A 144,179-nucleotide genomic window follows, 5' to 3' on the forward strand; every position below is an offset into this window, starting at 1 on the left:
TGAAAGGATCGTGAACCCTCCCTGTCCCCGGCTTACTTTTGCTGATAGATGACATTTAGATTCGCCTCAGGGAATCCCCTTCCCACTGATACGTCTGATACACGGGACAGAAAGCCGATAACCGGAGCAACAGAACTGCGACTGGTTTGCCTCACTTTGCCGCTGCGAGGGTGCACTCAGTAGACTTAGCTGCGCAGTTCACCCAGTTTGCGATGTTGTACAGGTGGCCTTCACCTTTGGCACCAGCTTGTTTGTTTTCATACATTTGCATTGACCGTATCTTGACGGCAAGATAGGGTCGTTGCCGTTAGGTTCTATATGTTCCAACGGAGTGAATGGTGGAGGCAGAGACCTGATCAGCACTGGCAACTGTTCTGGCAATTCCAGACACGGTAGGTTCGTGGGACTGAAATTGTTTTAATGCCAATTGAGCAAAAAAAAAAAATTATTCCGCTTCGGAGAATCATGCTGCATTGCCAGCGGTTTAACCACGGCCCAAACGCCCTGAATCTATCATTTCCAATTTTGGTTCTATGTGAACGTAAACCGATGTCACGCATTTTGTCTGAAATATCGACACGTTCTCAGGAAGGAAACCGTGACATTATCAATACTTCCTTTAAAAAGATTACTGCACAAGTATATGTCGCGTAGAACTACCAGCAACCGACCAAATTTGTATGGGGAATTGGTCCGACCCGCCTGGATCCGTCGAACGTCCGTCGATTTGTGAAATGCAATCATGCGGCGCCTCAGCGACGTTAAGACCATGCCTGTCATACGACGCCTCAGCGGCGTTAAGACCATGCTTGTCATGCGACGCCTCAGCGGCGTTAAGACCATGCCTGTCATACGACGCCTCAGCGGCGTTAAGACCATGCCTGGTTGGCGTTCCTGGCCGTTCTCACCATCAGCTATTGTATCACTGTGACGGCGCCTGGTCGATATATCCCTCACGAACATGACGGCTTGTCTTTACACAGGGCGCATTGGCGAACGATCATACAGCTGGCGGTACCCATGCCCTCGGATATGCTGCGGGGCAGGACATCGGACAGCCTGACGGACGCCGTGTCCAAAACTCCGTCCAGTGGATAGCGTTAAGCTGCTACCTTTGAAGACATTTTAGGCAGGTTAAGGGAACCACGATCAAATGCAAATCCGAGCTCAGATGCCAGATACAAGCGCAGCGCGCTTGCGGATATTGATGATGGTGCCTGAGATACGTGTGCCGATCGATTCTGAATGCAAGTCCTAATCTGTGGCTATGTTGAGAGAGAAAGACTTCTCACAAGGGTTCCGCACACTAGTCTCAGTCTTCAGTATTTACCCAACAGACGCGTGTACTCAGCCGAAGAGGAGATAATATTCCAAAAATCAACCGCCAAGGAAACAACACCTCTTGATCTCGAGCTGGCCACTGAGAGTGCCAACCACCGCCATGCGCAGGTCTGCGGCTGAGGCAGCCAGCAGCGCGAGGGAGTGGGAGGGTGGCGAGCTGCGCTGCGCCACATCCGCCGCCACGGCCGTCCCTGACCCACTGACCGGTCCTCCCGGATGGGGCCCGTTCTGGTGCCGACGTGCTGCGCGCTGCCCATGACCTCAGCACTGCCCCAAACGCACTCACGCAGCTGCAGTGGCAAACTGACGAATATGGCGCAAGTGGCAAGTCCTCGGATCGAAATGCGGAAATTGAGTGGTACTGTTCACTGCATAGGCGAAAAAGATGGTCGTGTGTCATCTGGATGACGTAAGTCAAAATGTTTTGTCGTACCTGTGCTAAAACATTTCTCTTGTAACTCGCCACGGTACATGGCGGCGCGAAAGCATCCAACCATCCTACCGATGTCCTGGCTTTGGCAACGACCTAACGCGAGTACTCCCAGCTAGCTGAACCGAGTTCAGTTCCTGTTCAGTTGGCGACCAGCTTCGGCTTCCTCGCCGCGATCACGAGCGGCCTCTGAGGTCAGCCCGCCAGCTGAGCCACCAGCTGACGCGCCGCTTGCGTAACGTGAAAGTACCACCGAAGCGGCGGCGGTGAATGTGCCGGCCGGGGCACGGCGAGCGGGCCGGCCGGCAGTGCCTCCCCTCCCCTCCCCCCCCCCCACTTCAGCTGACCTGGCGTCGCCCCAGGCCAGAGGCGGGGAGGGGTATGGCAGCCACGCGTCGGCCGGGGCACGGTGAGCGGGCCGGGCTGGCAGTGCCCCCCCCCCCCTCCCCTCGCCCTCACTTCAGCTGACCTGGCGTCGTCCCAGGCCAGAGGTGGGGAGGGGTACGGCAGCCACGCGTCGGCCGGGGCACGGTGAGCGGGCCGGCGGCCCCCCTCCCCCCGCCCCGCGCCGACCTGGCGTCGCCCCCGGCCGGAGACGGGCAGCTGCACGGAAATCCCGACACGCGCCCGCGGTAACCGGGGATGGCTGCTGCCCCCCCCCCCCCCTCTCTCCCCGCGAGTCGCGACCTGGAGCCCAGAGCTGTGTCACAGGCGTCATGGTGATGATGGCCCAGGATATCGCCAGCGATATCAGCAGGGGCGTTCAATCTTGTTAAAATTCACGACTTTTTGTTACATTTAAAGTCAGTCCAGGACGATTCGATCAGAAGACAACACGGCACCCCCTTCAAATGTGTTTTGGACATGTTTGTGAGACAAGTAAGTGGCCAAAATATAATCTTACGAGTTTAAGAGCGAGTTTAAGAGAATCATCTGTAAGTTTACAGCGTACTGACAACGAACAAGGAGCGGATGAAAATACGCTATGCATCCATGAGCCGTGCTTTTTAACTTCCTTTGGCAAAAAAAAGCTTGCGCGGGATACTGTATGAGAACAGTGCGTCTGGAAACTAGCTCCTTACATTTTATCTCTAAATCATGGGTCAATGTAACATTAAATGTGGATAAAGTATACATGATATAGGGACCTTATTCGATCGTTTTTAACCTTATTTTATGAAAACAGTCCGCACTTTTGATATTCTTCAAGCTGGTATGTAATTGTAAACGTATTCATTGCCATTCAACCAAAAAAACTCAAAGGGATCTCCTCTAGGCTGGTCGCAAACCGAATTTGAGCATTGGCTCGCTGTGAGCCGATCTGCCAGTATCAAGTGACCGGGCACGATCAGTGCACGGTGCGGGAACTGTGACCGTGACCTCAAAATCAGCCGGGATTCCGCACAGTGTCTGAATAAAGAGTGAGCTTTGGTTGACCTTACGTATCTACCATCCAGCCCGATTCGCCTTGATACCGCCAAATTATATTTCAACGCACTGCGTGCAGCTATGTATTATCAGCTTCCAAAAAGTCGTTTGACAAGCTATGTCACTGATCGACTGTTCATGTCGGTTGGTGTGAATACAAAAACAGCAAAACCAGCAGATTGAAAATATCGACTGCTTCTTCTACGCTGCGGCTTGTGTACCAGTAACTCGTTACGCTCAATGTTTCGCGCTACATTCTTCCCTGACTGGAACCCTTTAAATGTTTGAGTAGTTGTGATTATTGATGTAACTGCAGCTAAAACGTGCGTCCGCCAGGGCTGATAAAGATTGAAGCTGCGCAATCCCTTCAGCGCTCGTGCGTTTTTTGAACCTGTCTTTTAAGCGTGGCTTCGTCTTGCGAATTTGTCAGCTGTTACATCGACGAAAAGTACGCCTACGCATGAATATAAAACGGTAAGGTTAAACTACGTACATTAACAAGGGACGAATTTCTTGGATCGTCACATTGGTGTAGGACAATATACTTACAGGTAGATAGGTGACAGCTAAGCCTCAAATACACTGAACTGCGGGCTGCTGAAGATCTGTAGGCTGTAGGGTGCGTGAGGATCATTAACCAGCCCACCAGTCTTCAGCAGCAAACGTGTCAGATTACTTAGAGACTGAAAGGCCATCTAGCTACTCGTAACTTACAAAACATACCACAGAATTTGAAAGAAAGTGCGCGCACATATGCATGCCAGGCAAGCTGTGAGTGAAGGGCGCATTTGTGCCTCTACGTGTTGTGCTCCCTAAAACATTTCATAGACTGCATCTATATCTGTTTACTAGCCTGTCATGTAGTCGGCGCAGCTGCGAAATATATGATGTGACGCCTACACATCCTTTCAGACGTTCAACGATCCCCTCCCCCCCCCCTACCCCTCCGACTCGTCACTTCGTTGCATGGACGTTTTCCATGAAAGATCGTGAGGAAGTGCAGTACACATTTAAGTCCCAAATCCGCAATATGTTGACACAAGTTAAGGAAGCTACATTTGCTTTTTATTGCAGGCAGGCAAAGGTAAGGCAATGAACTTGTTTTGGTTTTGGGTTTAAACTTTTCAACATTGGAAGCTCCTTTTCCTGGCAAACGCGTACTTTGAAAATTGAACAAGTTTACCTATCACTGATGACACAGATACTTTTGCTGACGGACGTCCTCGGCATACCAGCAGTCTCACGACGAGCGGCGCCGGACGGTCGAGCTGCCTTGGTATATAGGTACCCTGGGGGCTGGGCTGCCTTGGTATCCAGGTACCCAGGGGGCTGGGATGCCTTGGTATCCAGGTACCCAGGGGGCCGGGCTGCCTTGGTATCCAGGTACCCAGGGGGCTGGGATGCCTTGGTATCCAGGTACCCAGGGGGCCGGGCTGCCTTGGTATCCAGGTACCCATGGGGCCGGGCTGCCTTGGTATCCAGGTACCCAGGGGGCTGGGATGCCTTGGTATCCAGGTACCCAGGGGGCTGGGATGCCTTGGTATCCAGGTACTCAGAGGGCCGGGCTGCCTTGGTATCCAGGTACCCTGGGGGCTGGGCTGCCTTGGTATCCAGGTACTCAGAGGGCCGGGCTGCCTTGGTATCCAGGTACCCATGGGGCTGGGCTGCCTTGGTATCCAGGTACCCATGGGGCCGGGCTGCCTTGGTATCCAGGTACCCATGGGCCCGGGCTGCCTTGGTATCCAGGTACCCAGGGGGCTGGGCTGCCTTGGCATATAGGTACCCTGGGGGCTGGGCTGCCTTGGTATCCAGGTACCCATGGGGCCGGGCTGCCTTGGTATCCAGGTACCCATGGGGCTGGGCTGCCTTGGTATCCAGGTACCCATGGGGCCGGGCTGCCTTGGTATCCAGGTACCCTGGGGGCTGGACTGCCTTGGTATACAGGTACCCAGGGGGCTGGGCTGCCTTGGTATCCAGGTACTCAGGGGGCTGGGCTGCCTTGGTATCCAGTTACCCAGGGGGCCGGGCTGCCTTGGTATACAGGTACCCTGGGGGCCGGGCTGCCTTGGTATCCAGGCACCCAGGAGGCTGGGCTGCCTTGGTATCCAGTTACTCAGAGGGCCGGGCCACCCTAGGTCACCACGCGGCTCCAGTCCCAGCCAACACCAGGCGTCATCGGGCCGGCTGATGGGCCGCTCCATCGGGCCGGCTGATGGGCCGCTCCATGCGGGGGGCAGCGTCTGGGGGCCGCAGCGATGGCAGGCAGCGATAGCAAGCTACAGCGATGGCAGGCAGCGATAACAAGCTACAGCGATGGCAGGCAGTGAAAGCAAGCTACAGCGATGGCATGCAGCGATAGCAAGCTACAGCGATGGCAGGCAGCGATAGCAAGCTACAGCGATGGCAGGCAGCGATGACAAGCTACAGCGATAGCAGGCAGCGATAGCAAGCTACAGCGATGGCAGGCAGCGATAACAAGCTACAGCGATGGCAGGCAGCGATAGCAAGCTACAGCGATGGCAGGCAGCGCTAGCAGCTACAGCGATGGTAGGTAACGCTGGGAGGCTATAGCGATGGCGAGGCCGGGACGGCGAGCACGGCGGGACCCCATACTTGGTACCGCGGGATCCAGTACCGCTGACACGCAGGTGTGCAGCGGCTGAACCAACAAGGCTCCGTCGTATCTTGGACTTGGCCCGACGACAGCGAGCACGGGCTGCAGCTGGCAATGGGACAACAGCACTTTGGCGGTCAACTTGTGACGACAGAGAGCGGAGACGCTCGGGGGAACATGTGGTTCAAAAAGTCAGAGGTTATGCGGTGGACGGATTTGAATTTTGTCATCGTTCTAGGAGACCAATAATTACGAAGTCTTATGTACGACCAGTTCAGCGCCAAATTGGTGCTGGCAGGGTAGAATATGGCATGGCTGCTGGTGGAAAGGGCTAAAGAAAACAAGACGCAGAAAGATAGTAATTATGCCCAACTAAAGATCTCAGGAAATCCTAGTGTTCCCTGTTCTGGGACTACACCAGCTGTACGATAGCGTAACTGCAGACAAACATGCAATGGCTAATTTTGGTCGCTAAGTATGCCTGAGAGCATTGCTGTGAAGGATGTTTTCGAGCACGGAACGATATCAACATGAGCGAGTCGTTAAGCCACAGTTTCACTCGACATCAATGTGACAATGCACCACAAAATAATGTCCTAATACAACAAATAATCATTCGGACGAGCATCCCCGTCAAGACATTACTTTCACAAAGTTCCATGCACCTCCTTTCATCTTCTAGTCTCCGTTTTGGACTAGTGGAATATTAGTCCACCAGTAGCAAAACTGTGACCTTGAAGCCTGAGAAAAAGCTGGGACCGATACGCAGCCACGTGGCACCACATCCTCGGGTGCTTCCCAGGTAATGGGCACGGACACCTGACCCGATGGGCCGGGACAAGCGACGGCACCACCAACAAGAACGGCGGTCTAAATAACCGCTGCATCTACACTGACGCCCGGCCTCAACCATTCCGTGAGAATAGCACATCAATCCCATGCAGATGTAGTTAATGGTGGGTTCGTTTACAGGCGTTGATTGGATCTGCTACCCAAAACACTTGAATCGACGTCTAAGATGGTGAGGTTGTCAAGAAAAGGACGGGGCAATTTAGACGACATGGTATATAGCTGTCATTAAATTTCAGGATTCTGAATTTCCGAAGGAGAGCGTGGATTTTGGGCTCAGGCCTTAATGTCGATTGCGTGGAAGGTTTCCAAGTAGCGGTTATGTGATTCGGATGGTCGGGAGCACCACTGCTCTCAGGAGGCAGCCTAGGTATATATATATATATATATATATATATATACATATATATATATATACATATATTTATCTATTTATATGAAGGCCCTGTGTGTTCTGCCTTAGAGAACAAGCGTCTCAAAGCACAGCGGATGTACCACCAGACAATTAACATGCACACTACATGTCTTACGTGTCGAATCCCATTGCGTTTGTATTTATGGTATGGTACGTTTTTCTGTCATGTGCGTTTAACCTGTATGGCGGTTATGTTTTTTTGCCTGAAGATGCAGCCGCTGTACTTTGAAACACGTTGCGAGTTAATGTAGAATGTATTAGTGGATGTCTGATCCAGGCACTCAATGGTGTGTTTTACAGCATAATGAGTGAACTATATACATACATACATATATATATATATATATATATATATATATATATATCGGCACCTCAGCTAGCGGTGTGATATAGTCTCGGCAGCTGAGTGCGTCGTTAAGTTCTCGTGACGACGAAAACGGCGACGAGAATATGGATACATGTTAAAGGGAATGTTCCACATTTGAAAACCTTGAAGCAAGAGTGAGGCAAGGTGAAAAAAACATACTTTCTGATGGCTGTTGGTATGCCTAAAGTGCAAAAGTCCGCTCTAGAGAACACAACTATTGCATTTAGTAACTATGGTATTTAATACGTCACTGTTTGATTGCGTCATGGAACGTTTGTATGACGTTGAGGTGCTGCCATAGAAGCCGTACAAAACTGCCGCTCTAGCACTCACTTGAATTACTAAGTTCGCCGAGGGATCTCAGTGGTTGTGCTGGAAGTGTTCAACAAGCCGAATATTGTTATGCACTGGTGTTGTTTTCCTTTGTCATGGTGTTCTTGCACGCTATCCCGAATCTGAACGACGTTACTATGGCTGTATGCATGCGTGAATGGTCTTGGGGTAGTCCGCTCTTAATAGTCTGCACATTTTCACAGACGTGTAGCTCAGAGACAGGATTTTAGGTATTTAGAAGGGCAAGGCTGTGAAATCTACCGGATGATGCTCAATGTGGCTACTTCATTCCATAACGCCATGCAAATATGGAAAGCTCTCTTTAACTGATGGTACCGTGCAAAGTGCTTATAAAGCTTATCGTCTAAAACTGATTCTGAGAGGATTGCAATAATTTTAGAATTTCCTACTTGACTGACGGATTGACAGCGAACCCTTATGAAAAAATGATTGTCATATTGATTCCCTTTGCTACTCTCAGAAGAAGCGAGTGGCTTCTAGATTGTATAGTTATCGGCAGTCGATATTCGTGAGTTAATAGCCTCATGGCACCAATATTTCGAGGAAAGACCAAAAGTTTTAGGGTGCTCAAACAGATATATTTGTCCACCCTGCCATACCACTGGGTGGGCGCGATTGCCCGCTCTGCCCGCCCAGTGGCGCCGCCCGCGCCACACAGCCACAGCGAAAGAGCGACGCCCGGAGGTGATGCCATAAAGCGACGCAAGACCGACGGAAATTCATTTGCATTCCATTCAGTGGCATCCACGCCAAAATAATCGTAATCAATCATTAACTTGCAATCGGCTGGAGCTACCCTTACGCGCTGCTATCTTGACATGTTCCCAATCACAGTGGATAGCATGTCATGATAGTATAGCGTATCCGCGCCAATATCAGGTTTCAGATTTCTTAAACACATCCGCTGCAGATCCTAGCCATGATAAAACCGGCCCGCACATCCACGCATGCTGGAGAATAGCATGTTGCAGTTTTCCTACATCAGGGCTACACAAAATGCCTTGCGACATTTTGTTGCCCGCCAGCTTCCTAGTCCGAGCGTTTTCCCCACATATGTCAAAGCCATTTGAGATAACTAACAGTTGACACTGAAAGGAAGGTAAATGTCCGACGCGCAACTGATAAGCGGTGCATTGCATTCACAGATCATGTGTTACACACTCGATAATTCTCAGTGGCAAAAACTGTGTCGAGAACACGCTAAAGGTTGCAGTTACGTATGTCCCTGGACCACAGGATTTCTTCCCGGAACTGGTTCTTGGTTACTCAGTCCGGAATCAGGAATAACCTAGGAACCAGTTTGGAACTGAGCCGAACATCTGATAAGAGCCAGGGTCCGTCGCAATACGGTGCTGAGGGAACCGTCGAGAACCTGGGCCCAACTTGACTTCGAGAAATACAGCAACGTTCAAAATCCAGCCTCGGATATGCGCTGCAGTCCGGCAAAAATTAAGGCACAACCTATAAATATACCAGACATCCAGCAAGAACTAAGCCATATCCTGCAATATGACCAGAGGTTCGGCAAGAACCAATATCATACGTGGTATTGCGCAGAGAATCCAACAAGACATAAGGTGCGGTATAGATTTAAAGCAATCGCCAGAGCCGGGACCTTGCCGGACATTCCTGTCAGGAAAAAGTTCGTGTTCGCACATTGTACGCATGCACGTTGCACGGATAAATGTTATTGACTTGCCCGGCGCGTCAACTGCATTGGTTACTCGCGCCGATTCAGCGATGAGGTTCACCGGCCAGGGACTCGCGCCGATTCAGCGATGAGGTTCACCGGCCAGGGACTCGTGTCGATTAGAGAACCTCTGGGAACCAGACTCAGGCCCTGGTGTTTGTGGAAGAGCAAGTGGAAACTAGGAACCGATGTCTGGAGTTTAGAAAAGTACCACTGAGAACTAGGAACCAGCAGCGGGAGTTCACTAGGAACTAACAAAATCCAGAAGCTAGGGACAAGTGTCCATCAAAATTACAAGCCGGAGAGCATCCAGAGGTTCGTTTTTAGGAAGGCAAGGGAGCAGCGGGAACCGGCATTGCAAACCAGACACTTCACCACTGCCTGCTTGAAATTGTATGGATCGATGGTTTCTACGTTCCCACCAAACCAGAACTCCATCAAGAGGGCTCGGAAAGCTCACTTACATCTGGCACAAGCGTAGGGGCTGTGCCAGACAAGGCCGAGGTGACGGACGGCTCGTCTTGGCTTGCTTCCTGCTGAAGTACATGTCATGGACAGCAACAGCTTTTCGTTCCTGGTTTGGTCCTCATCAGAGGAAATCCTAATCCAAACAGACTTCGAGTGTCAGACGAAGTTTTAACTTTATCCTAGGCCTCATCAGGAAGGCCTTGTCTCTGTCGCAAAATTTCACAATTACAAGGCAAACAACACAAAATGTGATCATAGGCAATGCACTAATGCGAACAAAATCGGGAAATACAGGCTGCGAGCAATTCCAGCTATCTCAGTAGCACACACCCATAGATGCATACAAGTCGTGGAAGGGAAATATGACGCATAAACTTAAATATCTATGTAAGCAAATACTATGCATATATAAAAATGTAACCAGCTATCTACCACAGCCCTCATTAGTAGGTAAAGAAGGGAGATTAAGAATGAAGAAGGAATACGGTATTCTGCAGCCCAGTCATCTCTGAAATTAAACCGAGCGCACAACTACTCCACCAGCCGAAGCCAGAGTACCAAGAAGCTTCACTCAACACAGCTCCACCAACTCCAGTAATCTGCATTTCCGTCCAAACCCGCTCCAACCCAACCACTTTCAGGTCATCTCAGGAGTAGCCAGATGTGAGGAAACGTCTTCGCACGGTCAGATCAGCTGTGCTTTATGTTGGTCGCGTAGAGGAAAGGAGGACCCGTACGTGTGCAAAAATACTGCTCCTCCGGTCTCCCCGACAAAGATGTTTTAGATAGTTCCGAAAACCCCTTTCTTACAGTTGGTGACCCTGGCACCCAATTGCCTATGCAGGTAGGTAAAAGCGATGATGGCTTTTGTTATTTTAAGGGTGTTTGGGTCAAGTACCAGAATAGCACTACCTGCCCTGCTAGTGTAAGCAGCTATGGTCTATCATGACAGGAAAAAGAAACCCACAAACGATATCGGAATTTCAAAAGGCACGCCGCATTGTCACCATAACCTTAATATGATATCACCAAGTCATTATCGCTAGACTTCAAGTGGCGTAGTCAGGTGAAGTACGCAAATTTTGAAAATTGGACTATAGCGATGAAATGAGCGTCGAATGAGCGTCGAGCGGCTTGAGCGTCGCTGGCTTTAGACGCGCGGTTTGGTAGTGCCGGAGATCGAGGTCCAGTTCCAGCCTAGAATGTCCAGACTCAAAACGCCTACATTTGCAAAGGTGACCGATCTAATCTGTTCTTTTTATCATTTCTGACGCCTTAATCACTTTTAAGAGGAAATTTATTTCATTGCACCTGAAAAAGATGCACCTGAAAATCTATAGCATTCTTGCGTTGCCCGAGTGGAGCATTCATAATCCTGTCTAGTAGCTTGCGAAGAACAGGATAGCACCTGACATCTGGGGCAAACAAGGCCGTATGAAGAACGCAACAATCAACATTACCTAGTCAACGATGCGCTTAGGTTTATGTTTATCGGAAATGGGATGCTTGTGCCTGGTTTCACCAAAAAAGTAAAACAGGCTTTTTCGAAAAATGACGGCTCAGGAAGTCCTGTTGTATTTTAATGGTAAAGACGATTACGAATGCATGCCGCTCTTACTTCTTTTACGGTTGCCAAGTTTTGGGCTCCTATTATTTCAGGGAACATATATATTACTACGGCCAAATTCCACATGTCTGAGGCCAACACAACACTGAGGAAGGGGGCAGCTCGACGTGTTGGTCGCCGTGGCTCCTACAAAGACATACAACATTCCACCCCTTCAGAATAACTGCCGAGAAGCGTGGAATGACATTGAGCAGCCGAGGTGGCGAGCGCGCACTCTGACGTTTACAGTGCGAAGAGCTTTTATTGGGGGCTAAACGCATAGTGCGTTCGGCTTGCTAGTTCTTCGGCGTTGTAACAATCGCGTCAGACATGTAGCGTTCGGTGTGAGATTTCGTGCTCTTACGCGGTTTATCAACATGCGTTTACACGCTTCCGACAACATCGGATCTGTCTGAGGTGGTGAGAAAAGGTCCCCTAACGTTCCGAAAGTTGTGGGGGACACGTCCCCCATGTCCCCCACGTTGCAATCGTCTGTGGGCGCTGAGTTCCAACATCTAGAAGCACCGTGAACCTCCACAAGTAGCATGTTACGAGTCACGATCACCGCGACTGATAAAGTGATACACCGCACCTCCGTTGTTAGTCTCCTCGCATAAAGCTGATCAAGTAATGCTTCGCTCTTTTTGCTTCCAAATTGGTTGCGATGCTGTAACGAATTTGACGCAGATGAACCAGTCCTGGAGTGAATCGTGCCGCAAACCTTATACCTTACACCTGCTTTGTTTTGTTGGGTTTTGCAGCGTACGTGGGGTTCATGCTCATACATTAGTTGTCAGCATCATTTTTGACCGTGAGTATTGTTTCACGAGCGGACTTCCCACCGATGGTCAGGGAATCATCTAGGGATGTCGACTCACATTCATGTCTAATGTTAGTGGATGCCGGCCGGAGACAGCTTTTTGATCCGTCAAACCATCGTGCCTGACCCGGCATTAGCCCACGAAATTTTACTGGATGTGGTTCATGCCTGACATACTCTTGCGAGCCGAAATTTTTTTAGATGTTACATGGTGGATTTCACGTGTGATAAAGGCTCTGCAATGGGGCCTCTCTTAAAGAGAGAGGCTCGAGAACCCATGTTGATGTTGGTGCACCCCCAAAAACTCGTTAGATAGACCAAACAGTATTGCTTTTCAGGGGAGCTGTGATGCACCCAAACACTTCCACCTTCATTCATTCACATTCCCATTGCATGTTGAAGCACTTAATCAGATCTCTGTGTCCTGAAACACTTCCTATAGTGTGCCACTGGCCCTGACTGCAAAAATACATCCGATGTTGGTCAAGCCTAGCATAGTAGTAGCACGGTGAAAGTTTCAGCACACACACGTAGTTAACCCTTACACTCAGAGTTTGGCTCACATTGGACACCAATTGTAGAGCATAGATGTTTCAAGAAATATTGATGTTGCAAATGTAATGTTGCCCAAAAATACTAAATTGATATTTTTCAACAACAAATCCTGTGAGAATTGAGTACAATTGGGTCTGGCCTGAGCTTCGCACACTCCACTGCCTGTCCAGTTCACTGGTGATATGCAAGATCTGGAGCAATTAATGGATTTGTTTGCAGACTAGCCACTGGCCATGGCCCTGGTTACATCCAGATGGATATGATCTTAAGGTTGGCATGAGATAAAAAGGCTATTTTTATATGATTGGATATACATATATATTAACAAGATTTTTATGATGTGCCTCAATTTTGAAGATTATCAGATTGTAACTCTTATTTTTCAAAGCCAGAAGTAATGATGTCTTTTCTTAAAATATCTACTTTGCATTGTGAACACCACTGTCAGCATTATCACTTGGTAACAGACTGGTGATTGCCCTTGCATGATATTGGTAGGCTTGGTAGATTGATTGTTCTCAAAATGCTGGCTGGAAAGTGATTTGGCTCACCTGTGGTGTGGTCTGGTGACTGAAAATCACATTGTGGTACAATCCAAGGCCTTTATTTTGTGCTTTTGTGTGATGAAATTCAGTCTAGGATTAGCAGCAAATGGCTGAAGTCAAGGCAAATGATCTTCACATCACCTTCAAGGCCGGTTTCATTCCTCTCCCCAAAAAAGTGTGTAGTCATAAATGCCAACAACCATATCACAATCACACATCACCCCACTGATAACATGAATGCTTTCTCTGGAGCTCAGTCCTCCCAGAGGTCTGATCTGAATAAACCGGAAGATGATGTACTGAGGTTTATGCAGCAACTGCTTCTGAATGAGCAGGCATTAGAGCACTTTTCTGGCAGGTTTTGGGGGCATGCTGTAAACAACACATTGAATAGTCATGTGTTACTTATCTGACTTATCTTATCACAAATGCTTATCTTGCTTATCACAAATCACAAATGCTTGCTGCAGATATTTTAAGTTTTATAGCTGCAGTGCTGAGTGATTGTAAACAGTGTTTTGTCTAGGACTGTGTCCTGTGTATGTGTAATTATCCTGAGTAAACCCATTGTCGCCATGCTTATGTCATGTACCACATATGTTCAATAAAGCCAACATTCTGTAGCCATTATCCATGTCTGTTTTGCATTTTTGTGTGCAATGTCACATACTTTTGTTTTAAAATGCTTAACTGTTTTATTGACTAAAGCTGTAACAAGCTTGAGAAATTTGCAGTTACCATTTATCTTCTTTAAACTAGACCATACCTAAGCTTCATAAACATTTAACATAGACCATGCATGCATGCTTTTTCATGTATGTCTGTTTCAGATCATCTGCAATTGAAACCTGCTGAGATAAATAATGGATGATGAAGAATATGGTTCAGACTCAAGTGATGAAGACTATAAGCCAGGAGGTGATGATGCATGATGGTGTGCTTTTCATTTTTGTGGCAAGCCTCTGACCTGGTATGCCTGGTGCTGCTGGCAAAGGGGATGGTTTGTATATACCACAGGCCATAAATCAAACCCAGAATAGTCAAGATGGAAAGATTGGACCTGTGCATAATGACTGATTTGGTAATTTTGATCCAATATTGATAGGATCAGATTAAATCATTATTCTCCCACCAAGGAGTGGTTATGTGTTTTTGGTTAGGCTGCATATGCAAAGCTCAAGTCAGCCCTGTACTTGAGTTTTTCCCATGTGTTGTACAGGGTTCAGATGGCAACACTGCATGGTTAACTCTGAGCAGAAACTAGCTAAAGGCAAACTCTCTGAAAATAATGTCATCTTTCCTGACATGATAAATTATTGCAGGTGAGTCTGATGTCAGTGAGGAGGAAGGCGAGGGGGATCCGGAAGAATTGGATGCTGTTCTGAAAGAGGCTGGGAAATCAGCACAAAAAGGCAAGAGGCAGAAAAGGCAGCCAAAGGGACCCAGGTATGTGTATGTGTGATGCTCCATTGGAAATTGGCACATGGGCATTTGCCCCTTGCTCTTGTAATGACTGCAATTGTGTTGCTTGTTGTATTCATGATATATTTGGAATAACCAATATCCAAATGTAAGAAGCTGATATTACAACAATGGTCATGATTACCTGATAAATTGTCATTGTATTCGAGATACATTTCGGATGGTTAATTTCCATGCATATATCTGTTATATCATGGCCATCTGTCACAAGCCTGTAAGAGGTCGTGGTTTCATGTTGTTCATCAGAAATCGTTTTTGATCACTGGGGGGACGTATGGTGACCACAGCATCAGGCATTGGGTTGGGCTCATCAGTAGATGGGTTTGTGTTTTCAGAAAGAAAAGGGCTTTGGTACTGGAGGGAGAAGAAGACACGACCCCAGAGACACATACCACAAAAACGGAACTTGAGGAAAGCATACAGGCCGAAAAACTGCAAAAGCAAGAGGAGAAAGAGAAGAAAAAAGCGGATGACCTGTTTGCTGGTGAGTAGGTTCGCCATTGAATGTTTATTGTCATCAGAAAGGATGGCTGACTGGTATGTTTAATGCAACATCTGGACATGTATAATACAGTTCTGATTGGTTGCGGATGCGGACTCAGGTACATCAGACTAGCCGTTATACAGCTTCTGCTACATCACACCACGCATACATTTGCGAGTCGTACTTCGGAGTGGCGTCAGCCCTGCCGGGGTCGACTCATGACATGCCACGTGGTGTTCCCAAACGGAAAATCTCGACTCATGACATGCCACGTGGTGTTCCCAAACGGAAAATCTCGACTCATGACATGCCACGTGGTGTTCCCAAACGGAAAATCTCGACTCATGACATGCCACGTGGTGTTCCCAAACGGAAAATCTCGACTCATGACATGCCACGTCGTGTTCTCACACGGAAACTCTCTGCGGGACTGTGCTGCCACCTGGCGCTGGCTTCCGCCGCGCTGACTCGTGGCGGGCCGTCAGACTTCATGCGTGACTGTGCTGCCACCTGGCGCCGGCTTCCGCCGCGCTGACTCGTGGCGGGCCGTCAGACTTCATGCGTGACTGTGCTGCCACCTGGCGCTGGCTTCCGCCGCGCTGACTCGTGGCGGGCCGTCAGACTTCATGCGGGACGTGAGCGGACCGAAGCCCCGGCCGAAGCCGACGGCCGGCGCCGGTCTGGGCGGCCTCGTGACGGCGGCCGGCGGCGGGGCAGCCTCGAAGCCGGCCCCGGAGGCCCTCACCTCGAAGCCGGCCCCGCCCGCCAAAGTCACCGTCACCAAGGTGTTCGACTTCGCCGGCGAGGCGGTCACGTGAGTCCCCCAGGTCGCTGGGGCTGCGTGCGGTTACGTGCCGGTTGCGCTTGGCGTTTGTGTGCTGGTGTATGGTGGCCGAGCTTAATGTCATAGTGTGTCTACGCCACACTGATATTTTCAGTTGAGCAGCGTCGCAAATTTAATGTTACAGTGTTTCCACGCACACTGACGTTTCTGATTGTTTGAAATGTCTAAGGCAGACAACGGCCATTATATTTCGTAGCATTCAGCAATACCACGTCTGCAACGTACAAGACTACTGGTAGTGGCGTCCTACAAACTCATCTTTACAAATGAGGACGTCATAGTGCCCGGGTCCGATACGAGCATGCCATACCCACCGTATATGATAGATATAATACCGTGTTCCAAGCGCACGCAACGCTGAACTTCGCATGCGTTCAGGCTGCAGGGATTGCAAGGGAAGTTGAAGATCTCACGGCATGGCATGCTCGGACATTGACGAACCGAGTTGTGGTTGCGCGCGATTTCACCCGGTTTGTTTGTTGTTGCAGCGTCACGAAGGACGTGGACGTTAGCAGCCGCGAGGCTAAGCGGGCGGCGACGGGCGGTACCGGCAGTTCACAGCCAAGTCCACAGATGGCAGTGCCGTCACGCCGAGGCGGCCTGGCCGGCCTGGTGAACAACCTTGGCAAGAAGCCAAAGATGAGCGTGCTGGAGAAGTCCCGGCTGGACTGGGTCGGCTTCAAGAAGGAGGAGAATCTGGAGGAAGAGCTGGATCGGCACAAACGCAGCAAAAACTCGTGAGAACCCATCTGGCTGTTGTATGCAGGGTGGATGGCCTCCTATGGACGTTTGTGTTCTTGTCTCGTGACACGGCTGAAGCATGCTTTGGGTGCTGCGCTGCTGTGTGCGCTCAAGACGTGCAGACAGTGAAATCGGAGAATTCGGTAGATATCCGAGAAGGTAAGCGACTATTTATCGCCAGTCGTACATGAATGTAAATCATCTGTCCGACGAACATCTGTCCGACGGACATCTGTCCGACGGACCAGCAGTCCTCAGCCGTAAAAAACTACGTCATGAACTACATTTGCAGTCAAGTCTAGAAGCGCTTCAGACCTGGCAACCGAAGGACCCGCGAGATGAAAAGCAGTTGGCAAGCGCATTCCATCACTGACGAACTCTGACAGTTTGGTACGCGGTGTTGCCTGCTGTGTGCAAAAGAGCGTATGTGCTGAGGATGCTGGTGTCCCGCAGCACCCACCGGTGGTCTGGCATGGTGCGTGCCGGTCTGACGGAACCCTGCATATGTCATCACCAGCCGCCGACAGGTGATGCGGCGCGGCGACGGTCATTCGCTCCAGGAGTGGCATCGCCCGTCCCGTCGCTGACGCTGCTGCGTTACAGGTTCCTGGACAAGCAGGAGTTTCTGCAGAGGGCTGACCAGCGCCAGTTCGAGCTGGAGAAGTCCGCGCGGGAGCGGAACCGACCGCCGAGATGAGGCTCAGCCGTGCCCCGGCGCCGACCGGGCCGGCCCCGTCCTCTCTGTGTCGTCATCCATCACCGCGCCGCCGCCCGGGCTGCGTGGGATCGGCGAGGCGCGCGTCTGCCGCCCCGTCCTCCGGACCGCCCCCGCTCGGACCGAGCAGTCGATGCCGTGCGGACCCAGCGGTCACACCGAGGCTACACACGTGGCGTGCGGCCATGACCTGAGCCCGCCAGCCTGGGGCGAGGGACTACTCCTGGGAGCGTGAGTCTCGTGTATGGCGGTCGGCGCCCCGTCACCGGTGGGGCTGGGACGTCTCTGATGCCTCCGCCGGGACAGGCGATCAATACAGACACGCACTCTCCGCACGCTGTATTTGTAACTTCGGAGCATAACACACGCCGGGTGAGGTTTCTAGACAACTCAGCGCTATTCAGCAACACAGGGTGACCAACAACAGCCAGGTATCGGGCAAAGGTGGGCGCCTGGTTGGTAAGCACGAGCGCCCGGTACGCACGGGTAATCAGCATCCCGACTGGTATCGGGGCAAAGGTGGGTGCCTGGGTGGCGAGCACGAGCGCCCGGTACGCACGGATGATCAGCATCCCGACTGCACTCCTCGCGGCGCTTCTGCGAGGGGAGTTCCTTTACAATGGCTTGGGACGGCACACCTGCCGACCCATGACCTTGGTGTTGACGCCATTTTCGTTTCGTGGGGGCAATGTCGACCAACACGCAGTGAAAGGGCACACTGTATTCCACACTACAGCACACATGCAAACTGGCCTGGTCCTGTGCTTACAAAACCGGGCTGAACAACGAACTAACTACTCACACCTCACACATCCGATGGGGCTAGAGTGGCTGAGCGCCTCCCTGGCCTCGGCATGGCCCGCCAGGCCAGGTCAGGTCAGCAGGTCCATTGAGAAGGCGGCGATCAGGTCGGTGCTCTGGGTGGCCTGCCGCTCTCGCTCCCGGTGGTACTGATCCGAGTAGTCCTACGTGACAGGTGTGGGAGTCAGCCTGGGAAGCAATCACTCTTTCCCTATCAACCTCAGTCGTCATCTTTCTCTGCCTCGATCCTCTCCTCTCTCACCTCCCGTCCTGTTTTCACTTTCTCTTCTGCTGCCCGCGAACTCGTCACTATATTTCCTTCTCTCCCTCCCTCCTCCCCCCTCCCTTTTTCCCTCCCTTCTCCCTCCCTCCCTTCCAAATCCTGCCTCTCCTTCTGCCCCCTCCCGCCCCTCTCCCTCCCTTCTTTCCTCCCTCCCTCCCTCCCTCCTCACTCCCCCTCACACCCTGCCTCCCGTCCTGCCCCCTCCCGCCCCTCCCCCTGCCTCCCTCCCTGCCTCCCCTTCTTCCCTCCTCCCTGCCTCTCTGCAATGCCACTGACCTTGAGCCGGTGGCCGAGGAAGACGGCCCTCTCCCGGCTCTTCTGCATGTACTCGATCGACATCAGCCAGCGGTGCTCCAAGCACTGGTCGCACGTCGGTCGCTTACTGGAACACGCACCATCAACAATGATATGCTTGTACGGTACACTGCGCAAAGTAACGATGTGTAGCACAACTTATTCCATACTCTAATGAATAAATAAAGTGTTTGATGTAAATATAAAAAGCCAATAAATGAACAGCTTGTGTGGTACATGCCAAGGGATGAGAACAGCGCTGGAAAAGACGTACAGGTTCTAGCCATGAAACAGCTCACTTTTAGCATGCCGAGGAAGAAAGGTATAACTTTGCGAAGACCTTGGCGAACATAATAATGGTACTGCCCAAGGAATGGGGGTGAAATGCCGTGGTACCCTCCAGCCATTTGGTAATACCCATACTGTGCATAAAACATTGTTACCCGGACACTTCGAACGGAAGCATCCCATTTCATTCAACACTGCTGTAAAACTTCCACCTGGCCACGAAACTGCGCACAAGGCACGTACCTGGGCGCCCGCTTGAAGAGCATCATCATGAAGCGCGTGGCTTCGTTGGTGATCTCCTTGTGGAGATGCTCGAAGCGGAAGCGCACGTAAAGGATGTTTTGGCGCGTCTCCTCATCCGTTTCGCCACAGAAGGGCGACACGCCCGACAGGAGCAGGTAGGTGATGACGCCCAGCGACCAGACGTCCGTCATCGGGAAAGCCGGCTCGTCGACCAGCAGCTCAGGCGCTGCGGCGGGCGTGGGCGTCGTCAACAACCGACCCCCTCATCGTGAGATTCGACCCTCTCGCCGTGAGATGCGGCCCTCTTACCGTGAGATTCGACCCTCTCGCCGTGAGATGCGGCCCTCTTACCGTGAGATCCGACACTCGCCGTGAGATGCGGCCCTCTTACCGTGAGATCCGACACTCGCCGTGAGATCCGGCCCTTTCACGGTGAGATTCGGCCCTCTCGCTGGCCAGCCGGCCCTCTCACCGACAGGCAGCGCAGGCGCAGAGAGGGACAGGCGTGGTCTAGATCGCGCACTGGACGAAAACCCGCGTAACCATGACCTGGCCTTGATCTAAAGATCTGCGTCGGGCCTCCCACCTTGAGGTGATGCCTCGAATGCTGCGCTCTGTCCCACAGCCGGTATCGCCATCCGTGCGCTGAAGCGGCCTCTCCGCCCCTGGCCTCACCGGTGTACTCGAGGTGGCCGGCTCGGCGCACCATACGGCCGAGCCGTGTCACGCGCTGTGCCGAGCCCAGGTCCACCAGCTTGACGCTCAGCCGCCGCTCCGATGCCAGCACCACGTTGTCGGGCTGCAGGTCCAGGTGCGCCACGCCGCGCCAGTGCAGGTACTGCAGGCCGTCCAGTACCTGCCCGGCCGCGCCGTCGGTCAGCGCGGCGGCGGTCCGGGCGGCGGCTGGGAGGTCAGACGTCGCGCCGCGTCGCCAGGTGGCGGTCATGCTCCGGGCAAGGGTATAGAGAGCAGACGCGTCTCTGTGGTGACAGACTGGCGTACGGCGCGATGCGTTGGGACGTACGGTGTGTGATGTGAGATTCGTGAAGCGTCATGTGACGTGACAGCTTCGGGGTGATGTGAGACCGGCAAGAAAATGGCAATGCGACGTGACGAATGACACTTCATCATGTCCAGGGGTCGTACGTCAAATCGAACGCACATTGCGACGATCGAATGGTGAACAAGGAAGCTCCCGGACCGGCGGAATGTGGCGCCCCTCACGAGGGAAGTGTCCGCTTCACGCACATCGGAGCCGGTACCGACCACTCATGCGCCTTGCCTGGTTGATGACGACAGCGACCATCTCCTCAGTGTACTCGTGCTGCTGCTGGAAGTAGTTGAGGACGTCCGGGCCCTCTAGGCTCTCCATCACCAGCACGTACTTGTTGTCCATTCTGCGCAGAGCGACGGCAGTTCAGCCATGGTCCGGACGCCGCCGACGCAGCGCGGGCCGATCGGCTGTGCGCACTTGCAGGGGTGAGAATTTTGGGAGGGATTTCGAACGAAGAAGGCGGTTTGTGAGCAGTGCCAGCTATGAGCTTTGAGCTGTAATGGTGTTTGGATGGACCTTTCACACATTGGAGAAGTCCATCCAAAGTTTTTCGTCACGTTCTTCCAAACACCTTTCATTTTTGAATTTTAATATCGCTCCTATGGTTGGTTGTTTTGCACGGAGTACAAGTTACTACCGCTACTTTCCGCATTGACATCAGGTAAGTTTCGCCCACGGATGGTGCAGCGGTGGTAGCCAGCCCGATCAAATCGCTCAAGGTATCACGTTTGCTTAATGTGAAAGCTCCCAAAGTTAGTACATGGCTGGCGAATAGGGGCTATTTGGAATAACACACAGAGGCCTTGATTTCGCGTTCGCATCTGGCTAAATGGCACACCTGTGACCCACAGTGGTCGTGCGATGCGACCATACGCCGCGCCTCTGACCTTGAGGCGTCGCACGGGGTCGTCATGCCGTGCGCTTCTGACCTAAAGGCGTCGTACAGGGTGACCATATGACGCGCCTCTGGCCTATAAGCGTCGTACAGGGCAACCATACGACGCGCCCCTGACCTGTAGGCGTCGTACAGGGCGGCGATCCTCTCGCTGCGCAGTGCACGGAGCGCCTCAAACTCGGCGGCGGCCGCCTCCTGGTGTTCCTCGGAGGCGTCCAGCAGCTTGGCCGTGCGGATGGTGCTGGTCTCGGTGTTGACACACATGGCCGCCAGGGAGAACCTCCCCCTGCGGCCGAACCGCTGGCCGTCACGCTACGGCCTCAGCGCAGCGGTGCTGCTGCCGCACGTTCACCGATGGCAGGTGCATCTTTGTGGGTGAGGCTGTGCGATTGGACTTCATACAACCAAAACAGGGGATGAACCCCCGGTTATTGTCATTATGAAATGGCAGTCCTTGTGTCTAAAATTATTGGTATATATATATATATATATATATATATATATATATATATATATATCAATATGCCGGAAGGTAGGGGCTGAACGACGCCATCAAATAGGCATTAGTCGGGTTGGTTCAAATTCCCATCCTATGATGTGCGGTGGCATGTAATTTAGTCACGTGGTGATTTTGTCCTGTCCGTGAATCTGGCACCGTATTACCAAAATGAGTAAGTGAAGTAGTGGGGAGCTAGCCATTGCTGAATGCGTTCGTAAGGCGTGCGTCAGAGTGACGTGACGTCAGTGACGTCATGCGTGTCAGAGTGACGTGACGTCAGTGACGTCACGTACTTCAGAGTGACATGAGCGGCGCGATGGTTCCGGCTTGCGTGGTCTGGGGCTCGTTATGTGCCGGAGCTGCGGCTATGCGGCGGGACCGCTCCGATTCATTCGTGCTGCCTGCTAGGATGTTGTCGTGTTCTGGAATCGATCCAAATACGGGTCGAATGTGAGTGGCGGGAGCCGAGCTGCTGACGCGGAGGGCGAGACCGACCTGTGAATCTCGGCCAGGAACGAGTAGGTCTCCTCGGGCGAGCCCGCGGTCAGGGTCACCGGGTGCTCCTCGGCCTCGTAGTCCAGGTCAGGCCGCGCCTCCAGGTCATCCGGCTCCCTGCCAGCTTCTGTCATCTGCTGCAGCAGCTTCTCCGCCTTGGTGCACTGCACGCTCCGGCTCCAGCCTGTGGCCGGCGTGGGGGGGGGGGGGGGGGGGGGGGGAGGGTAGAGGTGTGGCCCCGCTGTGCTGCCGGCCATGTCCGCGGCGGGTCATCAGGACTCAGCACTGGGGCTATATGGGGAGCACTGACGCCAAAGGCTTAATGTGACCTTCTCAGCTCGCTGTGGAAGTACACATACACTAGAACGCAAGAGCCGTTCGTAGTCCGCTTGTTTCCCTGCATTTTGCCGTGTAGGAGCTCGCGGAGGCCTCGGTCAGCATCTTCCGATCACATGAGGCGCAAACACACGGCGATGGTGGCCACCGTCACGCGCCGTGCCGTGGCCGCCAGACCCACCTGCCTTGCGGGTCCTGACTGTTGGAGTGGGCACGCTGTGCGGGCCCCAGCCGAACTTGTTGCGCGCGCTCAGTCGGAAGTGGTAGTTGGACTCGGGCTGGAGGTCGTGCACGCAGAAGAACTGGTGGGCGATGTTGTCCGCCACATCCGTCCAGCGGTGCTCGACTGGCGGCGCGGCGGCGCGGCGTCAGACCCTCCGCAGCAGACACGGGGCAGACCGCACGACAGGCACAGGTCAGACCCGCGTAACTGACAAAGGTCAGATCCGCGCAACTGACACAGGTCAGATCCGCGCAGCTGACACAGGTCAGATCCGCGCAACTGACACAGGTCAGACCCTCCGCAGCAGACACGGGGCAGATCGCACGACAGGCACAGGTCAGACCCGTGTAACTGACAAAGGTCAGATTCGCGCAACTGACACAGGTCAGACCCTCCGCAACTGACACAGGTCAGACCCGCGCGACAGGCACAGATCAGACCCGCGCAACTGACGAAGGTCAGATCCGCGCAATTGACACAGGTCAGACCCGCGCAACTGACACAGGTCAGACCCTCCGCAGCAGACACGGGGCAGACTGCACGACAGGCACAGGTCAGACCCGCGCAACTGACAAAGGTCAGATCCACACAACTGACAAAGGTCAGATCCGCGCAACTGACATAGGTCAGACCCTCCGCAACTGACACAGGTCAGACCCGCGCGACAGGCAGAGGTCAGACCCGCGCAACTGACACAGGTCAGATCCGCGCAACTGACATAGGTCAGACTCTCCGCAACTGACATAGGTCAGACCCGCCCGACAGGCAGAGGTCAGACCCGCGCAACTGGCACAGTTCAGACCCTCCGCAACTGACACAGGTCAGACCTTCCTCAGCGGACACGGGGCAGACCCGCGCGACGGACACAGGTCAGACTCGCGCAACTGACACAGGTCAGATCCGCGCAACGGACGCAGGTCAGACCCCACAGCTGGCCCACTGCGCGGGTCTGAGTGCACGGACAAGAGCTAGCAGCGCAATGTCGTAATTGTGTCACTGTGGCGCCTTTTGATGAACGACTTGCAAGAGCGTGGCCCATAATTGGATGGTTGATCATAAATCTAGACCCATATAGATCCTAAATGAGATTTTCATAGATATTCTAAACCTCTCGATCCATGCACGCAAGATGTGATCGCAAGCTTTGCTAAAGGACAACAGTCAGTAAGTCATGATGCACCTGAGTGCAGATAATGCCCGCGGACAGCACCACCCACGCGCGGCAACTTACTGAGCTGCTTGCACTGCAGGCCGTAGCCCAGAATGGGCGCGTGGCCGTTGTCAGCGGGTACCTTCCATCGGAGCAGTACCTCCTTGTCCGAGTAGTCGACCACGTCAGGCAGGTCGCACGATCCCGGCTCGTAGCCCATGTACAGACTGGGGGAAAGCGGAGCGCCGTGTCAGCCGCTGGCCGAACTCTCACAAGCCGCTGGTTGAACTCTCACAAGCCTCTGGCCGAGATCCCACAAACCGCTGGCAGAGCTCTCATAAACCGCCGGCCGAACTCTCACAAACCGCTGGTTGAACTCTCACAAGCCTCTGGCCGAGATCCCACAAACCGCTGGCAGAGCTCTCATAAACCGCTGGCAGAGCTCTCATAAACCGCTGGCCGAACTCTCACAAACCGCTGGTCGAACTCTCACAAGCCTCTGACCGAGCTCTCACAAACCGCCGGTCCAACTTTGACAAGCCGCTGGTCAAATTCTCACAAGCCGCCGGCCGATCTCTCACAAGCTGCAGTCAGTCTGTGCTCCTCCGATTTGTAAGCCTCAACACACCATACAATCAACGTTTACCTGGGTGAACATGGTCTAGAAGCGTTATAGATTGCAGCACGCGAAATGGATGTCGTAACCCCCGCCTGCTTAAGTGATAGAGATAGCAATTTTGGAAACAATATGTATGTTGAAGACATGATACTGCATTTCCATGAACACTACAGTATAATATGCAAACGCTAGTGCCCCGAGCAGCCAAATCATTCGATTTAATTATGATTTGATTTCCGTTTTATGTGAACTGGACTCTGAACTTTCAAGAAAAGGACATCAAATACAAAGTAAAGAAATTATTTGCCTTCAGTGCCAAACACACAGCTTGGAGAAGGAAAGAAAAGGCACAGAGATACCTGGCTATGGTTTTCCCATGGCCGGGTAGGGGAAAATCTCTATCTCATTTCACGGCACAGTGTGTCATTGTCACAGAGTGTTGGCCTACCCTTACAAAGAAGGGGCATGTTCAGATTACCTACCCTAGTAAGAGCACCCACATACCGGCACTTCGCCACGGTCTGCCCGACCATGTTGCGGGCGATCACTTTGTAGACGCCGTGGTCAAAGTCCTTGGCAGGCTGTAGCCTCAGTAGAGAGCGCCCCTTGCTGTCCTCCAGCAGCTTGATGCGCCTTGTCTCGCCGATCACCACGTCATTCCTGCCGCGAAAGTGGTGTGGGTTCACGAACTCATCATCAGGGGTAGTAGAGTCACAAGGTCATTCGGTTTGAGCGGGGGTTCAGGAATGTTAGAAATGTGGATGGCGGTGTGGGAGGAGTAGGAGTCCGCTTAATACATCGAGTATTGCGATACATCACCGGTGTTCGGTTTGCACTTTAATTAAAGAGTGGCCGCAGCACGCTCGGCCCCTTGTTTCAACACCTACGGTCGTGACAAAGTGAGCAGGCGAGGCCCTCCTCGTCGATGTGATATCATTGCATCGATAGAGGATAGCGAACTTAGCAGCCCTAGCGGTAGACGGTCATTAGGTCATAAGTTGTTGCCGTGGGGTGCAGGTATCACGTGAGGAGTCATATGTACCAATGATATACGAGATCAGAAAAACCCGGCTCGATTTTAGATGGTTTTTCTGTTTCGCGTTCAATGTTAAAACTGCTTTCAGCACAATATAGGCTATCAACTTCAAGTGTCCCGATCAGTTTTCAGCAGGAGATATCGATTCACTCTTCCGTCCGCACATCTTTATAGGCGCATGTTCGCCATATGTTCGAGCATTGTGTACGGTGTGTGTGCTCATCCGCATAGAGAAAAGAAAGCATTCAGCGCTCGGCATGGGCATATGTCTGTGCTAGATCTGTTGCAACTTTCCAGATCTGGCTGGGATACATTCGCCTAGCTCATTGCTATAAGCATCCAACATCAGATTGGAAGAACTCGGACAATGATGTTATCAAATCCTTTACACGGCTCGTGCTCCATAAATCGCGTCTTCATGAAAATCATATTTGTGCGCAAAAACGGCAATTGGGACGTGTGCTTGAAAGGCGTCATGCCGCTTTGTACAAACGAGCGGTCTTTTTGATCAATCTTGTTTTGTTTTATCTCTTAATCTTTTGAATCAGGGCGTTTAAACTAGGTGACCTTCCTGCCGCTGCCAACCTCGAGAAGAAAGTGGCCAAAATCCGTGAATAAACCTAATTGTATATTGGGGGCATATTGGTATATCGCATATGGTAAATTGGGGCAGGTTGTGTCAGTTTCTCACTGCTCAGGCACTACCATGTACCATGTGATATGGCATCAAACGTTATTTCTTTCTCCCAACTCATTTTGCAGAGCTAGTCCCCTGCTTGAGTTCTTATTTGTGCAGTTCCGAACGATTGTCCGCTTGTAAAACAGGCCTGACATCCCAGTGGGGTTCAAGTGGTGCCGAGCCAGATGCGGCCAGGCCATAGGGTGGCACTAGGGACCGGCATACGAGGAAAAAAGGTCTGTTATTGGTTCGCCTCTCAACTCTGACGAAAATGCATTTTGCCCCGCCGGCTTTGCATGCAAAGATCAGTGGAGGATATGGGGCCAGTGAAATGTACGGGACCAGTGGAGGATATGAGACGTATATGTCCCGCCGAATATCAAATGTTTTTACTACCCCTCCCCCAGTTCCAGAATGCCACATCCGCTACCGATTCTAAAATTAAAAGCCTAAACTAAATTATGAATTCGGGCTCACCATGGCCCCGTTATCACAAATCAAAATAATGTCAGGAATTCAAATGTTTTAGCTAGAACTTGAAAAATGTTCAGATTTACCCCAGTTATGCCGCCCTCTGTCCTCGGGCTTTCCAAATATTCGTCTTGACAGATAGCCCGTGCAGGCAAGGAGCCTCCGTTTGGAGCTTGGCCGGTCAAAAGCGTTCCAGCAGCTCGTGAGATCGCATCAGGCTGCACATGCCATCATCGTGGGATTCGGGACAGTTGACAGCGCTACAGCATCCGTATGTTAATCCTTCATTTCACGATGTCTTAATTTAAGCCAGCATTGTAAAACTCAACAGTGACAACAAACAAGAATTTCGATGAAGTCATTACGAGCGCTTCGAAAGCCTTTCCTTGATACACGATACGTTTTTAGGTCACCGGACCTGGGTGGCGGCTGCGTCCAGGCCTGTCTGTTCTCCATGATGGCTTTCTTTGTGATGCCGCTCTTACTTAGTCAGCGCGTTTGAACATCCGCGTAATTTTCATAAAGAATCACAAGAGAAGGTGAGCAACGTTTTGCCGATGAGAAATTATCCGAGTCATTCAGTTGTTTCGGGGAGGAAGCAGACATCCTGTTGCGCTTCGCTTTTCATACCTGAACCACTGAACGATGGGCTTCGGATTCCCCACGGCCAGGCATGAGAGTTCGCAGACTTCCCCGTCTTGGATGGCCATGTCGGACGGTTTCTCGCGCAAGAACGGCATCTGTGGCAAACACCGTGCAACTTTTACAGTCACCGTGACTCTGCAGAAACTCACAGCGTCAATGTGTATGCACCACGCGTCTACATCTTCCGCAGAATAACGAGCCAACCGTCGAGAGTAAAGAGATTACATACACAATACCAAGCGCAATGGACTCGGAGGCTGACTCGTGACCACATACTGAACCACAGCAAATCGTGCTGCAGAACCGTGACGCAATCTCAAACGAACCAACGAAATATAACGAAATCTAAAAAAAGTTCATAACACGAACACATCCGTCCACTTAATCGCAGTACTCAGCACCCAAACGAGCGTGCCTACACTGGTCACTTCAGCGTTGGCTGTAGGCCCCGCACCCTTGTTTCCGTCAGACTCGGCACGCACCTGCCCCTGCCGTTTCTTCTCCCGCACGGCGTCGGCCTCGGCCAGCGCCTTGGGGCGGGAGCCGAGCTCGTAACGCAGTCGGCGCGGCACGTAATGGCCGGCGTCGGCGCTGTACTTGTTGATGCGCGACTTGCGCTCGTCGTCGATCTCCTCGTCCATGATGTCCGTGAAACGACGCCGCTCGTGCAGCACCGGCAGCTGGCGGCCGGGGACATGCGGTCAGTCACAGTACGGGAAGCTGACGGTCGGGGGCGCACCATCAGTCAGCACGCTGACTGATGACGGCTGGTTGGTTGGTTGATGGATGATCAGAACGATAGTTGGAAATAGTTTTCCCTTCGATCACCGGCAGCTTACGGTCATGAGAGCGCAGCCAGCCACGTCGTCTACATCTGAACATGGAGAATGTTTGTAAATAGCCCAGGAAATTGCTTGCCCTCTAGATATTTGTAACAAATGTCAATAATCCGAAACACCCGTTGACATGCCTAGTGGCAGAGAGCGTCGTACGGCAGCTTATGATTTCTGATACAGTCCGACACAACCACGAGACAGTAATGCCGTCGCTCCGGATGATCAGGCTCGACAGAGCCGTGCCGTCGCTCCGGATTATCAGGGTCAAAAGAGCCGTGCCGTCGCTCCGGATGATCAGGCTCAACAGAGCCATGCCGTCGCTCCGGATTATCGGGGTCAAAAGAGCCGTGCCGTCGCTCCGGATGATCAGGTTCAACAAAGCCGTGCCGTCGCTCCGAATGATCAGTTTCAACAGAGCCGTGCCATCGCTCCGAATGATCAGGTTCAGCAGAGCCGTGCCGTCGCTCCGGATGATCAGGTTCAACAAAGCCGTGCGCCGTCTGCTATACATCTGTTACATGCAGCCCGGTTGGCTGATTGGTTCACCAACTTCAGTAACCAGCACGTAGGGGGAAAATATAGGACTTGCATGGGCCCTATCTCTATTTTGCTACTCCATCTGGTAATCAATGAAGTGTGTTCATGACCAACAGTTCAAAATATATGCCTGACGTTGGAAAGTCGTGTCTATTTTACCTTTGTCGTTCTCTCCTGGTGTAACCATCGATCATAATATGTCCGTGGGTTTAACAGATAGACGGCTGGATCAAAGGCGTCCAATGGCATCCGTCGTAAGTTTGATTGATGCCACAGCCGATCGTGTTCACTGGCAGCAAGCGAATTCAGAGTCGTAGGTATCACGAAGTGTGTAAGGACAAAGGAGCTTAACCTGCCAGAGCAGGCCGAATGGCGGTCTCGGAAAAAGCAAGCTGGGCTACTGTAAACAAATGGGAGTGGGGAAAGCAGAAATCAAAAACCGAAAATGGTGCTAAGCGGACACATCATAGCATTACCTGGCACCAGGCGGGCAATGCCGTGACAGGCTGTGCCGGCGCGGCGCCGCCCGCGCCCCCTACAGATGACGTCACTGAGCCACAGACGGAGCCGGCTCGGCTCGGGCAGGGCGGCTGCAGCCCCGGGGCATGGCCCGGCCCGGCGCTCTTCCAGCCGCCGGCAGTTTGTGGGTTAGTGACAGAGAGCATGCAGCGGCGAAATGAAACAGCACGTGTGAAAGCTGAATAGAGTCGGAATAGCAGGACCGAAAACAAGTACGCCATCGAGTAGAGAAGCGTTGAACGGAAGAAGGACAGTCTTGCAGCATAACATAGTGATAAAGCACAGCACAAAAAGGAGCTAGCGTGGAAAATAGCTATTCATCAATGATAACGCATATCTTCTAGATTATATGTTGTCTCACTCAGGTGACCGCGTTACGCCGAAGTGGTTGCGCGTTTCTGTTGCCTTTTGCCGCCCCGACATCGTTTGCTTAAAATCAACCAAAGGTTCTCCATGAAACAAAAAAGAAGTTTTACAATGCAGGCCATTCAGTACCATCAGTACCACTCAGGCGGGATGCCGTGCCTCTAAATCTGCTGGGTGGCCGCGCCTGCAGCTATTCTCACAGCGCAAATCGCACGTGGCCGTCTCCCAGTCTCACCAGCTTCCTATCTAAAGCTGGTGATGCTGATCGCTGACGGGAGCGGACACACAGCTGTCATGTATGCAGCCCCAGCCATGTAAGACGCTGTACGCCCGAGTCCCACAGCTGACACCCCCAGTTCCCCGAGCGAGGTGCCGGGCGCAGCTGGGACTCACAGTCCTGTCGTAGAGCGGCTCGTCGAAGCCCTTCTGGGCGAAGGTGGGCGAGCGTTCGGCCGCCACCTTGATGTATTCGCGCAGCCTGGAGGGCAGGCCAGTGTCGCGCAGCTGCAGCAGGTACGTGTCCGGACCCTGCTGGTAACTGGCGGAGGTGGTAACAGACGGAGCTGTAGGCCATGTCCGGCCACCGCTGGTAACGGCGGCGGGAGGTGGTAACAGACATAGCTGCAGCACACGCCAAGGTGCCGCTGGTAACTGCAGGAGGTAACAGACACAGCTGCAGCACACGCCAAGGTTCCGCTGGTAACTGCAGGAGGTACCAGACATAGCTGCAGCACACGCCAAGGCGTCGCTGGTAACTGCAGGAGGTAACAGACACAGCTGCAGCACACGCCAAGGTGCCGCTGGTAACTGCAGGAGGTACCAGACATAGCTGCAGCACACGCCAAGGTGCCGCTGGTAACTGCAGGAGGTACCAGACATAGCTGCAGCACACGCCAAGGTGCCGCTGGTAACTGCAGGAGGTACCAGACATAGCTGCAGCACACGTCTGGGCGCCATGGTAACGGTGGGAGGTGATAATGGACACAGCTATGGCACACCTCAGCGCATGGCTTAGAACAGTGCCAGGAGCTGAAAACATCAATGCTGTGGCTTTGGACTAAGTTGCTGTGCATTTGTAAGCCCTGTCAACAGCTTAAGGAAGAAACAATGGAACAAGCGGCGACAGTGGAGAAATATGGGATGCGAGAAGACAGTGGTGGCAGTAGCGATGCATGACCTGCGATAGCGTGGGCAAGGCATTCGTGACCCAGAACGATGGGGTCGAGGTGAGGGTGGCAGTGCTCCAGGCGAATACACAGCCAGGGCAAGGGCTGACACGGATGACGGCAGCGATGGCGGAACGCATCTCAACAGGCTGCCGCCCGACACCCGCGCGTCGCTCCAGCGCGCCGCTCGCCTCCCTTCCCCCTCCCGTCGTCCCCTCCAGACACCCCTTTCGTCGCCCCCTGCCGTCGTCCCTGCCGTTTCCCCTGCCGTCGCCCCTGCCACCGCCCCCGCGGCCACCCTCACTGGCTCTCGGTGCCGATCCAGTCCAGCTCGTCATCCAGCGGGTCCACTGGCTCGTCCTGCTCGGCGGCCGGCGGCGGGTTCTTATCGCGCCGCACCGGCTCCGGCGACGGCGGCGGCGTGTAGGCCACGTCCGGAGGGTACACCATGCCGCTGGGGTGGCTCATCGCCGAGCTCAGCGGCCGCCGCCGGAACCAGGTGCGGCATGAGGCGTTCCGGTACCACGCCCTGCGGTGACGCCAAATGTCAGAGATCGGCGGGAGGGAGAGAACGCGGCGCTGGTCTGAGTACGAGGAGAGGCGCTCAAGGAGCAGCCCTGCGCCTGCAGCCCCAGGAGGCCCTGTCGTCGCGGGGCCTGCGGAGGCTGGCCCAGCTTCGCGCTTCTCAAATTAGCATGCGGTTGTCACAAGAAGCCCAAGCTCGTCGGAACTGCAGTCAATGTCACGGCATACTCCATGCATTATGAAACATTTAATGCCCGCAGTATATTCAGCATTTGCGAACCTTTTACGAATCGCAAATCGTGGCTGAGGCGCTCACCTAAACTTCTCCATGTACGCCCTGAGCCGATCGGAGGGCGTGTCCTTGACCGAGGAGGGCGTGCGCTCTGCAAACTTCAGCCATGGATGCTTGAGCGCGGCACGCACGTCCAGCCGGCCGGCCGGCTGGAACACCAGCAGCTGCGAGATGAAGTCCTTGGCCTCTGCCGATATCTGCGAGAACGCCTCCAGGTCGTGCTGCATCTCACCTGACTGGATCCGCTTCAGAGTTTCGCAGTCCGTGTCGCCCCTGGCGGAGGGTGGTGATGGTTAGCAATGGGGCGGCAGTTGGTCATTGCAGTTACAAGGTCTTCAAATGGCTATCGCTGTGTCACCATAGGGCTACCTAATCGTCAACGTTGGACTATCAGTGGACCGGCATCAGGTTATCGCTGGGTGACCACGGGATCTCAGCTAACTCAAGACTGTGCCGCCGTTAGTAGCGCCGTGTCTCTGCTGGATCAGTGCCGGGTCAGTGCTGGATCACTATTGCGTCACCACTGGGTCACGTCGGTCCAACGCTGTGTCAACGCAGTCACTTCATGGTTCAAGGTCAGCACCGGGTCGGCGCCGGGTCGGCAACGGGCCTGCGCACGGTTAGCACAGGACTAACTCATGTGGGTATTGAGTTGCCACAGGGTTAGTAGAGGTCATTGCAGGGACTTGCAGGCCAGCATGCTAGACTTCAGTGTTACCTCCTGGGTCAGCGGAGGATCACCATGGGTCACCACGCGGTCATCGCTGCGTCTGCATAAGGTCACCGCTGCGATCCGTCATGTCCGCGAATGCGGTCAACCTTTGGTCCTTACAAGACTACAGATGCCAACGCTTCTTTCGTAATCGCATAAGCTCGGCCTCGCTTGCAACCATGACAAACAAGCTGACTCTCAAAAGGCTGTCCAGCATAACAATAAGTGATGTTAAGAGTGAGCACGTGACGGCGCGCGAGAGCACGCGTGTGCAAGCGCGCACGGGACGACATCTGCTGTGGTGCGCACCTAAAGGGGGAGGTGCCCGACAGCAGCAGGTAGGTGATGACGCCCACCGACCAGATATCGGCCGGCGGCCCCACACTCTCGCCGTTCACCACCTCCGGAGCCACGAACTCGGGCATACCTGCAGCAGATGCGAAACGTCACGTCACGCCTCACGCCACACAGTCACACCAAACACGTCACACAATGTGCGTCATGTGTTAAGCTAATATGTCACACTTGACATGCTACATAACGCATGCTCCATGCTACATGATGTACGCCGCATGTTCCATGTCACATGCTACACGCCACGTGCTACACGTCACATGCTATACGCTACATGTCACACACCACATGCTACATGCTACATGCTATATGTTATATGATGCATGCTACACGCCACATGCTACATGCCACAAGCTTCGTGGTATGAAGCATCGCACGCGACATGCCACACGCTACATGCCAATGGTAATGTAGTAAACATGCCAATAGTAATGTAGTAAATGGTAACAACAATCTTCTATGCCACGCACCACGCCTCACATGTTACCTGCCGCACGTCGCGTTTCACACTTCACATGCTTCATATTACAGGTCACATGTGCCAAGTGTTACAAGCTGCATGTCAAATGTCGCGTCTCACACGTCACGTGCCACCTAAGACAGGTCCCTTACTATCCGTGATACATCACCCACAACATCTCAAACGTCACATTTTAGAAGTCGCAGCCGCGATTACAAGCCACACGCAAGTCGTAACCGTGGCACATATCATCTCAAAACCACGTGTGAACCGTGCTAAAAGACGGGACATCAACGTCTCAGCTCATCAGACGAAGAAAATTCGGCAAACTTTAGAATTATGTTCACGCTACGCACAGGAGCTGGATATCGGGCCCGCAGAAAACTCAGCTGCGAGCACCAGATACGCCCGAAACCACCGACGTCGCCACCAGCGCCGCCGAAACAGACGGTAGTGTGATAAAACTATACCCACAGGCCGCCTCCTTCATCGCGCGCATGGTGATGCCCTTGATCGTCAGCAGTGCTTCCCGACCGCACGACGAGATACTGATGTCCGGTGGGTGACTGGCACGTGCACGGCCCGCGTCGCGCGGTGCTCTGGGCAGAGTAAGCAACTCCTGGTTTACCCTGTCATGGGCTGTGGTAAAGCCACTCCGTCAGCGATACTGATGTCCGGTGGGTGACTGGCACGTGCACGGCCCGCGTCGCGCGGTGCTCTGGGCAGAGTAAACAACTCCTGGTTTACCCTGTCATGGGCTGTGGTAAAGCCACTCCGTCAGCGATACTGATGTCCGGTGGGTGACTGGCACGTGCACGGCCCGCGTCGCGCGGTGCTCTGGGCAGAGTAAACAACTCCTGGTTTACCCTGTCATGGGCTGTGGTAAAGCCACTCCGTCAGCGATACTGATGTCCGGTGGGTGACTGGCACGTGCACGGCCCGCGTCGCGCGGTGCTCTGGGCAGAGTAAACAACTCCTGGTTTACCCTGTCATGGGCTGTGGTAAAGCCACTCCGTCAGCGATACTGATGTCCGGTGGGTGACTGGCACGTGCACGGCCCGCGTCGCGCGGTGCTCTGGGTAGAGTAAGCAACTCCTGGTTTACCCTGTCATGGGCTGTGGCAAAGCCACTCCGTCAGCGATACCGATGTCCGGTGGGTGACTGGCACGTGCACGGCCCGCGTCGCGCGGTGCTCTGGGCAGAGTAAGCAACTCCTGGTTTACCCTGTCATGGTCTGTGGTAAAGCCACTCCGTCAGCGATACCGATGTCCGGTGGGTGACTGGCACGTGCACGGCCCGCGTCGCGCGGTGCTCTGGGCAGAGTAAACAACTCCTGGTTTACCCTGTCATGGGCTGTGGTAAAGCCACTCCGTCAGCGAGGTTTCACCAAGAAAAAAGACCGGGTTTGGAAGTCTGTGGACTGCGATGAAACTGTGAGTTTGATGCTCAGTAAAAATATGCATTTACCTCATATCTGATTTTCAACCACATTTGATCTCAACACGCCTTTCCATTTAACGAAGTCCAAATCTGGTACTCCCCATGGTTAGATGTACGCATGATTGACAGGAATCCCATCTAAACCACACAGTCCGAGCCCGCGTCCCGTCGACTCCAGCTCAGATCCCGGGCTAGTCCTTATCACGTTTATCAAGTTCAAGTCTGAGCTTTGTGTTATAAGTCAGTAAGGCGCAACTTTGAGGCCAAACGACTTCAGCTTTACCATGCACGTAAATCCAATTCTGGATCGGACTCCCAGTGCGTTTGGTCTGAGTCTAAGTCCATATCCGCCAGCTACAAAGCCGTTTTCTCTTCATAGTGTGCTTTCTGGTCAAAAGTATTAGGTGCATGAGCAGCTAATGTTGTTCAACTCACATTTATGTCAACTGTGACTTTTTAAAAATGACAAGCGATGCATTGGGCTGGAAATGTACCATTGAAATGCTGACATATTTCTGCTTAATTCGGTGTTCGTCTGAGCAAGGTCTTGACTTGTTTTGGTGTCTATCTGGGTATGATTGTGAGCGCCGAGTTGTCAAAATCCATGATTTCAAAAATAATTTTGCTTTCGGGCTGCAGTTTTCGTGCAAAATTGCATTCCTTATTGCTTTTAACCTGTGAGATGGAATCCAATCCCGATTTATCAGCAAATGTATCAGCAATACATGAAGCAAGTGTGACCAATATATGAAGCAAGTGTGACCAATACATGAAGCAAGTGCGACCAATACATGAAGCAAGTGTGACCCATACATGAGGCAAGTGTGACCAGTACATGAAGCGCTCTAGGACCAATACCTGAAGCGCTCTAAGATGTGGGTGAGCGTCTCATGGATATTAAAAAACATTGTCACTCCTAAAAAAAAACTTGACCACCCCATTTGAGGTGGCAACAAACAGCCATGGGGCTCAGACATGTGATATCAGAAGCAGTGCCAGGCAATCATTCCGATTTACACGTACAGCGCTGTGACCAGTGGAAGACGACATTTCCGAAACAGCCCACGCGGTTCAGGGAAAACGACAGTGCGGACCCGGCACAAGGTGCGCTCATCTCTGAATAATTCAAAAAGGGGAGCTCTCGGATGCGGGTGACCACTCCACTTGTGCGTTATACCATCTGTGCGGTGGAAACAATGGCACAAAGCAAGATAATCATGATAACACCGTGACAGCGATGGCAACAAAGTGCCAATCAGCTTTACTTACAGCACACTGCTTCGTTACTTTGTAATTTTTCACCGAGCAGGCGTTTGCTGAGACAAAGAGCATTGGAAAAAGGGTTTTTATTTACATGTCTCGGGTAGGTGTTAATTTGATCCCCAAAAGTTTTGGCGGAATAATTTCCGAATGACTTAGCGCAGCCACGCCCAACTTTGCATAGCCGCAGGCAACTGAACAGCAAATATTTTGGTTTCATCTAATCTAGATGTACCCTGTAAGGTCGCTGACGTACGGCAGGTCAGTCAGACCGTGGCTGACAGCGAAGACAAGTTGTAGAGAAGCTTCCAATATCATGCGGCAATTGAGTGTTAGACGAGGTCATGCATCTCTGAAATGGCTTCTGATACAGAACGTCAGTTGACTTCAGGATTTAAACCAGTTCTAATGTGTGAAGGTCAAACCAAGGTCTAAGCCTATCGGGTTTTTACTCGAGAGCCTCCTGTATGGTGGTAGTTTCTGGTGCCCATTTATGATTTACTGGGACCGGATCGCAACACATATCTTTCATGGACGTTTTTATACATAAGAGTAGGTCACTGACTTAATATGACCCGGTTCAACATTTGTTTTAAGACCATGCCGCGTAGCGTCATCCTTGACGATGATCTAAATGCAGAATTCAAGACAATTTCGTAGTGTTTTTGATCGTCATGACCTTATAAAAGTCAAATAAAGTCACTGACCTTAAATGAGCCCAGTGACCTCTTGCTCCGAGCAGGTAGCTAGAGTCAAGGCGGTTTCGTAAGGAGGTCTGGGGAACTTTGACATCAATTAAGAATTTCACCTTGTTTGGCCCGGCACTCATGGGTAAAGTCTCAAATTTTGGCAAATGAGCGTTTACAAACAGGTCAATGAATCCTCTGAATTTAATGTCTCTAGCTTTCTCATTTCCTTAGATCTCGGGGATCAAATTGACCTTCACCCAAACGGAGGGTTTTCAACCGGCCATCCGGTTGCGTGTTAAAGGGAGTGTTCCACATTGAAAGATAGTGAAGCAAGCATCAGACGCGATGAAATAAGCACGCTGATAAAATAAGTGCACTTTTCACTAAGTATCAAATGCGATGAAATAAGCGCGCTTATAACTATAGATGTACTTTTAAGTGGAAAGGCTGCCCTAAACAACAACATTTTTTATTTAGTAAATACTCTTTTCATAAGTCATTGCTTGATTACATAACACAACGTCTGTATGACGTTGAGGTGCTGCCGACTAGTCCTGGACAGTTGGCATCATAGCATTCACTTTTAATACTTAACTCGCCGAGAGATGGTTGTAACGGCACTGGAAGCTTCGGCTGAGCCAAATATCCTGGCGTGCTTCTCTTCTGGGCCTTTTTCGTAGTGTTCTGGCATATTTATCCGCGCGTTTGAGATGCTAACTTGTGTGCACATTCTCAGCTATGACGCCATTTTCACGTTTTGCGATCATAGTGATCTTATTTCCGTAATAACCAGCAATCAGGTCCAATTTCTCACATTATGTAGTACAAAAAGCGGTTTTGATTGAATCTTGCACAGCCAGCATAGCACTGAATGAGAGCGAACTGACATCTGTTATGTCTGGAAATCGTGCTGACGAACGCCAGATCTGAACGACTCCACGATAACATTATTCTCGGCCTCAAATGCCACGTGGCCAATTGGGTAGCAGAATTCGAATGGCGTCATGGCGTCACGCATGCCTGTGTGACCTCGAAATAGTCTGCACATCTTTGCGGGCGTGTAGCTTAGAAACTAGGCGATCTAAGGTGGCAAGAAGGGCCGGGCTGTGATCTGCGCCAAATAATCTTCTATATTATTATTTCAGTTCAGTTCAAAACTTCATACATGTTTGACACACTCCTTTCAAAAGGATGTTATGATTTATGCACAACTTTCATCCAGATGTTGCTCTCTCCACCCAGTTCAGGCAATCACTGTATGCTACCAATGACCAACTCTCAGACAGAAATGTCGTATGCTATAGAATAAACAAGATAGGCGTGAGGCTCCGATACGAAAGCACGTCGATACACTGCTTTTTTGTCGTGGCATGATGAAGTTCAAGAATTTCAGCGTTTCTGTTAGCACAGCCCTGACCAATCTAATCATTATGATCATGAATAAGCACCAAGCATATGCAGAAGCCAACAGCTATAAATCCCAAACTGCGCCACCTGTGCATCTCACGCTATGTATAAATCTATCCTCCATCTTCTTCCGTGAACAGGGTGACACCACCAGTGTAAAAGGCAAAACCTCAAGGGATGTGCGACCGACTCTTGCTACCTAGTGCCAAAGCCAGAGAACGGTCGCAGTTGCCACACGTCCGGCAGCGAGGTACGGATCGTGTTGAACTGGTCGCGGGTGCCGGGATCAGCCCAGTGACGCCGCACGTCCTCCCTCCACCGCAGGGCGCTGCGCACCGCCGTCAGCTCGTCCAGCTGTAGCTGGCGCAGAAGGACGGCAGCCATGTCCTCTATGCGGTCGGCTGCCTCCAGCGCTAGGCGTCGAGCCTCCTCGAACGTCGGCCGCCGCAGGGACATGAGGCCGGACTCCTCCGCCTCACGGGCGCTGGTCTCGATTCCGCGGCGCAGCCTGACCCGCCATGCCGGCACGATCTCCCACAGCGTCCGGGTCATCAGCGGTGCGCTGCTGAACAGGCGGAAGAGGCCGCGCCTCGTGGGTGGCTCGTCCGGCAAGCCGGCGGGCCGCTCGGTCGGCGGTCGCGTGCGCTGGCGGCGCCACCAGGCCAGCACGGCGGCCGGGTCGCGCAGCAGGACAGCGAAGTCGGCGTCGGTGAGCAGCTCCATTAGCGGTGTCACGTCCCAGACGAAGGTGCCGTCGCCGCACGGCGCCAGGCGCGCCCGGATGGCGACGTCGTCCGGCGCCACGAGCATCGCTCGGAGCACCGCCAGCTGCAGGTCGGCGGCGCCGCTCATGTGGCGGTGCATTTTCGCCAGCTCGTCCGCAGCCGATGAGCGCAGCAGCAGCGGAATCACGTTGTTGAACAGGAGCTTCAGGGTGGGCGAGACGTGAGAGGCTATGCTGGTGGACACGCCGTCCACCAACAGTGCGCGGGTCAGGCAAACGCGGAGCTCGCACTCTGAAAGCGACTTGGCCGGATGCTGCAGCACCCACTTCAGCGTGGAGAGGTGTTGGTCGGCACACACATACATCATCAGTTGCATCATGTTGCGCCGGATGAGACCGATCGTCTCCCTCATCGCATCCATCTCCGCTGGAGTGAGCAGCTTCAGCAGGTTGATGTCGGCCCAGAAAAAGCAGGGTAAGTTCTGCTTAGCGACGGCTGCCTCGAGATAATCGAGGATAAGGCACGCCCCTCGCGTGATGCCCGTCCACTGGGTGCCGTGCACCTTTTGGCACAGCCAGAAAAGCGCTGTTTTCATGAAGTATGACTTGACTCCCTTGCCCTGAGCACCCAGGGCTGCCTTGCACGCTTTGAGGGCGACTAGCGCCCCCCGCTGCACGTCCGTCAAATGAAACGCAGCTATTATCTCGGCCCGAGAGAGCGAGAATCGCCACTCGGAGGCCTCCGTGTCACTGCCGTGACATCCCGTCGGCACCAGGTGTATGCCGAAGCGACGGACGTTCTCACGAACGGCGGAGGGCGGCCAGTCACGCCTGCTCTCACGATCAAAGAACTCGCTGCTAGGCCACCAGGGCGCGTGTAGGCACGCTACGGCATCAAATTCTTCTTCAGAGCCGGACCGCTTGTCGTTTTCGGGCGTTGCGGTGTACGTCGTGGCTGGTCCGTGAGTGACCACCTCAGTGGTGGACAGCACGGACAGCGCCGCCATGGTGCGCATCACCATGCGGACGCTCTCGGCCGAGAACGGCAGCGGCTCCGGGTGCGGGCAGTCAGGCAGTCGTTCCTGCAGCAGCCGCACGAAGCCGGGCTCCTCTGTGGGGACGACGATCAGCCGCGGAGCCAGCGCCGGGCCCCTCTCCGCGCCCTCACTGTCGGCGAATGCCGGCCCGGAGGCGCCCGCCGCCCCCGAGTCAAGAGCGAGACTATGTTCGATGCTCCCATCGGCCGGGACGGCGCCCTTCAGCCCAGCCGTCGCCCAGCGGACAGGGCCGAACTCGTACATGACGTCACTGTCGGAGCCCAGCCGGAGCGTCAGCACGGAGTCGCTGAAGCCCTCCGCCCTGCTGCCGGACAGCACGGCGCTGCGCACCGCCAGGCGGCCGAGGGGCGAGCATCGACACTCGGCAGCGCCCATCTGCGCCGCGCGGAGCGCCGGCGCGTCACACAGCACCTTCGCCGCCATCTTCTGCTCCACGTACACCTGCTGCTGCGTGAACGCGTTGGCTGGGTCGAAGTCATACGCTTGCGCCAGCACGCAGTCCGTGGCGAGGTGCGCCCAGTCGCCACACTTGCGTAGCAGCTCCGCCACCGTGGCATCCAGCGTCGGTGCCTGGCCAGCCTGGTCGCGCGTTAGTGGACACGGCGCCTCCATGGCCGCGCCAGAGCCGCCGCTGACGGCCGGGTGGCGGGCCCGACCCGTGCGCCGCGGTCAACCGACTGACCGGCTCCGCCCAACACCAGCGCGTATAAGTGAATCAGGGGTTATCAGGTCTGTTTGCGCGATTGGGATGCCTCTAGCGGCGGGCGGAGACAACAGTCTCCATCATGCGGGTGAGTTGTTACCATGAGAGCAAGATCCGTTCGGGAATTTCGGGAGCACTGGTGATGTGACGCAGTGCTCCACTCTTTTGTTGGTAGTTCGTGTTTTAATAAATATAGGGGTACATGCGTGGAGTACGTACGCTGTATTTGGAAATCAGCTGTTCCGCGACCGGTGACCTGTTTCGCAACGTTGCTCCTACGTCTGGCCTTGAGCCGCTGCCTGGTTCGGCGGCGGGAGGGGAGTGGTGGCGAAAGACGCGACGTACGGGGGGGGGGGGGGGGCGTGTAATGCAGAGTAATTTGCCTTTTTTTCTTCGCTGTTTTCCACTGGTGCATTCATACTTCTCGGTGCATTGCTGTGACGTCTGGGCGCGGCGAGTGGCGAGTATGTGGCATGTGTCAGTGGGATGACACCAGATCGTGCTTATTTTTATGCGGTCAGCTGTGTCTAAATGTTGAGCGGGGATCAATTTGGCGCGCTTAAATCTAGACCTCCTCGAGATAACGTTTGCTCTTCCGGTGTCAAAATGACATTTAAGATGCTAACTGTTTCGGACTTTCATTTTTTATTCAAGGGTGTTCCTTCAAGGAAACTTCACACTTAGCCTTATTATTAAACAACGCACGTAAGTGGTTTGTGTGGCAGTGGCCGACGTAGGAGACGAGGCTTGTGACATCTTTTTACTTTTTGCGGAATCATATCAGTCCACCAATAATTGTTTACCCTGGAGATGAGTTGCTAAGAAGCCTGAAACGACTCAGAGTTATTTCTTAGCAGAAACCTACCTTTTAAACGCGTTTTTGAGAGCCTTAGATATGCCAAGAACGGCAGGGGAAAAGTATAAGTCCTAAAAATTTAATTCAGCACGCCTGCTATGAGCCATGAGACTATGTGCTGTGATGACAAGCACAATCTTACTGTCCTTTATCAAACGCTATTCAATTGGCAGTGCTACAAGCCGCAGCGCACAGGCTGTCTATCGAAGGCAATCAGAGCAGCTTGTAGTACCAGCAACGGTGGAGCTCGCAGCTTACTCAGCTAAAATAGCCCACGTAGACTGCACCCTTCACCCATCACCGCCTGTACGGTTCCAATGTATCCCGGGCTTCCTGGGGTAGATATGACCCGTTCCAGTCAGGCACCGGTGTTTCTGCAGGTGGCAAGTGGTCAGCTCGAGATATTCTGATGAGCCAATGCCTACGCCGTACCAGCTAACGGAGATACAACATCATTCTAGAAGAGGTACATGGCCGCCTTTTTCTTCAGCCGAAAGCTGAACGTTTCATGTCTTGCTTTGAATTATCTGAATGCAAACCGTCAACCAAACTTGAGATGGAGAGGCTATAACGATGTGATCTATTTTTCTACATCCGAAAATTAATACCAGGTTTGGGCAAAATCACTTGCAATTAATTGTAGATAAGCTGAAAAAGCTGAATAAATTGTAGATAAGCATCAGAATCTAACCCGTAGAACAAGCTCTAGAGTAATAAAACAGTTGGTTTTGACTTTGGTTTAAACTTCGTATCTGGCCCTAGATCAATGGAATTTGTTCGTCAAATTGTTTTTTTGCGGAAGAAACTATCTCAGAGACGTATGGCTCCGTTTAACATTCCGGTGTTGTACCAGATTGAACGATTCCCTAGAGGCTGTCTTCGCTGAATCCGTGGCCTGACTTTGACCTGTCGTAGGTCAGCGACCTTACGGTGTACATTTAAATGTTTGATACCAAATGATCCGCTATTCAGTTGTCTACAGCTATGCGAACCTTGGGGCGGATACGTCGGGGCACTCGAAAACCATTCCGGAAAAACCTTCGGTGGGGGGGGGGGTAAATTGACCCCTGCCTACTCGAACGCGTGCAAAAATTAGGCCCAGGTCGACCTGGGCGCGACAAAGGCTTGCGAGCTATATCGATGTTTACTTTCTAGAATGACTCGTTCCAGACAGCCGGAAGTATTTTCAGAGGGCCGGACACGCCGTCCGGCCAGGCCAGGATCCGCGACGGCATCGGTATCAGGAGAGATGAGTGCTGTACGCTGCTCGGACGCTGTGACGCTGTAAGGAAGGTTCGGTAACCAAGCTCCCAAGAGTCTTGTCACTTGCAAGTCATACAGTAGAATTCCAAGACAGCTCCAACGTGTTTGGTATCTTTGTGTCAGAAATCGGGCAGAAATGGAACAAACGCCTAAGCGCATATTGCAAGTCCTCTATGCGACCAACATCCACATCAGCAGGGATAGCTGAGATAATGCCATCGCAGCGTTAGTGACATCACCTGACCAGCGCACGGTCAATACGTCTTCCCGGCACCTATGGCGATAACATTTATGTTCACGGTACAGGGCTTCGTGGTAAATCCCGGAATGCACGTGTGGAGTAGGCGACGGAATGAGTTGGATCCAGACTGCGGGAAATGAGGGATATGGGTACGGACGTGAGTAAGGGGCTATGAGATCTCGGGTAAATGCTTCAAGAAATGATTTACAGTTCTGCTGAAAGGGCTTTAAGGTACAATACCGTTACGTTGTGTTGCGTTGCGTTCATAAGCAACGCTTGATTCGCCCTATCTCTGTACAAACGCTGTCTACTACGCTGTCTACTCTGTATCTATTTTAAGTGTTCCGAAGCGTGTCCCGTAACTCGGAATCCAAATGCCCGAAAAAGGAAAACTGTCAGATAACGGGTCGGTGCAGCCGACAAAGAATGGGTGGCGCATGGGTTTCAGAACGGAAATTGTGGCTGTGAAGGTTTCCACTTTGCAGTTTAAGCTGATAAGTTTAGAAGAACGACGCAGTCATAAATCAGACATCTTTAACAATATAGGGTAATCACTCAGATTGTTAAAATGATGCGGTTGAGGTGTTTCAAGACAGGACGGAAGTATAGGCAGCCCAGGATAAAGTAGCATTGCTCACTCATTCAACTAAGGAAAACGTAAGTTACGTGCGTATAATTAGATAACGTATAAGATACGTTGGTGATGATTTATAAAGCCTTTCGCGACGAAGCGTTCAGTAAACCAAATTTCCACTTTTCAGGTGATTGGCTGCTGAGAAGTTCATCACAGGTATCAGTGCATCATGCGACTCAGAAACAATGGGAAATCCGTGTGCAGTGACCTCATTGTGGCATGTTTCTGACGCGTATGAACGCGATTTTGTCCTTTGGTTTGGTTTCAAAGTTAGATGGCTATTATGACGAATGTTGCAGTTCGCGAAGAAATGGATTACCCTAGGGACTTGAAAAGTAACTGAGATGGCCTATGATGTCATCAGCTGTCTGACAGATGAAAATGAGATGTTTTCTGAAGGAGAACCACCATGGTTACCGATCAGTGTTAAAATTGTTCCCGCTCTACGCGTTGAAATTTCATTTGTTAATCAATATTGATATGAAAGCATTTTTCACGCTATTATCATTTAGCTGACACGCGGAGGATCATAGTTCCATGATCATCTGATGATCTGGTGATATCAATATGCCCCACTAAAAACGGCCATTGCTCATAAATTGCGGGCTTACAGAGGCAGTACGTGTGTACGTAAGCGCTTTCCAACAAATCCGGGCAGGTCAGCAGCGCGCACTCCTCAACACGGCACAGACATCGAAGCCTGCCGTCAATCTGACGGGTCTCGTGGCCCGTTTGTCGGTCTCATCTCGATCCGCTCTCATACGTTTAACCGGGCTGACAGAAACAGAGCAGCTGCATCACGTCGGAAGGCACCGTGCACCACATGTGGCTGGCTGCCACGCTTACCGAAGTCGAGCCGCTCGGGGCGCCCCGGGTTGATGTGGCGAGCCAGGCTGAAGTCGATCAGCTTCACCTCGTCACCGCCAGGGCGCGAGAACAGGATGTCGGCCGGCTGCGGCAGGGGAAGGGTGTCGCGGTGTGCTGCGGTGCTGGTACCTCAGGGGGTGCAGTGCATGGGGCGGTACCGGCACCGCGGCGGCAGATGTATTTCGCGGCCCTCCGTACTTTGCTGGGACAATTATGAGCAAGCAAGCTGGCATCTCAGCCAAAATATACACACAGGCGTCACACGTGCGCCGGAAGCGGAACCCAATCCCAGCAGGGTGCATTTGATGAGAAAGCCCCCTCCATAGCTCAGCTGGCATCATTGATGACAAGGAAAGAACATACGTACAAAGGCTTATTGCTTTCTTTTTGTTTTGCTGGACTTTTGGGAGATTTGGGTCACACATTGAGGAAGCCGAGACAAACGTTGAGGAGGTACGAGGCCCCTCAAGGTAATGGTGCATTTGACCTCCAACAAGGTAATGGCCCCTCCTCCAAACATCAGAACCACCTACTTAAATAGAAGGGAGCCACCCGCCCTAAACCCGATAACCGCAAACGAAAGCGTCGCCGGAGAGTTCTCGTAAAAATGCATGACAGTGCAGTAATTGAATAGCAGGACAAATTGACTTGGATGCATCCAGGCCATTTGCATTTGTATGACAGAATGCATTTTTCTTTCTATGGGTCGAAAAGGTTAGCCGCATAAAATTATGGAATATAGGATCCCATTTATCTGCGGGACTATGACTGCTGTGATGTTGGGAAAAGCGACAATGTATGACGCTTGGCTCGTTCCATCATGCATCATCTCAGTGGGTGTGATCTGCGACGTGCCAGATGACGTCATGCCGTCCAAGCCGTGTGCACAGACGCCCAACTTTGCTCTCCTCAACCACTTAAAATGACACGACAAGAAAACAAACGGTACTGGGTAGCGATCGCCAAACGTCATCAAATAACGACTGATATTACACAAGATGCGCTAACCCACGCCACGACAGATAACAAATTCTCCTCTTCAACGTTCCGTCATCCAGCGCATTCGGCCTAGCCCGGCGTTGGGCGTCCTGACCTTTTTCCTTCGTGTATGGCCGCGGCGTCACGTGGCATAAGATAGAGCGAATCATCGTAGGGCAGTTGTAAAGACTGTATGCCCAACACCAGAGTGCAAACGCACGTACATGTGAACACGAAGAATGACGAACACGACCTCGACAGAAGGGCGATCGTGTATGAGCTACCAACAGAAATATTCTCATCTTTCCAGTTGGTGAACAGATGTCGCATTTATGTCCCATTATTCTTCCACTAATAATCTCAGCATTACGTGCCCGGTGACACGGAAGTTGTTCTGTGAGATTCTCAAGCGGGGACACCCGGGCCCTAACGGAGCCTGAGACCTGAGACCTGAGACCTGAGACCTGAGACCTGAGACCTGACGGCGACTCTACAAATGGAGCCGTCGTAATGCCGCCCACGCCTCCACGCACCGTGAGTGAGAGGTGCGCGATGTGCTTGAGGTGCATGTGCTGCAGGCCCCAGAGCGTCTGGCGTACGACGTTGGCCACGTCCGCCTCGTTGTAGCTGGGCTGACGACAGAGCACGTGCAGCACGTCACCGCCGCTGCACAGCTCCTGGACGAGGATCAGCTGGCGCGGCGACTCGTACGCGTCGTACAAGCGTGCCAGCTGACGGTCGTGCAGCTGGTTCATGATCCACATCTCGCTGTTCATCGCCTGGCGCAAGTCGCCCTTGCCGTTCATCGCCTTCGCCGCGAAGCTGCAGCCTGCGGGCAGGGGCGGTGACGTTGTATCGGGAATGGTGACGCCATACGGGCATGGCACAGCTGGCGAGGGCGGCGATGTTAAGACGGTCCAGCGTAATTTCAGATAGTTAGGACGCATGTAAATCGTATTTTAACATTCATCAGCTTCAGCCTATGGCATATCACTGCTAAGAATTCCACCAATGCAAACGCTTGCACTCGGTTTCAGATGTAGCTCGGTTACAGTCTGCTGGAGCGCTATAAGTTCACTGAGCAGTACTTAGGCAGGCATCAGGCATGCATATATATATATATATATATATATATATATATATATATATATATACACACATATATATATATATATATATATATATATATATACACACATATATATATATATATATATATATATATATATATATATATATATATATATACATATACCGGCGGGCATCCCGACTGAGAGGTGTTAGCGGTGTTATAATCTCGGTAAATCTATTGGCGGTGTTCATCATGGCAGAAGCGGGATATTGCCTCTAAAAACAGAGCAAAACTGGAACCCAAAAATGCAGAGGTTATTTTCTATTTCACGAGACAAAACAACAGGCGGAACTCGCTGTCGTAATGCACTTGGATGATGATGACGACGCTTTGCATGATCATATCATGTACGCCTCTACGGTCTCTTCTTGGGCTTGTGATTAAGGCGGTAGGCGTCGTTCTCGTTATCCGTGAACACACTGCTGGACAGCTGTGCACGTGCATGCGTGCTGTGGTAGCTGAGACTTCGGGAGCTCACTGCTAAGCCCCTGTGTGCCATGGTGAGTGATGCTCTGAGTGTTCACTGCCGAGCCCCTGTGTGCCATGGTGAGTGATGTTCTGAGCGTTCAGTGCTGAGCCCCTATGTGCCATGGTGAGTGATGCTCTGAGTGTTCACTGCCGAGCCCCTGTGTGCCATGGTGGGTGATGCTCTGGGTGTTCACTGCTGAGGCCCTGTGTGCCATGGTGAGTGATGTTCTGAGCATTCACTGCTGAGACCCTGTGTGCCATGGTGAGTGATACCCTGGGCGTTCACTGCTGAGAACCTGTGTGCCATGGTGAGTGATGCTCTGAGCGTTCACTGCTGAGACCCTGCGTGCCATGGTGAGTGATGCTCTGAGCGTTCACTGCTGAGACCCTGTGCGCCATGGTGAGTGATGCTCTGAGTGTTCACTGCTAAGACCCTGTGTGCCATGGTGAGTGATGCTCTGAGTGTTCGCTGCTGAGACCCTGTGTGCCATGGTGGGTGATGCTCTGAGCGTTCACTGCTGAGACCCTGTGTGCCATGGTGGGTGATGCTCTGAGCGTTCACTGCTGAGATCCTGTGTGCCATGGTGGGTGATGCTCTGAACGCTCATTACTGGAACGCTGTATGACGTGGTAGGCGATGCCCTGGGTGTGCTCACCATTGGAGCACTGTATGACGTGGTAGGCCATGCCCTGGGTGTCCTCACCATCGGAGCGCTGTATGACGTGGTAGGTGATGTCTAAGGTGTGCTCACCATTGGAGCGCTGTATGACGTGGTAGGCGATGTCCTGGGTGTGCTCACCATCGGAGCGCTGTATGACGTGGTCGGCGATGTCCTGGGTGTGCTCACCATTGGAGCGCTGTGTGACGTGGTAGGCCATGCCCTGGGTGTGCTCACTACTGGAACGCTGCATGACGTGGTAGGTGATCCCCTGGGTGTGCTCACCATTGGAGCGCTGTATGACGTGGTAGGCGATGCCCTGGGTGCCCCTGCCCAGCTCCTCGCCGATGTCGCAGAAATCCTCGAATGCCTTGTTGCGGGGCTTGACGGAGCGGGCCGGCGAGTACGAGATGTACTTGTACATGGACTCGTCGTACTCCACGTGCAGCATCGCCTGGCCGGGTACAGGTGCAGGGATACAGCATGGTACAGGTTTGGGGAGGGTGATACTGTAATTGGCCCTGTCAGCCACATGAGGCTGACGCAGTCGTTTTATTGAAAAATTAGCCCGGAACAGCTTGTCTACATCAGCCAGTAGGCTGTTGCTAAGTCCTCATTTTGCAAGGGTATTTTGAGACTAAAGAGCGGAACGAGACTAAGAACGCACAAACTGGCTCTCAAATTACAGGAATCACGTACCACGACCGTCGGGGACGGCTGCCGCCCCCACGGACCCCGCGGTCGTCCTCACCGAGGCCGTGGTGGTGCCGACGGGAGTGGTGGCCGTGATCGAGTACAAGCCGCGGTCGCGCGGCGTCAGGCAGCTGTTGATCAGCAGGATGCAGGTGTCCGGCTCGCGCCACAAGATCCGCACGCGCTTCGACTTGGCCAGCGGCTGCCAGTCCTTGTACCAGCGGATCTGCGCCGGGAAAGTCAGATAAATTAACGATCATTTGGGCTCCAAGGCGAAATATCACACGGGAATGACATTTCCTTTTAACAAGTTCGGGCGGTAGTTGTCATGTCACGCGGCAAAGACGTGGTGCGAAATCCCTCACGTGTTGTGGGGCTCCTCCGTCCAAATCCCTGTCCATCCTACGCGGAAGCTTCGGAGCGTTCCGAACCCGGAACTAAAATCCCCGAAGTCGTCTTGAAAATGCCCTTCGCGTCGCAAAACTCCACCGCGCCCTCTGGCAAGCGCGCTCTCGCCGTCACGTGACGGAGCCGATCCGCCTGCAGCCCCGGAACAGCGGGCAGGCGTCCCCACAGCGGATCTGCGACTCGCCTCCGGTATGGGCACGCCGGTGACGCGCGCCTCGAACCGCGCCTGCTCGCGCTGCATGACGGTCGTCTCCTCCGGGTGCTGCAGGAAGCGAGGCGGCTCCGCCAGGCGCAGCAGGACACGCTGTCTCGCCTCGCCGTACTTGTTGGTGCACAGCGCCTCGTACACGCCCTGGTCGCGCTCCTGCATGCTGTCGGTGCCAGAGGTCACGTCGGTGACAATTTGACCCGACTGGGTGAAAGGTAAGATTGGGTAAGGATTTGGTCCGGCTGGGTGAAAAGTAATATTAGGTTAGGACCTGGTCCATCTGGGTCGAAGGTAAAATCGGGTAGAAGTTGGTCCCGTTGGGTCAAACGTCCGTTCTGGTGAAGATTTGTCCCGCCTGGGTCATGGTGGGACGTATCCACACGCAATCCGCTGAACTTCACTAGATCTGTGAGAAAATCAGCTCACTGGTGAGCTCCAGCATAAAGGTGGAAACAGCTGCACGCTGGACGTATTGTGAAGGTCATTAGTACAGAAAAGATGGAAAAATCACGAGAACATAGTAAAGTCACAGAATAACTTAACGACGTGCATGGTACGATTGACTTTTCGCATCTCATGAACAGCACGGACGGAACAAGTCGATACGGAGCACAGTGCAGGACAAGATAGGTGTCAGTGTTAAACTCCTGGTCAGTGGATACCGCCGTCCCTCACCTACTGATGACGAGCGTCAGCTGCCCGTCATTGCCGAAGCTGCAGCTGAACCTGCCGGCCATCTCGATCTCGTTGTTGTTGAAAGTGAACCGCATGTCCGGGTGGGGATGGCCGAACACGTACCAGCGGAGTCGAGCATCGCGTCCCTTCACGCCGAACTGCATGTTGCTCTCCTGTCGCAGGAAGCTGCCGGCGAGGGGGAGGGTGAGTCGGCCTTGTAGCGGGAGCGGGCGCGGGACTACGCGTGACGTTGACCATGCGCTACCAGTAAATATTTCCCAGGTTCAACACACTGCGATTTCTGGGTGGACTTTAGACAAGGGAGCGGTTTACCGGTCAACGAGGCGGGTTCCATGTTTAATAAAAAGTGAAAAGTTAATCATTTCCCAGGTGATTCTGTTTGGGCTGGCTTATTCAAAGTAAAACGTTGTTATCAATCCGTGACGACAAAACAATTGAACTAAGTTATTTAAACAGGTGTGTCAGCTCTGCCTTTGACCGTATTCACACATCTGCGCCTCCTATTGGGGCACATGCTTTTCAAAGAAAACGTGATCTCCATTCGAATTAACAATGCCGATTTAAAAGCGCTTGTACTGCACAGTCGATGCATCTGAAAAGCAGCGGTACCCAGGTAGGTAGTCATAGAATGACATGAACATCATGCGCACAGCGACAAGACGGCTCGGCGTAAGTCCGTGCATGCTTTATGACACTCCAGATGCTATGACAACGTGATGACACTGAACATCCAACACACATTCACGGATAGCCAATTAGAGGGCCGTGACACCAAACGCCACGGGGCACAGTCATCCAGGGAGTGGTAGTTAAAAAGCACAGGACACCAAAGGTGGAACATCTGAGCACATCAAGAGAGCTTGTCACAGCTAATAACAAAATGTTTACACCACTTTATTTCGTCACTGACGGAAGAGCTCTCAGTCCGGACGCGCATGAGCGAGGGCCTTCTGAATGAAAAGCCTAGTATGTCTGGATTTCAACAGCAGTCAAATCAGGTTTACAGTTGATAGTGGAGCCCTCCCATTCCCCATCGGGCGTCATCTAGCACTGCTACCTTTGAGGCCGCGCCCAGCCGATGGGCGGCCGACGGCACCATCCCATGTTTTGAAATTGTTAGAAAAACAAATGGAGGCAGACTGCAAAATTATCACCAAAAGTAGTGATGATCTCCACCTCGTTATGAATATGTACTTTGTTTTTGCCTCAGTTGTACCCAGCCGTTGTCTTGTCATGGATTATGAATAGTCATGCCAAAAAATAAAGTGTTCCATGCCCTGTAATTGCAACCGATAAGCGTCAACATCATGATAAGTTGGTTTTCTCTATATTTGCAATGGTTCTGCTGTCTCTTCATTTTTCATATACGTCATTGTCATTAGCCTGACTTCAGCAGTTGTGGTGCCTTATTTCGTTTTTTTTTTCAAAATTGATATCCGTGGAGTTGTTCCATTGCGCATCGAGAAAACAGGCACGAAGTAGCCTGATTTGAAGGCAAACATGTCCTACATTGCTCCTACATATCAATACATAAAAACAACAGCGGTAATATTGCTTAAAAGATGATATGGCAAGTCATTACTTTGGTCATATCGAGTACTGAATTGCCGTATCATCCTTTCAAACAATATCATCATTGCCGTTTTTCATGCATTTATATGCATTTGAGTGAGCTTCGGTTGCCCGTCCCGAACTTCAGACCTCACGCGGCATATCACACGATATAGCTACCTTTACAACCCGGCCGTACTGATCCGGTGTGTGGCGACATCGCAGGCATACTTTTGAAGAGATATGTAATATTTTTGGTGGCATGAAGTTTGCCAGGGTGTGGGCACAGTTAATCTGGCATCGCATGTGCTAGTCTGACGTCAGAATCTGCACCAAAGTTGACAACTGTACAACTTGAACTGACAGATGTTGACACTATCTTTCATAGCGCTCCGGACGATGAGGCAGGGTAATTTCGATGTGTTTGAGTTATTGTTCCCCTCATGCAGGAATGTTCAGCATCCATCAAATTCAACGTCGTTGTAACTCTGAAGTCTATGGAAGCAAAGAAGCTATTGTAGCAAAAGCCAACTATACAGTTCTGACGAGAGCTATTTGCTGACAGCGCCCCGGTGGTTCTCTTTCAAAATATTTGCTCCACCCCGGTTGTAATGTTGACGCAGCATTTCAAAGTAACTTGTCATGACTTGACGTGACGAAAACTGAACTGGTTCGTATTGAAAGCTAGAAATTTGTATGTTTCCTTTCCCCAAAAAGTTGCCATTGGTTAGTATTTCTTATTGTTCAGCTCGATACGAAAGACACTGATCAGGACGACGACAGTGTTGATATGCGCCCGAGTGGCCGGTTGAATACCGTTGCTTCGGTGTGCGGGGGGTCAATTTGACCCCCTTGATATCTTAGGAACTAAGAGAGCTAGAGACACCAAACTTACACGGTGCGTTGGCCTGCACGTGAAACCGTTTCTATCAAATTTTGAGCCTCCTAGTTCTGATTTGATCTTCGGATCAAATAATGCCAACCAAGGTCAAAATCCAGATTGGTGTCCAGAGTGCCAGGAACCAGGAACCTAGATACCTGTTCTAGGCAAAATATCGGTGATGCTTATTTAAGGTTGTTCACCTTGTTTGACCTGTCGAGGGTCATGATGGCCAAAATCATACACGCCGCTTTGAGTTTTGTACTTGAGCAAGCATCAATGATTACGCTAGGCAGTGTGTTCGTCAAAACGAAATGTTGACCCGGGTCATATAAGGTCAGTGACCTATTCGGACCTTTAAGAAGCTCATGAAAGATGTGTAATGCGATTCCTGTTGTCAATAAATTTTAGATGAGCACCAGAATCTAACCCGCAGCACAAGCTCTAGAGTAATAAAACAGTTGGTTTTGACCTTGGTCTAAAATTCGTATCTGGCCCTAGATCAATGGAAGTTGTTCATTCAATTGTTGTGTTGCTTAAGAAACTATCTCAGAGACATATGGCTTCGTTTAACATTCCGGTGTTGTATCAGATTGAACGATTCCCTAGAGGTTGTCTTCGCTGAATCCATGGCCCAACTTTGACCTGTCGTAGGTCAGCGACCTCACGGTGCACATTTAAATGTTTGATACCAAACGATCCGCTATTCAGTTGTCTACAGCAATGTAAAATTTGGCGCGGATATGCCTCGGCACTTAAAAACCATTCCGGAAAAACCTTCCGGGGGGGGGGGGGTACATTGACCCCCGCCTACCCAAACGCGTGTAAAAACTAGGCACAGGTTGACCTGGGTGCGACAAAGGCTTGCGAGCTATATCGATGTTTACTTTCTAGAATGACTCGTTCCAGACTGCCTGAAGTATTTTCAGAGGGTCGGACACACGCCGTCCGGCCGGGCCAGATTCCGTGACGGCATCGGTATCAGGGGATATGAGTGTTTTACACTGCTCGGACGCTGTGACGCTGTAAGGAAGGTTCGGTAACCAAGCTCCCAATCGACCTGGATTATTCACCATCATATTATATAAAGTTGCGCACCGTCTCATATCATTGACGTGGATGTGTGCCATTTACATTTAGAGGAGTATAATAGGAGCAATTTTATAAAATAAGGTGATTTCAGATAACATCCCTTTCAAAGGAGCAGTGAAGAAAGAGAGAGAGAGAGAGAGAGAGAGAGAGAGAGAGAGAGAGAGAGAGAGAGAGAGAGAGAGAGAGAGAGAGAGAGAGAGAGAGAGAGAGAGAGAGAGAGAGAGAGAGAGAGAGAGAGAGAGAGAGAGAGAGAGAGAGAGAGAGAGAGAGAGAGAGAGAGAGAGAGAGAGAGAGAGAGAGAGAGAGAGAGAGAGAGAGAGAGAGAGAGAGAGAGAGAGAGAGAGAGAGAGAGAGAGAGAGAGAGAGAGAGAGAGAGAGAGAGAGAGAGAGAGAGAGAGAGAGAGAGAGAGAGAGAGAGAGAGAGAGAGAGAGAGAGAGAGAGAGAGAGAGAGAGAGAGAGAGAGAGAGAGAAGAGAGAGAGAGAGAGAGAGAGAGAGAGAGAGAGAGAGAGAGAGAGAGAGAGAGAGAGAGAGAGAGAGAGAGAGGAGAGAGAGAGAGAGAGAGAGAGAGAGAGAGAGAGAGAGAGAGAGAGAGAGAGAGAGAGAGAGAGAGAGAGAGAGAGAGAGAGAGAGAGAGAGGAGAGAGAGAGAGAGAGAGAGAGAGAGAGAGAGAGAGAGAGAAGAGAGAGAGAGAGAGAGAGAGAGAGAGAGAGAGAGAGAGAGAGAGAGAGAGAGAGAGAGAGAGAGAGAGAGAGAGAGAGAGAGAGAGAGAGAGAGAGAGAGAGAGAGAGAGAGATCTTGCAATATGGCAGCGCCGAAAATATTAGGACACGTCGTTTGATATCAACTGGAATGCCATTGTAATAATAGCAGCGATCGGGGCAGCCGGGGTCTAACGTCACATTTTGTGACAGAACGCATTTTGGGCCAATCGCAGCTGCTAGTTAGCACGGCCCAATCTCATTGGTTGCGATAAAAGCTAAACGTCCTGTCAGCCCTGGGGTTTTTTGCCGGGAAAATGAAGCTTGCAAAATCCATAAAGCCGTGGTTTCGATTAACTGAGACTTAGTAGACAGGACTCTGCTAGACTGTCGAGGAACATTTTCTGTCATAAATGATGCAGTACGTACTATGATCCCGCCGTAAAAGTATGGCAAGTCTTCGTGCTTGCAGTCTGGCACCATCCTTATGCATCTTTCTCTTCTTATACCCGCTGGGCAATAAAGCTGCACCGAAATTCGCATTTACGACGCATGGCCTAAGCTTGATAGATTTTGGATGTATTAGCATCTTGCTTTCAATATCGAACATCGTGGGTGTGCAAATTGACAAATACCATATGTGCTGTGCGAGCCATGAAGATGCAGGGAGGAAGTGCATCGCAACTGAGAAATCCTCATTTTGAGTTGAGTAGCACCGCGGAGCTCATGCAAGAGTATAACTTATAGCATTACCTTTTAGCGACATAGCGTTTCATGCGTCTTTATAAAAGCCATCACCTAAAGTTCTCTCAAAGATCAGAAATTAGAGCACAAGTATAAAAATCCACCGACGGTGAAAGCAGCAAAAGCAAAACGATTTAGTGCGAACACCTGCACGACTGCAAATCTCAACATGCCCATACCTTCTACATGTGTGTTTGTCTCCTTTGCTCCCGAGAAGATGCACGTGTAATGCAGCGCAGCTTGCAAGAGGCGGTGCGCTGCTAAAGCAGGCCGGTGCTAGTTTAAGGTGAGGCTTTCGGTGCTCTTCAGCATTGCGTTGGCAGATTACAACCGTCAAAGATTGTGCATAAAATGTATTACGCTAACAACCGTTACAAAACTCAAGGGGATTAGTAAAGGTACGCGACACGCGATAAAAGGCCAATGTTTTCGTTCGGAAAGCTGATGCAAAACAGCAAAATCGATTAGAGCTGCGTGATACGAGCAGCGAAGGAGCCAAACACACAAGCCGAAGGCAGGGAGCCGTTGCTTTCGGGCGCCGTGGCAGCGGCTGCTCGGGTCGTGTTCACGCATCACTGGGCAGGAGCACGCGCACGCGCCGGGAGACGGCCGGTACTGCTCTAACTCGACACCACACTCACACTGCCAGCTCTAGCGCGGCGCCGCGGCGGCTCCGTCCGAGCGCCGACGCAGGCCAGTCGGGCGCCGGCCGGGCCGCCGCGTCAGAGGTCGGCCGCGAACCGACTCTCCCAGTCGCCGACGGACGCTAGGGTCGCGCTCTTGGCGTCGCCGGCGACGGCCGAGCGGCCGCGCAGGCTTCGCTCCAGCTGGCCCTGCCAGTCGGGCGCCGACGGCGGCGGCTCCCGACTGCGGCTGTTGATCAACTCCTGGTGGCGCTCCCGGCGCTCCTCGTATTCGCGGTCGCGGCTGCTGACGGGAGAGCGGCTGGCGCGCGCTAGCGGTACGCGCAGCGCCGCCACCGGCCGGCGCAGGTACGGCGTCAGGTCGTCGTCGCTGTCGTCGGCCGCGGCGGCCAGCAGCGAGGCGGTGCGAAGGTGGTAGGCCGGCCGCCGCGGCGCCGACACCTCCAGGTCGTCGTCGCTGAGCTCGGGTGAGGCGCGGTACCGCGGCGCGGCGGCGCGGCGGTACGACGCCGGCATGTCCAGCTCGTCGTCGTCGTCAGAGGGCGGGCGAGAGCTGCGGAGTGAGCGCCGCTCGGTCGGCTCGCTCTCCTGCCAGCGCGGCTCGGGCCGCGCCGCCCGCTCCGGCCGCGGCTTCAAGAAGCGCGCCATACTGCGCGTCTCTAGACCTGCAGCGCGCTTGAAGTTTCTGCCGGCCTCCTCCACCTGGCGACGCACCAGCAGGCGCTCGATGATGTTGGAGGCACGCCGCTCCTCCCACTCCTCGCCGTACGCCTGCCTGCGCGGCCGGCCGCCCGCCGCCGGGACGTAAGCGTCCACATCGTCTGTGAGCCGCCGAGGCCTGGCCGCTGGCGGCTGCGGCTGCGCGGGCGGCGCCGCCGGAGCGGCCGGCATCGGCGAGCCCGTCGCTGGGTGGTACGCCGCCGGGAGCGGTTGCAGCAGACGCTGCGACGCCAGGCGCGCCGACGACGCGTCCGGGTCAAAGCGGTCGTAGCGCCACGAACCGTCGTCCTCGTCGGCGCCGCGCGACTGTGGCTGTGTCTTGCCGCTGCCGCCAGCAAACGGTTAGAGGCCGACGCAGGCGTCAGGGCGCGCCGGAAGCAGATGGCGTGGGGCGGAAGCGCACGGCTTCCGGGGTGCTGGCGGCCGCCTACGCCAGCGCGCTCAGAAAATGGGTTAGGGCGCTCGGCTCCCCGGCTTTGAGCCTGCACCCGGAACGCCGTTAACTTCAACGTCTATATACATCAAGAATTCAGCCCCTGCCTTCAAATAAGTGCATCAAAAAGCGTGCCTGAAAAAATTTCACACATGTGAGTAGCTTGGTGATTTCAGTTAGACAGCATGTGATCGCACTGAAATGTCAATGAAAGTAACGGCACTATCCCCCGCAGCAAGAACTTGCCTTAACAGCCGGCGGATGGTTGTCCCCGGCCGCAATGTGCCGCTCCAAAGAACTGGTGGTACATGAGTGGAGAAACTGCGGACGCAGATTCTGGTCCTCCATTCCAGGTTCCGAGAAGAAATCCCTATGTATATACAAGCTACCGCCGGTATCGCCGGCTGCGTTAGGTACCGCTTGCTGGAAGCGGTTGGTATGACAGCAAGCGTCGCAGCGTACTCACGTGGGCGGGTGGGGTTTGCCTGCGGAGTACTTCTCCATGTCGAAGCCGCGCGGAAAGAGCGGCGAGCTGTCCGGTCTGAAGTGGTCGTTCGCCGGAAGACAGGGGTTCTCTGGGTCCGGGTCCGGCACCAGGTGGTTCCTGATGCGGCAGACGAGCGGTCAAACAGCAGTGTACTCAGGGGAGAACGAGGAACACGGACGCCATGGATCAGTCCATCGAGTGGTGGGAGAGAAAAGAGGTCGCATTGCAACGTCACCCTGGAGCGTTGCTTAAGACATGGTAGCAGTGTGGTTTGTTTGAAATGCGACGAATAGGATGGAGCAAGATGGTGGTGTTGCCAGAAATGTCCTTAGGCCATTCTAATGATTAGAGCTGTCATCCCTGTTAGACTGTTTGTCCTCCATTCTAAAATCAACCTATATCACCAATGGTTATCAACAAAAAGCAATAAAGCTCATATATATATATATATATATATATATATATATATATATATATATATATGAAAATACTACTTCATGACCATTCTTGGTCATTTGTCTTTTTCAACTAGCATTTGGCAACCAATTACGATGAGTCGCGGTATTCCCTCAAATGACGCGCTGCGAATTACACTTCGGCAGTGCGGTTCGATATTGAACGTTCTCCAGTACCGAGTGTGACCTAGGGCGGCGTGGCTGCGCCGAGCGTGACCCAGTGAAGCGTGGCTGACCTGTGCGCCACGGCGTGCGGTGACGGCTCGCTGGCGCCGTGCTTGTTCTCCACGATGACGCGGAACTTGTAGTCGCAGTGCGGCTCCAGCCGTTTGATCTCCACCGAGCAGCCCCGCACGCCTGGCGCGCGGACGGCGGAATGATTAGGTCAGCACCCGTCACTGACTCGTCACCGGCCCGTCACTGGCTCGTCACCGGCCCGTCACTGACTCGTCACGGACCCGTCACTGACAGTGCGAGCCCCGCTCGACGTCTGGGACGCGCTCCAGCGTGAGCGCTGCGTCTCTGGCTCACCAGAGCTGCGCTCGGCACCAGCGGTGACGGCAGGTCGGAGCGACACAACACAATGCTCGCCAGAGCCGCGCTCGGCACCAGCGGTGACGGCAGGTCGGAGCGACACAGCACAATGCTCGCCAGAGCTGCGCTCGGCACCAGCGGTGACGGCAGGTCGGAGCGATGCAACACAATGCTCGCTACGCGCGCGTCCGCCCGGCTCGGCATCGGCCACTCGTAAATTCTCCGGAACTGAGGCGTCGGGAACGGCGGTTAGAGAAAATGCAGGGAAACAACGTACTCTGGCAAAGCGCATGATTGTCCTGAGACTTGACGCTTTTACTCGGACAAGTCACGATATTGGCGGCCTTCCACGTGCTTATATTCAGTGTGTGCACTCGTGCACAGCGTGCCAAGCTCTGGATGGAGCCACTGTCGCTTCCGAACGGCTGGTTGTACGGTGAAAAATGGGTTAAGAGCTATTTAGCGTTGGGTAGCTGGCTCACACAGAGCTTCACAGGTTGAAGTTCTGTCTCAGTTGGCCGCTGAGTGTTTTACCGTCAAAATGAATGCTTTCGCCTGCGCCCCCGCATGAAAACCGGCAGGGTTTGAATCGCCAAGTTGTACCGGTGTTGATGACGGCGAAGTCTCCCTCCGGCATCTTCGCCATTTCTACGGTGTACGTGGGCGGTATGTGCTGGCCCGCGGCGGGGGACGGTCTCCATGACAACGTCAGCTGGTGGTCCACCATCCTGTCCACGAATGACACATCTATGAGGCACACATTTACCAAATTAGTATTACTCTGTGGCGAGATGTGGGAAATTTCAAAAAGAGAAAGAAATCATATCACACCTAAAGAAACAAACCATCTTACACTTGTAGGCAAATGCTTCCACCCGATGGGGCACACGGTCGGTGTCACAGTCATCCACAAGCACAGCGTCCGACCGGCTGTTCCAGGGCCAGCTACTGAAAGAGGTGATCCTTACGCCGATCAGCGGCTCCGGCGATCACAAGCACGACCGGTTCAGGCGGTATCGTTTGACTCCGGTCCAGGTCGTCACGTGACGTCAGTCCAGGTCGTCACGTGACGCCGGCCCAAGTCATCACGTGACATCAGTCTAGATCGTGGCGTGACGCCGGTTCAAGTCGTCATGTGACGTCAGTCCAGATCGTGGCGTGACGCCGGTCCGGGTCGTGGCGTGACGCCGGTCCAGGTCGTGGCGTGACACCGGTCCAGGCCGTGGCGTGACGCCGGTCCAGGTCGTGGCGTGACACCGGTCCAGGTCGTGGCGTGACGCCGGCGGCCGTTCCCGGCTGCAGTCTCACCTCGAGATGATTGGAGGATCGGCTAGTGGCATGGGGATGCCCGACTTGAGCTGCTTCTCCAGAGCCTGATACTGGTCTTTCAGCGGCTTGGTCGGCGATATCTCAAAGCCTAGGAGATACCATTGCTCTATCAACGGGATAGCATTGGAGCACACGTGGAGAACGCGCAGATCACGTGGACTCGAGGCGCGACACAGCTGGCGGTATCCATCTCTGGATCTACCACTACTACCTCAGTAAGAAGTGATTGACTGCAGACACTGCTGCTGACCAGCTGGAAGCACAGCCAGTTGTAATGAACAGGTCTTCCGGGGATCACGTAGATCAAACGCACCCGATGGGCACCGAGCCAAGCCTGGCGTGTCTAAGCACTGGTTGAAAATGGATCGAACACAGCTCGCACCTCTACCTCTATGGTGGAGGTGGGGGTGCGAGCATATGCTCTGTATTCTGGAGTGTACCCCGTGTTCAGCGTCCACAAGGGTACCGACACCCTCACGAGACCTGCTGCTCTCAGGGTAAAGAGCGCAGCAGTTGGGCACACATGGAAACAAATCTGCTGTCGCGCCGGGTGTAGGTACAGTGCAGTCTCATCCACTACAGCTACTGCATTGTTTGCCCGACGCAAGTTTGCCACTCGGGCTGCTGGCATCGCCGCCTCTGGCTGAAGCCGGAGCCGATCAAGGTTTTCTGCGAAGGGATCAGAACCCGTACGTACAGTCGTAGGTGAGGTCGGCCTCGCAGGCCGCCTGTCCCTCGCTATTGTGGATGCGCAGCCGGTACCGGCCGGCGTCCGTGTCGTCCACGGTCCGCAGGGTCAGCCGCACCAGGCCGGAGCCGTCCGCCTCCATCAGGATACGGTCACTGGCAGCACGGGCATGGTGTCAGGGAGGTTAGGGGCAGAACCGTCCGCCTCCATCAGGATAGGTCACTGGCGGCCCGGGCAGGGTGTCAGGGAGGCCAGGGGCAGAGCCGTCCGCCTCCATCAGGACACGGTCACTGGCAGCACGGGCAGGGTGTCAGGGAGGTCAGGGGCAGAGCCGTCCGCCTCCATCAGGATAGGTCATTGGGCAGGGTGTCAGGGAGGTCAGGGGCAGAGCCGTCCGCCTCCATCAGGATAGGTCACTGACGGCCCGGGCAGGGTGTCAGGGGAGGTCAGGGGCAGAGCCGTCCGCCTCCATCAGGATTGGTCACTGGCAGTGCAGACAGGGTGTCAGGGAGGTCAGGGGCAGAGCCGTCCGCCTCCGTCAGGATAGGTCACTGGCAGTGCAGACAGGGTGTCAAGGGAGGTCAGGGAAATGGGAGGCCAGATAAGGATGAGGGAAGTGGAAGGGGCAGCCAGAGGCGCTACATGGAGCTTCATACCTTGAGCCAAGGTCAAACTCCGTGCACAGCAAGATCATTTCAACGACCCCGTGTCACAATCGGCGTGACACGTAATGACAGCAATGGACGTGTCAGTACCTAGGGTCGATGACCCACGGAGGCCTGCGTCGACAACCAACCTAGCAGCTTAGTCCGAGTATCTGGCAATAACCAGACCAGCAGCAGGCTCCTGTCTGATGTTCGAATTGAACGACAGAGCCGACTCGTAATCGGTCACTATCAGCGCCCGGTTCGGCATCACCGGGCTGCACCTGGCCGCACCTGGGGTAGAGGCGCACGTCGTTCCTGTACCACTCGCACTCTGGCTCCGGGAAGCCAGCCACGCAGCCCGTGAAGCGCGCCTGCATGCCGGGGAAAACCTCGCAGTCGCCGATCGTCTTCAGGAACAGCGGCGCCTCCGACTTCGGTCGACGCTCCCTAGATGGCAGCACCGATTATTCAATTCAAGCCACTATGGCATGGGTAGATTGAAACAATACAGATGAATGAAGTTTGAAACATGTTCATATGGAAACTCTTTCATTTAAATGCTAAAAATAAATAATTAAAAACTGGATCAGATTGGATAAGGTTATTCAAGTAGTCACGAGCGGCCTTCGACCCTGGATAGTTCTTTGACCCCGCGGGGCGTTGCAACGGAAGGATAGCCCACACCGGATGTCACGCAGCAGCCGATGAGCCACTGACCGGCCGGTCGGGTGCCACGCTCGCAGCAGTGTGGTGTCGCCACCACACGGGGCTCTGGGCGACTCACAGTTTGTCCACCAGCTGGAGGGAGGCGATCGCCTGGGACGTGCCCTCGACGTTAGTGGCGCAGCAGGTGTAGGCGCCGGCGTCTTGCTCGCCGCAGTCGCGCACCGTCAGCGTGCAGGCGTCCTCGTCCCGGCGGATCTTGTGCTTCTTGGACGACTTCAGCAGCTGCTCGTTGAAGAGCCACTGGACGTCGGGCCGCGGGGTGCCGCTCACCTTGCAGCTGAACTTGGCGTCCAGGCTGGCCAGCTGCGAAGCCGAGGCCGCAGACATCACCAAAGACACATCACCATCCGCAGCCGAGGTCGCACACGTCCCCGACAGTGGCCCAGCCAGGAACACCCGGCAGCGTGGCTGCCTACCCAACATCACACAGCTGAGAGTGGTCCGTGTGACGGCGCAGCCACGTCTCAGCTGAATAAGGACGAGACCCCGATATAACAGGCGGGTGGGAGGAGCACAGGCGGAGTGAACACAAACGGACAGGAGGAGTACAGGCGGGGTGAACACAAACGGACAGGAGGAGTACAGGCGGAGTGAACACAAACGGGTAGGAGGAGTACAGGCGGAGTGAGCACAAACAGGTAGGAGGAGCACAGGCGGAGTGAACACAAACGGGTCAGAGGAGTACAGGCGGAGTGAGCACAGGCGGGAGTGGGGAGCTCATCTGTTGTGTGTCGCGCCGTGTTTGTACTCGGATCGGGCCTCGCTGACACAAGTATTGCGTAGCGTGACACCCAGTCGGAGACTACAAAGGCCGACACAGGTCACGATGTCCTTTCAGCTGTGGCCTGACCCAAGCACTGACCTGCTGGACGTCCGTCAGCTTCTCCGTGAACTGGGGCACGCAGTAAACTTTGTTGACCTTGACCTGTACAGCCGAGCTGACCTCCCCCAGAGTGTTGCGGATGGTGATCTCGTATTTACCGGCGTCGGAAGCCAGCACAGGCTTGACAGTGAGTGTAGCCTGCGAACAGTAAGGTCATGCATGAATGTCAGCCCTCAGGCTCAGGGCAGACACTGAGCGGCATCGTCAGCCCCGGAATTAAGCAATCCACTACTCTTTGACTCGTACACAATGTCATCCAAAAAATCCAAATAGCAAAACCAGACAATGTTCAGTTGGTTTATGTCGTTGAAGACAAATGCCTCTACAAAACGCAACCTTGTAAGGGTAAATTTTGCGACCAATTGGAACTACGCAACATGTATCCAACTGAAACATACAGATATCGTAACAGTGGCGGATCCAGGGAGATAAGGATGGGGCAGGGGTCTGACTGGGCCAAAAGTCACAATCTGACAAGTCGTGCAACTTTTGTCGTGGCCTTCGACGGCTTAAGTAATACAATTTGTCGGGCACAGTTTACCATTGCGGTTGACGCCCCCTTCAACCCAACAACTACTTAGTTTTACCACTGGCTGAAGCGAAACATTTAGGTTTGACCCCCCCCCCCCCCACAAGGCTAGATGCTGCGTCCACATTTCACCTTGGAGCATGTTACGTACATCTCTCGGGTTTTTGGCGAAGAGCTTGCGTCGTCTAAAGTGCAAGTGATCGTCTACTTAATTAATAAGTCACCATCAGGAAAACACGGGTGAACCCTTCGTCCTTAACAGCTATGTAAGATCAGCCCGCTCACGTCTCTAGCACATCACACAAGTCTATCCTGCTGTACGTCTGCGGTGCGCCTGCGCGCAATCAGCTGACGCCAGCGGGAGTCCCCGTTGGCGGTGCGGCGCCGGCTACCTTGTCGCCGTCGAAGCCGGGGCAGACCCGGTCGGAGGCGTCCAGAGGCACGCCGTCCTTGCTCCAGCTGATCTCGGGGATCGGCACGCCGGTGATGTGGGTGTCCATCTCGAGCGACTGACCCTCGTCCACCTTGCCGCCCAGCAGCGGCGTTGTAAAGTCAGGCGCCCATTCCTTGCCGCTGATGCTCGTGTCTGAGGGTGGGGAGCAAGGCAAAGGTCAGGTGGGCATAAGTATATGATATCGGCGGAAAGGGCGTTTGGGTTCTTTTGCTTCGGCGACGTGGGAGAAATGTTCTTAATTTGAGAATGAACAGCCTTTAATATGATAGCAGGTACTGGTTAAACAATGTCAGACGAACAATGGTTATTTGAGAGCATTTGGCACTTCAGAGCTTTCCTCATAAGCGTACTTTTACGCTACACAATGTGAAGTTTCTCGTGACCGCGAGCACAGCCTCGAAACGTCAAGTCTTCCCAATATAATGAATGCTTGCTTGTTGGTGTCATCTAATTGATGCGAGTCTCTGCCGAGTGCGGGCCTCCCCCACCCTCTTGGGAGGATCCCCCTGGCGCCCTCTCCTGCTCACCCAACAGCTGGAGCGCGGCCTCCGTTGCCGCCTGGCCGGCCGCGTTGCTGGCCGTGGCCGTGTACGTGCCCACATCCTCGGAACGGCACTCGGCCAGCTCCAGGCCGAACGTGCCGTCCGCCTCGTGGTACGGCCGCACGCGCTCGCCGTCCGGGCAGAGCGCGGCGCCATCCCGCTGCCAGACGATGATGGGCTTCGGGTGGCCGCTGATGCGTCCCTCGAGCCGGCCCGGGCAGCCGGCCACCACCAGCACGGCGCTCAGCGCCTCCTCCACCGACGGCGGCTGGTCGCCAGAGGGCTCCTCGGCAGCGGCCGGAGCCGCCTCAGTCGGCTTCGCATCGGCGGCCGGGGGAGGATCGGCAGGGGTCGCAGCGGCGGCCGGCGGTGAGTCGGCAGGGGTCGCAGCGGAGGCCGGAGGTGACTCGGCAGGGATCGCAGCGGCGGTCGGCGGTGAGTCGGCTGGGGTCGCAGCGGCGGCCGGCGCAGGGTCCTCGGCCGGTGCCGCCTCGGTCGGCGGTGGCGAGAGTTCGGTCAGGGCGGCCGGCGGCTGGTCGGCAGCTGGGAGACAGAGGAGCAGCGTCAGCGGTGGACACTACGACGCAGGTACAGCACGGTCGATGGTGCGAAAGAGCCCGTCCCGCCCGTCGGCGCAGCTGCGAACGCGTGCGGTAATGAAAGTCGATCACATACATTTATTTGTTCCTTTGCCCGGTACCTGCGCAGACTTCTGACAATGACACCGAATGTGCAAAGATATTGCATATCATCTGATCAGACGGACATGCGATATTGCATAAGAACCGAATTGTTCTTCCCAAGAGATAATTCTGTCTGCAGCGAAGTCATCGATTTGGAACGTACATAAGTCTAAGAGAAAAAGGAGAGAGGAAGAGAGTGAGAGAGAGAGGGAGAGGAGGAGAGCAAGGGAGAGGCAGAAACAAAGAACAGAGAGAGAGAGAGAGAGAGAGAGAGAGAGAGAGAGAGAGAGAGAGAGAGAGAGAGAGAGAGAGAGAGGAGAGAGAGAGAGAGAGAGAGAGAGAGAGAGAGAGAGAGAGAGAGAGAGAGAGAAGAGAGAGAGAGAGAGAGAGAGAGAGAGAGAGAGAGAGAGAGAGAGAGAAGAGAGAGAGAGAGAGAAGAGAGACGAGAGAGAGAGAGAGAGAGAGAGAGAGAGAGAGAGAGAGAGAGAGAGAGAGAGAGAGAGAGAGAAGAGAGAGAAGAGAAGAGAGAGAGAGAGAGAGAGAGAGAGAGAGAGAGAGAGAGAGAGAGAGAGAGAGAGAGAGGAGAGAGAGAGAGAGAGAGAGAAGAGAGAGAGAGAGAGAGAGCCAGAGAGAGAGAGAAGAGAGAGAGAGAGAGCGGAGAGAGAGAGAGAGAGAAGAGAGGAGAGAGAGAGGAGAGAGAGAGAGAGAGAGAGAGAGAGAGAGAGAGAGAGAGAGAGAGAGGAGAAGAGAGATGAGGAGAGAGAGAAGAGGAGAGGAGATAGAGAGAGAGAGAGAGAGAGAGAGAGAGAGAGAGAAATGGAGGGAGGGAGGGAGACAGACGGACAGACAGACAGACAGAGAGACAGACAGACCGACAGATGGAAAGAGTTACCGCTACCACTTGTTTGCATTCTTGCAGCACTTCAGTTCTACATTACGGAAGCATATCAGCAGCATATAGCAGAACTTTAAAAAGGTGATTTACGGCACGTCAGGACGAACAAAGACGCAGAAGAAGCGAAAGCTAAATCAGTCTGCGTTCACCAAAGTTTAAAATCTACCTGTTGTCATAAATGCTTCTTTTTATGTTCAAAATATCGAATAAACATACCATTTGTTGCCATTCCCCCAGCGCTTTTATTTATTCTTTACTGCGATACGACCGCAGGCCTCTAGGTAGGCGTATTCTGTTACAGATATAAAATCAATAATCCCCAATGCATCAAACATATCTTGCAGCTTGCGTAACGGGAGGGTCGTCCCGCTTACAAGCCAAGTAAATGATGGAGGTAAATTTGAAGGAGTGAGCGGTCAACACCAATCGTTGCATCACTCCATTCCAAGCAACTCCAAGGGTCGCCGTTTAATTTTGAGCAAGCCGATGAGAGAGAGGGGGGGGGGGGGGAGGAGAGGCCAGCTAGTCGGTTTGCCTTCAATGTTCCTTGTTATATGAATTTGGCTGTGCGCTAGTGAACAGAGATTCTTGCTAACAGCTGGATATCAAGCCAGACTGTTTCGCATCAAGCCTTTGCAAAGCTGGCAAGAGGTCCATATACTATGGACCGCAGATTTGCTGTGTTTGTGCTGGCTGACGAGGCTTTAAAGCTCATTCATCACCAGTCAAGTGAAATATATTCTGCAAAGGCAATACTGTACTGGTTTTATCATGATACAATCGTTACATGATCAGCGCAACTGTAGTAAAAAGTAGGCACATGTATTTATTTGATTCATCGGCCACAGTGCTGATCCAAATCGAACAATCATTTCCCAGAAGCTTAAACCGATATTTCCGCATATGGACCGCTCCCTTTCAGTTGCTAGCAACATTGGAATTAGCTAGTCAGTTGCTACGGACTGGCTAACTCACATAAAACATTTTGTCTTGAATGTTGTGACCTCTAATGTACTTCTGACAGTTGATGTATGCATCAACATCCACTCCACAAGATCAGACCAAACGTCACAATCTTTCAAAAGCTTTCTGAATCGTGTATTCATTGAAATTCATCACAGTAATATTTTTTAATGGAATGACACTACACAGCTAATGGTTTCTTTAGGATGTCATGTAGGTGTATTCCCCCTCGCACACCCAGTATCATTTAAGATCCGGTCAAATCGCGAGGTCATGAATAACGTCGCATTAAATACACACGGGCGGTACGCATTATGCTGGTACTTGTACATGCGCTCCTTAGGATATGTGTGTACGCGCAGTTTTAGTGTAATAACCCCATTTAAAAGTGTGTTGTAGGATGTTGGCTTCCCCAAAGTCATGCTAAGACAGAAACCAAATATGTGCTTGTCAAAGCGAGCATCTCACATTTTTGGTATTTTTTCATTTATTCTTACATTAGGTACGTAAGACTTCATTAGTCATATCGGTCTTCTCGAAATCATTTTAAATATCTCGCAATTTCGATTTGAAGTAGCCAACCATGCGGGAGAAATATCATTTGACTCCCTGTTCACCACTATGAAAGTGGTACATTTCGTTTGCCTTGCTTTTTCTATCGTATGGTCTGTTATATTTGCAGCACACTGATGTGTCAAAAAGGTTTGTGAAAATGTCTGTATAATAAATCCTACGGAAGCTTGAATGCTGCTTAGACAAAAATACATGCGAATGTAAAGCTTTTATCCAGAGAATGCAACGAAACGTGATACTGTGGCTTTGATTTCTCCGATATGACGTTTGCCACTGTGGCTTTTTTCGAAGAGCACTTTGGCTTTGGGAATGGAGCATTACACAATCCATGTGGCGTGGCGCACTGGCTCAATCTTCAACCAATGCGGTTCTCGGTAACAGGGTCTTGCCCGCTGTGCTAATCACAAACGTTTTTTGATTCACACCAGTAGAGGTGCGCACGGTGGTTGTCATGACGACGGTGGTCGCGATTGTAGGAAAGAGGTGCAGTGCTGCAAAGCGCTGACAGTTTTATTTGTACCAGAAAATAATTTAAATTGTTATCCTTATCATGTCTTGACGGTACCACAGTGGCACTACCAAGAGCTACCATAAGGCGTAACTAGTTTTGAGGTTTCACCTGAGTATGTTTTCGAAATATGTCCAAATGGTGGGACACTCCTTTAATAAAAAGGCATGATGCATGTGTTATGGCTCAGTTTATGTTATAGCAACATTTGTTTATTCTGGAACAATTTGCGTGAATTTATCAAAGTAACCGCTATTACGCAATGCGCACCGCGTATGGTCACTTAAGTTGACATTACATTACAGTTATAAAGCAAGACCTGTAAACTAACTTAACCTCTTAAAATCTTATGAAATAACGCTATTCATAAAAACAAGAAACAACATGTGGCGACAAATTACCTAACGTAAACACCCGACCATTTCTGGAACTACGAAACACTTTCAAGGCTTAAAAATACACAAAACTGCCAAGAAATGATTTTCAAACAACACATTTCTTAAGTTTCAGTTAACGTTTGATGAACTTGTCAAAACCGTTCCATTCTATTTCCATATCTTGATGCGATGACTTGAAGATTTAAATGACTTTCTAATGACCTCGTGAACAAACCGTAACTCATGAGGAAGGTGAAAGGTGCAAAGTAAGGAAAATATGGCCGACTTTATTACATGGGGTAAATTGTGACGTTATTGTTCCAGAAACTAGAGCTACAATAAAATACTTATTCAGGACCTCCTGGTATAGGACAGAACTACTAAGACAGTTGAGCGCTAATATAAGATGACATGGGGTCCAATTTTCGATGCATTTACATTGAAGAGAGTATTCTACATTTGTATGGGGCTTTGAACTGAAGCAGCCATCTTGAAGATCACTCGGTGCAGTGCACAACCCTGCCTTTGTAAAGGCTAAAACCCCTCTAGTTGCTGAGCTTCATACCGGCGAAGATATGCTGAATTTTTGCGCAATACCCATAAAGGATGGCCTGGAAGTCAGAGATTTTTAACCACCTACTACAGTCTGTTTCGGACACGCTGGCAAAACCCCTGAGGAAAGCCGAAATCCAGCCCCGCACCCAGGAATGGATCACATATTCATTAAAGAGCACTGCAAACGTCAGGTGGATGGCTTCATAGGTCACGGAGCAAAATGACAAACAAAAGGAAACAAGATGGTACTGAAAAAGGGATTTAGACACAATCCCAGGACAGTGATTGTGATTGTCACTATCATTATCAGTGTCATACTTTTAACACAATCGCAATCAAACATTAGCATAATCGTATCTATATTTAACTGCCAAAGGCCGATAGGTCGGCGCTATTCGCGTATATAAAACCGTAGTCCCGCTGATGTACGACCACTGAGCTATGCTATTATTCTGGGGTGCTTGCAGAGCAGCTTTTGCGATCGATGCAGTGTTGACACATTGCTGTTTCTAGGCATCAATGATAGCTGTGAATATGCAGTTGGCTGATCGTCTCTAAGCAAACGGGTCACCTTTGGCCTGTTTAGGCCAATAACCTTTGTTATTGTCCCGTTTAGGCCAATGATCTCTGACTGACTAAAAACTCCTGGCTTACGATAAGATCGGTTTTCCCTGGGACCACTTGGGAGCCCATTGGCGAGCGGATCCCTGCCACTGTCGGAGCCGGACACACGGCCTCCGGCCAGCCGCTGGTAGTGAGACAGCTCCGGCCAGCCGCTGGTGGTTAGACAACTCCCGCCAGCCGTTGACTAAACAGATCCCACCAGCCTCCCGTTAAATAGATCCCGACAGACGATAGTTAAACAACTCCCATCTGACACTGGTTAAACAGCTTTCAGCTGACGCTGGTTAAACAGCTCCCACCTGATGCAGGCTAAACAGGTCACACCAGGTGCTGGTTGAACAGACCCGTCTGACGCTGGTTAAAGAGCTCCCACCTGACGCCGGTTTAACAAATCTCGCCTGACTGATCAAGCAGATTCCACCCGACGCTGGTTAAACAGATCACGTCAGGCGCTGGTCAAAACAGATCCCGCCTGACGCTGGTCAAATAGATCCCGTCCGGCGCCTGTTAAATGCCTCCCGCCTGGCGCTAGTTAAATAGCTGCCACCTGGCGCTGGTAAAACGACTTCCGTCAGACGCTGGTTAAACAGATCCCGTCCGGCGCCGGCTAAATACCTCACGGCTGGCGCTAGTTAAATAGCTGCCACCTGGCGCTGGTAAAACGACTTCCGTCAGACGCTGGTTAAACAGATCCCGTCCGGCGCCGGTTAAATACCTCACGGCTGGCGCTAGTTAAATAACTGCCACCTGGCGCTGGTAAAACGACTTCCGTTAGACGCTGGTTAAACAGATCCCGTCCGGCGCCGGTTAAATACCTCACGGCTGGCGCTAGTTAAATAGCTGCCACCTGGCGCTGGTAAAACGACTTCCGTCAGACGCTGGTTAAACAGATCCCGTCCGGCGCCGGTTAAATACCTCCCGCCCAACGCTAGTTAAGTAGTTGCCGCCTGGCGATGGTAAAACAACTTCCGTCAGACGCTGGTTAAACAGGTTCCGTCTGGCGCTGGTTGAGAGCGGCATCAAAATCAGTAAGCTGAACAGATAAGGGGATCGTCTGGCATTGCTGGGAGAGGCAATGGTGTTTCATATTTCCCATTGCAGCGCGCTAGATTGCATTGATCAACGCTGTTCCTGTGAAAAATCAGTCAATATTTGTATTGGTCTTCCATGCCGCAACTCAAGCTTCATCCACAAATGGATTTAAATGCTTTTTAACGTAAAAGCAGTTGAAGTCAGAGCAAAACAGGTCATCGTGGCATTTGTGCAATCCGGCTCCTCGGAGGTCTGCTCACTAACCCATCCTCATTCTTACCTTCAACAGCCCCGTCGACCTGCTCGGGGGCCTCTGTCTGGGCATCGGCGGCCGCCTCCTCCCCGGTAGCCTCCTTCGGGGCAGTTTCCTCCGCCTCCACGGCATCCAGCGCCTCGGCCGAGCTCATGACTGCCGCGGCAGCCGGCTGGCGGTGCCCGCCTCTGCCGACAGGGAAGACGCCTGCTGCACCTGCCGCCCCTCAGCGTGCCGCTGCACAGACGTCGGCCACGCCCACGCACGCACACGCGTCACACCGCCGCGGGGGCCGACTGAGGGGGGCGGGCGGCGGCGCTGGCGGCCGGCACGTGAAACCCACCCGGAACCGCGGCGGGGCGCCGCCCACCAATCGCGACGCGCAACGGCCGCGGTCAGCTGTTGCGTCGGCGGCGGCAGCGGTGCCAGCGCCGCCGTCGCCACCTGCCAGATGCCGACGCAGCGCTGGCCGGCGCTCGCCGCCACGGAATGTCGGCGGCCTCCGCGAGCGGCCAGAAGAGAGCACCGGGCAGACGGAGGGTCGCGGACAGGCTCAGGACCTGGCTCTGGTATAATGGAGAAGGGGTCGGGTCCCGGTACTTCAGAGGATGCGAGGAGATCACTCTGGCAGAGCGCTGGGTGGGAATGATGACCTGGCATAGCACCTAGCACAGCGGGGGCACCCAGGGGTAGCGCAGCACCCTGCTTTTCCAAAGGATAGGAACAGTTTTCTCGCAAAATTGAATATTTCAAAAGGGTAATGTACACGAGAGAGTATGAACCGAGACCTGGTGTGTCTGTATACAGTAGAGGACGGGCTCAGCGTTCCGGTGTATCAGAGAAAGGAGGAATGCCCTGATGCAGCAGAGGATGTAAGCATCATCTGGTGGTCAGAATGATTGAGACAGGACACAGAGGGCAGTCCATGACACATTATATGCTGTGCCATTGCGCTGGATGGGTCCAGGCACGGAGGCAGCACTCTAGTGTGGGCTTGGCAAGGACATCAGCACGCTGACTGACGAGAGGGCCAGGCCAGGCCAGGCTGGGGAAGGGCTCTTGCACGCTGACTGACGGGAGGACCGAGCCACGCCAGTGGCTCCCAAATTTGATGACGGGGCCGAGCCGGCTATGTCGCTGGCCAGCTACAGAAATCGGCCAGGTCAGCGCGGACCCGTGAAAGCATCTGGGATATTTCCGCTGCGCGATTGGTGGATCAAGACGTGGGCTGTGATGACGCTGCATCTCCAGGTCATGTTTTATGAGCCATCTACCCCAGAGGAAGTCGGATAGGCTTGCATGCTGATTCCTGTACAGTCCTTAGTGATGGTGGAAAAGGCTTCATCTCTGCACGGTATCCATGCAGGCCATTAGCCATGTTGCCGGCGCATTTGTGATCAAGCACATAGAAAGAGAGTAGGTTACTGGTGTTTGCCATTTTTCAGGGCTTGCACAGACAACTCATAGCCATGATGGTTAGTGCTCGCTGATGCACGAAGTAGTTTGGGAAATACTTTGGGCATTCGAATGGCGAGAGAAGCCTTTGAGCGCTACAGCACTTACAGCGTTTTGGCGTAGACAACGCACGAATTTCAGTACCATGGTATATTTTCATTGATGCACCTATTCAGCGTACGTTGGACGATGGAAAATCTTCACGACCTTTTGTACCGTTCCAATAAATGGGCCATCTGAAAGGCGAAAAATGTTGGCTGAAGATGACGAAATGTTTGTTCCGTAGCTAAAGAAAACTCCAACCGAGCACAAGATGTGAAACGGAAATGCACGGAAGAAGAGCAAGAACTGTTAATCAAGCAAACACGAAAACCAAGCATGACATATGAAATGAAAAACCACCATGCATTTAGAGTATCGGGTGCGGACAGCGACTGTCCGCGGGGCTATAGCCTCCGGCCGACGAATTTAGCGCCGCCGTGACGTCATCAGACCTGTGCCACTGTCATTGGTGGTGGCGGGCGGTTCGGTGGCCGGCGGTGGCCGCTGGCCAGGGTCCGGCGGCGGTACGGGCGCCGCCGGGGCACCCCACTATTATTAGCTCCGGAGCGATGCGGTGTCAGGCGCGGTGGGACAAGTGCCGCTGCGGCTGCGGCCGCTGTCCCCGGCCCCAGCTTGTGTCAGAAAGTGAGCCGGCCGGCAGGCACTACCAGGGGCAAGAAGCCCGTCGTCCAACGACCGGTCTCGCTCGCGCGCGGAAACAAACAGCCCCACTCGCCGACCGCGAGAGCTGGATGCTCCAGTGTCGGGGGCTGCTCCTTCAGCAGCTGTACTCACGGGAGACGAGCAGCTGTCCACGGCCTGACGCTGGTGCAGGCTGGTCATGTCTGCACCAAAATAAGGCTCCAGACACTGCCTGTGGCCTGCTGCTTGGCGCCAAGGCTGCTAGGCACTCTTAGTAGGTAGCCTGCACGACTTCATTACACCACATATGTAATGACACCAGATAGCTGCCCTATTGAAATAAGGATGCATGAAGATCCGTCCAACAGAGGAGACGTCTCCAGCATCTCTGCTAGCGTTTCGCTAGCATAAACCAGTGCAACGCTTTCAAAATACGTGTATGAGGTATTTGCCTGCGTTGAGGCCTAAAGCCGCGTGCGTCTCTGAATCGCCTCATGATGGGCGCACCTCTGCATTCTCTGGCAAGAGTGCATAGAAGGCCGTCAGAAGGCGAATCGGCTGAGGTGGGTGCATGGCGCCAGAAGCAGACGGTTAGTTATGCGGACCTAGTGAGGACATCATTCATGCAGAGGAGGAGGCCGCACGGCGCACGTTTTTTGTCATCGGTGATTAATATCGATGTCAATATTACAAGTCATTTAAAAAGCAGCTTTGGTCCCGAAGTTTAGAAAGCAATCATAAGTTATGCTATACAGTTGGTCGCCACAAACAATTGCTATTCTAGTCAGTTTCCGCCAAGTTCCTGGGAAGTTGGGGCTGTTTTGTAGAAGAAAGGAACAAGGCTAACATCGTTCTATGGAGCACAGACGGTTACGGTGGTCGCGGCAAAATCGGTGACTTTCACTCAACCAGAATGGCTGACAAGACGCTATGCAGTCGTGCCTTTTTTCAAACATGATCGTTTGTGGAAGGAAATGCATTTTAGAGCATTTCGGTACGTTGCGCCCAATACGCCACAAACTACGTCACAATGTCACGTGGGCAACTCAAAACCAGCAATTAGCTGCAGGCGTGGTTTAACGCCTAACGTCCCTGCGATACAAGCCGGCATTTATTGTTTCGCATGAATACCAGGTCTATTAGACAGCTTCCCTGACACAAGTGACCTCTCGTCTGAGTGTCCGGACGACAAGACAATCCACCTGACACTAGTGACCTCTCGTCTAAGAGTCCGGGAAGCTAGACAATCTCACCTGACACCGGTGACCTTTCGACTGAGTGTCCGGACGGATGACAATCCCACCAGACACCAGTCGCCTCTAGTCTGAGTGTCCGGACGGGTGGACAATCTCACCTGACACCGATGGCCTCCGGTCTGAGTGTCCGGATGGCTGAACAATCTCACCTGACACCAGTGGCCTCTCGTTTGAGTGTCCGGATGATGGACAATCTCACCTGACACTGGCGGCCTCTCGTCTGAGTGTCCGGCTGGTGTCACCGGCAGCTGGCAGCGGTCTGGGCCGGTAGCTGATAGGCTTCCCTGCAACACGGAGTGTCGTCACTGCGGCACATATTGCAGTCTGGGTACGGCTGACGGACTTTTTCATCAGCAGGAGCCACATGCTGACCTGTAACGTCAGCAGGAGCCACATACTGACATGTGACGTCAGTAGGAACTACGACTGACCCGTGACGTCAGTAGAAGCCACAGGCTGACCTGTGACGTCAGGAGCGTTGTCGGACGGCCGCCGGACACCCGCTGAGCCGATAGCACTGGAGCACCTCAGGTGGGGGTGTCACTCGTCTCATCTCAACTCATCCAGTGTCCATCTCCGCCGCTTTGAAGGAGCTGCTACCCCTCTACTTTCGGTTTGACTGTGCAAGTCATTTAAGAAGCATCCTGCCGTGGCCCACGTGGACTACGGCGGCACACTTTTCTGTTGGCGTGCCAAAGAAAGGCGGACAGCCCGACAGCCCAACGTGGTTCTGATCACGATATATTCGCCGCGTACCAGTAATAGAAACGCATTCTGATGGACAAAACGTGATCTAATGGTGATCATAACATGATCTGATCGTGACCAGAACATGTTTTCTGATCGCGGCCAGAATATGTTCTGATGGTGATCAGAACACGATCTGATGGTGACCAGAACATGATCTGATGGCCAGGTCATGCTGACCTTAAGACGATTTGATTGAGCTCTGATCTTTAACTGCCACTAGCTCAGTTTGCATGGGCCGTTTTTCAAGTTTACAGTGTAGGAAAACTTTTGAAATCGTGTAATGAGACAGCCATGCCCCCAATCCTTTGTTTTTCATGTGTTGAACTGCTCCATTACCTTATGGTTAAGACATGCATTGATACACGACGCATATTTTAGCTAATATGACATTCAGTTTACGCGAGAAAATTTAGCACCGACACACACAAACATACACACACACACACACACACACACACAACACACACACCACACACACACACACACACACCACACACACACACACACACCACACAACACACCCACACACACACACACACACACACAGAGGGAAAGAGGAGAGCGAGAACAGAGTGAAAGAGAGAGAGGAGAAAAGAGGAGAGGAGAGAGAGAGGATAGAGAGAGAGAGAGGAGAGAGAGGAGAGATAGGAGAACGAGAGAGAGGGAGGAGAGAGATGATTAGAGAGGAGAAGAGAGAGAGAGAGAGATATATATAGATAATATATATATATATATATATATATATATATAGTATACGCAATATGTAGTAATAGCGCAATGACAAGACCACAACAAAAACGACAATTTTGGATCTGACTATGGGAGTTCTGAATCAATGCATATGATGCAATATAACTTCATATTAAAGACTTTCAAATGTACCGCTGTATTATTTCCTACGCTGATCATAGCGGGCCCATATGTTGAAAGTCGATTGTCGTTACTATGACCAACTGCGCTCGAATCTTGTTTTGTAGCAAAACCGAGTGCTATTGTTTTGCAGTAGAAGTAAATAATATGGATATGCATGGGTCAAGACCACAACTTGTCCTGCCATGCCCGTTGGAAATCAGTTTTGGAACTGCTCCTGGATCCTGCAAGGTGAACGGTTTCTGGGTTTTGCATTATCACCAAGCAAGTTCACAAGATTCCAGCGCTCGAGTTGTTGCCTTTCTGCGAGCATCTGCGAATTTCAGTGAAGAAACAAGGATCATAAAATTGCTCGAAATACTCTTTTAAAGATAACCAAAGATGTTGAACGAAGAAATAAGAACAAGAAAGAATGTAATAAAGCGAGAGAAGCTGAATAGGATTTTTTTATTCAAGGAAGCTGAATAGCCGATGGCAAGGGCAGCTAATCTGACACGTGCCTAAGGGTTCTGGTAAGCGAGACTGACTACGTAATAGAAGCTGCCTGATATCGATTAACAGGCAGCATGCGTCCCTTTGACGCCCATACAGTCCCATCTAACGGACGACATGCCAACACCGCAAAACAACTCAGGTGCTGCCTACGTCTCTCATCGAAGCAGTAATTTCTACTACGCCGCTGACCGCTCACCACGAAACCTTACACACGGGCGCACTTAAAGACCGTGTTATCATAGGGTTTAGTCAAGAAGCGTCGGAAAGAGCCACCTCAGTTCAGGTAGCGTCAGGCTGAGCCACCTCAATTCAAGAAGCGTCAGGCCGAGCCTTCTCAGTTCAAGCCGCCCAGCAGTCGAGTGCTACATAGAGTACCAGCCGGACATGCAGCCTTGCTCGTGACAACAGCCATTAAGTTACTCGCTATGCCACAGGACTACACAAAACAGTAACGCTCACTGCAACTGCAGGGCGTATCGGCCCAGGTCGCCGGCACTCACGCTGCTCGCGGCTCCGGGGGTCCGCAGCCACGGGCTCTGCACCGTCGCCGCGACTTCTGTCCTCCGAGTGGGCGGCGGCGGCGACCGACGGCGCTGCCTGCTCCGACGGCGGCGACTCAGAGGCTGCGTCGTCCGGCGCCGGCTGCGGCTGCTCCTGAAGCCTGCGGGCGGCCAGGCCGGTCAGCAGGTCACAGAGTACGTAACCCGCGGTAGCCAGCAGCGCCCAGGCGGCTGCCTCCGCCTCCCCTGCGCTCATGGCGTGGCGGCCATTTCCGCTGCGGCTGGCTGGCGGCCGAGGCGGCCGTCGCTCTCCGCCACGGGCGGTCGCGGCGGCCGCTGTCGGCTCCGGCCGGCACCGTGACGACAGCGGATCGAGGCCGACCGAGGCGGAGCCGCCTTCGCGACACAGCCCCCCCCCCCCCCCGGCCCAGGTCGTCGCACGTCGCGGTCCAACAAGCGTCGCCATCGGCGCTACGAGCTGGCCGGAGCAGCTCGGCTGGCGCGGCGCCACCGGCCGCCGGCGGCGCGCCAGCACGGCCGGCCACGCCGCGGCGCCGGCTGCAGTTTATGGCGGCCAGGGATGCGCCGGTGCGGCGGCTTGCGCGGGCCACATTGCTGGGTGACAGGACTGGGATGGGGGCTAGCTGACGACCACCGGCCTGATACTGGCGCGGGGTGAGCGGTGGCGGTGCCGCAGTCGTCAGGTGCCGAACGAACGGCGCCGATCCCCTGGCCGCCACGTCCTCATCCGGCCATGTTCAAGCTAGACTAAATCAATCTCCCGAAACGTACACATCGGTAAATGAAAGATGAAGGAGGGACGACACGTTTGAAGACGACCGTCGCTCAGCGTCGGCAGCGTCTAGAGGCCAGACAGAATGTCCTGTGCCACTAGTGCATAGGTCAGCCAGCCTTTTTGACCTTTCACCCATCTGGAGTAGCAGAGTGAGCTAGCACCGTTCGTCATCACCAGCATCAGCACTTGTAACACAATGGCTGCCGTGCCGCAAGTGCTGCACTGTGTCGCAGTGTTTAGAAAAAGCTACGGCCAGAGATTCAAGACGGGAGGCTAAGTGGCAAAGAACATTTCGACTGAAGAGATGCTGTGTCTGATGGCTGTATGCTGAGTTTTATGCTTGCGTTCCGTTACACTTTTCTGCCCCACTTCAATGTTGTTCTCTAGTTGTCAATTTCGATTGTCCATGACATGATGAAATGTGAGTAACATGCGTTTATGTTAACGTGTCTGTACAATGCAAAACATATTTTGATGTTTAATTGGGAAACTGGTTGCATTGCTGTTCTTCAATGATGGCAGTCATCTATTACTGTATTATTACGGTCACGCTGATCAGGGGGAGACGACACAGGCGGCAGGCAATAAAATCAGACGGCAATACAACAGTGAGGCTGAACAGGTAGCCCATAGCAGCAACGGCTTCCAGTTGCATTGTTTTGGAAGAAGGTCATGCAGCTATTCACCTAATTGTAGAAGAAGAAAATGGTCTCATTCAGTGTATTATGGATAAGCCTGAAGCATCATTTGTCCGTAAGACGTGCACCTACACGGTAGCCGCATTGACCGTTATTGAAAAGATGTAGACTTCCACCATCCATCATGTGAATCCATCACCACCTGGGCCGGAGAGAGAACCAGTTCACCAGAGGACGGCGTGACGTCATTTATCATGTGAATCCATCACCACCCGAGCCGGAGAGAGAACCAGTTCACCAGAGGACGGCGTGACGTCACGTTTGTAGCTCAGGCGCCCGGAGCCGGCACAGTATGGCTAGTCACGCTTTTGAGCACAACTCTGCAAGCGCAGATTAGTCGCTGTTTTTTTTTCAGCCAGACACAGTTTTCAAGCTGCAACAGGCTGCAACACGTTTCCAAATGTTTGCATGTAGGCTGGCGGATTAGACTTTTTGCAACAGCGTTGCGTTATCACCAACATTTTGCTCTCACCTTCGATGGCCATCGTAAATCTACAAACTGCACGACCTGCAAGCTATACATGGAAAACGCACAAGAAAGGCGTTCAAGCTGCAAAAAATTGGCACAGCACGGGTCAACAAGTTGGTCAGATCTAGGCGAAGCATGGGCCAAAATGGCGGTCATTTCTTCACACTAGGTTTCAACTAGGTTTCTAGGTTTCAACACGGTCTGATCGGGGTTGAGCCTGGCCTCGAGCGTGTCCGTTCGGAGTGTTGATAAAGATTGACACCAAATATCAGCACTAGAGCAGCACGGGCACGGTGTGCCTGTCATGTACATCTGCTATATACCTGTTGCGCAACGCACAGAACTAGCAAGCCAGGTTATATTGATTTTAACAATCGCAAGGCAACTGTTAACCTAGATATAAGGGGAGCCCACAGCAAAAAGTTATCACTGGAAGAGCGCATATAAACCAAATATTTAGAAGTGTCTGCCGATGATGGTCAGTGTTTTTCCTTTGTATCTCACACCATGGACCAGCGATCTTAACGCCTAAAAGCAAAACAAAATCTTCGATTTCAGTAATTGTGATGCATCGCCTCATCTCACCGCTATATGCCAATGTCTTGCAGCCGCATGAGACCCTACAAACAGACAGGGCGCATATGCAGCAAAACTAAATATAAAATAATATAATATCACAAGCTATTTTATCACGCGCAGCAAACAAGCTACGGCTGCAGCTGTGTGATGACGGCGTGTTTTACTACCGGATACGAGGCAGGGGCCATGTAGTCGTTGTTTATTTGTCCAACAAGGGAGCGGTGTCTCTGTTCTGAAAACGCAGCCTCATCCGTCAACGCTCCACTTCAAATCTCACCGTTGTACTCAGGTGGCGCCAACAGGGGCGCCAGGTGCCGTTGCGACGCTCCGCCGAGAAAAGATTAATCACAAGGCTGGTTCACTTCGCACAAACAACAAACGTAAAAATAGACCTTATCACACACCTGCTAAAACACGACAAGTGTTGAGTGTCATGCACACACCTGCGAGTGTGTGTGTGTGTGAGAGAGAGTGCGTGAGTGTGTGTGTGTGTGTGTGAGAGAGAGTGTGTGAGAGTGTGTGTGACTGGCGTGGGGATGACGTAGAAACGGAGCGAGTAAGGCAGCTGAATGTTGACATGACCCAGGACAGGGACGAACACGTGGACTGTCACATGACGCCCCGACACCGTGCGACCCAAACACGTCATGCACGCAGCATATGGCAGACATATAAAAAGACCTTAGGCGCTTACGTTGGTGGAATAAGTAAAGCGTTAAGTGGTAGTTGAGCAAATGACAAAAATTGATTATTGTGTAGCGTTGGCGGCGATGAATTTGTGATCCCCATTTGTAGCTAGTTATCAGTATGCGTCAATAGCGGAGTTCGGCAAAGAATAACCGAGAACTGGCGAAAGACACCGTTCTGCACGCCATATCGCAGAAGGAATGACGGTGTTGACAACAGTTTTGATAGTCATACATCGAGCGTTACCAGCTTAAGTGAAGTCATGTATTGCCGGTATCGCGAAAACATGAATGCACACTGGCAATATCACGCACAGCGATAAACACGGTGTGCCTGCCAGATCAGTGAATAGTGTGTGAGATAGGTCGACCACTGAACAGCTAACATTAAACCGAAACAAATCGTACAAGTATATTTCGCATTCATCAATGCGTACCAGAGTGAAATGCATTCGTCAAGTCTCTCCGGCTTAGTTTAGTATAGATCCAATGGCATTACATTGGATCAGACGTAACCCGTGACTGCCATAGGACTGGGGAGATTGAGGGTAATTCCCTTCCGAGTTCTAGGAAAAAGAATCGAGACAGGTGATCAATTTGGCACATTCTGAGGAAGGCTTGTTTCAACGATAGATCAGATAGTTGAATTGACGTGTACCTTATGACGCCATCGATGAGGGCTTGAAATACCTTTTGACCCTTGGTAGCACGCGCTATGCTGGACGGTAAACCTGGGCGGGTGTTAGAATATGAGAGATTATTCTAAAGCTTACGAAAGCGAGCATTTTTAACATATCCTGTATTGTATCCTACTGGATTCGTGAGTTGTGAAAAGAGTAGGATGTAAGCGGTTAAGTTGGTTTCAAAACTACTGCTTTAGAGTGACTTGAATCCGGAGAATTGAGGCAATAAACAGTTTCGCAAATAAATAACTTGATTCAATGGCATCCTATTTCTACATTTCTAAGATGAAGACAGCCTGTTTGTGCTATCTTCACGTGCCCTATCGCGATTTTACGTTCGCGTGCTTGGTCACGTGTGTCCAAATCGTCAATTATAAGGGTGAACTCACGAATAGGTGCATGTCAGTCACATACTCCTCTGGAGAACGCATCTATGGCCATTTTGATAGCCCACGGGTTTTGCGAATGAATGCCCTATTTCCGGTGCATGCTATATTTGGTACCAAGTTATGTTCCAGCGCTATCGTAGAAGGGTTTTAATGCAAGTCTTGTCATAATTGACTTGCGATATCGCGACTGGCGACTTAGCTCCGAGCAGATTTGTTCTCTGGACACACTCTGACGAGAGCGCCGCCTCCAGCGATGCTGCCCGAGCTGGTGTACCCGCCCCCTCCCACGGCATCCCTGCCGCTTTGCTGTGCAAAGCTGGTGTGCCCGCCCCCTCCCGCGGTGCTGTGCCGAGCTGGTGTACCCGCCCCCTCCCACGGCGCCCCTGCCGCGGTGCTGTGCAAAGCTGGTGTACCCGCCCCCTCCCACGGCGCCCCTGCCGCGGTGCTGTGCCGAGCTGGTGTATACGCCCCCTCCCACGGCACCTCTCCCATTGTGCTGTGTCAAGCTGGTGCCCCCGCCCCCTCCCGTGGTGCTGTGCCGAGCTGGTGTACTCGCCCACTCCCGCGGCGCTCCACCGAGTTGGTGAGCCCGCCCCCTCCCACGGCACCCCTCCCGCGGTGCTCCACCGAGTTGGTGAGCCCGCCCCCTCCCACGGCACCCCTCCCGCGGTGCTCCACCGAGTTGGTGAGCCCGCCCCCTCCCACGGCACCCCTCCCGCGGTGCTCCACCGGGTTGGTGAGCCCGCCCCCTTCCCCGGTGCTGTGGCGAGCTGGTGAGCTGGCGTGCCCGCCCCCTTCCCCGGTGCTGTGGCGAGCTAGTGAGCTGGTGTGCCCGCTCCTTCCCCGGTGCTGTGACGAGCTGGTGAGCTGGTGTGCCCGCTCCTTCCCCGGTGCTGTGATGAGCTGGTGAGCTGGTGTGCCCGCTCCTTCCCCGCGCCGCACCTCCATTCCAAGGCTATTTATGTGAGGCGGTGCGTTTGCCCGGCCAGCCGCCCCTCGGCTCAGGCATGTCCATTGCCGAGAGGAATGGACCACGTGGCCCGCTAGCTCACCGCTGACACGGACGCAGTGTGCCAAAATGCCGAGCAGGAGGGTGGCAGGTGCTCACATACGCTCGTGGCGTGAAGCGAAGTAGCATGCTGAATGCGCTACTCATACTCATATGCACAAGGAGTGGCATGTTCTAGCTACTGAGATAGCTGTAATGAGGCGATTAGACGCCCGTATAGATGTCACGGGGCGTAACACCTACTCACGTGGGGCCGTCGGACGATGTGACGCAATCCTGCAGCTCAGCGCCAGAGGGCGGATGTGGAGTGTCTCGTGACGTCACGTGGTCAGCGGTGACGTCACCCGGGCTGAACGGCTCGAGCTGTTCCGGTCCCCCTAGCACCACCTGTCGTGACAGTACATAGATAGTGCGCTAGTAACCTTTCAGCTGCGTACTACCAAGGGTCCTTGCATGCACGATATCAGAGTAGATGCGCGGACGACGCTCAAACAGTACACGGGATAAAGCTCGGTCAATAGGCAGCTCCATGCGCGAGCCGGTTAGTTAACACGCGCCCGGGTGGCCGGTTGAATGCGACGCGCCCGGGTGCGGGTGGGAGTCAGTGCCCCCTCCCCTCTCGAGATTTCAGACACAGAAATAAAAGCACTTAATTCATAGCCTCTATGCGAACTCACTTGTGTCAAATTTTGGGCTCTTGGTCGTGCCCCATTGAATTGAGCAGAATCAAGGATGGTCAACTCCGGATTGGTGTCCGAAGCGCCTTCAGACCTTCCCACGCAACCAACCTTACCTAGAAATATATTAATCAAAAATCTAATCTCGGCAGCATCCACCTCCAAACAGAAGGTTGATTGAAATCATTTTAGGTAAGTGACCTCATCTGACCTACATGAAATCAAGATAAGAGATCAGTTGACGTTGCATCCAGGAAATCCAAATGAGCGTCAAAAGCTACTTCACAAAGCAAGTTTTTCACGAATATCGCTGGTTTTCTTCTTAAGCCGACCTTTGTACCTGACCACAGCTCAATGGAATGGTTCGTAATTCACTGTCTAAGAAATCATCGTAAGGCTCTACGAATTAATTTATCCCTCTGTTGTTGCATTATATTGCACGAGTCCTTAACATCTGCCTCCCTTGTCAGTCATGAACTGGTTTTGGCTTGCTTAGCAGCCGCTTAGCAGCACGATAGTCAGTTCTGCCTTAGTTTCTTGTCCATTACCTATTCATCTGGGAAGCTTCAAAACTAAGTAAGCCTTTAATTGGCAGCTTGGCGATCAGAGGCAAGTGGTACTGATTTAGGCGAATCAGGGTCACACATCTCGGATACCATACACCTCGGATGAGAGATTTAGGCTCTCGGTCCAGTTGGTGTGAGTCTTAATGTGAGTTTGAGGCGCAGGTTCCTGAACGTCTGAGTGAGAATTTGACTCGGATGTACTTACGTGTGGCATACTTGACATGTTCGGGGCTGGGCTCGGGTCAGATGATTCTTTTGTATTGTGTCTTTGTCTTATGCTGATTCATGCAAAACGAGTTGATTCTGTCGATTGCACGAATTAGATGTTGATGCATCCATATTTGGTTCTGAGTGCGGGCCAGACTCACATCCACGCTTGCAATTTTGTGTGTATATTATTTAGAAGTTGGATAAGCAATCAGTCCGTATGGTATTGTTCATTTTCTTCCCTCGAAATGAGTCTACGTGTTTTCGGGTAATTCCAAGCCTCTAACCGTCTCACGATCCTGTTACAATGGCCGAACTCCCTCGCCCTCATACCTGGTTACGCTTTATGAAACGTAGCGTCCCCAATATACCACGTGTGTTTGGAACCTTATTGAGATGGAGGTGCGAAAGAGAAAATGTCGTGTTGCCTATTATAAGAGGCCGTCAGCAGTGCTGGGTTTTGTGTTTTTCAAACATCTCAACAGCTTTTGTTAGGATTTTTAATTATACCTCGACATAATGGTACGCTGTACAAATGCTCTCCCCATGTTAACCTCCGCCTGCCGTCCATGGAACTCCTCCCCCTCCGAGCGCAACGAAATTTATGGAAGGCCCCTTCCCGCTATGAACCGACCTAGCTTGACTCGGCCAAAGTAGGCGGTCGCTCACTGACCTCACCGCCACGACTTCGTGGGAGGAGGGGGAGTAGCTCGCAGTCGCTTTTCTCTGCCGCCGGCAGCGACGCTTATACCCAACTGGTGCTGCCACCTACCGAGATCTGTGCCTGTCCGTGTCGGTTGACGGCTCGGCAGGAGTAGCGGTCGCCGGCTTCATCTCCGGTTCCTGCTCCCGTTCCAGCTCCGGCTCCGAGGTCCGGCCGCAGCAGGCGCAGCTCGCACAGTGAGGTGCTCGGGTCGTGCCGGATGCGCACTGTTGAGCTGGGCCTCAGCTCCACCGACCCCCTGTGCCTGAGGTTAGCGAAAGATGGCGGCTGGTCAGTCGGCGGTACCGACAGTCGGGCCCATCTAGGGAAATTTAATTTTTTGGAGATTTTGCATTAAATATATCTGCAAAAATGAGGCGGATAGCACGTTAAAAGCTGCAACTAGTTATTTCAAACAACCAACACCCTGCGTCACGCGGGTCAGGGTGCAGCAACCCCGTCTAGAGCTGCCGGATGCCGATCGTGTAAAGCACGGCATGGGGAAAAACACGACACAAAAGCTGTCATTGTTAAGTGCAGGGCAAGCTTACTTTGAGTATGTCGTAACTGGGGACATCTGTCACCCGAAAGCACACTGACTAGCTGACACTGGGTGGATTTGACAACGGAAAGCTCACTGACCAGGTAACACTGGGTGGCGGCGATCCTCGCACTTCTGTTGTCAATATGGCTTCCTGGCCGTCCTTTGCTGCGCTTCTTACCAACGGCCGGAAGAAATGTGGCGCTTTCAGCTCGCTCAGAGCTGAAAAGGGGAGCACTTAGTCAGCCATACGTCCGATACAGCAGGAAAGGCGGGTTTGGCACCAAGGCATCGGTCGGGGAAAGTAGCTTTCAGATGCTGTGCCATTCTCCTGGGAGGCTGAGTTTTGCGCTGCATTGCGAGGCAACGGCCATGACTGAAGAATGCCGAGTGGCAGGTGGCTCGCTGCCTGCACCAAATCTGGGGCAAATTAGCTAACTTTTAGCGGCTGCAACTGAGGGATGGCCATTCCCGGATTTGAGGTGCATTATATGGCCTCACCATCCTTCACCCACGGCAGTGGTTTTAGCGTTACCCTTACTGAGGTTCCAAAGCGACAACGTATGCAGCAGATTATTTATTTTTGGTGTAGTGTTGTAAACTCGAGAGCGCGTGCATGGTGTTGCCTCATGCTAAAGCGATCGTAGAATTTACTCGCGTACCTTGTACCTTTGGTTTGCTGTACAGGAAGCGCGACCACAAAGGAAGACAGCCGGTCCAAGTAAGCCAGACCGTGGAACATATTTTCGGACCGAGCTGCTGCACATGCCGTTACTTCAAACATTGGATATAACATACTGTGGTTGTCCGCTGTAATGAGATCACCTTAACACCTGCACAAATGGTACGCCATAGCGGTGGTTTTGGCACCGCCCTGCCGAACACTTACGCTTAATGAGGACGTTGCACTGTGTGGAGGCCTGGCCGCTGTCGTTGCTCAGCGTGAGCTTGTACAGCCCGGCGTCAACATAGTTGAGGCGCGGGATGATCAGCCGATGCTGGTTACCTCTGCGCTGGATCAGCCGGTCTTCACTGCTCTCAATCTCTGTCCCGTCCATGTACCTGACGTCAAAAGCAGTCGTAACGGTTGTGATAAACATCTCAAGGATTTGTGATCAACATCTCAAGGATTGGCATACTGCCTGCGACATTGCGGATCAGCGCGGTGTGCGTTTGAAGGTTGAAAATTAAGCGAAGCTGTCGTTTCGTAGGTAATGAGGTCAAAGCTCGCGTCTAGAAATGCATTTTAAGCCAGCGCCTATTTTGAAAGTAAATCACTGGGCACATTTCGTCCAGCGGACAAACATGAGAGCAGCTTCATTGCAGTCTTTTTGTCAGAACCGAATGATCTTCGCTTACTCCATATTTAGATCCGGGCTACAAAATGATATCGACTACAGTATGAAGCTGCACAATATTTCTGTACTGACTCGGCGTTTAAATGAGCCTCTTATGAAATACTTCTTCTAAGGGGATGCGACTGTCCGAATGTCTGCCTGTCTGTCTGTCTGTCTGTTTATTGCCTTTTGCCTGTTGACCCGTTTACAGGTCAGAGTGCAGCAAGTACCTGATTTTTTACAGCACACAGGTACGATCGTGAGGAGTGCACATGCATGCTTAAGGCTCGGACGGGGATTAATGAGTGCCTTGCGTTGGTGGGAAGGCCCGTTTTAAAGCCAATAGCCTCACCATTGATCGCATAGATGGATAAAGCAAGTTCGGTGGCAATCATTCCATCGAAGTAATGCTCGTTTTGTAGCGCGAGCGACGACGAATATTGAACCCCATTTGTAGGACTCCGATTTACGCGAAAGCGTCAGTGCACGAAATGCATGATCGCAGATCGAGAGTGACCGTGGAGATTGCATTTGAAAATGTTAGCTCAGGGATAGTTGACTAATATGGTAATTGAATTTATAATCATCTCAATGAATGATATTGAGATTAATTCATCTTGTGGTGACACGCCACCCAGTTTTGCCACATTGCGTACGTGTTGTGTCTTATCTTGCTTGCGGTCTCAGCGGTTCAGGGAATTCAAAAGCTGGAATGGAATCTGGGACCTAGTGTTTATTTTCCTGCCCTAATTTGCTTACATCTGCGTCAACAAAATCCAATTGACAGAAATGGAAACTTGTGTCGCTTCAAAAGCGGCTATGTGCTCATTTTCTGCTTTCTTTTATTATTTATCTGCAAATAGCTGTCTCACATTAGAATATATGCTCTGCACCGTCCCTTCCTTAACCGATCTGGTTCGGCGGGATCTGCTGTTTAAGTAGCGTTTTCAATATTGGGATTTCCCCTCATATCAACCTTTTTTATAGAAAATACGCCTTGTTTCACCCAGTGCATCCTTATGAATGCAGTACATCGCCAGAACCGAAAAACAATCTGCATGCACAAAAGCCATCTTTGGTTGGTCACTACCTTTTCAAGATACCGAGGCCAACTATCTACCAGTAAGATGTTTTCTGCGGCACGCGACAAGCGAGACCATAACAGATGATGCCACGCCTCGCGTGCTTGATTGAGAGTGACGCGGTCGAGTGCGGGTGCGGATTGGTGGTGATCTCTAACCCCCCCCCCCTTTACCTGAATCTCAAGTAAACTAAAAGAGGTAGAGACACCAAGTTTGCAGGGCACATTCTATATGAACTATTTTGTGTCAAATGCCCAGGTCTCTCGGTCGTGACCTTCGGGTCAAATTAGGCCAGCCTGGGTCAAACTCGTGATCGGTGTCAGAAGTGCTGTGAGACCCCATAAAACTAAATTTAGCCAGGATATCTTTTCTGAGTAAAACAAAAAAAGAAGAAAAAAATTGTGTTCATGTTAATTCAGTGGCCTTATTTAACGCTCAGAAAGCTGAAATGACCAAAAAAGTTTTCTATTATTCTCAAATTTGAATCTAAAAACAGCGCCAAGACTACCCAAGGTGCTATATTTCTCACAGCAAAAGGATGATCAAGGCCGCTTTAGGACAGTAGCCTCCCTAAGCCTTCATGGAACCTTTTGTCGTCTTTGTGATCAGTGAATCCAAAATGAGTGACAACTCTTAAAGCAAGTTTTCCAGTGCAACATACTGCCTGATTTTGACCTTGATGTAATCTTCATACCTGAACTATGGCCAATGCAATCAGCGACTATTATAATTTGAACAGCAAAATTCTCTAGCAAACAACTTCAAAGCTGTGTGACCTCATCTAAGACCCAGTTGTGACATGGGCTGGAATGACTCCCATAGGAATTAGCTTCGCTAACAGCCGTGGTCTTACTTTGGCTCACAAGAAATCAGCAGTCTTATGAGTAGTGTCGATTTTTGTGTTCCAAAATATTGAAAATCATTTGCCAAACTATACAACGTTTGGTGACGTTATCACACGATGTTCGAAGATGTGTCAAAAAATCCTTAGGGGGTTAAATGTTCCCCGCTCATCCCCATCAATTTCATATGTGCTTGTTGATACTATGTACATGACGCCATAAGTTAACTCGCGCCTGGCTGGCCGGCTGGATATCCTTCGCTCGGGTGGGAAGTCAATTTGACCCCCCCCCCCCTCTGAGATCTCTGGAACTAAGAGAGATAGAGACACCAAATTCATAGGGTGTATTGACCTGCACATGATCTCACTCAGGTCAAAGTTTGAGGTCCCTAGGTTATGACCTTGGCTCAAATATAGTCAAAAAGGTTAAATTCCAGGCTGGTCTTCAAAGGACCCCTATAACCTAGATAGCTGTTCTAAACAAGAGGTTACATGCTCAGCTAAGTTCAGTGACCTCACTTGATATTTTTGAGGTAATGGTGACCAAAATCATACTACTTTCATATCAATCATACTACTTTGAGTTTTGCATTTGAGGGGGCGACAAAGATAATGCTAGCCAGTATGTTTCTAAAAACAAAACGTTGACCTGGGTTATTTTAGGTCAGTGACCTGTTCCAACCTTAAAAGAAGTCCATGGACTGTGTATAATGCGGTTCCTGTCACCAATAAATTCGAGATGAGCACCAGAAACTACCTCATACAGCAAGCCCTAGAGTAATAAGGTAGGTTGGTTTTCACCTTGATCTGACCTTTATACCTGACCCTTCGTCAATGTGATTGGTTCAGTTAATTGCTTTGTTGCCAAAGAAAGTATATCAGAGATGTATGCATGATGATGTATGATGTGTGGCTTCATCTAGCACTCCGTTGTTGGATCGGATTGAGCGATTCCCTAGAAATCGCCTTCGCTGAAACTATGACCTAACTTTGAAGTGCCATAGGTCACCAACATTACAAGGTACATCTAAACTTTTGATGTCAGACGATCCGCAATTCAACTGTCTACAGCTATGCAAAATTGGCGCAGCTTCGCTGCGCTGTTCGGAAACCATTCCAGAAAAGCCTTCGGGGTCAATTTTGTCCCCACCTGGGCGCGTTTTAAGCTAAGGCAACCAGACACTTTCTGAAGCCGCTGGCATGAGTTGTAATGCACCGCACAGCCTTACTTTCATGCTAATTTAAATCGCAGGCTTAATTCTATTGATGGAAAATCGACAAAAATATGTTGAGAATGGTTGGCTGTTAATTGGTCATGCTTGCGACTATTTCTAGTCAGCAAAATCTATGAATGTTAAACGATTCACGGTTTTTGGAAGCCGTGCGCAAAATATTGTAAAGAAGCAATTATTTTAGATGGGCAGCAGTCATAACCAACAGGGCTTTACGCCGGCAGAATCTCCATGGCCTCTCCGCAGTCTCGTGTGCGCAGGCAGCAGCGCCTCTCCTTTGACACCGATCCCAGAAAAGATCGCGTGCCATTGGGTGCTTTGCTTCCCGGTCAGCTGTACTAGCGAGGCCCGTGGTCGTTTTGAGGTCCTATGATGATTGGTACCCGCAGTTACTGAAAACAGAAAGGGAAATGGCGTACATTCGCGTTGCAAGATTTTGTCATTTCCTCATAATGCTTGTAACACTGCAGCGTTGAAAGATTTCAGCTATTTGTAGCTGAGAAATGCGTGACAGTATAAGCTGTTGCTGCGGGTAGATATTTCCGGCTTGCGGCGTAGTTTGTTACCACGGTGTGTAAGCATACTGGGAAGACAGTGGTATATTTTGCCTTATGTACTGGCGTATTTCATTTGGCGCATTTCACTCTAAAAGATTCAACGGTGAAACTTAGCCGTCACGGCGCGCGTGCTCTTCTGGTCTTTTTCAAGGTGCACGATTTCTTAGCGTCACTTTATGGAACTAGTTCTAGTTTTACTATGCGCTAGTTTTCAAACAATGAGATCTGGGAATAAGTGCGCCATTCTGCATCGGTGGAATCACGCACTCATCCACAGATCACACACACACACACACACACACACACACACACACACACACACACACACACACACACACACACACACACACACACACACACACACACACACACACACACACACACACACACACACACACACACACACACACACACACACACACACACACACACACATATATATATATATATATATATATATATATATATATATATATATATATATATATATATATATATATATATTTATCAACACAGTTTGCTATTAGTTAGCAATGCACTAAATTGAGCTGCAGCATTCTTGTTGAACAACTGGTCTACGAAATATTGATCTAACTAGTCTCGTTTTTTCAACTGTATATCATCGCATGCATCATGCCCTATTGTTTTGAACTGAGCCAAGGAAGAGCCAGTGCTGTCTTTTTCCCAAGCTGTATTGATGTGCGACTGTGCAGCGAAAAATTCAAGGGCGGCACCCACTTGCCATGCAAAAAGTTGTGCTGAGGTGGCGGTCACGGGTGATTTTAATAAAAAGTACCAAAATACACAAAGGATGTGTTTCACCCGACCACATATTCTGAGAGGTAAACACCGTCCAGGTGATTATTTTACTCCAATCCACGAGTAATGTGCTGTTTGCTGTGGAGGCTTCGGCTGCACCCTATCCATGTCGTAGTGCCGGTCAGAGTGTAGCCGTCTCGTTCCTGTTATAAGACGCGTGTTCTGTGCGCCTGGACAGTGCCCCGCTTCGAGGTTTCAGAGCAGTGCCATTTTTACACATTGTATATACATCTCCAAGCACGTGTTGGTCTGATATATCATCCGAGCAATCAGGATGTGATTTTTTGGAACTGCTAAGCTGGTCCTGTCACATCGCCAGATTTCGCGGATTCCAACTGGAAGATCCCACCTGAGAAAACATTTGGCGAGTCCCAATAGCAACAATGACAGTGTCACAGCTGCAGTTGTTAGTCCGCCCATGTGGGCAGCACTGCCTGGTCTGGGACGAACGTCATGCACTTGTACGGTGTCCAGGACGCGGCTCACGTATACGGCCTGGACACGTGTCCGGGACCGGCCTTGTACAGTGTCCAGGACTCGGCTCACGTATACGGCCTGGCCACGTGTCCGGGACCGGCCTTGTACGGTGTCCAGGACTCGGCTCACGTATACGGCCTGGCCTGGCCACGTGTCCGAGACCGGCCTTGTACGGTGTCCCGGACGCGGCTCACGTATACGGCCTGGCCTGGCCACGTGTCCGAGACCGGCCTTGTACGGTGTCCCGGACGCGGCTCACGTATACGGCCTGGCCTGGCCACGTGTCCGGGACCGGCCTTGTACGGTGTCCAGGACGCGGCTCACATATACGGCCTGGCCACGTGTCCGGGACCGGTCTTGTGCGGTGTCCAGGACTCGACTCACGTATACGGCCTGGTCACGTGTCCGGAACCGGCCTTGCAAGATTAAATGACTCTCTTGGATCCATGGCTCTATGCATGTACTTAAGTAGCTCAATGCTCCTGTTCTTCTCACCCCCAGACGACATCACATCGGACCAAGCGGAGCACTTGAAATAACAACACATGTAGTCACACATGCGTAACAACGCGAGCGAAACATCCGGTCAGTTAGTCAACAGCACCTCAATAACTATGTATCCGCACCATGGTTTCAAGTGCGTCGGGTCATGAGTACAAGGATGGTCGAGTGAGATCACTGATGCCGTCATGCTCGAGAGCTCTCTTGGCTCATTACGTCGGCATTGCCTTGTGACACTGCTGCTTTGTTCTGATCAGCGCGAGGCCCTCGAAATGCAATATGCACTGAACAGACTTGCTGGGGAATTTTCGGCCGAAAAGTGTCTGACGATGACCTATGTCAGGCCGTGGATAAGCCTGCTAGCCTCCTTTCCGAAGCGTCAGTCCTCCGTCAGTTTTAATCCCAAGCGGTTTGTGGCTCAGCGTTTGAGTACTCCTGCGCACTTTATCGTACAGGGGAGTGTGTCACTGAACCGTGCTTTTAATGCTATCGAACCAATTTCTTGTGCAGCGCTCGTTGGCTTTAGCTATGCGTCGGTTTGTACAAAGTGAGCCTTAAACCGGTCGGCACCATGCACTACCTCCCGCAATACCTGGCGTCTGTGCGCCTGCGTCGCTCCAGCAGGAGGTGCGTGTCGACTGACGGGAGACGCAGCTGCGCAGACGCTGACCAGCAAGACGCAGCTGCGCAGACGCTGGCCAATGAGGCAGCTGCGTAGACGCTGACCAGCAAGACGCTGTTGCGCAAACGCTGGCCAATGAGACACAGATGCGCGGACGCTGACTAGCAAGACGCAGCTGCGCAGACGCTGGCCAATGAGACGCAGCTGTGCAGCCGCTGACCAATGAGACGCAGCTGTGCAAACGCTGACCAGCAAGACCCTGTTGCGCAGACGCTGGCCAATGAGACGCAGCTGTGCAGACGCTGACCAGCAAGATGTAGTTGCGCCGACGCTGGCCAATGAGACACAGCTGCGCAGACGCTGACCAGCGGGACGTAGTTGCACCGCCGCTGGCCAGTAAGACACAGCGGCGCGTCCGGGGAGGGCTCGCTTGCACGACGGCAGGCGCCGCTCTAACTCTCCAGGCATGAACCCTTATCATGAGAGCTGCTTGAATGTGGTGCCGCCATGGAACATTTAGCTAGCAGATAAATAGCTTTGGTGTTGCATTAGACATTTTGTGGTAATAATACCGGTCGAGTTCGGGATGGTTTAGCTTCGAGGGTTACCGTGACAGTGAGTGTGGTCCAAGTTCAGGATGTTGTTGCTACGGACCGTTATGTTCGTCTTAATCTGTAGTTTTCGCTGTATGCGAACTGTTAATGGCTGTCACAGCATGAAATTGGTCGCATGCATTGCCTGTTTTGGTTTCCCGAAAATTCAACATCAGCGCGGGTGGTTGTCAAAACAGGTGAGTCCACGGCTGGCGCCCAAGATTGCATGACCGGCTGCACACATCCACCTGCATTTTTGCCGCTTTGTTCGTCCATACTGTAAGCCGCCAATATGTGTTGGTTCTGTGTTGCTGCGGCGTCTTATCTTCGGGACCTTGGTTTGATTTCGACCTGTGTGTTTCAGCTTTTTTGCATGTGGAAAATTTTGCACTTGCCATTGGTGAGATGGTAATAATTGGTGCACTGGTTAAGTGCTGAGTGCTGAGATGAAGTGTGATGATAATGGAATTTTGCTGGCAAATCTGCGTGATCGAATGGATAGCATATGCGTGCTTTGGTAAGGGTTGTGCTTTCTTGTAACGTTCCCCTGGGGCTTTCGTTTCATACTATGGTTCGGACAATTTCTGCAAACACTGTCTTGCAGTACGTTCCATGCCTGGTTGCTATTGAATTAAAAGAGTAGACCTGTTTTATTGCTCCCCTCACTTGAACTTGGTATGCCTGTCTTGCTATCATTCAGTTATTTTCCCCAGTGCCGCCATTGTAAATACCGCCACTGTTATTTGTATTTCATCCACTGGCAGTTAGTTTCCGACATGATAAACTCATAGGCTGAAGCTACAATGTCGTCATGGAATTCAAGGAGTAATAATCTACATGGCAGATGAATAATATGGTCATAACATGCATCACTTGAGATGATACGAGAGGCTAAGCAAAGCGTCATTGTTATCTTCACTGCACATGCATACAGCGAAAAAAATACGACAAAAAAACAGCTCCGTCCAGTTGGCACGTGCAGTACAGGTTTCACGGGCGTCTCGAGGCTCAGCAGTCTAGCACAAACACCAGACAATGAGACCAGGCTGCCCCGCCACCGCAGAAGACTGCTCCGTCCCCGAGGTACACCGCTCGGCTCCTCACGTGCTATCCTCAGGCGACGATTTGTTGCACCTATAGGATAGCGTACAAATACGGGTTAGGTGGCAAACTTTTGCGCGCGAACACCGGTCTAATCGCAAGCAGCAGCGTATAGGTCATTGCGAGCTCAACCCAGGAACAGCAAGAACATTCAGCAGATATAGATTTGGCTGGAGTATATACTGTCTGAAAGCCTTGCGTTCCCGGTCCTCAAAAATAGCGAAATGTACACCAGCGCATCAGCATAAAAGTTTGAAGAACGAATCACGCGGGCCAAATTAGCGCAGCCACAATTGTTGGCAGCTTTTGGCTACAAAAGCGCACGCAGAAATCTGCACTGTTTTAATTCAACACTTTACCACGGTAACAAGCGACTGCACATTATCGAGACGCGGTATGCCAAGCGCGTAACCAGCGATATTAGGCTCCAATCCTGTCAATGGCGCTGCGTAATTTAAGCATCATGTTAACAGTTTCAGCATCTAGCCGAATACGAGCATCGCAATGCACGACCAATGCCCGTATTCTGAAGGGGGGATTAGTGCACATCAATAGGTCTCTGCCAATGTTGTTTGGCACGCTCCAGGGGCGCAGCGAAGAGGATGGAGCCGCCCCTCCCTTAAGAAAATACTGGATGCGCCCCGGATGCAGCCAGTAGGAGCCTGCTGCGGATTTTAAGCTTAGAAAAATAGGTGTGCTTGCAACTGTATCAGTGGATGCTAGCATTTTTAACCTTTTACATTTCTGCCCATGCTTTACTACGTCACACAAATTTTAGCCTTGTTTTCTGCGTTCCACGTTTTCACTCAGGGAGTCCCCTGTCCCCTGTCCCCTGGGAAACCCCACAAGCGATCCCTCAGCAAGCCGCAGACTGCCGACGCTGCAGCATAGCCCGGTTTGAGCAGACTCGTTGGACACTCACAGGAATGGTTTGACGACCCAGAGCGGCGAGGGTGGCGGCCACCCGCTACCTTCGGAGACCAGCACCAGCGTCTCGGTGACGTAACACTCGCAGTCCCGCAGCGGGATCAGCGATGGCTTCTCTGGAACCAGCGGAGCAAAACTGGTCACCGGGTTCTCTTTGCCGACATCCGTACAATGACAAACAAACGGAAGCAATGCGTCCCTTCACTGCATCCCCTGAAACGGGTAGAGCAGATCAGTCGCACAACATCTTCGATTTGGTGGCCAGTGCTTCCGCTGTAGCCCGATCAGCCACCCCGGAGCAATAAGAGCATGTGCGTCACAATTTAGTCGATGAGTCATTTTCTCTAAAATAGCAGAGAGCGTGGGATTTTCCCTTTGATCTTGCATTTGTCAGCCATGTCTCTAGAGAGATGTCAGCCCAACGGAACATTAGCCAGCGTTGCCCTGGTGTTACAATGTCGCCATCATTTAGTCCCTTTGTTAAGCGACTTACGGATAACTGCTGCGTAAGTTGTTCAGTGCATTAGGGAGGAGCATTATTCACATAGATAAGGCAGTAGTATTAGCCTTATTCCTCGCAGAAAAAAACAGGAGATTGGAGATATAGTTGGGGTGATATTTCGGCGAGATGCCTTTATCGAAACGATGAAAATGTGAATGAAAAATTTCCTACCAATGATCCTACCTGATTTCTAGCTTCTTTTTTAACAGCAGGCCACAGTTTTTACAGGGAATTAATCAAAGAGTGATTGCCAGCCATTGTCAGCTATCCGTATCCGGATGCGCTAGTGACGGTGGAAAGGAGGAACAACCTCACAGCATAGTAAATGGAACTTTTTATCAAGCCCACCAACTCTGGTATCATTCTGCGCTACGAATCTGCACATCCAACTGCCAATAAGCACAACAAAATTCCTAACCTGCTCCTTAGGGCTCTAAACAATCCATCAAGTAGTGAAAAGGAAAGATAGGGCATGAACAAAAGATTGGCTTTGCTGTTGGGTAACTGTAAAAAAGCCTAGAGCGCGTGGGGGATGGGCGGTAGGAGGCCGGAACACGTCCTATTGGAAGACGGATTCTTAACGCTATCTTACATGAATGGGCATTTGCTTTGGAAAATCAAACACGCTGTTTGAAAATAAAAACTGTGCGTAACATGGCTTGGAAAACCGACAGTAAGGTTGAAAACCGGTGGCAATGTAAGTGGCAATTAAGTGGCAAGTGGCAATGTAAGTGGCAAATGTGAGTGGCATTGGAAGTCATTTATGCGGTTTTGGGTTTCAAGGGGCTTGCACGCAAAAAAGCGTGGCTTATAAAATCAAGTGTAGACTGTGTGAAAAACATTGGAAGGACATAGTCTATGTCGGGGGGTTCATGCGGCCTGTTTGTTTAAGGTATGATGAACACCTGCGAGGCGCTGAAAACAAAACAGGGAATACCCCTTTCGGGGACCTTTTTCTGGTAAAACACGCCCAGGCTGTAATCGAGGGAGGTATGGGTGACCTCTTTTAGAACTCAGAGTCATTTGCAGAGCACAGGACCACCCAGACAGGAAAATAAGTGAATCTATTATTATAAAAAGTCGGCGACCAAATCTCAACATACAGGGCTCGTCATGGCTGATTATGCGAACGTGATATGTGCCTTTATGTGTGATGTGTGCTAGCTTAAAATCGTTTGCATGTGTTAGTGATGTCTGACGCGTGATGTGCGATGTCTGTTCAATTGAAATTACCTGCAGGTTTAAATGATGCGCGATGCGTGATGCCTGTTTACTTTAATCCACTTACATGTTTGAATGAAACGTGATGCGTGATGCCTATTTGATTGAATTCGTATGTTCATGTACGGGTATGTTCGTGCATTCTAATTCTTAGATAAGCACTGTATCATTGTAATGGATGGCAGTCGCTCTTTGTTTAATTCCCTGAATGTTGGTGTACTGTAAAAACTGTGACTTCCTGTAAAAAAAACGAAAAATCGAGTGGTATCAATGGCAGGCGGGTTTGAATTCACTTCTGCTATTGTTTCGATAAAGGCATGTTGCTGAACTATCCGCCCAACTATAACTCCATTCTCCCGGTTTTACTCCGATGAATAAGGCTAATACTACTATCTTATCGATGTAGATAACTGCTACGCACTTATTTACCTGAATCCCTTTACAAAATACTGTGAAAACAAGGCGGAAGGCAACTGCACCGCTGACACCAGCCGAGCTGCTACCAAAGCCAGCTCACAGCTGCTGAAGCTGCCTGACTGAGGTGGAGCGCCGCTGGCGTGTCTCACCTGGGCAGCCGCCGTTGTCGGGTGGTTGCGGCGCGCGGGTGGGCCGCACCGTCTGCCAGCCGGGCTCCGCCTCCAGCCGAGCGAGGATCTGCTGCGGCGACTCCGGCCCGCTGCCAGCGGCCGGTGAGCTGGCCTGTGTCGCCGTGTCTGGTCCTGTCCCGGTGGCTAGGCCACCTCGCTGCGGACGCCCACCGTCTCCAGCACCCTCAGCGGCGTCTGCTTTGGGTGCTCTGCCGACGGCTGCTTTGGTGTCCACATCTTCTGGGTTTGTCGCGCTGTCCGTGGCGCTGGTCTGAAATGAACGTGGTATCGCTCCCGTTCTGTTGATTCCCGACGCTGTTTCTTCCCTTGGGGACGTCCGTCTCCCGTTTGTTGAACTAAGACCGTACATTGGGGAGTGGCGTTTGTCTTCGTGGACACCGCTACACAAGCGGCCTTCGCTTGAACTATGCTCAACATCCGGTTTGCCTTTACGATTCTCTTCGTAATGTTTGGAGGCTTTGGAAGCAAGTGGAACTTTATGTGTGGAACTGGCGGATGATTCCCGCAGCAGCTGATCTTTTTTGTTCTTCTCGGCCAGCCTTGCTTCTCTACGCTTCTCCTTTAACGAGCTAAAATTGTACTTCTTATCGTCTGTGCGATCTAAAACCTCAACTGGTGTGACATCATCCTTGTTTGCAGACGTGCGGTGTAGCACCCGTTGACTGTCACAAATGCTGGCTCTGTCTTTCGCGGTATTGTGACGATGCAGGCCCTTCATCGTCGTCACCATTTGCTCGGAAGCTCCCTGCTGTGGTTCACTTGATGGCGATTTCCTTTGGACGGGCAGTGCACCTTGAAGGTTGCCCGTCATGTTTTCACTGGACAGCTGCTGTTCGGTGGCAGGTACTGCGGGCTTTCTCCAGTTGTCTACTTCATGCAGTGTCCTACCGTCACTCTGTTCCGTGAATACACCGCTATCCGTACTGCAGTCAGTGCACTGTTCTGGTGTACTGACCCTGGCACTCACTGGTAGAGACTCGCTCCACGCCTTACCCCTGCCTGCTTCCTCTCGCACCCGTGACTCTACTGGAAGTGACTCCGTCTCCTCTCGTACTCGTGACTCCGCATGAAGTGACTCGCTCCACCGTGTAGGCCGACCTTTGTCCACTCGCATTCGTGACTCGACGGGCAGTGACTCGCTCCACTCTTTGCCATTGTCCGCCTCCGCTCGCACCCGTGACTCCACCGGAAGTGACTCGCTACATACGCTGTGCCCACCCGCTCCCATCCTTAAGCGCGACTGCGCAGGCAGTGACTCGCTCCATTTGTTTTCACCTTCCAAATGCCGTCGTGTTCTGGATTCCACTGGAAGCGACTGCCTCCACACGCTATGTCCGTCCACCTTCTCTCGCACCCCGGATTCCACTGGAAGTGACTCGCTCCATGTTTCATGCCTGGCCGGTTCCTCTCGCAAGCGCGTCTCCACGGGCAGTGACTCGCTCCACACCTTATGTCCGTCCACCTTCTCTCGCACCCGTGATTCCACTGGAAGTGACTCGCTCCATGTTTCATGCCTGGCCGGTTCCTCTCGCACGCGCGTCTCCACGGGCAGTGACTCGCTCCACACCTTATGTTCGTGTACCTTTTCTCGCACCCGTGATTCCACTGGAAGCGACTCGCTCGATGTTTCATGCCTGGCCGGTTTCTCTCGCACGCGCGTCTGCACGGGCAGTGACTCGCTCCACACGCTATGTCCGTCCACCTTCTCTCGCACCCGTGATTCCACTGGAAGTGACTCGCTCGATGTTTCATGCCTGGCCGGTTCCTTTCGCATGCGCGTCTCCACGGGCAGTGACTCGCTCCACACCTTATGTTCGTGTACCTTTTCTCGCACCCGTGATTCCACTGGAAGCGACTCGCTCGATGTTTCATGCCTGGCCAGTTCCTCTCGCACGCGCGTCTCCACGGGCAGTGACTCGCTCCACACCTTATGTCCGTCCACCCTCTCTCGCACCCGTGATTCCACTGGAAGTGACTCGCTCCATGTTTCATGCCTGCCCGGTTCCTTTCGCAGGCGCGTCTCCACGGGCAGTGACTCGCTCCACACTGCATCCTCGTGCACCTCCTCGCGTGCTCGGGTCTCCGACGGAAGCGAGTCGGTGCAGTCCATTTCCTCACATGTCTCCTCCGGCATAGGCGACAGGCATCTCCGGAGTGGCACAATGACTCGTCGATTAGCCCGAAGCGTGGAGAACACAGCCCTCTCGTTCGGAACTGTAAAGGAGACGAAAGCGTGGTAATCGCACAGCACACTCAGGAATACAATGCTGATGTCGCTTCACTTCGCTTTATGACATTTTACTCGAGATATTGTGCGAAGTGTTACTATGCAAGAAATTACGGTGTCAACATCCAAAATCTTTTGACGAGGTATGTCATGTCCTCTACATGGCAACACACACCTGCTCATCTCCCTATAGGGCGACGCATATAAGGAGATACAGCACAGCGGCCAGAGCTGTCGCTCCGTTTCCCACAAAAACTCAACTGACAGACCACGCGGAAATACTGCTTACGAATAAATGATGCGTAGGTTACTACGAAGGACGCCGCAAACCGAGTGGAACAGAGTTGAACTATGAGACAATTTTTAACTTGAGCAGCCCAGACCGGCTCGGCGGTCACGCTTTCTGGAAGGTAACACGCACCCGGGCGGCCGGCTGAATGCGACGCGATCGGGCGCGGGAAGCTCAATTTGACCTCCTGATATATCGAAACTCGGAGAGCTATAGACACTTAATTCACAGAGTAGGCAAAATTGTATGCGAATCCACTTTCGAGATATATTGGTCATAACTTGGGTCAAATAAGGTCAAACAAGGTCAAACTCCAAATCGGTGTCTGAAGCGCCCTCGGTCCTCCTCGTCACCCTTTAACCTAGACGTCCGTTCTAAGAAAAATGTCACTGGCCTTCATTTCAGGTCAATGTCTTTATTTGACCTTCAGAAGCGCACGATGACATAGACTTCAAATACTTATATGTCTTTATTCGAATTTGAATAAGCGACAAGGATTGCGCTTCGGGCGTATTTCCCTGAAAACGAAAGGCTCATCGGGGTCACTTTAAGTGAGGAACCTTTTCTGAACTTCATGAAATCCAAATAAGATGTCTGTTGGCGTCTTTGTTAACAATACATTCGAAATGAGCTTCAAATATTACTAGTACAGAAGTTACTCAGCAAGCAGTGGTTTCATTTTTACCTCGGCCTGACCTTCATACCTGACATAAGGTCAATGTGATTACTTGTAATCCTAAATTTGATTACCTAATTGTCTCAGAAACTATCTCAGAGATGCATGGTTTCGTTGAACACCCCTCTGTCACAACAGATTGAGTGATTCCCTGGGAACTGTGCTGCCAACCATGATCTGATATCGACCTCATATAGGTCAGCAACTTTGCAAGGTACGTCTCATTTTGATCCAACAGGGTTTCCACGTAACACTGTAATATCATAAGATTTTGCATCCATCTCATTTGGGTTAACACGGCAAAAGCAAAATTCTCGAACTTTGAAACGTTGAAAAACAGGGGTCGAAACCGGGTCCAGATGTAGATGTCCGGGGGCCACGGTCACACGAGGCTGACACCAAGAGGCGAGAAAAGGGTCAGTCGTACTGGCAAAGGTGTAGGTCATAGGGTGCGGACTCGCATGCGCCGTCGTGCGCAAACCATGGATGTGCCATCTTTACACCAATAGATCCCAAAACTGTCTGACCTATAGGTGAGACCGGAATCGGCCCCTGCACGGCCAACGCCACCACTTCCCGGAAACCAGAGGTACGTGGTTTGGTTCTCCGCGTCCGCCCTTTCTGTAGGAGTGAGAGATAGGCGCTGTCATGTAGCCCCAGAAGCTGAGTGCGTCGTAAGGCCCCAATGCCGGCCTGAACGAGCAGGGCTTTGTCAAACCGATTTCGATTACAGTGCGCTTTGGCCTGGACTGACAGATCTTGGGCCGCGAATGCTACGTCGATGTATGGGCATGTTTTTTGTGACTACTGTACCACAAAATATTTCCACCCCTCCCAACACCACTGTTGCAATTGCGTGTACTGATATTCATTGCAAGCCTATCGATGTTGTCGGTTAGGTTGTTGAGGCTGAATCAAACGATGCTATTTGTGAATTAGCTGGCGATTGGTGGGGTCCACATCTGCACCATCATCCGAATATCGCCGTCGGTTGAATTCTCGCGAAGGGCGGAATTTCCAACATGTTGCTGAGTCTGTAGGTCTCGTTTGCCTAACGTGACTGTGTCCATTACCGTAGTTTTTGGCATCATCGGCACAAGTGCCCTCGCTGCTTTGGTGTAACCCACCACGTGGCTCCGAAGACGCCTCATTGGTGGGCGTGCTATCAGGCACGGACTTACACCAGGTCCGGTGACTATAGTACTGTGATGCCCCTTTCCAGCGACGCATTTAGTTTGTACTGCCTCTCCAGGTGCACCACCGCAACATTCGCATACCACAACGCAGCTGTCTCCGGAGCGGCAGTTCGCATAATGGGCGTTAGAGGCGCTGAATGCCACACGGCGAAGCTGTCGACCTTTGGGGCAAAGCCAAGAGGGGTGCTAAGCTGGGGAAGAGCCAGCAACATTGCGTCACGACCCCAGCTTAGCTTGAGTGCTGGTCAATTCTGGCCACAAGACGCAAGCTTTCTCTTCTCACACGAGAATGGCGAGATAAATGAATAGTGGCTCCCAAGTTCGTGGCAGACAGCTGTCAGACGCTGCACGTATGTGTCATGTCTGACAGCCTTTGGCTGGCATGACTGAAAACAAATACATGCATCATAACTCATGTTTTCTCGTCTCAAGTGTAGATCCCGAAAAAATGAATGCGTCATAACTCATGTCAACTCGTTTCAAATGCAGGCCCTCGAAACGTAAATGCTGAATCTGTTTACTTTCCAATCTCCCTACCCTCACCCTCGTAGTTTGTAGGTCGAGCATTTTACTCTCGTAGTGTGTAGCCTCATGTACGTTATGAAATATCAGCACTTTGCAAAGTTATCTGCCGCATACATTGAAGTCGTACCGCCAGGCACCGAGCGCACAGCATGACACGGGCGCCCATGGCAGTAAGGCGAATGAAAGTCATGTCAGAGAGGCCTTACTCGGTTTGCTGTCCACCCTATCAGCAAGAATCTGCAACAAAATATGGTCACATAACTCCCTACTGAGCTCGTGCACCCATTGTGCCTGACGTCGTTTCCAATGCTGTTACGCAGGAGTACCGAGAATCACTATTTTAGCTGGAGTGTTTGAGGCAAGTCATTCAGCGATAAATATGATGTCGCTTCCAAGGGGAGCTACGGCCAAACCGTCTGTGCGGGAAGCAGAGAAGTCGCCGGCCGTGCTGCTTACCAGTGACATTTGGCTTGTGACGTATCTTTCTGAGAGGCACCCGCCGCACAGTGACGCCTTGTAGAATATCTGCACAACGGTTTGCACCATCCCCCTGACTTTGTTTGTATCTTATCTCCCAATACCGAGGGTACTCTGAAATGTTGGGATCCAATATTGTGCCCATTGCGCTTTCATTTGCATCAGGTTAATGGCCTAGATGGCTTTAGTTACGTCATGACAAACCAAACGTGACAGAATATGGTATTCGCCGGCAATGCACCGTAATGCTACTGCGCTGTCCTCGGGTTAGTTCTTATTCAGCGTTTTCATAAGCTGTCTAGGGGCTTTTAAAGTATATTTTTTCCTGTTCCAAGAGAGCAGGCAGCGGATGGCTGCCCCGCGTCAGTTGCAGGCTGGCGCAGACCACTACTGGCGCTAGAGTCAAGGTATTGCAAGCGCAAGGTCATTAATGAAAATCTTCACATCCCAAATCCAGGATTGTTTCCACTTCGTGCTGGACCTGGCAATAATTGCACATTTCTTTTAATGGCAGCAAACCTATCGCCACCCCATGATATAATTTTTGTTATTTATGTCTGAGGAGCGTTGGGAGCTGTATTCAGCCATAGCCAGCCCACTTTTCTTAAAAGAGTAGCGTAAATGTTACGGCGTTTGTAAAAACGGTCGCTTACATGAAGGGGCATGACCTATCTCCCTCGCGGGACGTTCCGACGGCCTTGGCTACTGAAAAGAAGTTACGAACTTTTAATAACAGCGTGCAAATTTGGATTGAAAAACATCGCTTAACCTCAAAGGTCGGAACAAACAAGAATGTTAGCATGTGCAGGTGTTTTGTTTAGTTCACGTGGCTGTTACTTGCAGGCCTCCAAAGCTGTCATTTTTTAGATTAACGCTATATGTGGTGTGATGGCTGATAGTATCACTAAATGTGTCACCAAGGTTTAAAGTACCGTTATCTCTGTGCTAGCGAGACAATTCGCATCACTAGGCAGTGCAGATATCAAACGTCCATTGCGAATTATCTGAAAGATGCCATCTGGACCGGGAAAATGATTTCCACCACCTGGTTATATTGGCTCAAGAGTCAATTTCAACGTAAAGCGCGCAATGTCTAATATGTGTTGATTGTAAAGTGCTTATTGTTATTTTTCGATTCTTTTAGGGATGATTTTACAGTCATTGCATCCTGGTTGCATCAGTTAGAGAGCTAGTGACAAAGCGAAACACTAACACAACACAGTTTCACTGAGCCCCTCCGTAATCTATGATTTATAGTACGCAATTGTTCCAAATCCCTCAAAATCTCGTCTTGTCATCTTAGGCCACCATCTGCCGATGCGGCGCCTACCTTCGATAAAGCGAGGAGAACCGCGCACAGGGAAGACGACCAGGTCGTCCGTCTCGCTGAGCGGTTCCTCCCAGGTGCCCTGCTGCTCCTCCTCCACCGCGGCGAAGTGGAGCGTCTCCTCCTCTACGATGCGCATCGCGGAGTCATCGTGACGGGGCCGAGGCGCCGCCTCGCTGTCCGAGTCGCTGCACGTTTCGTCCGAGTCCACCTCCTGCACGAGGAAGGAGGGCGGCTGGCTGCGCAGCCGGGCCAGAGGCGGGCAGATTAGTCCCTCCCACTGCTCGCTCGCGATCTCTTGCACCTGCAGGCCGGCTGCTGGCGGGGAGCGGCCCGCGGGGGTCGCGCTGCCGCTGCCGGGTGCGAGGGGACCATGACACACATCTCCGGCCGGCTGACCCGTGCTCTCGCCTTCCATGGACTGTGCGAGTCGCGGCTTGGTCAGCGGGTCGTCCAAGAAAGTGTTTCCTTTCTCAGTTGGCTGATCTACCGACGAATGATGGGGCTTCTTACCTTCCTCTCGCCTGGTGGTTTTCGCGCGATTCGATGGGTTTGCTTCCTCTTCAGAGAGTTTTCTCTTTGCCTCTCGCGCGTCCAGTGCGTGGTCCCCCAGAAACTGGCTCTTGTGTCTGCCGACATCCTCAGAAGACCAGCGCTCTTCCGGGGCCTCGGTCACCAGAGGTGGAATGCTGTAGCGTCGCTGCCTTGGCTTGCGTAGTGACATGGTGTAGACGGGTGTGTCTTCACACCAAGGAATGAGAAGCCTTCACAGCCGGCGTTGCACCTTCCTTGAGACAGGACAGCAGCCCTTACCGCCGCACGCGCTCACAGGTGCTGGTGATCCCCCCCAGAGGACTTCAAGCTTGCGATGGTTACTGAAGGAGCTGCTGCCAGGTACTGCAGTCCGCTGCCGTCGCAGAAGCCGTTGTCACCGGACAAACGTCACTCAGCTTATCGCATGGATTGTCGTCATTGTGTGGGCTCCATCCGGTCACTCCCGTGGGCCGTCTGCCCGGATTGAGCACCACTCAGTCCCCATTACGGCTCTTTCCTGCTGGGTGAGTCGCACTCAATTACTCGCGCCCAACCGCTTTCACTGGACGAGCCCCACACAGTCGTGCGCACAGGTCAGTCACTGGACGAGCTCTCTCCAGTGGCTCGTGCGGACCGGCGTCACTGGACGAGCTCTCTCCAGTAGCTCGTGCGGACCGGCGTCACTGGACGAGCACCTCCGGAGCGCGCCGTGCGTCCGCCGCCACCGCCGCCGCTGGACGCCGCCGTGCCGGCCGCGCCTGCGCCCATGACGGCGGTCCTCTAACGGCGCGCGCGGGCGGACTCAGAACCGGTGTGAATCACCAGTTGGCCTTCACTGGGCGCAAACCAGGCTGAGTGTGATAATAACAAGGAGCTCCACATAGGACGCGCTGGCACGCAGGATTATGCGACTGCGGGACGAGTTCTATAGAGCTCTTCTGTAACGCAAACTGACTTATGTAACTGCATTGGTGCTGGCATGCGGTGGTGTAAGCCTTCCGTCAGCGCTGCCTCGCAACGTCCCGTGTTTGATACCCATCCGATATCTATTGGCAGCGCCCGGCGCGTCCACCCCGGCTCGGCCCCGCGCTGCCGTCTATTTCTGGCGGCGGCCGCCGCCGGTGGAGCTGGGCTGCCAGCTGCTCGACCTCGCCGGAGCGCCGTGCCTGACCGAAATAGCCAGCCGCCGTACGGCTAGCGTCTGGAAGAAGCGTGCCGGCTCTGAGCAGCGGCATGTCGTGCGCTGGTGTCAGCTCACCCTGGCGTGTGGCGTGAGGTAGGGTCGGCACACATGTCTCTGTGCCGCGGGTGGTGGTGTGTGCCGCGCTGGGCAGAGGCGACGCGGGACCAACGAACGCTGGCTGAGATAGCCTGTCTGTTGACACACATGTCGTTGAATGACAGTCTCCCAGTGTCCCTGGGTGGCGTGGATGTCGGCGAGCAGCGCGCTACTGGCTGTGACGCGTGTGACGGCGCAGTGTGAGTCTGCCACGGTGGGGCCCGGCCGACGGGTGTTGTCGGCCGAGCTCGCAGACCAGCTGAACGACCCGCGGTGACGTCACAGCGGGAAATCCCGACGTCATCGGTCGTATGGTGGCTGCAGCCGGGCTGCGCCGGTGACGCATGCCTGCTGTCAGCGGCCGGGTCTGGTCAAATGTTTATCAGAAGTGATGGTATGCGCTCAGGAAGTGGTGCTGGCTTGAAGTCATGCAGTACGTCACAGGGGCCTTAAGCACGCGGCTGCTTACTCCCCTATTTGGTCAGAATCAATGCTGCTAGTTTTGAGAATTCAGCTAGCTGGCAGTCACTAGTTCTGAGACGCCACAGGTTCTGTTCTGTTCTGAGACGCCACATGCTGCTTACGGACACATTCCTGAAATGGCACTGAAGTGTAGAAACGCATGTGCGATGAGATCAACCCAAGTGCCATAAACTATGGCCCTTCGGTCAAAGATCGATGGCAAGGTATCGAAACCAAGAAGTCGTGTGCCGAAAAATCGTGCGAGACAAAAATGTGTGGACTTGAGATTGTCGTGACCAGCAATCATATCGGATCAAGTTTATATGAATAAATACGGCAGGACAAAAGACCATACAAGATTTGAGTCTTACATGATAAAAGTAGGAATGGAATAAAAGCGTACAAGAAAGGCATAGTGTGGGATAAAAACAATGCGCCGAGGACGGAGAGGGGTAGGACAGCGCGGGATAAAGACCATAATTACAAAAGCTCGTTGAGGGCACAGATTGTACCATAGAAAGGCCGGAAGGCTTTGTGGTTTCTTATAGGGTGGCTCGCTTGAGCTACTCGTTTTAAAGGTGCAAGTAAGGATACTAAAAATGGGTCAAGCACGCGCTATTTGGAAGGCATTGTTGAAAAATATTGGCGTTCAAGATTGCTGCATTCTTATACAGCTTTTGGTATATTCAGACAATCCCCGTGGTCAGGAAACAAGAGATACAGGATTGCTCTCCCCGCGTTCAGCGGCTAAGCACGTCATTTGCAAGACGCCAGCGAGTGTGGCTCATTATGAATGGTGAAGTGCGTCCATGAGGTCGTCGCTTAGGCACTTAACGAGGCCGGCGAACACTGACCATAAGAGCAAAATGCGCAAACACTGAAATACCTGTGAAACATTTGTGTCTCATTTATACATAACACAGCTGTTTGTAGCACTGCCGTTTCAAATGGAGCACTCTCCGAGACTGAACAAGCGGCTGGAATGGCCGGAGACTCACGCCGGCTGGACACGTGCCTGGGGTCAAACATTCGACGTAAGGTTAGACACCTCCGGTGCGGAAATGCAGCGCAGCGGTGGGACCTTGCCAAAAATGCTTGAAAGGAGCGCCGGTTTTCAGATGCCAGTTTCCTCCAGACAGAACTGGGTGGTGCCGCATAGCGGCCCTCAACGTGTAACCTGATAGCGGGTTCGCCAGGTCCTGCCTAAAAATATTACACTATGGCAATTCATTATCCAAGATATACAGCCCAGTGTGGGCAGTTTGACAAAATCCGTGCCGAAGATGCCTCTCGGATTTCGGGCGCTGGGTACAGGGCTGAATGATGGAGGAGAGTGGCAGCGGTCCCAACCCCGTGATCTGAACATACCATAACGCCCAGAGCTCTGCTTGTTTCTTCCTGGCCACTTGCGGCCACTTGGTCTCTGTAAGGTGCTGATGCAGGCACGCCTTTGAGCCCGATCCTGCATACTGTTGCCACTCGTCACGTTAAAATCGCCACATAATGTCATGCATTGTTCGTGTCCTTCCCCTGAGTCATTTCGGCTGGCAATTTTATATACGACCTTTTGTGTAGGCTCCTTTGGCGTACGGCCTTTACACCTGACGATATTTGTCCTGGCGGCTCTTATCTAATCCGAGCTTTTGCTTGCATCTTATGAAAGTGGTCTATTCCTGCTATCTCTATGCAAGACTATATTATCCATCACAACTTTTCCGGTTCGGTCTTTTGCTTGCAACATTTTTCATCAATCTTGAGTACGATGTTTTATCGAACGATGTTTTTATCACACAGTCTTTGTGTTACAATGTTTGTTGTTGTTTTCTGGTGATCCTTTGCCATACAAGTATTTATCATGCCATCTTTTATCTCGATAAGCAGCTCTGCGATGGCACGCGGGCTGCATGCCAATAATGTCACCGGAGGCCGCCTCGGTGTCCCTACCATTCCTTGAAATGCCGAATGCCTCTTGTCTACTGGCATTTTCCCATAACTAAAGGCTGCTTTAGCGCTTTTTTTCTTTTACTGTGGTGATTGGTTTCCGTAAATGTTTTATAACATCTGTATTAAGCGGGTGCCGGAAGCGCCCCCCAGCGTTGCGATGCTTCAAAATACTGTCCGACTTGTCACCCGGGTGGTCTCAGTTGAAAATCGTCTGAGGCGGTCAAAGCCTCGCCTGGATTCGGCGCAATATTTCATCATTATGAAGCCACGTTATGTGGCGCTCTTGGACAGCCATGAATCTACCCAAGGAAGCAAGTTTGTAAATGTGTAGAGCGTCGGCATCTTCTCAAGACATGAGTCCGCTACCGAAAGCGCAGTATTTATTTTGCTACCGGCGGGAGTGAGCTAACCATGCTTGACATTTCCTGTTGAATCAGGGGACGGCGCCGTCTGGCCGCCCCACCCACTGGCGGTTATCACACCGCAGGCGCCTATTTTGGTCGGGATGAGACAGTTTCGGGCTGAGTAACAGTGGGCGGGAGGCCGCACGACCGCGACAGCTGCAGACTCGTAAACAGCGCTGGCGGCTGGTGCTGATAGCTCCTCTGTCGTATGCGGGGTGAGGTGACCCCGAGTCACATAGCTACCAGACGAGGTCAGACAAGCTGGGATGTCAGGCGATGTTCGCGTATTGAAGAAAGGTATGCGCGAGGGACTATTTAACAAAGTTGTATTTGGCTTTGAGTTCTGAAATCGATTCTAACTGTGTTGATGGTCTTTGTATGTGTGTTCGTAGTTGATTGTGTGACACGCTGCAACACAATTACTGACTGGAAATAATTGCTGAAGCCATAAACTAAAGGCGATCTGAAAAAAATATAATGCCACCAGACGTCCCACTTCAATGAAAACAACGTAAGTTGTTAAGTGCATTTGTGGGGACACATCATTCACATATATAAGAGAGTAGTGATAGCCTTATTCTTTGGAGAAAACCAGGAAAATGGAGATTTTGATGCATTGATATATTGGTAACAGATCTCATCAAAACGATTAAAGGCATGTTGCCGAGATATCAACGTATCTAAATTTTCACTCTCCTGGTTTTCTCCCCGGAATAAGAGGCTATTACTGCTGTCTTACCAAAGAAAACAAGTGCGAACGGTAATATATAACCTGCGCAAGCTACACCCCAGTCTTAGCTTCCCCACTAAAGGCCTCTGACACGGAACGGGTCGCCCGCCAGTCAGCATCGTTTGGCCCGCTGACCAGTCAGTGGGGTGACGTGCCTCTCTAGAGTACCACATTGCGGTCCCCTACCCGGTCCGGTCACTCCCGACAGCAGACTGGCCGGTCCGTTACCCGGTCCGGTCACTCCCGACAGCAGACTGGTCGGTCCGTTACCCGGTCCGGTCACTCCCGACAGCAGACTGGTCGGTCCGTTACCCGGTCCGGTCACTGCTGACAGCAGACTGGTCGGTCCGTTACCCGGTCCGGTCACTCCCGACAGCAGACTGGTCGGTCCGTTACCCGGTCCGGTCACTCCCGACAGCAGACTGGCCGGTCCGTTACCCGGTCCGGTCACTCCCGACAGCAGACTGGTCGGTCCGTTACCCGGTCCGGTCACTCCCGACAGCAGGCTGGTCGGTCCGTTACCCGGTCCGGTCACTCCCGACAGCAGACTGGCCGGTCCGTTACCCGGTCCGGTCACTGCTGACAGCAGACCAGCTGGTCCACCGCCCGGTCCGGTCACTCCCGACAGCGGACCAGCCGGTCCGCTACCCGGTTCGGTCCCTCCCGACAGCAGACCAGCCGGCGGTCCGCTACCCGGTTCGGTCCCTCCCGACAGCGGAGCAGCCGGTCCGCTACCCGGTTCGGTCCCTCCCGACAGCGGACCAGCCGGTCCGCTACCCGGTCCGGTCACTCCCGACAGCAGACCAGCCGGTCCGCTAACCGGTTCGGTCACTCGCGACAGCAGGCCAGGCGGTCCACTACCCGGTCCGGTCACTCCCGACAGCAGGCCAGGCGATCCACTACCCGGTCCGGTCACTCCCGACAGCAGGCCAGGCGGTCCGCTACCCGGTCCGGCCACTCCCGACAGCAGGCCAGCCGCGCGCTGAGCAGCCGAGGCCCTGCACGACCCAATATAGCGATGGGTGAGGGAAGACTACACACCGGTGAGCGTCGCGATCCTGCTAGAGCTGAATTTCTGAGTCAGGAAATCTCACGGTATCAGTGCTTTCTTGTAGATTACGTTATTGACTGTGTCCTCCTTCGGTAGGATAGACGGTCGCCTGCTCACTCCGGAGCTACTGACATAAATCTCACTTCGAGGAAACGCTGGTTTGGCCGGGCTGAACCTAAAAATGGCACTTTTGAGACCGCAGGCTCGCGACGCGTGGGCTTAAAATGCCCGCAAGGCTTTTAGCGAGCAATGCTAGCGACATTGGGGATATTAGAGGGTATTCTATGTCTTAAATTATCCCACTTATGCTTTCTTAACCGCAAAGGTTTATCCAATTAACTAGCCATTGTTTGCAACAAACTCTGATGGAGAAAGGAACTACTTCTTACCCAAAAATTATGAAATGGGGAAGTTTTCATTACAAAGACCCTACGCGCAGGTTTGCTCGCGCTACACCAGGCACGGTGATCCGGACTGGATCGCAATGGTTTCATAAAACTTTTTCTTACCATGCTGATTTAGGCCATATAGGTTTTGGTCGACCACACCAATGGATCTCGAGTTATTAGATGGCAAACGACAGAGCTTCTCATTTATTATATACTACGTACGGACGGTAGACTTTTAGTTCCATGTATTTATTTTAGATGCCAAATAATCTATTTTACCAGACTGATCTGTTGCTCGCATTGGACAGGCGTTTGTAAACAGCGTAGCCTTGAGTGCTCAAGTGGCAACGGGTTTGACATTATTTGGACCTAGATGAAGTCGGACGTCATCGCTGCGGCAGATCGTCAGCGTCACTGGCGTAAGCGTCGCGCGCTTCAAGCGACGCAATCCGGCAAACGCGCTCGGATTCTTTGCCTTCATCGGAGCAAGGGTGGCTTTTTGTTTATCATGAACTGAACTTCTGTCGAACTGCTCCGCAAGGTGATTCCACTTTCACCACCGACATCTTGTAGTCTTGAAGGGGTTTCAGCGCCACCTATATAGCCTGAGCCAACTATAGCGCCACCTAGGTACTTATACAACACAGCATGGTTTGCTGAACGACTGGAGCAGCCGAGAGCAAAACGACAGGCTTAAATAATTTGGAAACGAATACACTACTTAACAGCCCCAGCATGTCCGATCACGCCATGAACCCATGCAATGTCGGAAAAGGAATTCGGTTTTCGCAAAGTGGTGGGGGTAAACGCTTCTTTAAGGCGAAATGGCGTCCTTTTAACCTTGAAGATTAGTGATGCTCTTGCAAAAAGATACACCCACACATAGACCCACACGAGTGCAAATTACATGCATGTACGCATGCTGTATATCCTGAGTATATTGGTTGACATTAAACTGATAGATGTATAGATGGGGCGTAGCGCATTTGTGTTCACTTTCCCTAACTACTTGAGGCTTCTGGGTATTCATGCATATCTTCCTTTTGTGGACTTTGATGACGTGATGATTTGACGATTTTGTGAAATCTCTGTATGATAAGAGATATGCCGTAATGCGTACTTCTGCCATATATTTAGCATTTATTCCAAGCGAAGCATGATGACGACCGATGAAGAGAACAAGCCAGTCAGCGCGCAGTCACTTTCTACGCAGCGAAGTATTCAAGATACCGAGCCGATTTAAACCGATGACATTGAAGTCTCAGCATAGACACAATCGAACGTGGTCACAAGGTGTTCAGAGTAAGCCAGGAAGCCCCTAGTGACAAGCCAGGTTTTATCCGTGGACTTGCCTCGCACTCTTGGAATATTCGCGAGATATAGCGCATGCACATCGAAAGAACAGCATACGAACCGACACGTTGATGGCTATGCTTAACTGCGCCAGTCGATCATGACCTAAGAATATGACGTCTCCAGGGCTGTTTTGAAAAAGTCGCACATAATCGATGTAAGAATTCTAGAATACAGGCTAAACACATGCGTACGAATGTTGTTCACTTAAAATTGCAGTGTCTCTTAGCAGCGTCGAGGGGCCTTGCCCATCGACGGCAGGTGGCAGTAGTGCTGAGCAGAGTGCATTTCCGGCAGATGCTTTTTTTCCAAATGATCAGTAAAGATTTTGGGGGACAGAAATAGCAGGGAGGGACAAGTAAGTTCAGACATGTCTCCCGAATATTTTGGCATTGCTGCTTGGATTATCTACACGTGTCCTGTCATTAATGCAAACAAGCACCATATGTCTTACTTGCAAAAAGTGGCTAACCTCCTCACTTGTCATGTACATGCAAGCTCATATCAACGGCAACGCACTTGGAACATTGCACTCTGTGAGGCGCGAGGAGCTATTATGTATTTCGCCAGCATGGCGAGCGTACGACTCGCAGAAGACAGACGATGACGTCAGAGAAGTCACGCCGCTTAGTGGTCAAGGCGCCGCGTCCAATCATTCGCGCGGCCGTACGGTCCAACTTTGTTTTCTTTTAGATCGTCTGTATTTCAGCGTGGCTGGTTCTGGGGACTTTAAGTTGTGTGTTCGTAAACTCGTATCTGATTCAGTACTTAAGTGCATTGACAAACTATTGTTCTATGGCTGACAGTTAGCAGCCGTCACACAATTTTGACTCCGAGCCCATCTCTCTCGCTCGCCCTGATTGGCTGTTTTTGTGACCAGGACTGGTAGGCGACAATGCAACCCCGGCCTTTTCCGAAAGCAGAATTAAAGAGCATTATGAAGATGACCAGTGAATAAGTCTTCATGAGATCTTGCGATCGGTGATGCACTTTATGTTGATAGGTAAAAAATTAACCGGTAAAAGCAATAGTCAATTGTTCTGAAAACTGATATCATTCAGATTTATTTGTCAATGTATACGTAACCAGGGGTATAGTTTCCTATCCAGTTGGTGTCTCTATCCCCGTTCCCGCGCTCCCCCCCCCCCCCCCCCCCCCCCACCCACTGTGGAAAGGAAGTGGGCCATTTCAGCGGAAGATCCCGTTTGTTGGAATATTTTGGGGATGGTTGGGTTATTATTCACTGTCCAACTCCCCCCTCCCCCCAACTTGTTTTGTGAACCTACACCCCTGAACGTAGCCATGCGGCCAGTAACACGAAACTCACACAGACATTTCCTGGTTTAATTTTGAGAATATCTATGCGATTTTAGTGTGCCATAAGCATATGTTTGTGATTTAGGGTTCCGCTACAATAAAACAGTAAAACTGACGCTCCTACTGTGCCTGCTCGGCGGATTCGTCGGCTGCCGCCCGTCACTCGCACCGGCCGCGGATCACCGTGAGGTGTCCCTCAAAAACCGCCCACACTCGAAAACTATAAAGGCTAGACAGGTTTTGGGCTTCACAGTATACGCCATGAGCCGCCCAGGATCTACAAAAATTTGGGCGCCATTGCATGAGCCAGAAAAATATCCCCAGAAAAACTCAGGGGAGGTCGCGTCGATCCCTGCTTTCTCCTATCAGGGCTAGTGTTAGTGTATTCGTTCGGGGCGCATGCCGTGCACACAGCGCAGTACTACATAATCTGACGCTTTCTAAAAATTAGTTGGGATGGCTTACTGCTGCCTCTGTTTGCTAATCTTCTAAGCTGATTGTTACGGGTGTCATTTGTTTTTGAACACGTGCTTTTGTTTCGGCGTACATTTTGGTGGATACACTCGCATCCTCCGAAAAAAACACTTTATCATCGAAGCAAGTAAACAACGCGACAGCAAAAACACCGGACGCTTTCAGTTGCCTACTTCTTCCTCTAACTTTGGCCCTCGCGATTTCGTAAATGTTCATATACTGCAATGTTGATATACAGTTATGTTAATATAAATTAATATGGTGTTAATATTAATCTAAATTAGCATGGTGTTAATGTTAATCTAAATTAACATGGTGTTAATGTTAATCTAAATTAATATGGTGTTAATGTTAATCTAAATTAATATGGTGTTAATGTTAATCTAAATTAATATGGTGTTAATATTAATCTAAATTAATATGGTGTTAATGTTAATCTAAATTAATATGGTGTTAATGTTAATATAATGTCTGATTGAGCGATAGCCTCTCTAGCTACATTGTGTCTGACATCAAACTTGTTCAGTTTGGTACAAACATTCCTGCGTATGTGGGTTATCATTCGTGCGTGATGTTCGCTACGATGGCATTCCACTTGGTACCGTGGGTTATCATTCGTTCGTGACGTTCGCTACGATGGCATTCCACTTGGTACCGTGGGTTATCATTCGTTCGTGATGTTCGCCACGATGGCATTCCACTTGGTTTTGCACATGGAACACGGACCAGTCTGCAGCATTGCATCATTTGTGCTAGGCTCGAGTTCCGTTGATTTAGAACATGACACGCCAAACAGTTCTCGCAAAGCTGTGATTCCCGATCAGTTTACAACCAGAAGTGCGCTGGGCTTCTTTGAAAGCTTTATCACCGGTCCGGTGCATATTTTGTTTTCGTCGTTTTATCGTCTAGGGCCCGGAAGAGCACTGCATTTCCTCGCGTCGAGCATCATCGTCTGTCATATAGGTCTCTTCTTGGCCTCTGTAGTGACCGTTGGTTTCCGCTTCTAGCCTGCCAATTTCTCTGCTTGAACATTCACTTTTGCTGAGCGCCCCGCCAGCAGCGACAAACTCCAACCCGCGCTCATTCACCAGCAGGTACTCCAGTCGGCCATTGATGACGTCACGCGCGAGGTGTCGTGGGAAGATTCCCTCAAATTGGTTCTTCACTACCATTAAAGGCAGGTCTGTGTCGTCCGAAAGCGAACCATGCACGTGCCGTGATGCGTCAAGGATTACCCTTTGAAACACGATGTCAAGCTCCGGCGACTGGGCGTCGGCCACTAAATTCATCACTTCGTCAGGCACCCCGCCAGCATTTCGCAGGCGTGGGGGCTTGCTTCGCACGTTCTGGGTGATAAGCATAGCACCCGAAGCGAGCGCCACCCACTGGTTATTGTCACACAGCACGCTGGGGCACTTGGCGAGGTTGCCGAGCAGTTTGTCCCGACGTTCATCACCGTCACTGAGCACGTGCAGGTTGAGGACCGTCCGAAGGAGCTCCATGGCATCGTGATAGAGTGGGAGCAGTCCGACCATCCTTGGCGTCAGAAGACATTGCTTTAGGCACTGGGCAATGTCATGCTCATCCTCCAGGAGAGCAAGGCCAATTGCTTCACTGAAAAACATCTCTTGTGTTAGCCCTGTGTCCTTCGGCGTCGGATCCGATCCTTTAGGGCTTAGTAGATCTTCCATTTGCTTTTCCATCTTTCCTTGCATGTAGCAGCAGATGCTCTGCTCCAAAACTTCCACAGCTTCCGGATCGGCGGCCAAATCCTCGATTTTCTCCCTGACATCATCCAGTACCACGCGCACACAGCTGTCGTCAGCGTAGGCCACTAAGTTGAACACGTCGTTCAGCACCACCTTACCCGATGTGAGCAGGATACCGCTGATTATTTCCTGCCATCGCTCCCGATAGTCGTCGACGTGCGTGCGACGTGGCAGCTCCTTTCTCACCACCTTTGCCAGGTTCCCGAGTACAATGTCCCGCTTTCGTGCCTCCTGCAGCTCCATGTCCACCTCTTGGATGACATCAGTCAGTGTCTTGTGTAGTGAGACCTTTCGCGACAGCTTGCGCGCCAGCATGGGCTGCATCGGACGGAACACGCCGTTTTCGGTGTGACCAAAAAAGCCATCAATCCACTGACTTACGTCGCCTGTAGGAGACGACAGAGACATACACTTTCTAAGGAAAGCCGCCACGTCCTGCAACGGTAATGGATTGTTTAAATCGTCGGCCAACACTCGTTGCAGGGGCCGCGCTTCTTGCATCAGGCACTCCTTGTTTAGGGTCTTGTGCAGCGAGGCGTTTCTAGTTGTTTCTGCGTGTTCGATGCATTCAAGAAAGGTCATGCGCACGTTCTCGTAAATCTGCCGCCTGGATTTGGGTGGTGGAGGACGAGGTTCTGGCTGATAAATGGTCTTTGCTTTGTAACCGTTAGCCGCCATCTGCATCAGGTTCAGCGACTCCGTGATGTCCTGGCCCTGGAACACGGGAGACGGCTCCGGCGAGTGGTACTGGTACTTGACCAGGTCCAGCTCGATGGGGTCCAGATCGAAGCTTTGCACCACGTATGAGAACTGCTCCTCCTTACCAGCTATCTTCGGCGACATGAAGCGCGGACCATCGTCAGTCTCGACAATCTTACCCGGAATGAACTCGCCGTTACGCAGCTGGCCGGGCACAAACAGCGGTCCACTGCGCCGGCAGCGGTACACGGAACCAGGTATGAACTTGGGTCCCTCATCAGTATCCATCACCTGGCCCGGCACGAAGACGTCGCCCGTGTTTTCTCCCAGGTTGACCACGTGCCCGGGCACAAACTCAATGTTTTCACCCTCGCCGATGGTCTTACCAGGAACAAACTGTGGGCCGTGTCGTGTGGCCACCGTCTGGCCAGGCACAAACTTGGGTCCCTGCGGTAGGTCGACCGCCTGGCCGGGCACAAACTCCTGGCCCTCGTCTGTGCTGACGATCTTGCCGGCAATGAATTCCACCCCACTCTGGGTCTTGATGGCTCGTCCAGGAGTAAGCCTACCCTCACCGGTGACTAGATTGGATGAGATGCGGCCTTCAATGATGGACGACTCTTCCAGTTCGTCCTCGTTGAGCACGGCCTTTCCGTCTGGCGTGCGGACCAGGAACTCGGCCTTGCTATCCACCGGCGGAATTTGTATGTTCTCGGGGCGCTGCTTTCGGCGTTGGATCTCGATCGGCTTCACCTCCCGTTTCTCGGGCTTTTTCATGCGTTCAGCCTCCTCCTCAGCGTCCGCTTTTCGCACGGCCGCCATCCGCTCCATCATCTCCCGCTTCTTCTTTTCTCGGGCTTCTTTAGCCTGTCTCTTCTCTGCTTCCTTGCGCTCCTGCTCTTCCTTCTTCCTCTGCCGCTCCATGCGTTTGGCTTCCCGCTCCTTTCGCTTTCGTTCCAGTTCTTCCTCACGAAGTTCCCTGGCAATCTGCTCCTCCATGCGTTTTTCCTCTTCCAGAGCTCTTATTTCGGTTTCTGACAAGCCCTGTGGAATTGGCTCCATGTCGCGCTGGTCTTCATTTTCATGCATGTCGCTTTGTTCTTCTTCCTCCATCTCTTGTTCTTCATCCTCTTCTTCGTCTTCCTCCTCCTCTTGTTCTTCCTCTTCTTCTTCCTCCTCAGATTCGGCATACTCCTCCTCGATAGCTTCGATAACTGACGTAGAAACCATGTCCACTATCTGCTGGGATGACATGCCGGTGCTAGCTGCTTCTTCCATTCCCTTGATCACTGCTTCGTCTCCGACGTTTTCGCGCATGTGCTCCAGCAGTTCGTTGACCGACATGTCGTAAGCATCCACGTTGGTCAGCGCCGCTGCCAGGGCCCCCTCCTCTGCCCTGCGAGCCTCCTCCTGCGCCAGCCGCTCGGCCTCTTCCTGCCGTAGCTTTTCCTCGGCCAGTAGCGCCAGCTCCTCTGCACGCTTTGCTCTGGCTTCGGCGTCCTTCCTTTCGCGCTCCGCCAGCCGCGCCTCTCGCGCGGCCGCCTTGGCCGCCTCGGCCTCGGCACGGATACGAGCAGCTTCCTCGTACTGACGCTTGATTTCTTCGTCCGTCGCCTTCTGGCGACGCTCAGCTTCTTCCGCCTCAGCCATCTTGCGCTTCATCGTGTCCTTCATCTTTTCTTTCTTGCGCTGGTCGCGCTCTTTGCGCTTGCGTTCCATCTCGGCGAGATACTCTGCCATCTGTTCGCGGTCTTGCTTCTCACGAGCGGCCTTCTCACAACGTTGTCGCTCGATGATGTCGCGCTCCGGACCGTGCCCGTCGAAAATCATTTCATCTCCCGAAAGACGCTCCACCTGCATCTTACCCACCTTGTCCATCGGTATGGTGCACATGGGCCCATCCTTGATGCGCACCACCAGGCTGTTGCTGTCGCCGGATAACAGGATGCTCTCGATGGCGCCGGTACGGATCGCCTCTTCGTACTCGTACGGCAGGACCATGCCGGTTTTCCCGGTGCGGCGATCGTTCAGTGCGTACACATAGTAATGTGCCGGGTCAAGCTCGGTGTTCTGCCGCATTCTCGCCAGCAGCTCCTCCATCGCCGCCTTCTCGCCCTCGTTGGCCAGCCGGCTGATGTGCGGTTCCATGTAGCGCAGGTCTCTCTTGAAGTGGTGTACGCGCCGCGCCTCCGAGCCCTCCTCCGGCAGCGGCACGGGCCGCGCCACGCTCTCGGCCACGCGCCCCGTGATCTTGCACGACATCACGCCCAGTCCTTTGCCCCTGCCGAACTCGATGATGGGCACGTAATGGTGCTCCATATGGGCGGCCATGGTGATTTTGCAGCCGAACAGCTGCGACTGTTCGTTCTGAGAGAGTGCCGGCATCATTGGGATGAAGTGTGATGCCGGCATGGCCTTTGATAGGCCCGTGATCTTACAATATCCAGAGCTGAACACGGCCATCTTGGTATTTCTTGGTTGTCAAGAATGTGACTAAAAATAAGCTTGGCTAGTTGATTTTGAAATTGCTTGTGGAGTTCACGTTGAGGTGGATTGTTTTCTGCACCTTATATCACTGACGTTATATTGAGTCTCACCACGGCTATGGTATGACAGCCGGCGGTGCCTTAAATTCTTGTATTAACCTTCAGTCTATCCACACTCACCTTTTCATAGGCCAGCACAGTTCACTCGCAAACCACGAGGACCAAAGTTGAAGCTCCTCCTTCTTGATCACAGAATCATCCTCGGCTGAGCTCGGTAGCTTACAAGAAAAAAAATCCACAACCCGCATCTGCGTTGCTTTCCTCAGCGGTAATGTGCTTGCGGATGAGCAAATCAAGGGGTTTCCTCACCTCTTCTCTGAACCTTCTGTCCGGGATTTTATCTTCCCGGAATCAGCTTTGTTCCGGATCATCTGCGCCTTGAATCGTCTTGTTTTGAGACCGTCTTGTACCAAGATCCTCTCCTCCCTGGAAGTTCGGTTCACCAGCAGTGCCTGTGTAAGCTCAGATCACCGGATGTATTCCCGACTTCTCCGCAGTCTGATGAGCACGCTAACCTACTGAGAACAGCGACACTGCATATGCCGTTGCTCCGACGGTCTCACCCGCGGAACGCCAGCGTGGACGTGACCGGCGGGGCGCCCGTCACCGACTGAGAGCAGAGTGTTCCCGCCGCAACTGACGCGTCTTTCGGATCAAGGCTGTCACGCGCTGACCGCCCTCCCCCTCCCCCCTCTGATCGAGGTCTGTCAACTTGCCCAAAGCACCTCCCTTCCCACGATATTGTTGTAAACGATTTCTAGATTACTTGCGGCGAATCTGTTTTTCATAGATAAGACAGAAGTAATAGCCTCATTCCTCGGAGAAAAACCAGGACAATAGAGATATATATGGGTTGATGTGTTCGCAAGATGCCTTTATTGAAACAGCAGTGGAAGTGTTTCAACAGCAATGTAGGTATTGACCTCACATTGAACACAACACTCTAATGTGAGAGCAAACAGCAAGTTTGCATCGTCTTCGATCACCCGCCTGGTCTGGCATGTTTGTTGCAATGTCAGCGATGCCGTTGGAGAGTGCAATGGCTGGCAGGTTCAAGCCATCAGTCTGCTGTTGTCTTTTAGTTGGTCAGACAGCAGCGTGCGTTTCGGAGAGTAACGAGTCAATTTGGCACGCGTCGGCCAAAGCTGGCATTCTACGGCGCTCTGAGCGGGCAGTCGCTGGCCTCTTCCTGCAGGTGTCAAAGGACGCGTATTACAAGTAGCTGGGCTGGATGCATGCAGGCCCATTTACCAGCTACTTGTCTAGTAAGATGTATTTGGATGAATGTTGCAGGAGTAGAGGACATTAACGAAGGTGGTATGAAGTAAATGTTATTCAGTGGTCTGGTGGCTAGTATTTGGTCGCTGCGAACGCTTAGAGAATATGCTTGGCAAAAACGTTCGGCGGAGCAGACACGAGCCACGCAGTGAATGGAGACCCAAAGAATGCGTCGCATATAGCGTGTTGATTACATTCAGAGAACGCGTGGGGTTGATTTCATTTGGAGAACAAATGGTGTTAATGCATTTGGGGAAGACCAGAGGTTTGCATTCCTGCGTACGGAGTAATGCTTGATTGCGGGTGGCACGTGAACAGTTCAAACCAGTCTAGTAAGCATAGGACCATATTTTACCATTTCGTTGCCGTAGAGCTGCTAAGGAATGCAGTGGCCACTCCATACTGCCCAGAGCCCTTTAGGAGCGCTGCTATGCGCCACCTTAGAACAAATACTCCTGCTCCAAGCGGTATTCAGTGGTCTGCAGCCTGAAAAGCTGCTCATGCATCACTTCTGTCATCCTGAAAATGTCTGTTGAAAAATGAGACGTGGAGAAAATTAGCGTGAAAATCGTTGCAGCTTAATGTTGTCTGGCACGATGCTCAAGTTTAACTTATACGGAAAGCATGCTGGCAACTCCAGCGGTTACAGAGTAACAGAATGGTGTCCTAGGTAGATACCTAGGGTCCGATTTTTGCTGGATTGCAACCACTACGGGTCGTCTTAGCTTGCCAAAAAGCACTGAGGTTTTCGTCCTCCTGCAGGGGAGGGAGGGCAGAGCAGCGAAATTGACTCTAAAATTCCTTCCTCGGTTACGTGATTATCTCTTTGACGAGAATAAGCGCCTTTGCTGAGAAAAAGGCACGCATTGTTTCAGCGCATATGGTGTACTTGGACTTACTGTTTAAAATGCATATCTCATCAATACGAATAATACAAGCTGCTCAATTGGCTTTTGCACTCAGTTCTTTGTCACGTGACGCCAAAAGTAGCGGTGGCTGGCCCAGTGTTACGTAGTATGTAAACACTGAGGATATTAGTGCGGTGGCTCCGTTTGTAACACCTGATGACTTGGTAAGCTGCAAATGATAATTACGACTTTAGCTGCCTAGCCTTTCGTTATGGCTTGTCTGGAAGGAGTGAAACACGAAGTAGCAAGGGACCTGCTTGGTGTTGTTGCGGTACTTGCGTGGCCTTGATCGACATCTAAGGCAAGCAAGCAAGCCCTCCTCTTGAGCGAATGCACCATAAAAATGCATGCTTCCACTCGTGGCCACAGACTTTCGCATTCAAAAGTTATAGTCTGTCCCATACTTGAGTTCTGTATCGTTGCACGTTTGTGGTATGATTATGCTTCTAACAGCACCTGTAGAGGAAAATGGTGTTTATGTTTTATGTGCTTTCAAGCGGCATGGAACTCGCCTTGAACACTCCATGTATTGAAGGTCGTTTTCATTCATGTCTACAGTTCGACGGACATTGAAAACATATGGAAGTAACAAATGGTTATCGTAAGTAATATATATTCGTTTAACTCATCCAGTACATTTGAAACAAGATAGCTTGAGACACACCGCAATGGGACAACGACGCTAATGGCAGAATGTTCTCTTCAAAATTTGCCAACTTTTAAACGTTTCGCACACAGATAACCTACATCACACGACTGATGTAGCATCGCCCGCTCCGCTCTGACCTAGAGGCGGCTTCACGGCACGCTACAATACGTTATTCTCAGTGCTCTTGGTCTGGTCATCATGCCTCTGCGTATGTACTGCGTATGTGGTCGCAGTGCATCTGCGTATTCACTGCGAACACTGAGCCGCCGGTCCGCTGACTCAACGTCTCGCTGCATGCACGAGTTGCACGGGTGGCGAGGAATGTTCGCAGTAGACGACTGCAGTGACCCCGATTGCGACAGGCCAGAGCCGAACGGGGCCGCCGATCAGACGGCATTGCCCGGCTGCCAGTGCTGCTGTGAGACGTGAGAATGCCGGTCCTGAGTGGGCAGAAAGGATGGGCGTTAGCCAGCCGCCTTGTTGACGCAGAGGAATTGTCGCCCCCCCCCCCCCCCTCCCCTCCCCGGCGGCAGGAATAACTCCCTGAGCGTTTGTTGTTTGCGGTGTGCCGGCCGCTTTGGACCATTGTGTATCACTGGCGTGCCAAGACGTTGTTGAGCTTTACATGGGTATGGCCTCGCCCAAGCTTCCCCTGTTGTTCGTAGATATCCCCACAGCCGCTAGACGAAGTGAAATTAGGCCAGCTCAGTTTGAAACCTCTGTGTATTAAATTCAAACACAAAGTAAAGTTCAATGTCCGGGAACCATCACGTCAGCTCGTTGTCAAATGTCTGAACGGCGAAAATGCGTGAAAAAGGCTATTGCAGGCGGCAACCCGAGACATGGGATCCTGCCTGGCCTGATCGGCTCAACGGGCCCCGAGATCTTATGGTGGAATAGAATCCGTCTCTGTATCTCAGCTGAGGGGGCATCGGACACTGACTTGGGTTTAGAGTCACGTTTCCCGTGTTTGGCGGTCAATCGGCAGCTGCTCAAGGAGGCAGGGGTGAGGGGGCACAGCAGGCTGAATGAACCATGACGGCCATGCCACAACACTCTGGCCAGGGTCTTCGCAGCTCTTTTAGCTAGAAGTGAACATCAGTCTTAAACCTCTCGCTGTATATCTATCGGTAAAATTCGTTGAGAGTTTCGTGCCTCTCGTTGTCGAGTTCAGCTGAAATCTATACCGCGGAAATACGTTAATTAAGCTTTCCACTAGCGCACCAATGGAAATAGCGCCTGGGATGTTACCAACCTAGTAATGGAAGGTAGTGAAGCGTTGGAGGCTGGCGGAACAGCTACAATGCATGAACATCATGTGAAAGGTATTTTCTCTAGTATTTTGTATCATTACACTGTATTATAATAGATACCCATCGCCAAACCAGCCAACGAACCAACGTCAGTGCGCTCCTACGCTCTTTTTCTGCTGACCTTGACCGCATGCCTTTCCGGTATGTGATGCTTTGCCTTGCTCTCCTATCTACATCTTTGCCTTGTTTCCTTGTTGCGTCGTTTCTCCAGACTACTTCTCCCAGTTGGTTAATAGATCCGCGCAAATCGGGTCCGCCGAAAGGCGGCCGCGCCATGGGTCCCTGAGCCGGCGACAGCTGCCCTGTGGCCACAGCAGCTATCTCTGGTGAGCTTGACCGGCCTGGCCGATCGGCCGCGGCGCAAGGCTATACATAGACTCCAATGACACTCTAATGATGCTCTCCGCGTCACACTTCTCTCATCGGCAACACGGGCTGCCATATCCGGTCATCAGCTGGATCAGCGGGTGCGGGTGACAGCTGCCCATCCCCACCTCTCTCTCTCTCTCTCTCTTCGCTATCCCTGTGTCCGAGAGAAAGAGAGAGAGAGAGAGAGAGAGAGAGAGAGAGAGAGAGAGAGAGAGAGAGAGAGAGAGAGAGAGAGAGAGAGAGAGAGAGAGAGAGAGAGAGAGAGAGAGAGAGAGAGAGAGAGAGAGAGAGAGAGAGAGAGAGAGAGAGAGAGAGAGAAAGAAAGCAGAGTGCAGGGACATGAAAGAACTGAAGAGAATGTCGTATTGCATTGCTAGCACAATATGAGTGTCATTACAGCATGTAGGCACATTCAGTGTGTTCACACATGACGTGTACTCATATGTAGCCAGATGGATGGTGCGCCAAGATGGCCCAGCCCCTTGCAGCGCTCGGGGCTCACCTGAGGTGAGCCTCAGGGGGCCCGAGACTCGAGGCCTCGTTTTCGAACCGTCACATCAGGCACTAGCCGGGCATCCCATAGAATTAACTTACCAGATGCTACTCGATATCATTATGTTGAACCACCGAAAGGATCAGGTTTATTTCAGCTAATCCCGTGCAACAAAAAAATGAAGACTGCGTTTGCTGGTGAGTTATGCTGTTTCCAACCCAGATGGTGGATGACACCCACCTGCGGAGGGTCCACCTCTCCACGATTTTGCAGCGCTGTGGCGAACATCAAGGATAATTTCGCTAAGAAGTCGCTGAAAGACGGTTTGATGGCCGATGGCAGACGTGGTAGATGAACACGTGATTCCAACTTATGGCAAAAAAGTATTCTGATAATGCAAAATTTCAATTGATATTCAAACCCTGATCATGTCGTTCAAACAAAAACAAGTTACTTAGAAAAGCTTGAGTACATTTTATTTGCGCATTCCCTCCCACGGTGACCTATAAACCTTCACATTGTTTCAGCTGCTGCCCTTGTGCCGTTTACCTTGAGATCGCCGCCGGGTATGGGTCCGGACAAGGCTGCCAGTGGAATGTCCGCGCGGCAGATTTACTGCAGTCTGGCAGCCTGCCTACATGCCACGCAGACCGCACGCTGCTTGTATTAGAGAAGTGGCCGTGGACGACCCATACTGTCAGTGGACAGCTGGCATCTGTCAACACCGGCATCGGGCCGAAAAGGGCTGCTTGGGCTGAAACACTAGTGCCATTCGTATTGAGCAACATAAAGTGCGCACGTGACGAGCGGGATTGCGGACTGATAGCTACCTGAGGCTGGTCTTTTGACATGGTGCTGCAGTTTCGGTCCTTTCCTTTCGCAGGACGGAAATGCAGACCGATGATCCCTATTCCGCAGACTCTCCCTATTCATCAATGACAAGCTTTAAGATGTTAAGTGAAATTGACCTTCTTCCGGTCGGTATGCATGCGCTTACATGGCGCTTTTTGTGATGGTTGGGTGCTTTGTTTTGGATAGTGCAGTCATGCGCTGGCGGGGCTCCGTGACAGTTTAGGACTAGCGGAGGAAGGACAAGCGCCTGACCCTTGCACGTTTGTCTCGGAACGCAGGGGGAGAAACGGACTAATGAAGCATGCTTAGGTAGCTTTCACAATAGGGTGATCTTTTAGATAAATGATTTTCTTGATCAAGGTTAAGGTCGACACACCATATCTAATGGAATGTTTAACATTTCTATGGGGGTTTGAGCTGAAGTGGTCATCTTGTAGACTTTTAGATGTAGTTTACAGCCCTGCTCGTCTTAGAACCTAAGCCCTCCTAGCTGTTTTTTAGCTGCTCGCCTGCGAAAATTTGGGAGTATTTCGGGAGGTTTATTTTAAAGCCACCTTCGCATGTATGACGTCATGATAATGTTATTCACATTCAGTCGTTCCATAAGCCGTGCGGCGATCAGGGCCGAGGCAAATGTAATGGTCGAGTCGTTCATATCTGGCGTTCGAGAGCACGATTTCCAGACATAAACTAAAAGATGACGCATCGAGAGGCATATTTACTAAAACAGCGTAAGTGTGCTGCTGGAGCAGTCTAGCCCTGTTGCTTACGCAACTAGCCCTGCTAAGCATGGAAACTGATGTAAGATGTCCATCCAATTAGAAATGCCCAGACATCTAACAAACCCGTCCCTTGACGAACTTTTGCCATTTACACACTTCTTCCCAAACCAACTTAGTCACGAGAACCTTTTGCCGCCGGCCGATTGTCCAGGAAAACAGCCCCACCGTCCGTGATGCCTATTTGTTAAAATGGAGAATATCATGCTTTTCCTGACCTGAATACAATAACTGTTTGCGGTTCGTTTAGTGCCGCCATCATTTATATGTGGCTGATAAGTGCTCAGTTGTTTCTTGTAACTCACAAAAAACGGGCGCCTTTTTGCTTTCATTCTTTCATCGAAGCAATTTTGTATCTCCTCTGCTCATTTCCTGACAACGGAAATTTTGATGGTCGTTTTACTCGTTTCGCCGTCATAATTGATTAACGGCCATAGCTGGCTCAACCAGATTGCAAACCGAGGACATCCATCCACATCCACATCCGACGAGTCAAGAGTAGGGTTCGTGGTCGGGCAAACCCGGAGGCTAACGCGCCTTAAGGTTTTGTCGCTGAGTGTGTCTTGAGTAATAAGCAGAACTATACCACCATGAACAATGTACAAAACAGCTCGTTGGAATGATTCCTCATTAGGATGAAGTTGTTGGTCTTTTCAGACGCATTTCCCATCATGTCTTCGGCATTCCCCTAGATGTTATGTCAAAAAAAGTAGTCAACAATTGGTGCAAGGAGGCAAGGGATGGACCGCACACGGATGAAACAGCACGGAGTTAACAGATGTAGCCTTCGAGGTGCAGCGGCATATGACGTCACCCAATTCTTAACATCAACCTGACACACAACCATGAAGCATCGCGGCACCAGCATTTGAAACAGACATATCAAATTGAACTTGGGTGTTTTGCGCTACTGACGAGTGTGTTGAGTTTAAGACGTGCAGCCATGCCTTATCACGTCACGCTGTCATTTCCCGCTAGGTATCGAGCTTATTAGAAGATAGTGACGATGCAATCAGCCATCTGCCCGAGCTGCCATCAGCTTTCGCCGGTCGGCTCCTATTACGGCCCTGTCACGTATGCTCCGTGTTCGTTTTGCAAGCTGTTTTTTAGTTTCGCTCTCGCTGCCACATCCCGCCTCGCAATCTATTCGTTCTGCTTAGTTCCGCGCGCCCGCGCTGTGGGGGAAGCGAGGTAAAAGGAAGGACGACATGGACCTGACAGTCGTGGTTTAGACCTGGTCTCCAATGCTGATAACCTTCCGGTCGATGATGGATGCATGGATTATGACCCTGGCGCGTCCCGTTCCTCTCCCGCTTGATGGTACGGTATGCAGCGGGTGGCTGGTGGGTGCGGGCATGGCTGCACGAACAGAGAGTGGGTGCGGGGAATATTACTCCTGAGCGTACCATATGAGTCCAAATGGAGTTTCATGCTGCAAAACAGATGAAGTCTTTCTTTGACCCTGCGATAGGAAACGAGGCTTCGTTTGGAGTTTACGTATTGATGTGTGGATGACGATGATGATGATAATGATTACAATTTGAGGGCGTACCGATTGTGCTCATCATATCACGTCCAGGTAAATGATAAGTATTATTTGAGTTAACATGTGCCCGGGTAGCCGACTGAATGCCCCTCGCTCGGACGGGGTGGGGTGGGGGGGGGGGGCAATTTGACCCGCTGAGATCTCAGAAAATCAGAGAGCTAGAGGCATCAAATTCATGGGATGTGTTGGCCTGTACATGAACTCTCTTATGTTATAATTTGAGGTTCCTAGGTCATGATTTCCGGATCAAATAGGGTCAAACAAAGTCAAATTCCAGGTTAGTGTGTAAAGTGCTCACAGAACTTCTCATGCAACCAGCGTGAACCTAAATACCTGCTCTAAGCAAAAGATCGCTGGTGCTCGTTTAGGGTCATTTACCTTGTGTGACCTTTCGAAGGTCACGGTTACAAAAAACCACAAGACTGCTTTAATGTTTGCAACTGAATAAGCGTCAAGGATTATGATAAGCACTATGTCCCTAAAAACATACGTTGGCCTCCTGGGTCATGTAGGTCAGTAACTTATTCTGACCTTTAAGGAGTCCACGAAAGATTATAGTGCGGTTTTTGTCATCGATAAATTCAAAATGAGCACCAGAAACTACCTCACTCAGCAAGCTCTAGGAAATAAACCAGACTTGCTTTGGCTTTGGTCTGACCCTCATACCTGATCTTAGGTCAATGAGATTCGTGAATTAAATTGTTTTGCCGCCTATGGAACAATCACAGAAAAGTATGGCTTCAACTAGCACTCCTTTTTCATCAGATTGAACGATTCCCTGGAAATTGTCTTCGCTGAATCCATAGCCTGATTTTGACATGTAGGTTAGTTAACTTACAAGGTATGTCTAGATTGTTTTATTTGAAACGATCCGCTATTCGATTGTCTACTGCTAGGCATAATCTGGTGCGGCTACGCCGCGCCGTCCAGAGATTTCGGAAACCTTCGGGAGGGGTGGGGGTCAACTTATAGCCCTCCACGCACCTGAGCGCGGGATAATACAAGTTTTGTGGAGTTGATGTATTGATAACTTGCTGTATATAGCGCTTTTCGCTGAATCGGGCCGCGCTCGCCTTCTGTACCGGACTTAGCTCGTCAAACCACTCTAGCTGCTAATCTTATTTATCGCTAGCAAGTCCGCTGGACCTTGCTTTATTTTATGGCCTGGATGTGGATAGTACTCTGCGCAGCTTGCAGAAAGCTTCGGTCCGTTACTCCGTATAATTTTGTCAAATGTAATGACCAACAGAAAGGAAATTTCATGTTTGGTGTTCAACCACGCAGACGCACGTCTCAGCTCGAAGGGCTTGCACGCAGGTATGCTGAAGGATGCGGCCGACATGTGACCACGCTTCCCTGGGAAGTCAGCGCCAGCTGTGCCAAACCACCACTTAACAATGGGTCGTTTGGGCAACGGCATGGGCCATGGTGATGTGAACTGACGCTCATCGCTCTGTCTAAGGCTTGCAGCTACACCGAGCCTCCGTAAAACTGGTCCATGCCGCAACCGCTGCATAAGCGCTACGGAAAGCCTAGTGAGTTTTCCACTTTCGTCCCTGGTTCTCATGGCCCCGGAAGCATGCCCGTGGGATAAAGGGTTGTGGAACATGGCTCTGGCGCGGCCGTGTGTGCTCCCTTTGCGCGTTGTTCTTGTGAAACTCGTCTGTAGATGTTGAGTGGTGTGGAGGGATGCTACGGTCATGATTAGATGGCCTTGGACGGTGTTCTGGTCAGCAGCGTCACCATCAGTCCTTGGACGGTGCCCTGGTCAGCAGCGTCAGCATCGGTCCTTGGACGGACCCCAGTCAGCAGCGTCAGCACCAGTCCTTGAACGGGACCCCGGTCAGCTGTCATACCAGTAAGCACATGCCATGAATGACCCTATTATGCTGAGTTTGGCATTCAATGACCGACCGTCCCATTGGTAACGCTAGGAGTTGTCCGTTTCTGTGTGTTGACAGTAAAGTCCAATCATTTGAGGCGAGCCGACAGTCCCCCCCCCCCCCCGCCTCCAGTTTCGCTGCTTAAGCTCCAAAACCGCTTGAGATCAGGTTTAGTTGAGGGAGAATAAACACACGACGCATCCCATAAGCTGCACAGACTAAAACTATTGCCGGGCCTACAGCCAGTAGTAGCCTGCAGCGAATCGTTGCCATCACTGCGCCCAGATCCGGTCGGTAATAACGCATGCCCACAGATTGAAATTGCCCGCTGATGAGCACTACTGGCCTCGTGTTCCCAGCCGCACCGGTGTGCACAGTATGGATCGGAGCGGTACACCATCTGCAGCAGGCGCGGTTCGGCCCAGCGCCGGCTGCTCGGTGCTGCGCTCAAGGTCAGGGTTCGCCGACCCCGACCAGATCCGCAGCCGAGTTTTGCCTCAGGGCACTCTCTGCACGGGCCGACGACCGCGCAGTGCAGAGGATGCTGCGGCACTCTTGTCGTCCGTGAGAGCCGCGGCGTCGGTGGCAGCTCCATCTTGTGCTTGAAATCGTGCTGTGTTCTGCGACTGGTTTTCAGCCCAACGCGGAAAAGCGCGCTGAGAGTGTCCCAGTCACTCAGTCTCAGTCTCAGAGAGCGTCTCAGTCACTGCGAGTGTCGGTGTGCGACGACCAAGGAGGGAGGGGACTGACTGACCCCGCTGCGTCTCCCGGCGATTATCCCGGCCCCTGCAATGAGACAACTGCGTGCAGTCGGGCAGGCGTGTAGACTATTCGCTCGGATTGCTACATGCATGCTCTTCCTGACAACACTGGTTAAGATATTGACAGGTAAATATCACTTGCTGCGAGGCCAGCAATGCCTGTAGTCACATGCATGCATAGGCCGCCAGAAATGAATAGTGTAATTACCCTAGTTGGACGACGAAACTTCAACGGTGGTCTGAAGCTGTGCGAGTTTATAGCGGCAGAGCCGCGGAAAGATGGTGCCTGTTTTGTTTAAGTGCATCGTACAGCATAATTAAAAAGGGCTGTGATTTTTGTTTTGTAGGATGAGCAGGTCATTCACGACTTTGCCCTATGTGCACGTGTAACACTAACGATATTCTCCAGATTTTGCTCATGTGGTCATTTATTTTCCTTGAGTTGTGCGTAGCGTTCGATTGCATGTATGACTATCACACTATGTGAATTATTTAACAGCATGTGAGCGGTTACGATGATGGTTGACCACGCGGAACGTTAAAAAACGTTTAGTTTTCAGAACGTTTTTTCTAACGACAAATTGCATCGGCGATTTTCGATTAGAATATTTTGCGGAGATTTAGAAATAAGTTTGTAGAGACATGTATTTTGCTAACACTGCGCTTGGCTGACTATAAGCAAGATCAGCTTTAGTTTAAGTTTTTATGGGCATATGTGATGTTAGATATCTTCCTACCGTAACGTTGCTCAACTTTAAAAAAAGCATTTGGTGTCCTGCCTTACGCAGATATGACCAAAAGAACTCTTGAATCCCTACTCATTTCTGCTCTTAAAGATCCAGTACTTACAGTGCTTACATACTTAAAACATGATTCACGATGAATGATCCTTGAATTACGTTATTGGCAAAATCCGCCACGCTCCACACAGCACGGATGTGAATAACAATGACGCAGCCAGCATCCAATGGCTGAGACCGATCCACATGGCTGATTGTCAGGCCTGATATCCTCCTAGAATTTTGGTGAATTGAATCATCGACCGAAACAAGTAGTTATAAAAGTTGTGTTTCATGATAATAAACTTACTCTTAGTTGGACGCATTCAAGTTATTTAGTTTTGCATCATTATGTGTCATTATTTATGTGTATTAACTTATTTATCATTTGTCTATCATTATATTGTTTATCAATATGCTATATTTTTATTCATTATAAATGTATTCTCAGTTGGAATCACATGGCTTAGGAATGAAATCGCATGGAATAGTCATTTCCCTGCCACAGTGTTTAGTATTTGCTAAACGCACGTGGACACGGTAAAAAATTGTTCATTCTTTTCAACGCATCAAGCCATCGTGGAGGCGGCTCTTGTAACGTTCGGTGTGTAGCGATGCATGAAAAGATTGTCCCCAAAATATCTGAAGTCGCCATAGAAGCCTCCTGTCATTTTCATGTGCCACCTGTAGACCTGACTGTAGGTCCTAACATAGGTTATGTTTATGCACTAGCGGATGTGTATCTTAAAGCGATCCTGACTCATTTAAGCTCACTCATACCTGATGCGCATGCGGCCTACCCCAAATGAAAGGGAATGTTTCATATTTGAAGGCAATGAAGCAACCATCAGATACGATGAAGCAAGCTCAGTTATAATTATTGGCACACTTTTTAAGTGGAAAAGATTGCTCTAGACAGCACAGTTTCCTGTTTAGTAAATATGTTCCTCAATGCGTCATGGTTTGATTACGTCATCGTACCTTGCACGACATTGATTGAGAGCCAGTTGACAGCCGTTGTATTTGGACATTGCGCCCATGAACGCCAGATATGAACCCCTCAACAATTCTATTTTTCTTGGCCTTGATAGCAGCATGACTTATGGAATGACAGAGTTTAAATAACGTTCTTATGGCGTCATGAGTGCCAAGGTGACTGAAATGCTCTCCCCGGTATGCATCTTCCCATTTTCGCGGGCGTGTAGCTCAGAAACTAGAGGGACTTAGGTCTTAAGAAGAGCAGGATGGCTATTTGGTTTCAAAACCCCGTATAAATGTGGAACACTGCTTTTAACTGGATGCTGCGAGAATGGAAGATGAGGCTTGCATGAGGAAAGAAGGGCGGTTCACATATGTAACAGCGTCCCTGGTTTTTTGCGAAAATAGCGCAGTGGGATTATCCGGGGCAGCAGGTCCGTTTGTGAAAATGAAAGGTTGATGGCCAGCGGCGGAGTTTCAAATTTTAGTGATCTCATGAAGTACTTAAGTTGTTGTCCTTTGATGGCCGCTGTTTCACCTGTCTACGCTCCGGAGGCCATGAAAGGATAACCCGTCCTGATCTTTCCAGGTAAAAGTCGCCTGGGAGGTATTCGCCTCAACCAACCTGATACCAACCAATCAGGACTGAGCCTCTGCGGTGAGGTGTACCGCCTCAGTTCGGTGTTCTACCGCCAGGAGGCAGCGTCGCGGGCCGGGGCTGCCGGATGTGTACCGCCTGACCTCACCAGACGACAGTTGAACAACTGCGTGACGTCACGCGCTCAGCGCAGGGGTCGACAGCTGTTCATCCTCTTCCTTGGCGACTCCCGATTACGGACGCTGTTCCGGTCAGCGACGGTGGAGTTGAGCATGTCCACGCCGGCGATCGATGGTCCGGGGCGATCCGACTGGCAGCAAGACATCCGCGTCGACAATTCGCCGGAGCGCTGGTGCCACCTCTGCCCAGGCCGCCGCTGCTGCCCACTGCGCGCCTTCGACGATAACGTGGTGCTCGAGTTCCTCTGGCGGCCGTACTGGACGGCGGACATGACGGACGTGCTGACGGCGGCAGCCACGCGCTGCGAGCGCGGCGTTGGCTGCCCGGACGCGGTGCTTGTGAACGCCGGCCTATGGTATACGCGCACGCTGCTGCCACTGTCCGTGCTGGGCGCGCGCACGGAGCTGTTGCTAATGCAGCGCCAGCACACGCGGTCGGCCGTCATGGCGCTGGCCCGCCTGGCCCGCCGCACACGCACCATATGGAAGCTGGACGAAGGCCTGATCCTCGACATAGCCTCTGGCCAACACCAGCAGGGCCTGGCCGAACTGCCGCTGACCAACGCTCTGGTGTACGATATGATGGAGCAGGTGAGGAACGCCTTCTTTCTCTTCACACACTCATGTCTTAAATGCTGCCCTGCAGTCCTTGTTCGTTTTCATCGGTTTTCGTTTATTGAGTGACATTGAGCTGTGAAGGTATTGTGCGAGACCATGCACGTGAATAACCGTAGCTTATCATGCGTCACACGAACCACATCCTGGATAAAACGACGTCAGGATGGCTCAACATTTGAGAAAAGATATACATGTCTGAGTCTGTCCAATTGCCAAATCAACGGGCTACCTTACAAGTAGGCATTGATTTGCACATTTACGTATCGATGCTGCGCTTGTCCTAATAAGACCAAGAAACCGGTCTTCTGAATTATCCTGCAATGGGTGAAACTAACCGTTCAATTCGACAATCGTCGCCGAGTTCCGCATTTGGTGACACCAGACATTACACCTATGCTACTAGAACATTTCTATGCCACCACAAATACCCCCCCATTCAATTAACATAAGAGAGGTAATCGTGCTGGCGAAATACCCAGATTCGCACGCATAATCGGGCGCAAACCACGGATTCGACCGTTTTCGGCCATATTGAAGGGAATGTTCCACATTTGAAGATATTGAAGCAAGAATTACATGTGTTGAAATAATATCAACTATAGATTTTAGTATACGTATAAGCGGAACAGACTACTCTAGGCAACACAGCTTGTCTATTTAGTAAATATGCCGGTCAGTAAGTAATTGGTTGATTGTGTCATTGTGCATTGCGCAACGTTGATTGGGAGCCAAATGACGGGCCGTTTTATCCGGAAATTGTGGTCACGATATTGATATTGGAAATTGTGGCCAGATATGAGCGACTCGATAAGTACATCTTTTTAACTCGATCGCCGCATGGCCAATGGAATGACAGGGTTTGAATGATATTATCATGGCGCTATGGGTACCTGGGTACCCATGAAATAGTCGCCTCGAAATAGTCTGTACATTTTCGCGGGCGCGTAGCTCATAAACTAGCGGGGTTTAGGTCTTCAGAAGGACAGGGATTTGAATGTACCGGATGACCTTCAAGATGGCTACTGAGCTCAAAATCCCACACAAATGTGGAACACTCCCTTCAAGGATTAGCGACAGCAACCAGCGACCCAACCTCAGAAGCCAGACCATGCAGTGACTTAAAGGCGGTCATGCGATATTCTTTCCACAAATCGATAAGCGATTGTAACGCTGTCTGACCCACAGGTGCGTACGTGCGTGCGTGCATGTGCGCACGCCTACATACGTGCGTGCGTGCGGTGAGCGTGTGTGCGTGCTGAAATTCCAGTTCTTGAAATAATCCGTAACGTGTTCAACATGCGCACACATGTAAGACATGCTTTTTTGTAATATGTCTCTTACCTTCTGAACCTACTTACCTATTTATCGTTCTTAAAACCGGACTGCTTCCGAAATTGGGCTTTTGCTTGTGGAATGCTTATGTCTTAGATAAACAAAAAAACAAGTAAACGAACCATGTTAGTTGCATGAATAGTAGGTCGCACGTTGCCCTTTCAAAATTAATAATGGGGGCATATTCAAACAGAGATTCACTTATGAACCACATTAACACATGAATGTTACTTAGGATGAGCGCTTTCAAAATGGCAGAAAATGTGACTTGAAAAGATTTCACGCCATATCGACTTTCAATTTTTTGATAATTGCCTCGCAAAGTAAAATGAAACTCCGTGAAAGTATGTGCAAACAGAGCAAGTGCATTATGACAAGGTCACACTGATGCATGAAAGCCTAAGTCTCGAACAGCTATCGCATGACTAGTCCTTAGTATGAGTGGCGACGTGCTTGTCAACATCTTCAGCGACGCGAGTGAAAGGGGGGGGGGGGGGGTAGAAGACATCATTTCTGATATTGTTACTCATCTGACACTCCGAGCCCCCGTGCAGAGCTACAACAGCGTGTATGCACCTCAGGGTCCGTACTATCAAGACTAGCACTTCTGCGTTGGATGTGCTGGTTCTGTTCGAAGCATCGGCGACGGCATCGAGATGATGCCGACCCGGACTGACAGAATGCGAAACGCGCCCGGGACGGGAGGGATCACGAGGAGAAACAAACCCATTGGCAGGTTGTACGGTATTTTGTGAGCGCCGCATGGCTCGTCACATTCCTATCACTTCACAGCAGCAGCCGTCTGCCCAGTTGCGGCTGTCAATATGTCATCAATGGCCAAACAACAGCTACACTAACAATGGCTTGTTGGTCGGTATAGCACCCATGCCATTGCCCAAAGTCAAAACAGTGCAACTGAACTTACAGAGACACTCGCGGTTCTCACACGACACATAATGTCCACCACATACAACACTCATTGGCGCCACCTATTGGTGACCCATTCGCTGAGGCATTGATCGTGTACCGCTACAAGAGGGAGCAAATTTACGCAGTCATGTCTATATCCCGCCGTGGGAGGGGCTGCCCGTGCAGTTTGGTAGCCCGTTTTGTTCTGAGCTGTGCGCCAGCATGGCCTGAGCTACCTCGCGCCTAACGGCACCTCTGTCCCACACAACAGCTGAGGTGAGTTGATTTCTAGGTACCGGAGCTAATCATCTGGTCCTCGGCAATGCTGGAGGCAACTGGGTTCGCCCGACGTGCCTGCCACTCGCTCAGGCGGCTTGGACGCCAGCAGTCAGCGCTGTTCAAGCAGGAATGCAAGGACGCCGTGCACGGCGGCGAACTCGCCAGGCGGCGGGCCATCGCCATGTTGTTTGCCGACCTGTGCTCAGCTACTGTGCAAGGGGTGTCACCAAGCAACGGCCAGCTGGCGCAGATGACGTCACAACCTCCCACGTGCTGTTCAGTGGATGGTCAAAATGCCTTCTTAGCTTGAATATACAAGTGCTTAGTTCATTACCTTTGATACAATATGCCTACCATAACGTACTGCCCTGGTTGGGGTGCAATCTCACGGTGTCAACAAGTTCCGGCGCCCATTTATCTGCAAAATATGACGATAGGCAATTCATAGCATTAATGTTTTAGCACAATTATAATGTCCAATTGAACCAAAAATGTTTCTGGCGGGAAAAATCAGCGCAATGCAGGCATTCATAGTACGAGTGTAGCTGAGTATTCATAAACGCGACCTGCGCGGTATGCTGCTGGTTCACAGCCAGATGTGTTGGTGCATTCCTGATCCGCTGAGGCTTCAGAGACGCAAACTGTGGCACATCGCATGACCTCAGCACTGCTGGTTCCCCGTTATTCCAAGACGCGTTTTTTGGTCGTTAAAGGGAATGCTCCATCTTTGCTATGCTTATGGTCAAAACAGCATGGCCGCTGATACATCCGCATGAGCTTTGATGCGACACGTATGATACAATCCGCGGAAGGTGATTGGCTGTTGGTAAGATATTGCTGCTGAATGCGTATCGCGAACGTAAGCGTGAGCACTTTCGTGTTATGCGGCACTTGTCGCCAACGGAGCATTTTTCCTCACTTTTAGGCCATAGGTCAATGTTATTAAAAGAGAGCGTCACTGTCTGCTAAAAAGTACAGCACCGAAAAAGAGCGGCACTCTCCCGAATGTTATAAAAAAAAAAGAAGACCCGACGGCAAATCTGCCTTTTTCTCCCGCTGGCGCTTTTTCGTCTTCTGGCGTATCTCTTACTGACCGCCCGATTTGGGCCTTGTGAACCGTAGCAAGGCATCAGTTTATGGGTTAGCAAGGCATTACGAAATTGGGTAGATATTACAGTACTTGTAGATATATATTTTACTACATATTTACGACATGTTGTAGGCCAATTTAAATCTTGAACAAAAAATTATGTCCTAGACTAAGTATAACCTCCTGAGTTGTTTTACCATGAACCCTCGTTTGGACTTTGTTTTGGAGGGAGCTCGCGGTGAAATGCGATGTTATAACTGAAAACCTGTGCGGAAATTGCGAGAAAACCTGCCATTTGATGGTCCCGCGGATGTGCAAGTGTGGGATCACACTTATTTGACATTATAGTGTGAATCACGCGCTTGAAATGCGTGTGATCACTGGTTGTGCGTGCCAGTGGCTTGTATTGATCTTGATGTGATGGATAGTGCACATACGAGGTTTGCATACCTGAGAGAAAACACTGTTTTGATATTTTTAAATACATCGACTCACAATAAAATGTAATGCATTGGTACCTGTCTCTATTTTTAGGTCTGTATTTGAACATGACAAGGTAGTGATGTCGGCAAACTGAAAGGAACACTAGCACCCATGCTGCAGGTGTGTTCAAAGGCAATTTGCTACTTCATTATGATCTTGCCAACATTTTGAACCTATTGAGGTATTACAGCACGTAATTAATCCATTGCATGCCACTATGTTAGCAATTCATTTAGGCAGTGGAGACAGGTGAGCACAGCTTGTAAGTGCACGTGCTTGGTAGAAGCTCGCATGATAAAGCTTTGCAAAATTGTCTTCCATCTAAGAATTCTGAAAATATAGTGCTGTATTATTATGGATGCACATACTATTGTTTTAACAACTTCTGTATGCAGGGAAGCATTGCTTGTGAGTCATCATTGTCATAGTCACTGCAGCTTGTGTGAGATGCAGGGCGCTGAGAAAGGTGAAGAAGTATTGCTGTTGGTTTCTTGGATAGCACTTAATTACATTTTTATCATGAGCCTTTTGTGCACCGGCAGCTTCACCACTTCCTTGCATTTCGCCCATCTAACCACAACTACATGCACTTCTCACGTCTCCAGCGTTGTGCAAGGTCAGCAGGTTTGCAGTGTCATTTTACTACATGTGACATTTTCTTGTTATACATGTGTTATTACTTGCGTGAACATTATTTTTGAGTGAAGCAGCCAGATGGCTGGACCATGCGTGTTGTATGCGTTGTGTGCTCTGCTGCTGCATCATTGTGTGCCTTGCTGAAAGTGATTTGTATATGGTATGTGCTTTTGGTCACTCATAATGTCAGATGCACAGTTAATACAAGAATGCATGCTTGACCCATTTTTTCATAATGGAATTTATTATGAAAGCAGCAGAGATTGCAGTGCAAAAACCGTATCATTGTTCCGTATGTTAGGCCACAGTACAGCAATGAGGTAGTGTCACGATGGCACCGTTGACCTGGGCTATTACACAAGGTACCACATTGGTTGACTATGTCAAGCCAATGAGATAACAGCATGTAATTTATGAATGGCTGGTAACAGCTAATTTAACAACGCCACTGGACTATCACCAGCGAGAATGCTGTTGCGCTACAATGGTTATATTATGGTTAACAAGTAATTGCATAAGAAATGCAAAGCAAAAAAAAAACATTCCTGAAGCTTTGGTAATCAACTCATAGCAATGTTACAGATTTCTTAATTTTTGCATGCAACTACATTTCCAGTCACAAATGATGAAGGAAGTAACTACTTTGCACATCACATGATATCAATGTCAGGATTGCAGTACTGCAAGCTAGGATAAGTAGACAATTCGGTATGGATATTCTCAACAGAACTTGGCGGGTTTGGGTACGGGATGCATAACAGTTCATGACAGTCTTCACAGCACATCGTGCTTTGATATTAATGGCATGCCCTAAAAGCTGGCGATCGCTGCGTTGCGTATGTCAAACAGCCCACCAAAGCTTCTCTTACGACCAATACCCAAACAAAAAGATCTACAATCAATTCACTAGTCCGCCATCCAACGCAGCGCCCGCAACAAAAATGACCGGTTAGCGTCAGCTTTCGTGCGTTTCGAGGTATTCTTTAGATATGGTTGCCAGATGCTGCCAGGTACTGCTGTCATCACAAAACCATGTCATGACGCCATCAAACAATGACGTAGTGAGGCGCGATTTTACAAACTTTGAAATTTTGCTACTTTGGGTCGTTTTTGAACCTTGAGAGCTTACCAATAGTTGCAAGTAAGCTTTTCCCATCATATCTATTGCTTATCTCAATATATTCGAATTTGGAACATTATTTTTAATCAAGGCTGCATTCGCATATTGGGCTATTTACCGCTAGAACCAAAACTGGTTGCAACTCTTGGCGCCCACTGCTGTGTAAAAAGGCTTGTTGCCACTCTTTTTACAGGTGTAGCTGTCCTCGCATGGCCCTGCCCTCTAAAAAAGCTCCAGAGGGATGATCTAGTCGGTCCTGTACAACGGGTTTCAGTGATTTTGTCCTTTCTCAGTGCGCGCAACCTACGCCGACACACCTGCCCCATAACACTGCCTCCCGTCACATGCGCTAGCTGATCTGCCCTCAGTGCACTGCCCCCGTAACATGCGCCAGCTGATCTGCCCTTAGGGCACTGCCCACCGTAACATGCCCCAGCTGATCTGCCCTCAGGGCGCCGCTCACCGTAACATGCGCCAGCTGATCTGCCCTCAGGGCGCCGCTCACCGTAACATGCCCCAGCTGATCTGCCCTCAGGGCGCCGCTCACCGTAACATGCCCCAGCTGATCTGCCCTCAGGGCGCCGCTCACCGTAACATGCGCCAGCTGATCTGTCCTTAGGGCACTGCCCACCGTAACATGCCCCAGCTGATCTGCCCTCAGGGCGCCGCTCACCGTAACATGCGCCAGCTGATCTGTCCTTAGGGCACTACGCCGTAACATGCCCCAGCTGATCTGCCCTCAGGGCGCCGCTCACCGTAACATGCCCCAGCTGATCTGCCCTCAGGGCGCCGCTCGCCGTAACATGCCCCAGCTGATCTGCCCTCAGGGCGCCGCTCACCGTAACATGCGCCAGCTGATCTGTCCTTAGGGCACTGCCCACCGTAACATGCCCCAGCTGATCTGCCCTCAGGGCGCCGCTCACCGTAACATGCGCCAGCTGATCTGTCCTTAGGGCACTACGCCGTAACATACGCCAGCTGATCTGCCCTCAGGGGGCTGCCCACCGTAACATGCGCCAGCTGAGCTGCCCTCAGGGGGCTGCCCACCGTAACATGCGCAAGCTGATCTGCCCTTAGGGCACTGCCCCGTAACATACACCAGTTGATCTACCTCAGAACACCCGCCCCCCCCCCCTCGTAACATGCGCCAGCTGATCTGCCCTCAGGGGGCTGCCCACCGCAACATGCGCAAGCTGATCTGCCCTTAGGGCACTGCCCCGTAACATACGCCAGTTGATCTACCTCAGAACACCCACCCCCCCCCCCCTCGTAACATGCGCCAGCTGATCTGCCCTCAGGGGGCTGCCCACCCAGGCGTCGCAGTGGGCAGTCGCTCCGAGCGCCGAGGTGAAGATCGATGGGCGCGTTTGAATTCAGTGGAGTAGACGCAACACGCAGTACGTCGCATAAGGTTCATCAGGCTCATCGATGCGGCTGTTTTACGAATTTTGAATGATATAGCTCCTCGATACAAGCTGTGTGGTGTTGTGTTTCTGAGCTTATAGCTGAAAAACGCGTGGTTTTGGCCCAACCCGCGATAATACTTATCTCCGCATCGTTTGCGCCTGCCACCTAGAAATTATCAGTACCAAGCGAGCACAGTGCAATCCTTATGTAAAAATGTGTCTATGTGGAATCCATCCATCTGTGCTAATCCTGTAGGGCTCATCGGATGTGTTGTTAGGATTCTGATTTGTTTTCACGAGAAGTCGAACATGCCATATATGTCGCTGTCGATGACGCAACCATGCGTCGCGGGTGTTTAGTGAAACTAAAGGCTGGAATTCAGGCTTTTTCCTGTAAACTGCACTGCAAAGTGACACGTTTACGACGTGACGGTGGAAGTCCAAGAGTACAAAAATACTGCTGGAAATGGCTGTAGGTGTTCACGTCGATGCTTCAAAGCTGGAAGAAATCCAACAGACACCTGCAGTTTTCATATTTATTCCGCTGCTCCTCACAATTACACCATATTCTACTGCTACATTTGTCACTGCGTGCAGCAGAACTTTAGCTGCTTGCGTGAATGTGAGACCAACAACGACCTCGCTCGTGCCAGCCCTTTTCCCGGATCAGGTGAAGACAGACCGTGTTGGTCGAGAGATTCTACTAGCCAGTACCTGACACTCATTTATACTCACTCCAAACCGCAATGTCCGTGCGCACAGCCAACAGCAATCTTGCGTCTCCAGATCAAATGACCATTAGGGGTACACTGTTCACCACAGGCACTACGATAACAATGGAAACGACTTGTGATAACGTGTTACAGTAATGACGTGGCAATATGTCAGTATTAACCGATGAAAGGCGAGTAGGACACCGTACGATGGGAGGCGCTATAAGGCTAAACCAATCACAGAGAGCGGAGTCGTCTCTCGGCACTGTCTGAACCAACAGGCGGCTAGAGAGGCGCTGAGAACGACCTTTAAAGAAAGCATGTAATCACAGCACGGATGGTACGCATAGGTTGGGTTTCCGACGGTACAGGCAGCATGTGGTGAGTGACCCGTTTGCCAGATGTCTGGCCTTGAAGAGTGTCGCCTGATGCAAGCGCGCGATCGGGCAAAAGCTGAGCCATCCGGTCGGCGGCGGGTCCAGTGGGGCGGTTATGTATAGCTAATGGACGCTGGCTGGCATAAAGCTGTAAGTTGGACCTTTTGATACCGAAAAGAGTTGTTCTTTTACGTTGCGGTTGCACGCTCAAAATGCGGCGTGCCTTCTCGCCACCTGACCTTTGCACTTGAGACGGACTTAAGCATTTAGCTCTCGAGGCGTGAATAAAAAGTAAGGGGCAATGCTCAAAACCAACAATATTTATATTGAGACAGTTCAAGAATTAATTCATATGTTCCCGATGTTTTGCACGAAGGACCCATGGAGCTTCCGTGGCTTTCCGAAATGTCACACATATCAAATTGACGCCTGCTTTATATCGTAATATTCGTTTGCTGACGGCGCCTTAAAATTTCGGTTCAGCATGCGGCACAAACATTCATTCCTTTGAGACCGCAGTATTTGTCGGTACTATATTAAATGCATTGTCATGATCTCAACTGACAAATTTTGACATTGTTCTATCGATGTGCAATCAGCATGCATCATTGCACCATTGAAGGACGCATGTCTCTCAGAATTACTTTGTCCATGGTCTCTTCGTCACCCACCAACGTAGTGACTGCCGTGCTTGGGAGTGAACTATATTTCTTAAAAAGTGCATCAATAATGTCAAAGTGAACGTCTTCCAAGTATGAAAAATGCACGAGCGAGATGAGCAACAACGCATGCCGTCACCCGGGTTAAATCAGCGCAACAAGGCAGGCGCCGCAGAGCACATCCTAGCTGAGGGCGTTCTCCAGCCAGCGAAGCACATCTTTGCGCTCTTTCTGGTGAGAGCGCTCGATCCGGCGTACGACGGCTGCCTCCAGCGAGGGCGTCATGAACTCGACGATGTCGTCGCTGTAGTCGTTGAGCGCCTTCGCCAGCCTGGTGCCCATGCTGGTGAGGCCGCTCATTGTCACGTTGTAGCTGTCCAGCCAGAGCTGTGACTTGACGTCGGAGAGTTGGACGTCACCGCCCTCCGCGCGCCAGCTGACACCGATCAGCAGCCGCGGCTCCAGCAGGCGCAGGCCCAGGCGCGGCCGCAGCGGCAGGAACCCAAAGCGCACCATCAGCCGCGCTTGTGCCTCCAGCTCGGGGAAGCTGACCACGAAGGCGGCGCGCTCTTCCGTCAGCAGCACCGAGTCGATCCGGATCTGCTGCAGACCGGACAGATGCGCCGCGGTCACACCCCATTTGGGACGATCGTTGGTGCGGTTGCTGACCAACGGCAGCTGCAGCGGCTCCAGCACCAGCTGCCGGCCGCCCAGCTGCACTCCGCTGCTGAAGCTGGGGCGGTCACGCTCCAGCGCCTCCCGTAACAGGTCGCGCGCGCAGTTGCCCACATCACCGCCGGCGGCATCCGGCTCCAGGCACCGGTTGAAGAGGAAGTGGAACGGGTTCTGCTCCTTCGTCGTCGCTCCGGCAGCTGTCACGTCGACCGCGACGAGGGCGCACGCGGCGGCCACTGCGAGGAGAGCAGACTGCATGCCGGCGGGCTGAGGGATCCTCGGCGGCAGTCCGCGGTCCGGGTGCCGCTGGCGTCGGACGCAGAGTGCCGCCGTCCGGCCTTCGGCGCGCTTATACGACGGTCCGCCGCGAGGCCACGCCTGGGGCGTTCCGGGCGGCTGTTTGGAATCCGCCGGCGCTCTGTGACGTTATGCAGGGGCGCACCCAGGCGGGGAAGGTCGGCGGCCCGGAGCTGCTCTGATGAGACGTCGGAGAGAGTAAGCAGCACGTATCCTGGACACCAAACGCGCAAACTGCACACGGCTCGTCATGGCCTCTTTTAGCCAAGCGCATGTTGCTTTAGCGACGAGGTGGGCCGGGATGCAACTCGGTGTTTACACTGCCCTGTTGAACGCTTGGGTTAAGTCGCAGTTTTAGCGTTAGGTCACCGGACTCGGCAGTTCGGTATGCATGCGCTAGGAATGGCCCTGGTACTCTCCCTATCACTCGGCGTATAAACCTGATTCTCGATGACGATGTCGTGAATTATAAGAACTGAGAACGCTTCGTGGGTTACGAGTCGGGAAAGAACAAGTAGCTAGGATGTCTATAAGAACACCGATATACGGAGCGTCTACTTCGTTGCTATAACCTCACATCTCCCCACGCCAAGCCTCGATAATTTACCAGGAAATGTTGACGGCTCTTTTCTTGAAGATCTTCCATTATGGAGTTGCTTATGCGAATCAGTGAAAACCTGCACCACTTTGAAAAGTCACCAAAAATGCAACGGATGATCACAAGCGTTTCTCCAGAGCAATTCCGCGCTGAACGCTGAACTTTTGACTCAAAAACATGCTGAGCAACAGCTGGTGAGGGGGGAGGGGGGAGGGTCTGGTTGGTACGCTTGCCGCCGTCAGATTTTTAGATCCGACGTCCCCCCTTAAATGTGCTCAACTTGCGCTGTGGGATTATAGCAAAGCTCTAGTTTTTCCAACATGTGGAACAACTTTTAGCACATTTGGGTTACTAGAGAGTAATGTTGCTGATTTGTTGTTCTTTTTCAAGTGTTGTTTTTTTGTACTTCGTGCTTCGTTTCATCGAGAAGTGAGTTTTATGGATATGGAAATTTTGCGCTGTTTTCTAGCATGAATACTGACGGAATTTCCTAAGACGCAAGCCCAATACCTGCAGGGTTAGCATTTATTGTTATTACCAACTTCCTCTCGTGTAGCCTGAAGTGTTCGAGGCAAAGCAGCGTTTGTGACTTGTTTTTACCGACTTTTTTCCTGGTATGAGCTGTAGGAATTCATGTTTGTAGACCCAGGTAGAGCTAACACTGCTTTGCTCTAGCGTGGCCCGTCACGTGACCTATACACACAGTAACCCGGTGACCCGGTGGCACACAGTACATACATGGATAGAAACCTCGGAAACCCAAGAAGCGGATGCTCAGGATCATCTCAAACCGTAGAATGGTTTAAAACAAATGTCATTAATCACAGTAAAAATGACATCGAACAGCATTTTCAATGAAAACGGGACTTGCCATGAGCGACTAGTACAATAGATCGCCGGTTCACGGAGGTGGCATGCGAGGCAAACAGGTCTTGTCCGATGTCTAACCTGTTACTTGGCTCAAAAAACTAGTTCAATAAATCGTCGCACATGCCAAAAACGCTGGAACTGTGATGAGGCTGCATCCCCCGTCTTTCAAAAGGCACCAAATGACGGATGGCGTTGGATGGAGCGAATAAACATGCAAATCTGACTTGCATCCCGACAATT

At 51.7% G+C, this 144,179-nt stretch overlaps 2 protein-coding genes across 4 annotated transcripts; one reads left to right on the forward strand and one right to left on the reverse strand.

Moving 5' to 3' along the window:
- The first annotated feature begins 12,271 nt into the window (after positions 1 to 12,271).
- Yeti (yeti) lies at positions 12,272 to 18,079 on the forward strand. Its single transcript, XM_037238759.1, has 7 exons — positions 12,272 to 12,373; positions 14,313 to 14,400; positions 14,805 to 14,928; positions 15,300 to 15,448; positions 16,070 to 16,262; positions 16,781 to 17,029; positions 17,637 to 18,079. Exons 2-7 carry the CDS (start codon positions 14,346 to 14,348, stop codon positions 17,728 to 17,730), a joined length of 864 nt encoding a protein of 287 aa, XP_037094654.1. The 5' UTR covers positions 12,272 to 12,373; positions 14,313 to 14,345; the 3' UTR covers positions 17,731 to 18,079.
- Positions 18,080 to 18,454: 375 nt separating this feature from the next.
- LOC119114740 (obscurin) lies at positions 18,455 to 104,823 on the reverse strand. 3 transcript variants are annotated; one of them, XM_037238756.1, is made up of 43 exons: positions 103,565 to 104,823; positions 96,803 to 99,058; positions 94,509 to 94,629; positions 93,590 to 93,619; positions 85,314 to 85,486; positions 84,526 to 84,646; positions 83,953 to 84,148; positions 81,978 to 82,117; positions 76,422 to 76,582; positions 74,006 to 74,090; positions 70,439 to 70,599; positions 63,934 to 64,491; positions 63,345 to 63,538; positions 62,403 to 62,561; positions 61,599 to 61,843; positions 61,106 to 61,261; positions 60,177 to 60,322; positions 59,459 to 59,567; positions 58,754 to 58,878; positions 57,853 to 57,973; positions 57,141 to 57,278; positions 49,890 to 50,075; positions 49,191 to 49,377; positions 48,657 to 48,824; positions 48,191 to 48,359; positions 46,180 to 46,475; positions 44,648 to 44,753; positions 33,022 to 33,139; positions 32,025 to 32,273; positions 31,488 to 31,712; positions 30,411 to 30,555; positions 28,242 to 28,439; positions 27,745 to 27,854; positions 25,433 to 25,588; positions 24,391 to 24,536; positions 23,118 to 23,282; positions 22,601 to 22,784; positions 21,725 to 21,892; positions 20,940 to 21,054; positions 20,333 to 20,513; positions 19,658 to 19,883; positions 19,109 to 19,214; positions 18,455 to 18,713 (listed from the first exon to the last, which is right to left on the reverse strand). In XM_037238756.1, exons 1-43 carry the CDS (start codon positions 104,283 to 104,285, stop codon positions 18,621 to 18,623), a joined length of 9,813 nt encoding a protein of 3,270 aa, XP_037094651.1. In that variant the 5' UTR covers positions 104,286 to 104,823; the 3' UTR covers positions 18,455 to 18,620. The 3 variants fall into 3 exon arrangements, with proteins under 3 accessions (XP_037094651.1, XP_037094652.1, XP_037094653.1); XM_037238757.1 differs by lacking the exon at positions 93,590 to 93,619; XM_037238758.1 differs by lacking the exons at positions 93,590 to 93,619; positions 96,803 to 99,058; positions 103,565 to 104,823 and adding an exon at positions 89,133 to 89,308.
- Between the last annotated feature and the right edge of the window lie 39,356 nt (positions 104,824 to 144,179).

Source organism: Pollicipes pollicipes, unplaced genomic scaffold (assembly GCF_011947565.3).
Source record: "Pollicipes pollicipes isolate AB1234 unplaced genomic scaffold, Ppol_2.1 Scaffold_3087;HRSCAF=3621_pilon_pilon_pilon, whole genome shotgun sequence".
Lineage (NCBI taxonomy): Eukaryota > Metazoa > Arthropoda > Thecostraca > Pollicipedomorpha > Pollicipedidae > Pollicipes > Pollicipes pollicipes.

Bases quoted from the DNA above. Each gene is read 5' to 3' on its own strand.
- Yeti (XM_037238759.1), top strand. From the start codon at position 14,346: ATGGATGATGAAGAATATGGTTCAGACTCAAGTGATGAAGACTATAAG. The intron at 14,929-15,299 runs GTATGTGTATGT...TTGTGTTTTCAG, and splicing joins AGGCAGCCAAAGGGACCCAG to AAAGAAAAGGGCTTTGGTAC. The intron at 15,449-16,069 runs GTGAGTAGGTTC...GCGGGCCGTCAG, and splicing joins AGCGGATGACCTGTTTGCTG to ACTTCATGCGGGACGTGAGC.
- LOC119114740 (XM_037238756.1), bottom strand. From the start codon at position 104,285: ATGTCACTACGCAAGCCAAGGCAGCGACGCTACAGCATTCCACCTCTG. The intron at 63,539-63,933 runs GTGAGCAGGAGA...CCCCACCCTCAG, and splicing joins GGCCGCGCTCCAGCTGTTGG to ACACGAGCATCAGCGGCAAG. The intron at 32,274-33,021 runs GTGCGCACCACA...ACCCTCCGCCAG, and splicing joins TCGGGCACCTCCCCCTTTAG to GGGCGACACGGACTGCGAAA.